The sequence below is a fragment of the Andrena cerasifolii genome, chromosome 1 (assembly GCF_050908995.1).
Source record: "Andrena cerasifolii isolate SP2316 chromosome 1, iyAndCera1_principal, whole genome shotgun sequence".
In the NCBI taxonomy this organism is placed as follows: Eukaryota; Metazoa; Arthropoda; class Insecta; order Hymenoptera; family Andrenidae; genus Andrena; species Andrena cerasifolii.
The window spans coordinates 28,643,420-28,787,598 of NC_135118.1; the positions used below are offsets into that span (position 1 = coordinate 28,643,420).

General features: G+C 43.8%; 1 protein-coding gene and 2 long non-coding RNA genes across 8 annotated transcripts; 2 read left to right on the forward strand and 1 right to left on the reverse strand.

Annotated features, from left to right (window-relative positions):
• Positions 1–8,263: 8,263 nt before the first annotated feature.
• On the reverse strand, positions 8,264–108,937 carry LOC143374420 (farnesol dehydrogenase). Of its 4 annotated transcripts, XM_076822610.1 has the most exons (7): positions 108,771–108,936; positions 108,129–108,642; positions 105,470–105,596; positions 104,614–104,767; positions 104,367–104,510; positions 104,237–104,304; positions 104,109–104,205 (listed from the first exon to the last, which is right to left on the reverse strand). In XM_076822610.1, the coding sequence occupies exons 2-6, from the start codon at positions 108,436–108,438 to the stop codon at positions 104,266–104,268; spliced, it is 774 nt and encodes a 257-aa protein (XP_076678725.1). In that variant the 5' UTR covers positions 108,439–108,642; positions 108,771–108,936; the 3' UTR covers positions 104,109–104,205; positions 104,237–104,265. The 4 variants fall into 4 exon arrangements, with proteins under 4 accessions (XP_076678699.1, XP_076678707.1, XP_076678725.1 ...); XM_076822584.1 differs by lacking the exons at positions 104,109–104,205; positions 104,237–104,304 and adding an exon at positions 8,264–8,496 and having other exon boundaries at positions 108,771–108,937; XM_076822592.1 differs by lacking the exons at positions 104,109–104,205; positions 104,237–104,304 and adding an exon at positions 8,264–8,496 and having other exon boundaries at positions 108,752–108,937.
• LOC143374514 (uncharacterized) lies at positions 29,503–33,970 on the forward strand. The gene is made up of 3 exons (XR_013086676.1): positions 29,503–29,557; positions 32,445–32,785; positions 33,423–33,970. It is a non-coding gene; the product is annotated as an uncharacterized LOC143374514 (long non-coding RNA).
• On the forward strand, positions 35,678–91,417 carry LOC143374505 (uncharacterized). 3 transcript variants are annotated; one of them, XR_013086675.1, is made up of 3 exons: positions 35,678–35,726; positions 35,851–36,013; positions 91,408–91,417. It is a non-coding gene; the product is annotated as an uncharacterized LOC143374505 (long non-coding RNA). The 3 variants fall into 3 exon arrangements; XR_013086673.1 differs by lacking the exon at positions 91,408–91,417 and having other exon boundaries at positions 35,851–36,276; XR_013086674.1 differs by lacking the exon at positions 91,408–91,417 and having other exon boundaries at positions 35,875–36,276.
• Positions 108,938–144,179: the final 35,242 nt, after the last annotated feature.

Consider the following 144,179-nt stretch of genomic DNA (forward strand, 5'->3'; position numbering starts at 1 on the left):
TGAATGGCACTCAATGTCGCTGGACGAGGCTCCGAAGAACCGAGCGTCGCGCAGGTACCGAGTCGAGTGTCGAAAGGGCCAAAAGTTCCTTTCATGTAAGGTAATTAACTGCCGGGAACCGCCGACAAGCCCTTAACCCTCTCACGTGCAACCACTACCCTTCGTTTCAGCCACCCGTCTGTCTCGTTTTCTTAAGACGACCACCCCATTTCGTACTTGCATTTACTTTTCAGGCAGACTCTTGTTTCTCCCGAGTTTACGCAATTTAAACTTTAATCTAAAATGCTTGTACCCGAACGCACTGTAATTGTTAGGAATTTAAAAAAAACGGGGAACGCTGGTTATTACGGTTAAGGGAGTATTTGAAAACGGAAGATCTTATCACAGAAATTTTCTTTTCATTTATTTAAGATAGACTTTATTTTTAGGAATCATTTTTTTGTCTCTTCTGAGGCTACCTATATGGTACTCTCTTATTTGGTGTATAAAATTCTGCGTCTCAAGAAATTGTACGTTTTCTTTTAATCACAAAGATAACCATCTATGCTCCGAAGCAACGAAAGTCCGTTGTTCTCCTATTCTAGCAAACTTTAAAAGAATTCCCTCCACTTACCTTCCCTTATACTCACCTTCCCTCAATAAGACACGAACTTTCGCCATTAGTCACTGGCATTGTCAATTACACGAAGCGTACCTATTCAGTCTCACCTAAAGACAAACACTTTAAAACTACAAACTTTCTAAAAAAAAAACCCTTCGTTTTCCACCTCTTCCCTTGACTTCCATTACGAATCTAACCACTGCTTATTGAACCGAAGTCTTTATAAAAAATAAATATATACATATAATATTCCTTTAATCAAAGTATTTCTTCTTGACTACCTATGATCTGTTCCCACGTTTCTAGAAAAAGTACAAGTAGCTGCAGTAAAAAAAGACACTTGAAGAGTCCGTGTAGAAAACACTTAAGGGCCACAGTTAAAAAGATAACAAATTTTTTATTGGATAATTTTCTACGTGCCAGTGGTAATATTACGGTATACTTAGAATTTGATTTTCTACAAGGACTCTTCATTTTTGTACACCTGACACTGAGCAAACGGACTTGTGCACCGACCTACTTAATATTTACTGCACACTTATCAAATACAATTAAGAGAAGTCAGCAGGTGCATAGTAAGTGCATTCGCTTGTGATCAGCATGTGTAATCAAGTGTAAAGCGTGTCTAAACAAATACTCAGCAACCGTAATCGATGGATCTCGACGTCGGTACTTACGTACCTCTTCCAGCGTTAGCAACTCTTTCCAGATCAATTCACCGTCCGAAAAGATCATTAAAGAAGACGAACAGCTTGGAGGAAGAGACAAGTGGAGGTGCTTGGATGGAAGTTGGGGGCCATTATCGATGCAGTCGCAAAGATAACCTTCTCCCGGCGCGCAACACGGCTTTCGCTATTCGCGGAGCGATAAAGACTCCAGAGGGTACTTAGCGCGAATCAACAATTTCGCGGCGCATTTGTTTACGCGGACGCGCCGCCACCCGCAATATCGGTGGCCGCGTGCACGTCAAATAAAAGCATCGTCCATGAATTATTTTGCCGGCTAATTTCCCCGGTGGCGCATTGCTTGGATGCCTGCCTGAGGGACGCCGACTGTTTGTACACCGGCATCAAACTGACTTTATCAGAGTTAGGCTTGACAACGGCCATATAAAACTGTTAATCATGATTCAAGTTATAACACCGCGGCGATACCGGCCAGACACAGCTGCCGGAACGCTGGTAAATCGTTATAATGTGCTTGCACTGCGCGCTGAACGCTGCGTAATAAAATTCTAGCGAATTTCCTGATTTGCAATCGAGAAAGAATGCCGTTTACATTGAACGCAGCGGAGTAGATAAATTTTTCAAGAAATTTGTAATCAACGGGGGGGTTGAGAATGATTTCAGTGGATTATCACCGAGATTAGGTGTATGATGATTGATTAGTTTAGTAGATTAAGTGTAGGCGAGTTGAGAAATATTAATTATACTAAAGAAGAGTAGCAAAGATTTTTGCAAGTAAGCAAACTTGTTGGTGTAGCTGTTTACGAAGGAAATTGGCTTAATTGTTTGTTTTAATGTTGATTTTGGCACAAGTCTGTTGAGCAGCGCGTCGATTTCGACGTGAAACAGTCGTTTGAGGCAGACGAAACGCTAACCCCGACTGAAAGTCTACACGCAAACGTTTGCTCGACTAACTCTAACCCATCGGCTCTTTCCGCGAACGTGATATTGGGTCAACAAAAATATTTAACCCTCGCGGTGCCGTGACAAAGGTGATTTGTCCTCTGATGTCGACCTGCGCGTGGATAAGACGAAGGATTTTTATCTGTTTTCTTTCTGGCGGCTTGTAAGTAACTAGGCACATTAAAAGTCCAAGGAAATTGGGACGATGAAACGAACTTCTGAAAACGAAGGGTGCGTGGAAATATGGCAATTTATAGAGCTTCCTTATCTTACATTGCAAAATATATAGCGGAACAATGGAGAAAGGTCTATAGAGACGAAGGGTTTAACGACACACGAAGATTTACACATCTCCTCTATTTCCCTGTGCCTCGTGGCAAAAAACATGTATTTGGATTACAAAATAACGAGTACGACGATAAAAAAGAATATATACAAGTGTCCTAAAATTAAGATTTACCTTAAGGCTGCCGTCTCACTGGGCCTTGAATGTTTACGTACGCTCGCATAACCTAGGAAAAGTGTGTACGTATACGCGATGTAGTAAACAAACCGTTTCAACCGACTTTCGTCGTGGAATCGGCAAGAAGGAAGTTTTTGCGGGTATAGTTGCCTCTAGTAGACATCGGTGCAGGGTGGTCTGGTGCGTTCGAACGGTAATAAGCACGGTACGTTGAAATAATAATGAACTTATGAATCGTGTACTGACGACAGCTCGAAAAGCGACAGGATGAGGCTTCAAGGCTTCTCCGTCAGAGGCGTTGATGGTATATTTAAGCTAGTGATTCTCTAGGGAGTGATCGGCATAACCGCAGCCATTTTGGAACAAAACCGGAAATAACATAACCTAAACGTTTACCTATCTCTTTCTATCAGTATTTCTCTCTCTTTTTATCAGTATTTTTCTCTCTTTCTGTCAGTATTTCTGTCTCTTTCTATCAGTATTTCCGTCTCCTTCTTTTTTTACATTTTCTTGCTCTTTCTACTTCCGCTTTAGACCCCAATTCCGTCGGCCAATAGAAAACGCAGAACACATTTTTATATCACTACCTAGAGGATCACTAATTCAAGCTAGAGACACTGTAATAAGAGTCTGGACACGAGTAGGCCACTTTTTGCGAGAGGGAAAGAGATATACACCATTTCACTCTTAACCACTCTTAACAACTCTTACGTTTATGGCGGTATTTTACTATCTATTAATCTGAAAATGTGCATTTGGGTAGTAAAAAAATAATGTATATATATTCATAACATAACCTTTTTTGGCCACTTTTGATTGGCCCGCCATTTTTCATCTATTCTCGCTGATTTTAATCATGATTGTCATATAAAAATAAGTTTACTTCACGGAGGCGGGCATTATCCCATGGTGCCCAATTTTTGTAAGGAATATTTTTTAGCCATAAAGCTCGACGTATGGGACATTTGGGAAAAACTCTCAAAATATAACCCTTTTCTGAGGTGTTATTACAAAAGGGTGTTGTACATCCAACCATTTTGTATGAATCAATCGCAATTAGAATTTCTTGATGTACCTACGTATATACCTATTTACGTGAAGTAAACAGAAGTGAAATACCGCCATAAACGTAAGAGTTGTTAAGAGTGGTTAAGACTGAAATGGTATATATCTCTTTCTCTCTCGTGGGATTTCGATCAAACATGGCGGACAGTGGCTCGTGTCCAGACTCTTATTACAGTGTCTCTAATTGAAGCCACCTAGCACCAGCATTGGTTCAAATCCAAGCTAGCCGGTAAATGTAGAAAAGACATAGTTGCCGCTGCGTATGTAGAGTCGTATCGCGCTGTTGCCGCATTTCGCAGATTTCTGCGTGCACCGCGGGGTCGTTCTTAAAAAAAAAGATTTTTTTAATCGAAGGCCTTCATTCTTGAGGTCCCCCGAGGCCCGACACGTGTGACGTATCGCTGACCCGTCTAACCTGCCGCCTGGAGTTGCTAAGCGATGTACATATCACCGATTATGCAGAAACAGAATTTCACTATTTTTCATCGTGTCAATATGAAAGTGATTCTGCCGATTAAATTGACGGAAAATAATTTGAATCGGACTACTTTGAACGAAACGGGCTTTCAATTCTGCGAATAAATTTAATGTGTAATATCGTTAATAATTGTAGTTCAAATTACGCCAGGTTTGGTATCTTTCCATCTTCCCTTCCTACAATCCCGGATCCTCTAGCTTTCATTATTTCTAATGCTACGTTCAACGATGCTCTGACGCTACACGCAGCTCTCGTGTTGTATTCCTTCAAGACTTCTCGATAAAAAGATAGAACTCTGTGGCAACAGCGCGGTAGAGACAGAGAGAACAGAAGATGTGGCAGCTATGCGTCAAAAGTTAGTCTACACAGAGTGCCTGGAGATGTCACCTATGTACAAGTTCTTTTTATCGACCGCAGTAGTTTCATTAAGCTCCGTCTGTTTACTGGGGACGCTTCGATCGATTCGGCCCATAACAAAAATGAGACGGCAGCCTTAACACTGAATCTCGAATGGATTCGCGTGATCACGTCAGTTCCTAAAATACTACGGATATGTACTTAGTACGTATTGCACTTATCAGCTAAGGGATGCACGAGACTCGCGAGATTCGAATTCCAGTCCATCCGTTTCGAGACGAGAAGTTGGGAATAATTACGTTCGAGTAATTACTCGCACCTGCGATTCCATAAATGCGAGGGGAATCATACCGTGATAACGCTTACTCTGGCTTCAGTCTGGATTGAGAACGAAGGAAAGCGTTTCTTTTGATTTGTCTTCGGCCTTTCCGGAATCAAGGAGATCAGAGAGGCTACCCTCGCCAGATACTCTTCTCCATGACGAGTCGTACCAGCAACGACAACACCATGAGGAAGATGATGACGGCTGCGGCCACGAGAATGGCGCCATATCCTGTAAACAAGAAGTTGAGAATTTCCGATTAGTTAATAATCTATTTTTAGACACTTGTTTTCTTAGTTTCTTTTGGGTTGGATAGAAGGACGACTAATAACTCATACCATTCGCACGGTTTGCAACACTTCATTGCGGATATAACACACGGTTTAAGACCAGGAAATATTAAAAATATTACTAATTGAGGGAAATACAAGGCGCCAAAGTGGGCGCGGTGCGTCAAGACGGTGACCATCGTAAGTCGAGAACGGATCAATATTTTTAGTTGAAATTTTAACTGAACCTACAGAACCCTTTTCTCTACCAGGTTGAACTCGCTCAATAAGATCGCAGAACTGGGAAAGTTTTTATTAAACATTCTTTAAAGAATTATATCAGGAAAAATGTACAACCTTGGTATTTGTTAAATAACTTGACGATTTTTTGATAAAATTTTTCAATGGAATTCCACCTTATAGATTTTGAGTCGGAGAATATTTACAGACAACAGTTTTGATTTCAGATAAATCGTTCAACCAGAACCACCACTTTGACGAGTGCATTGCGCAGCGCCCACTTTGGCGCTTTGTATTTCCTTTGGCTTTTAATAATTTTAAGGTTCTCTGGTAAATGTGACAAATAAATATATGAAATATGAAAACTACAGTGACTTCTCTTGTTTATCGTCCGTGAATAGAATGATAGTAACAAATGTAACTAAATAAATGAATGAATAACGAACATAAATGGAAGCAGTAACGAGGACAATTATTAAATTGCCAGTACAGCGTTGAAATATAATAATACTGGTCAAACTATTTCACACATCTTCCGCCGCGATTATTTCTGAATTTTCCTTTTCAGCGTAGCCACCGTCCACCGTTCCCATTTCTTCCTTTTCCAGCGTTAATTGCAACGGATGCATTGAAATATAATGTAAAATTGTCGTCCGCCAAAAACCACGTCCCCTTTTGAGTAGCGTTTTCTTCCCCTTTTTTTTCGGCGGGAACAGAATGGAGTTTAAAGAGGAGCTCGCGGCTTTGAATTCGCGAGTGTTCGGTAACGAAGCAAAAGGCGTTTGTTTTCCGTTAACATTAAATAACGAATTTAATTTTAAATTGGAGCGAGAAGTCGGATAATGACACGCAGAGAAGGAAGGCGTGTACGTGTGTTTAAAAAACGAGGAGACAGAAGAAACGCGTGGCGATATTGTAAAGCGAACTGGACGCGTTCAGTCGTGTTACATTCACTGATTACAATTAAATATTTACGGTAATTTGAATTTTCCGCGTGGCGAAAGCTGAGCGTTGAAGATCTCGTTACACGCGATAAGCGTGCTCCAAACGATGGAAAATTTGATTAAAACCTGAAAAGAGTAGAAAAAAACACACACAACGCTCGACGGGGATTTTATTTTTCGCGCACTCCGCGTTCACGACGATTTATTCCCCCGTTGTCCTCGTTACCGTGATACAATCCCAAGAATGAAAACAGCGGCCAGGCGACGGCATACTGGGCGATTTAGAAATCGCAAGACAAACGAACTTTTCAACGGGCGACGCACAATTGCGCGTTCCCAAGCAATCCCAATTAATTACGCGGCGATCATCGTGAATCGCACAATTCCCTTGGGGCACGTATTCGTTACAGCGATGTCGGTTTCGTGGATGAATTTCGTGCCGAAAGTGGAACAGAAAAGTGGCAAATGGAAGTCTGAATATGTAATTAATGAGTCGACGAAACACGTCATTAAATGTGCATATATAAATGCCTGCATTTAACACGCTGCGAGTGATTTCTGTGAGGAAACGGTATTATGTTGGATAAAATTGTTAAAATTATAGGAATGATTAAACGAAGCCTAGCAGTTTTCTAAATAACAGTAATCCTCAAAGCATTTATCAAAGTGCAGCCCAACAGAAGTGACATATCAATGGCTTATTGCACAAATATAATGTTCGCTTCTAGTATTTTTTTTTAGAAAAACAGTTTTAACCCTCCGTGGTCACACCTTCTTATAATCACGAATTGGTCATTTTTGAGTTACCATTTTCGTATTTTTAAATCTTTTAACTTTTCAGTGATAATTGTACATTCGAAATGCTCTAACAGTCTTTTTCTAGTAACGTAAACTTTGATATTATCAAATTTGTAATTCAAGAACAGCAATTTTTCTCTATTGTTGAAAAAACGGTATTTTAATGCTTTTGTTTTTTTTTCGCGATAAATTCACTTTGGGAGTCATAAAGGCGCGACATTTAAACTCGAAAATTGTTCTTGGATTACGATACACCCCTGCAACCACGAAGGTTTAAAAATGCAAGGGTACCTTATAATTAAAAAAATACACAATTCCACTAAAAGCGGACAAACAATATTCCTGCAGTAGGTCACCAATATATCACTTCCTAATTTAGCTGCCTTCCCACAAGCACCAACAATCTTGCATTTCTCATCTTCAAAGTCTCTTTGCGTGAACCACGAACCACCTTCCCATAGCTATGTACAATAACTCCCCCACTTCCCCGTAGTTATCCGAATTCCCGGAAACCCGGCTCACCAGAATCCCCAAGAGGGCCCAGTAAACTTCCACTAAAAGTATGTGCGCGAGCTGAAACCTTTTCCTCGTCGTGCGGTCTTTATATATCCACGGAAGCGGCGGTCGAACGTTAATTACATTCAGCGGCGAGGGCAAATACGCCAAAGATGAGTGATTCGTAGGCCGTGCACGGAGCTCGAGCGATTCGAGGCGCGCCGCCCTCCGTACACAGTACTTACTCCGTGTCCTTCCGTGGCCGTCCTTGCTCGCGGAGATGTTATCCGTGAACGAGAGGCCCCTGTGCGGGAGCAGAGATCTGTGGGAGCCGAACTTGAATAGCCGGCAGGGCATTAAAGGCATGGAGATTGACGCGTGCTGCTGACCGTCCGCTCCCTCGGGATGGAAAGCCAAGCCGCCCGGCGTCGCCAGGGCCGGTTGGAAGGGCGCCAGTGGCACCTCCGCCCTGCAGGACGCGGCGTTGCGCGCGGAATACGGGATCCCCGAAAACTCGAACGGCCAACCGACGTGATTCGGTGGCGCGATCGCCGTGTAAGGCGGCGGATCGTCGTCGTTCCCGTCCACGTCGTCCACCACGATCGATGGCACCGTGGCCGGGCCATTCGATGGATCCCTCGCTGCGCCGCCTTCGATCCCCGAGCCCGCTGGCTGCTCGAGCAATTTCGAGGTGGGCAACATGCTTCGTGCGGAAACCACTTGGAGCTTACGGGCCTCACGCGGAGAACGTTTCAGAGTACATTGGGTTCGTCGGGTTCGGTGGCCCTTTGTGGCGGACGATTGATTCTCTTTCTTCCGTTCAGCTCATCGCCGACCTGTAATTGGAGATCGTTGTAGTATGAGAGGAACGATTTCAAGCGGGCAGAAGGACGCGCGATCAAATCCCGAGGGCATATTTTAGCATATTTTAGGTACACAGTTGGTGATTTATTCTAGCGCGGTGGCAATTGGCATTGGCTGAAACGGAAAAGGTTATATCCTTCTTCCTGACGACGTTCAATGTCGGCCACCTGCCTGGTGCTTAACAGCGCAAACACAGATTGACCTCGGGCACGGAATACCTTCTATCGAATATCATTTATAGAATTTCCTGAGAGATACTGGCTTCGCTGATCACGAAGACGAAGTAAACGCTGGGACACTGGTGGGGTTTGTGCAAACGTGTTGCACTTAGTTAACAAAAGCACCTTAACTCGAACAAAGGAGTGAATAATTTAATAAAGTCCACCGAGGAAAAAGCTTCTCCACGGTTCGTTACGAATGTCTAATTAACTGCACAATTTGCTCGAAACACGGCCACTTGAATAAGTCGACGGACTGTTCTGCGTGCACCGTCGATTAAAGGTTAATGAAGCTGTTTTCAGGAAAAGTGCTTTCATTTCAATCTGCAACGTTACAATCCGGTCAATGTTTATTGATACAGCCCCCCACCCTCCCCACACATTGATACCTGCGATTTCCCTTGCAAATGCGTTGCAATTAAAGAAACAATCGTTCTGTTATTGTAAGTGCACCGATGCATTATTGCGACTCGGCACTCGCATCGCAATGCAACGAGCCAGAACTCGTTGTTATTCCCCGTCTGTCCGAGTCACGAAAATAGCAACGTTCGTCAAATACCTGTTTCGTCGAGAATTTTCCATCGTCCTCGTTGGAACAGTTAAAAATACCTCGATCTTATATTTTTCCTCTTAATGCCCCTCATTGGACCGTGCACCGCAATTGTTATAAGTATCGATTGACCCCAGCGTATCTTCGAACGACACAACGAGTCAACTTTCAATGCCGGCTGGATACTGAATTAAACGCGAGTGACCTTTCGTTTCGGGGCATGTGCTGGCGTGGGACGGGGCAGGAGAGAAGAAGAAATGACGCAGTGAATGACCTCTAAACGTGACGAGTGGCTATCCAGAGATTGGGCTTGTTTTGCAAGGATCAGGATGCCGGTTTAATTCATGCAGAAAATGGGTCCGCGGTCGCCAGTGGGCAGGCTGAAGATGTAACGTGACGTGTATATGTAGAGGCTGAGGCTTCGCGCCACATCCGTTTTTGGGAGGCTTGCGTAATTTGTCTACGGGGCGACTTGACATGCTTCAATGTCAAGGACAGTTGGGCAAGCCCGAAATACCGGATGCCAGTACGTTGCTGGAACGTTAAGGCAACGGTGAAGACTTTCATCTGCGAAGGATAGTCACGTACCATTACCGTTCTTAAGGAGGTATTCTACCCAAAAAATTGATTTTTTTTATTTTATAATAGTTTAGGGTTGCGAAAATATGTCCATAAAATATTAAGGTGAAATTCGTAGAACTCCCAGAGTTATAGGGGCTTAAGGCCGCAGCGTGCCACGTAATCGTTCCCTCGATCCTTGTATCTAAAGAGGCTATGACTGCCAGCAGAGAAGACAGAGCTGCCCGAAATGAATTTTTTTAAGCTGAGGAAGGTTTCCTCTACGGTCCTGGTACAGCAGATTAGGGATAAGTAAATTATGAAGAACTTTAAACGCGTTTTTCTCGAAACGATTTTTTTAAATCGGGCGCACATTTTTCTCAAAAACTACTGGACCGATTGAGCTAAAATGTTACACACATTCAAAGTGAATGTGTACCTATAGCCCGAACTAGAATTGTATCAATAGTTTTAATACAACCTCCCCCACACCTTGTTTTAGCTCAAGAAAAGTGGAAAAAAAAATATAAATTTTTAAACAGCTGCGAATTCGGTAACAATGTCCGGACTTAGTTACATCTAGTTCGGGCGATAACTACACTCACATAGTTTAAAAAAATCTTTGGGAATTTCGTTTCAGTTGACTAGGACGGCCGCAATTCGTGCGCCTGATGGGGCCGGTATTTGATGACATGACCTGTACTTCGGCGTGTAACTTGTACAAATTTCTATAGAATGCATTCCAAAAATTTTTGTTGATTGTTCAAACACTACTAAATATGCGGGCAAAACCCCTGCCCTGTAGGCGCGATAGGTTTTCCAGAATTAATTTCCAAATATCACCTTCAAAAACGAGTGTCTAGACTAGAATACCCCCTTAAGGAGTCTTCCTACTTAGTGTAACGGCTAAAAAAAAATTAATTTTTCGGGAATTAAAAAAAGAAACAGCTGTTGCACGTATCATTTTGCACGTTTGTAGTTTTATTCTATCATCTTTTAAGACTTTAAACAAAATTTGTAAGTAAAAATATTCGTTTATAGTGGAATAGGAGGAGCATTGTGAAGAGAATAATATCCTTTTGAATGCCAGGCCTGTTTGAGAAAAAAACGAACGTCCGATCCACTTCAAATATATCAGACATACGCACTTAAATAGTAGACGTTACTTTATCGTTCAAAGAGAATTTTGCAAATACTTGAAAAATTGAATCACTACGGTCAACAAAACCATAATTTTTTTTGCTAAAATCGAAAAAAAAATTTTAACACGTTGCCATTTCTTTGTTTGTTGCTCCTATTCCGCTATAAATGGATATTTTTACTTACAAAACATTTGTTATAGTTTGAAAAGGTGACAGAATAAAGCTACAAACGTGCAAAATGATTCGTGCAATACTACTTAGTTTCTTTTTTTAATTTCCGAAAAATTAAGTTTTTATCAGCTGTCACACTAGCAAGACCCCTTAATCCTAAAGATTTTGTGAAACGTAAGGAGTAACACAGGTGATTACGATAATGAGTTCTTCGTAAATGTTACCACTGCATGTAAACAATTCAATTTCTTCGACTGTTCATTTCATACATTTAAATCTAAAGTCATCAATCATATTTGTAACTAGCTGCTAGTTTCTTTATTTTAGTTTTGTGTTTGTACCTTTATGTGCTTTCTGCTTCTACTTTATTTACGTATTACCCGTATAATTATTTCTCTAATCCGCGCTTCATTGCTCAGTATATATTATTGTTTCTTGTATTTTTCAAAGAGTTTCCGTTCAACTAAACAAAATAAATAAATATTTCCCTAAGATCAATTATTTTTCGATCATTTTAACTTTCATTGAGCACAGGATGCATTCTTTTCAATTTATTTCAAATGCTCGCTGAATACAGAATAATAAGTGTGATTAATATAAAGGATCTATAAGTGTTTACATGTAACACTTTCAAACCACTCATCGGAAAATTAGCATTTGGGAAGAAATCATTACGGGTCTATACAGCTGTTCAGATATTCAGCAGCATGCATCAATTACACAAATCCACATCACCAAGTCAATACGGCATCATGATTGAGTCAGCAATAGCATACGTGAATACAAGATGTTTCAAAATGGTTGGTCAACCTTTTCAGCACGAATTCTGTGCACCATAACAGGAACACAAGTTTATTCCAGCGTGCGACTAGAAATATGTATCCAGTGTTCGAGTTACATTCAGGAGAACTACTCTGCAATAACTACTGCAACTCCGTAAGTAGATTAAGTGCACGCGTGGGCTGTCTGACCGTGGACTACCGAATCCACTTAAATAAACTCTTGCGCCACTGTTCTCACTCTTATCGTTACATGACACTTCGCGCAGTTGTTGTGAATTCTGTGAAATCCTCTTGATTACAACTTGCAAGAAACACATCTCGAGCCACACATGTACAGAAACCTTATCTTCTTCTTCTGACAGATCTGTCACGAGCGAGCTGCGCACAACTTCTACGCTCAAAGGAGAAAATCCCTACCGACCAGGAACGGTTGAATTCAATTAACAGAATCCTCAGATCCTCATTACGACAGTGATAATTAGAGAACTTACGAACAAACTTCTCCCTCGCAAGTGATACAATTATCATCGTAGAATCCAAGTCAACCACCAGAAACCTGAATAACAGAATCCATTCGCAAACTTCCGACGAACCATCGCGAAGCCAGAAGACGCTCCAATTACCATCCCGAGCCACGTAGGAAGACCATGAACGTGTTAACAAACATAGCGAAATGGGGAACAGTTCCCAGGACAGTCTCCCGGCACTCACCGTTCACGTTCCGCGGCTAGAACCACGTATCCACTACACGCCGTGCAGATACACCAAGACGTCGATGGAACACGTGTCCAGCAACCGAGCCACGGTGCACCGTAACGTTCAGAGCCGTCGAACAACTGGTCCCCACGGTGGACACATTTCGCGACGGCCGGGCGCCGATATAACACCGCGCGCGATCAACAGGTAGCGATTCACTGGAAGTTTCCGGAGCCGGTGGCGTGGCCCGCCCGCCTCAAGACTAAAGGACGGATTCGGTGTCGTCCTCGATCCTGAATCCCGCTGGTGGAAGGCAGCTGGGTAACGCTCCTCGGTCCTCTAATCGCGGCACACTGACGGGGCAGCCGCGAGCGAGCGAGCGCGAGTCGCTCGTGTCCGCCACCTTTCCCGGTGTCCCTCGCGGCATTTCTCCATGTCGGGGTGCCGAGCGACAGGCCCGTGTGCACGCTCGTGATCCGAGTCACGACCAAAGGTGGCCCCGCGTCACGTGTAAACGCCCGATCCGGGAGACGATGATGACAGAGCCGCGACCGTGCGTTGACAGCGGGCCCGAGGTCCGCGCGCTACCCGTCTCGGCCAATCGCGCCTCCATCTTGCCTGCCCACCTCCGCTCCCTCGAGAATGTCGAGGACGTCGGACGCTCAAGGTCACAGGCACGTTGCCTTTTGGAGCGGTTCGTCAGTGCCTCTGGCGCACCGTGGTTCTGGAAAGCTGACTCCGCGAGTGCACACGAGGGATTTGGTTCGATGGCGTTTTGGTTTACGAGCTTTGGAGTTGTGGGATTCATTTGGGTGTTGCGCGCTTGGTGGGAGGCATGTAGGTGTGGTATAATGTTTGTTGATTTAGGGGAGTAGCCTGAGGATGAGTAGATACTTGCGTAACTTTGGTAAAATTGATGATATGGGGTAAGGAATTTACAAAAATGAGATGAACGCTTTTCGGTACTGAAGCGTGACTCATTCGTGACGATCTGAAGCTGGGGATCCACCTGGCAGGTAAGCTAAGCTATGCTATACTATGCTATGCTAAGTTTTAAAAAATTAGCATCAATACATCATTAAGGCGGGGATCCACCTGGAAGCTAAGCTAAGCTAAGCTAAGCTAAGCTAAGCTAAGCTATGCTATGCTATGTCTGGCTGTGCTATAAAACATAAATAAGTATAGCACAGTTTATCTTAGCTTTTGGTGGAAATGGTTCCATAAGTATGCATTGAAGTTAATTTTTTTAAACTCAGCATAGCATAGCTTAGCTTAGCTTTCAGGTGTATCCCCGGCTTAAGGATGCATTGAAGCTAATCTTTTAAAACTTAACATAACATAGCATAGCATGGCATGGCATAGTATAGCACAGTTTAGCTTAGCTTTTGGTGGAAATGGTTCCATAAGTATGCATTGAAGTTAATTTTTTTAAACTCAGCATAGCATAGCTTAGCTTAGCTTTCAGGTGTATCCCCGGCTTAAGGATGCATTGAAGCTAATCTTTTAAAACTTAGCATAACATAGCACAGCATGTCATGGCATAGTATAGCATAGGTTAGCTTAGCTTTCAGGTGGATTCCCGGCTTGAGCCTTGGATAAATCTAAATCTGTTTATTTTCTGTTTCACTTAAACTCGTCACGCCAGTGCAGCCGTGCTAAGCCAAAAGTCATTGCTGTCAGGTAGCGCAAAGATACTTTGTCTACATGTATATTAAATTTCTCTCAGAATCACCTTCTGACCAGATACGCTTATTTGAATTAACACGGCAGTGTGCAGGTGAGCCGAGGAATGGCGAGGACTAGTAAGCATAGGTCAGGGGATGCTTGAAGTGTAATCGAGCAGAACTTATCAGTTCCAGTCGCCAAGAGCTAAAAGACGATACAGTTGTTGGAATGAAGCAAGCTTATTTTTGTTGCGACAGATATTTTAAATGGATTGCGTGTGTCGCTTGTTATGTTTATCGTTCTTACTCAGCGCGCTATTTTTATATGCAGTGGCTGGAGAACCGTCAAATTATGTAATTATCGTGTGATACATCAGCGCAATTGATCACGCATCGCCACCGGGCATGCATCAACGCATCAATACCGAGTGAAACTGGGTTGAGGCCAGTGTTTAATTCAACAAACTCTCGCGCGACGTGACAAGAAGGATTTCCACCGACTGTCACGAAATTTCGCGTTTGAAATTCACTTGCCCGGCTGTCGCTTGCCCGCTAAATGCGAGCACCGCTGGCAAATATCATTTTCATAATGTATACCGATAATATTTCAAAGAAGCGCGTGTCGACGGATGATAAACCTGTTCAGCGTCCCTGACAACGTATCCATCTTAACCAACGGTATCTCACCGTGCATGGTGATTAATCAGTACCACTTCAGCTACTCACACTAATAAAACGTCATTTTCAAGGCTGCATTCGTCTCTACACAGATCATTACGAAGACGCCAATCCCAGCTTCACGAGGAGACCTTCTGAACCAACTGATACAGAAACTTGGTCACCTTTTCAGCGAAACAGAGGAATTCAAGGTACCAGGTTCACTCCACCAACACAGCCGTCCCATTTGCCCCTCCCCCCCCTTCACAACCCCCACAGAGAAACTCGCGCTTGATGTTCCACTGTGCGCCGAGCGAACCGTTGCCCAAGTAGCGCCAGCGATAAATCCCAACGAAGACTTCGCTCGAGCAATGTCGACACAGTAAAATTCTTCACCGCGAACGCGATGCAGTGTCTAAATGTCCCCCTCCTCCCCCACAGACCATTGGACGCGATGCAGCAAGAGAAACGCAGCGAATTAATCGCGCTCGCGGTAGGACGCGAGCGGCTCATTACCATTCTCCGTGGCGTCGCTCGAGAAACAGCGGACAGGTCTCCTGCAGTGTGTTTTAATTTTCAGGGCAGCTTGGAGGGGCTGGCGCGAGCGGCGGCCAGCATTTTCGTGCGGACTCGATCGCGCGTATCGTGTTCCGCATACGTTCGCGGCTCGCGTGATTACGTGGCCGGCATGCCTTCCAGCGCGGCGCTTTCGAAATCCGCGCTCGGCGCCCGAAAAGAGCGCGTGCCCTTTGGGAACGCGCGAAGAACGAGACGACACTGCCGGCCACCGACATTTGTAATTTAGACTCGCGTGCAGCATGATTCATGGAAGCCGGAGGATCCATTGATTCGTGTACTTATACTGGGTACGGTATGGGTAATTGGTCTTAAATTTCTGTGACGATTTGAAACGCGCTATCTTCGAGAATAAAATATATATTCTCCACCTGAATGGAGTTATTGGTACCATGGCTCGTGATTGGTATACTACGTTTTTGGATTCATATGTATGCTTATTCCTCATGTAGTTCGTAGAGTAATAGAAAATTTTACTATAAGGTAAGTGCGGGTAATAAGTCTCAACAGGTAATAAGGCCCAGTCGTCATTTTTCCCTGGTAGGTCAATTTACAATACTGATAGTACTATCTATTGCTTTTATTACGTACGAAATGTTATTCGAAGGGTTTATAGTTTAATGTTCATAGATGTAAAATAAAAAGTTGTTAAAAATATGTATAATTTTCTTCTAATAAAATTATGGATCCTTAAGGGGCTAGCCTGCTGTGACAGATAAAAATAAAAGGCCTTCCTTCGGACACAGATTGCGAGGAAAGTAAAAATTCAATCTATTTGCGGTTTGGCACTTTATTGGAGCATATTATGAAGTAATAAAATCCATTGCAAAAACATTAAGAAGTTGAATATATTAACCGTGAGACGACTACACGTGAGTTATTGATTTCCGCGAACAAATTTTACAGTAAATGAAATTATAACATGTTACAACTATAGATTACTCTGTGTAACCAAATTGTTTAAAAATTATTATAAATAAGTAAGCAAATATATATTATGTACACATATGTATACAAGTGATCCTTGCATACCGCCGAGTGTATACATATACATATGTACAAATGTGTACATAATATATATTGCTTACTTATTTATAATAATTTTTAAATCATTTGGTTACACAGAGTAATCTATAGTTGTAATATGTTGTGATTTCATTTACTGCAAAACTCTGTACAATCGTTACAAGAATCGGTTCTACAACCGCTTTGTAACTTATATAGAACCTAAAAAATAAAAGTTATAGAGCTATATAGGAACCGTAACTTATACTTATATAGTCTGATATTTAGGTTCTTTATAACGGTTATTCCGAATAAAGGTTCTTCATAACTCTTTCAAGAACCGAAATCTTTATAATAACGATTTCAAGCCCTGATCAAAACATAAGAACCCAACATACCTAACTTAAATAAAGTAAATATACCACTCAACAGTAAACTTATGTGAACAACTAACGAATAAGCCACTAAAACCTTCATATCTACCAAGTTACCTACCAAGTGAACTCCGCTCTCGTCAATATTGCTGCTAGCAAATAATGGCGCGAATAAGAATGCCTCCGGATTGAAAAACCTTAGTACCAATAGATATAGTTTATTCCCAAAGACGGCGCGCTTCAAATCGTCAGAGCCTTCCTACGCTCAGAAGTGGCATACCGCAGCCAGTGCAGCTATTGTATATAAATCAGTGAGAGGATCACGTTCGCTAAAAAGTCAAAGTTGAACGTTCCCCCATTGGTACACGTACCACTTCGCGACCCCTTCGTAGCCGTGCCTCTGGAGGGGGCAACGCGGAACCGGAGACGGTCTTCCTGGATGCGGTATATTCTATACTGCGAGTTTTCTCGGAGGTGGAAACGAGTACCCGCGAGGCGTCGGGAAGAAAAGTCGTGTTCACGGGTGGAGAATGAGTGGGCAGTTTTATGATAGACTGTTGTGTCTAGCGAAACCCCGCGTAGAAGCCCTCAATGCCCTCTAGGCTACCTGATTCTTATGTACATCTCGGAAAAACGTATCGCATTCATTCCAATTACGTAAACGATAATACATATTATCGGTATCGCGCATACCTGGCATTAGTCTGTCACAGAAAAACTGGCTGCCATAAGAAACAAACAGCACGTGGAGTTTCATTCTATACTCTTTACGTAATTATAGTCAAGTCGAAGAAAGAGTGGCGCTATTGCTCGGCCCCAACGCTGCTTTCTCCAAGCAATGCTCGCGATTGTCAGATCTGGGAATCGAAGGCACGAGGAAAGGGAACGAGGGGTGCGGTGTCCCCAAAGTCGATTTTTTTCCTTCGACAGTAGGACGAAGCTCGAGAGGCTGATTGTCCAGCGGAGAGAGATACGCGCAGTAAGCGCGGGAAGCGATTCTACGCGGAAGCATTGCAACCGTCGTAGATCCAAGCAGTAACCTACCTTTATGACCGACGATCTTGCGAGTGCGTTTCCCTTCTCTCTGCCTCGTCCCTTCCCGCTGCCGCACGCTACGTAACGCCGAGCCGCGCGGGCTATCATCCGGGCTGCAGTAAAAGTGAGAAATCACCTCGGGAACCGTGCTACCGGACGAACGGTTCACTGCGCAATCATTGTTTTAATAATACTACGTACGGGAAGGGAACGGGTTTCATTCCGCGCCACACCTCGTAACGGTGCCGTTGCCCCTCTGGAAAATATCGAAACGCTTCCTTCGGATGGCACCGCTCCTGGCTGCGCCAGGGCACACGTTTCGTCCCTTCTTAAATTATGGGACTGTTTCGTTCCGCCGCTTGTTCCTCGATGTTACAAGCGATATATATATAATTTGTTTATTTAATGTCGCATCAGCTTAGAGCTATTAGCGACCACAGTTACAATAATTACAATATATATGAAGAATAGCGGGTATTGCTTAGTTGAGTTAAGGGGTTATGCCTAGTCAGGCGGTCGAAAAGAGGCGAATATTCGTGAATTTTTTTTGAAAAAGCGGAAGCATATATTCTTACAGAACTTTTGCACTTAAAAGAGCAACATTGAAAGAACATTTGGTAATTTTTTCGTGCAATAATCACGCGAAAAAAATCAAGATTTCAGCTTTAAATAGCCGCTATTTTGTTTTAAATTAATATTTCGAAAATTCCCTCCGGCAATTAGAGGATATATTAATATATTAACGAAAGGATACATTAATATATTAACGAAATCTTTTTTGTATTTTGATTTTAGATAAACTGGTTCCGAATGGCAGTGCTCACCGCAAAAGCAAATTTTTAAAAAGGCCTCTTGGATATGGGTTGTTACTTTAATATGAACGTAAATATTTTTCTACGAAAAAATTACCAAATGTTCTTTAAATGTTGCTCTTTTAAACGCAAAAAGTTTTGTACAATTATACGCTTCCGCTTCTTCAAAAAAAATTCACGAATATTCGCCTCTTTTCGACCGCTTGACTAGGCATAACCCCTTAACATTGTGCGTTTTTATCTATTATATCCCTCTAGGCTAATTGATATTTCCTTGGTTATTTCTTGTTGTTCAAGGAAGGATATTATATTCTCAATATACTTCTTATTGTTCAAACATTCTTTAATTGTGGATGGGAGTTTTTCATTTTGTCTTAGGTCTCTGAGCGCTGGACAGTCTTGTATAATATGCTTAACCGTTAGGCTAGAATTACAGTGGTCACAAAGTGGACGTTCCGTTTTTGTTATTAGGTATTGATATTAGCGAATTCAGCTTTCGTCGCGCCTTTCGGCTTGGTGGTGGTTTATTGTTTCACATAATGCTGACGCTGTAGTTGACCGGTTGACGGTGACCTCCGTATCTCGTATCGAGTGGCATGAGATTCATTTGTAAGGTTCATTCTGTTATTACATTCAGCGTGATAATTATTTTAAATAAACTTTGACGGTTTATTGATGGAATAGTTGAGTAAAGAATTCGTAGTTTCTAAGGGATTAAATGTGACCGGATATTTAATTCGGAAATAATATTTGTAATATTTTTCATAGGGTGCCGCGCAAGTAAAGTGCAGGTAGCTTTCGTGCCTGAAGCCCCCCGAATCGCCCAAAGTCGATTCTTTCTTCGACCCCACGGCAACTGAGGAAATCCGAGGAATTCGATTTCGAGTCCTTCGTAACGTGTTCACCGTAACAAGTTGCGTAAGAATTTATGTAACACGTTACAAAATGCGAGGCTGAGATCGACGGAGACCTTTTATTTGCTCTATCCCGTAATTGGTGAAAATACGTCGTTACGTATCGTTGCATACATTTCTGTTAATGCACGAACGAACTGGCTTTCCTGACGGCGGCGCGGCAGATAGCGACTCAAGTGGCTTGTACAATGTGCAGGGTGATTCTACAGACTGAGACGCGTTACACGCTCCTCGAAAGTGAAAGCGAAGAAAATGATGTAGTAAGAGATAAAGTTGAATGACTCCGCGGCTCTGTAATGGGACTTCTTTTTAGATACAGTGACGCAAGCGCGATGCACTTTCTTTCAGTAATAAACTGTGGCATGGACACTGATAATGCATATCACGCTATCTCTTCTCTGCAAATTTCTTACACTTCAGTTTATAACACAATTCTACTTTCCCCGACTTTTATTTTCCCCGAATTAGACATTCTGACTAATTTTTTTATTCCATGGCAATTTTTATTCCATCAAACCTTTAATTTGTGAATTTAAACTTTTAACTTTTTAACGAGACTTGAAATAGTGTTGGCTATGATCTGTTTGCTAAAATTTATATAAAGGAATTTCATACTTTCTCTCTATTCCTGCCACTTCAGCTTTTACGAAGAGGATTTTTTCTATAATGAATATGAGCTCCTCAAATATGTTAATTTGGATTTTTAGTGCAATCAATACGTTTACATATTTGTTAAAGAAATTAAATTAAATAATATTGCCAAATGCTCAGCAAAATACAAATTTTATAAATAAGATGTTGTTTTAATGTAGTTTAATTTTGTGCCACTTTCCTCTGAAAAGTACTGTATTTTTCCAAATGTACTATATCTTTTATCACATTTGGCCGTAAAGTGCTATATTTCCCCGAAGGAGAGTTGGTAACCACAGTTTATAGTATCACTGTGTATGTTCCACAGACACGCACTGATATCTAAATAAACAGTGATAAAGTCGATTTTCAAGTTCAGTTCGCGGATACGCAATTAAATTCGTTACGCATTACGTATTACACATAGCGTTATCAATTCGGTCGCGCCCTTGAATTAGTGAATACCAGTCATTTAATCTGTCGCCACAGATGGGCAAGCTTTATTCCGAAAACTGAGTGGCACTTTAAGGATACATCAGATCAGTAACAAATTGTTTTTTACTCGAAACCACTTTTATTCGAAATAAGCCGTGTTTCACACATTCACGGCCCGGCACCGTTTATACGGTAAAAAGAACGAAGATCGTACGAGATCTTTCACACTTGCCGTCGCCGCATAGACGGAAGACTTCATATGATCGTCGCCTTTTTTACCGTGAGAACGGTGCCGTTTATGTGTGAAACCGGGGCTGACTCATTTAAATTGACTCACAGTATCATCCCGTAAATTGAAAAACAAAGAATCACTCACGTATAATATCTCTTCCACTCAGAAAAACCATTCATTCGAATAAACCATTATTCATTATTAATAACTACCGTCCACTTTATTCCGAGGATTAAAGAAAATTTATTCGACCGAAGATTTGCTCTCATAAAGATTCATTCGAACAAACAGTTCTTAGCTACCGTCCACTTAATTCGTCAACTGACAGAAACGACACGAATCAATTTTCATCCCAGTAATATTCTCTCCTCCATTAACATTTTCAACCACAGGCTACCTATCAGTCCCAAACCATAAAAAAAAACCATCCTTGATGGAAAACAACGAAGCAGATCTATTCCAGACACGTGCCAGACCCTTAGATTAGATTCCATTTGACAACAGAGTAAAACGCCACAACAGAATGCTCCTGGGCACCGATTTTTATTTGCTGGGGACCGAAGCGATGCCAGCTGGGGAGAGTGGAAGGGCTCCAGACGCTTTTGGTCCGCCGACAGGCTCCTCTTTAACCACGGGGGAACGGAAGCGGAGGAATCGTCTTTGTATTCGTTGAAATCGTAAGATTGGTATCGCGGCCCTCCCATTTCTATCGCGTCTCGGCGACGGGGGCGGCGTCGCGCTCCTCGTCGACGTTATAGTCGTCTTTTATTTCAAGGGAAATTAACGATGACCGAGCGAGTAATTGTTGGGTGTTAAGCCGCCGCGGAACGTAATTACGCGGGGACAAAGCGACGGCTGGGGTAAATACGGAAACGCGGTGCCGGGGAAAACGAATTTGTCACGGTGTGGTTTCGGTGAGGAGGCGACGACGAAACTTCTTCCGCGCTTTCATCGAACACAGACGGGGGAGAGAGTTTCGCCGTCGGCTTTTCGAACTCCGCCGCTCCCTGTCGGTGATAGGTGCGCGATAGCGTGCACAATGGACGTTGCATAATTTTAATTGGATGTTTTGTCCGGCACAGGGTGACGGGATTACGTGTCAGGGCTGATTTTTGGCCGGGAGCTGAGGACCTCCGGGAGACGGCGGTGGAGTTTTTTTTTCAGGATTTCGAGCTACTTAACGAATCCTGCATCGGCTGGGTTCTCCGCAAACTCTTTCATTGGCAGGGTGATGCGATTTTAAATATGTGCAAGAATTTGTGGAGAATTGAATCTAGTTTGAATTCACGAGTTGAGTATTATTAAATGCAATTGGATGATACTGTTTCCAAACGTCTCTTGGATGTGGGTTGTTACTTTATTATAAACGTAAATATTTTTCTACGAAAAAATTACCAAATGTTCTTTAAATGTTGCTCTTTTAAGTGCAAAAAGTTTTGTAAGAATATATGCTTCCGCTTTTTCAAAAAAAATTTACAAACATTCGCCTCTTCTCGGCTGCTTGGTAGGTATAGTTATCATGTCATTGTTTCCGAATATGAGACCCGAGAAAGTTCAACTGATGCGAGTGAAGAAGAAATTACTCTGAATGATGAAAATGATTCAGAAAGAAAATTATGATAGAGAATACTTGTTTCGCACAGGTATTTATTCTTCAGATGTGCTATGTGAACAATGGGTTAAGTATACGTATAAAGTGTTACGCTGGGCGTGGTAGTCCCATGAAGAAATAGATTTCACATGCCGACTTTTTAAAAAACGAAAGAAAAAACAAGTTTCAGGAAAAAACAAACTGGGACTCACATTAGCAACCCATTTTTGTTATCTGCGTATTTGAATGACTTTCGTTTTTATTTTATTACAATGAAACCCAACCTTTGTTATATTACTTTACAACAGGTTGCTAAAGAATACATCTTCTACTTTTAAAACGTGTATCGAATTTTAATAAAAATGTTCTCAGTCAAGAGTTATGATGTTTTAAGGAAATGGGTCTGATATTCGGCTAGTTTACCCCACTGTAGTAGTGAGAACGAAGTTCGAAAGGAAAACAGGAACAGAAATACAATTCGAAGGGAGATGATAATATAATTCCAAGACGTTTTCAAAGAACCTCTGCTTTAAAGATCTCTAATGGCTAATTTTCAGGTTCACAGGGATCTAACAGTGTAAAAGACAATGGTACACAGATTTTCCAGCGACGTGGTATTTTTACGCATTGCCGTGACATTACAGAGAAGAAAATCTATTTTCTTGTCAACCATCTCTGTCTTCCCGTCGCATCTGACGATTCCATTCGGTGCGCCGCATCTTTTCGTGTAACATGATTTGTCGCGTAACAATGGTAACTTCAAACGGCATCATCCGTGCTTTGAAACCGTGATTCAGTTTGTAACGTTGCTCCGCGCAACATCCGGCCTTTCACCCGACGCCATAAAGTACACGAAGAGATAACTCTCCGTAGACGGTATCTTAATACCGCGAAGCGCGGTCGTCAGATAGTCTGTTATTAATTTGCAAAGACAGTAATGCGACTTCCGCGCTGAATAGGGGCGCGCGATTCAAGTAAAGCCATTACTTAATTAAATTAGCAGTTACCGGCGAAATTAACGTAAGAGAATCGTGTCACTATCTCTCCGTTTCCCTTCTCCTCCTCCATCGCAGCCGCAACATCGTCAAAACATTATAATCGCCTTCCCTAGACTGACGAGTTGTTTCCACATCATAATGCCATCTTGTACTCCGCGTAATGAATCATTTTAAAAGCTATTACAAATTGGCAGTGAAGTGTATAGAGTTTCTCAATGTGTGGACACAAAGATGTCTGCAATCGCTGTCCCCGAGGCACAACCTGTAATTTGCTTCCAAGGGAAATGTTCGAGAGGGCTACCTTCGATTTTAGTGGACGCCTCGTCATACACTCTCGACTTCGTTGGCAAGTTTCCTCTGTTCACTGTTCGATCATAATCGAGTTGATTCATAACACATCTAATTGTAAACAGACTCTAGGGTTGTATAATATTATTTTACGTTTTGCTTTTGTAGTTTTCAATATCTATGTAATGTAATTATTATTCACCATATGTAATGCCATTATTAATCACGGTACACGCAATTGTTGAATCCCGTTAAACAATTTTATGGCGAAAGGTGTTGTATACTAACGCCACTTAATTTATTTTTCTCTAGTTTCAGTCATTCGTTTACTTCTACAGACAGCAATAGCAAATATCCTAAATTCCTTTTCCTGTGATTTCATCCGTCCCTTGTTACTCATCCTTGTACCTCGATCTCTATGCCTCATCCCTTTCAACCTCCACTTTCTGAACCACCGAAACCACCATATAATACGCAATATCTCTTTCAAAACAGTCTTGTTCCGAACAGTCTCGACATCATAGTCTAGCTATAAAATCTATTAAGCTGTATTTCGTCTAAGTTTCCGCAAATTGTTTTTTTATATTATTATATAAAATAACTGGAAATATTATAATTACGGAATACAACACTAGTTTATCATGTATGGATAATTAAAAACTATTTAACCGATCAACTTCAAAATTTGCACACTTTTAGGTTATAATATTCCTCAGAACATGCGCCTAAATATGTAACTAAATTATTAATTTTAACCACTCCTTTTAAACCAATAAAGCGCAGATTTTTTGCGAAAATGTTTGAATTTCCGCCATTTTTAAAATATGCAATTTTTTTATGCCATTTGTGGTTCATGTTCTTACAATTGGCACATAAATTGAAAAAAAAAATTGTTCTGTTTCACATAACTACCGGAGACGCTACAACCGACGCAGTTTTGGATTTCGAAAAAAAACCTATTTCAGCTACTGCTCTATTTCTATTGTATTTGTCATAATTTTACTGTCATAAAAATTTGTTTTGCTTGTAATAATGTTAAATAAAGTACCCTTAAAGTTCCAAAAGGATTATCGCATTAGAATTATTGCAAAAAAATCCTAAAAATTTATAAAAAAAATAAGCCGTTTACATGGACTCCTCTCCTTAAACATGTATGCACAAAAAATAGTTGTACTGTCATCTTTGGTTTAAACTTAAAAACTAATTTCTGAGTAAATTCGCCATCTAACCCCCAACTCCCCTACACACCCGAACATTGCTTCCGCATTATCAAAGAAAACAACGTCCACTTGCCTGCACTTCTGGGCAACGTTCTCACAACGCGGTAAAAGAATGGCTGTACCTGCATAAATCAGGGAGCCCAGTAAAAAATTATTCATAATCCCCCAAGCATAACGAAACGATGACACCAAGAGGAATGGGTCACGGTACGTGGTCCAAAAAATCTTCCAGCGATCGCGGGATGCACTTATTTCGGGGAAATAAACGAGCGCGGGGAATGAGGGGGCGGGGGGTGGGGGGCGTGCAATTTAATCGCCGTGAATTAAGCGCCAGGGGACGTAATTACGCGCAGGACAAAGCACTGGCCGTGCAGTCCGCGCCGAAGTAAATACGGAAATATAATGGTACGAATTTGTCGCGAGTGCGGCGCGCTGCATCCGTTATCGGTGGCCATTGCGAGGGGTCCGCGTGCACGGACTACAGGTGGGGCTCGCGAGTGCAATTTAAAAGTCCATTTGTTTCTGGATAACGTCAGGAAACGCCGACGCCACTGGCACACGCGTTTCACTCGAAAATTATTGCGCCTGAAAATGCTGTACAGGGTAATACGTAATGGTTCCGCGATGGTCTGTTGAAGATGAGCTGCAAATGCAAGGGGAAACAAAGTGGACGAACTTTATCCGCCACTTTCGATGGCGGTGAAAGATTTCGAGCTTTGCAAGTGCATTATGTACCTAATGCAGTTTCACTCTGAAGATCGAAAGAGTACAGGAGTAAGAATGCTGGGTATAAAGGTGCGTCAGGTCAGATGTTAATGAGGATCGAGACAAGCACTCACAAGTAATACTAACTGCCAACCTGTAGTAGCTGTACGATAGAAATAAACAGACGTTATGGAGCTTGGAACGCTTGCGAAATTGATTTCGCAAGGAATCTATTTTAGGTTGACCCGAGAAATTCCTAGAACTGACCTGGCCCTGATCCCGAATTGGACTGTTGCAGAATGCCACAGATTCGGTGCGGGATGTTACACTAAGCGTTTAAGGGTACGCTGGAGCAGGGTGAAGGGTGAAAAGCCAGGGCGAGGTCTAGAAGGCTGCTTTTCTCAACGCGAGGCATGTTCGGTGAAAATGAAGCAAAACATGCTTCGGCTCAGACTTTCCTCGCTTGCTTCAGGGAGAAATGTCCCACGCGATATTAATACCCTGGAATCTAGAATCTTATCAAAGTTACGCTGGCAGTAATGAAGTAGAAAAAACTTTGTCCATTCAAGAATTACTCGTGAACTAAAACTAAATGAGTCAATCGTGCGTTTACACGTGTAGGTGCAGTAATTTCTACACACGCGCTGATAGCCGACGCAGCCTTTGAAACCTGTTCAGCAAAAGACTAATGGAAATGTTTAGCATAAATTTATAAACCTCTTGTTTGCGCTCGCGGCAGCGTAAATTCCTTCGAGTCACCTTGCCATCGTCGCGTAGCTTGCTAATTAAAAATACATAGTTCCAGAAATTAGCGGTCATTCCGGTGCCGCGGCACGCGCTGCTCAAATTTATGTACCCATACGTTACGAGCCTCCTCGTCGCCGTCGCGTGCTCGTAGTCCGTCAGGCATCGCCAGCGATTACGTCAGCCTCGCTGCCATTACGCGGCACCGCGCACAGTGGTCCCAAATTGCTAAAAGTGGCAAACCCCTCGAAACGCACTTGAATTTAGTCAGAAATCGCTGCTCGGGGATTTTTGGGGTCGCTGATTACGAATCTGAACTTAATTTTTTTTTAAACAAAATGGCGAATCTAATATGGCGGTTGTGCATTTTTAAAATTGATAGATCTGCACGAAAATTGGTATCCTATGGTTCTTCGGGTCTCTGATTACGAATCTGAACTTAATTTTTTTTTAAACAAAATGGCGAATCTAATATGGCGGTTGTGCATTTTAAAAACTGATAGATCTGCACGAACATTGGTATTCTATTGTTCTTCGCGTCGCTGGTGACAAATACCTTGTCCGAAATGCAAATTTCGATATCGAAGACCTAATAGCATTGGCATGAACCTTGTTTTTAAATTATTTTTTTGCGGAAATTGTGATAATTTTCCGATGTTCGCCTAAAATTCTATAATCAAAATGTCGAATTTAGTATGGCGATCTTAATTTTAAAACATTTTTTAAATTAATTAAATACATATGAATTTTTTAAAAATGAGCTTTGCCTGATACGTTAAACATGCTAGCGTTTTCAAGCCATCTAAGAAGCACGAAATTTCGTCAACTTTGATGGCCTATATCTCATTAACAGACCGCTATATTCCAAAATTTCAAGCGGCATTTGTTGCACTGATATACATATATATATTAAATGTGCCATACTACCAACAAGCTGCTATTCACTTCAGAAATTGACTTTGGCCAGCTTTTCGGGAAAAGGCACCACTGTGCGGCGTAGAGTCGATCCAACGTCGATCCTGCGTCACGCATGCGTGCGACCTTGAGTGATCGTCTTACCAGCTCATTTTCATTGCGCGTGTTGCGCTGGCCCGCCGTTATTGCAGCTGTTTCTCAAGTGCCTTTCGCGATTACATTTCACTCTTCTTCCTCTTCCTCGTTAATCTACCCGAGGAAATTCTATCCACCCGTCGATCAATGACGTCGCCGCGTGGTAAACACGTCCTCTACGCCTGTGCAAGTTACTCGCGCGCGGACGCGACCGCAGCCCACGCGCGTGCATTCTCTGGCGAGACGCTCCAGTTTGAAGTTTCGAAAGTAGAACGGCGTAGCTCCTCGTGCTAACTCGAAGCTCCCGCCAAGACGGCCCGCCTCGAGGCGGTACGAGATGAGGGGGTCCTCGTGAGAACGTAGAAGGTCAGTGCGAGACTTTCATTTAGCCATGGACAAAGGATGTCAGACTGGGCGGGAGGACCAGGAGGCCAGTGACGTGATTTCGTAGGAAAAAGATTCCTGTTTGTTGATGTTAGCTGGCATTGACCAGCGTCGATTGCTCGTCAGCTGGGAACTCGTGGAGTTAAGTGGACTCTAAACTATCGATTTGATCCACGTGGCCACTGACTGTGTGCAGTAGGTATTGCTTAATTTCGATGATCTAATGTGATCCACTTGACCTACACGCGAACGTGTAAATCGTGTGCTATTTTATGATATTCAAAATCTTCAAAGCCCGTCGCACCGCCTCAGTACATTTAGTACCCGACTATTTCGTACGGGATCCACTTGCAAATTCTATTGTAGTTAGACGAGCACTTAGGGCCCGACCTAGGGAGGTGCAAGCAGGGCACCTGTCCAGAGCGGCGAAGATGGTAGAAAAAGAGAATTAGAATCAGTAAGAACAAATAAAAAAGTAACGCTTCTTGAAAACGCGGTAAAAAAGTAGGTAATACATGTTTGAATTTAGTATGAAACTTTAAAATTAAATATAAAGGGCAGTAAAAATTATTTTTGCCCAGAATGACGGGAGAGCTAGAAGAGCGGGCCCTGCGACCACTGCACTTCTGATTGAACTCTTAATCTTTAGGGGAAAGTGGGGCATAACCGGGTGTCTAATGTATTTTTCCTGCTAGCATAAAGTCAGACGGCGAAATTAACTTTGGACATAGCTAGAAATCTTAATTGGACCTTACAGAATCAGAGAATGAGAATTCTTATTTGAAAAAAAACTATTTGGCATACAGGAAAATAAGTTTTCTCGGAAATATGCAAGTACCCGGTTTTACACTATAGGTGTGGGTAATATCGGGTACCTATTAAAAAACGCATAAAATATGATGTAATTATAAAACCATTATTACTATTATTTTAGAAACCATAAAGAAAGATATTTTACGAAATATTAATTTGTACATAAATTTATTTTAATTTATCTAGTGCAAAAAATCACAAATAAAGGTCTCGTCGCCCTCCTCAATATTTGTGCAAATCTCACGAGCCCATCCGCGATCTATACATATAATCCAGATTATTATTGGATGCTTTAAAGATTAGAAATCAGCTTCTACAAGGCATTTACGCCATACATAGAAAGTATGAATACCCGATTTTGCCCCATAGTCAAATACCCGGTTTTGCCCCAATTTAGGTTATTTACTAAACATTAAATATTTACACTTCAACATGCGATAAAGAGCCGGGTAAAACGTAAAAATACTGTGTAAAGACTACCGAATACAATGCAGTACTTACCGTAATAGATTCATTAAATCCAAGTGCTATAAAAAAGGCAATTCACCAACGCAACACTGGAACTTTTCAACTCGAAATTTTTAAACTTCACTGGACGAAAAAATACGTCGGTCTTTGCGCTGCGATTGATCCCATACCGTCGTGAGGTCCACCATACGTTGGGTGTACACCGCAGCACTTGTCTTAGAAAAACAATGCCACCCGGTCTGACCCGCGTGCCCGGTTTTGCCCCTAAGCGTACAAGCTGATAGAAACGAAGAATGCAACTGTGGCGCCGCCAATGTTAGCGTAAATATGCACGAATCAGTGATGTAATTGTAGTAAGAACGTTTCCAGGAATAAGGAGGTGTTCTCGATCTCATTGCGACTTCGATTCGTAAGATCGACGTGTCGGGAATCCCCTAGCAAGTAGCAACTCGCGTGCACATGCAAGTCGAGTGCACGTGTCCTACGCCTTTGCATACATGCGCGTGCACGTTGCGCCGTTGCCTTGCGCGTTGAACCTCGGCCCTGTGTAATTATAAAACGTGACATTAATGCTAAATTATAGGGTCAACGTGTTGACTCGCAGTGACCCCCAAAACCTCGCAAATATCTTCCGCCGACCTTGCGAACCACCATTTATATTAATTTCACGGTACAATAAATCTCGTTGCCAAGAAGCACGGCAGGAAGATCCTATCGCCTTGTTGTACTAATCACATTTAGCTTCCCTGATGCTTATCTCACGCTGCGCTAGACATCGTGCGAACGCGGATCGTTTTATCTGTGTTACCTCTGCGACTGCTCAACCAGTTACGTTTACCTACTGTATAAATTATCGTCAAATACGTCCTGCTGAAAATGAACGGGCACCGTTGCAACGTTGCAACGGAACGGAAGATATTTACGACCTACCACGTTTCACAACTAACAGTCTTTCAATGCGCTCGATTGTCAACTTAGGGCGTGTAAAAGTATTTTATTCGAAACAGTTCTTTTTTCTCTCCTGTGTCTCGGTCACATATTTAACGGGGAAATCTTTGCTGTGTGCGAAAGGGTAGATAGGCGACGGTTGCCGGGTTAAATCACCTGTCCCCCGTTAACACTAGATCTACCAAGGGGTCAAAATGATTTCTTTTGTCATTTCTTATGATCATTACTCATTCTCAGTACTTACATCTTATTTTCTCAATTTTTTGGCGACTTTTATTGAAATATATAAATGATAAAGTCTGTAAAATAGTTTGCATCTTTGCTTGTTTTTTTTTAATAATATTTATATGTTGCATACCTACATATACCGAGATGGGTAATTTTGATTCCTAACGGACGCAGGTAAACTTTTGATTTCAAAAGTTTCTCATAATATTTTCGTATAGTTGACATACTTTTTTTTTAGAAAAATAAATACATTTCAGTACATATATATTGTACATATAAAAAATGCCAAACGATAATTGTGTGTGATGTTTGCTCGGTTGTTGCATTCTTCTTTTACCTTTTCCATGTCCTTCGCTTATTTATGCAAAAAAATCGAAAAAATTGAAATTCGGAATTCTACGTTCGATCGTGATCTGTAAAAAAAATTTATCCACAAAATCACCTAGGAATTATAGAAAGACATTCGCGAAGGGTGGAATTACTGGAAATAATAAATAATTTGGACGAAAACTGTTCTGACACTGGCTGCGATGAAAGTGATTTATTAGACCGTGATAGAGAATATCCACAATCAAGTAAGTAACGGAAGCAAAAATGAGTCATCAGATACTGACTGTTCTTTCCAAATACAAGTCATTTCGACCCCTCCTGTAGAAATACGTATACGTCGATACTTCTAGTGTTAAATTTCATCGACGTGTGATTTTTCTTAGATTGTAGTCACAACAATTTCTTCCAGTTCGGCTTATCATCCCAGGCCCCAGTAAATCAGCATAATTATATCTAATCGAGCGCGCGAAAAAAAGGCAGCGAATCCAAACCAGATAGCGATTAAAGCAGGATTGCGAAGGCGGAAGTTTGCCATATAAATCTCGTAAGATGCGACGATACGATAAAAGCGAAATGAAATTCCACCGGCACGTTTGTTCGGGGTCCCCCTGAACTCGCGGTCCGCCGCCGATCGTCGGGATGCTCGGGAGCGGGTTTCACGAATTCTCGTAAACAAAAACTCGGGGCCCAATCGACCGCGTTTTTTCGCGCCCACGGAAGCGAAGTTTGATTCGACCGCGGTGACATCGTTGACACGACGTCCCACTAATCTTTTTTTTTCTGCCGCGCTGACTCGCCCCTCTGCTCCCGCTTTCACGGTGAATACAAAAAAAAAACGAAGTGGAAAAAAAGTGACACGCAAGGGCAGAGAGGAGGGGGATCGAGAGGAAAAACAGTACACACAATGGTTCACCGAGGTGCACGCATATCCGGTGCGACGCGAGCCACCGACCAAGGCGGTAACGCCGTTCAACCGAACGACAATTCGAATTTCCATCGTCATACAGGCCACTGGCGCATTTTTTTTTTACAGAAACGCGTCCCGACGCCTGGTCGGCGCCGAAACCATTGATTAAAGTCCGGCGCCGACCCATTTTTCCCCGACCCACCCCCGGCTCCTCTGTATCTCCCGCGTCACCCTCTGTCTCCCTCGCACCCGCCACTTTCGCGCGCCCTCCGTCCTTCTCCCTCGGTCTCTGCTTCCCAGCTTGCGCGCCAACTTTTTGGCAACGAGATGCAACCGCGTTAGTAACCCTCTTCCCTCCCAATTCCCGATCGAGAATCACCGACACCGCTTGGCTCCGGCTGATCCATAAAGTTGCGAGGACCACCCCTCGCGAAGTATCGCGTGCTACCTCCCCTCTGCGACTGGCGACTTGGCTGCTTCGATAGAGCAGAAGTATCTTTGTTATCAACGCCTACGTGTACATAGTCCAGAGGCGTTTGTCCAGTACCCTTTGAATCTGAATTGTAAAACATCTTTATAACGAAATCTATAAGTCCAGAGACCACAATATTACACTCCGCGTTTTTGATATGATTAGAAATTATCTACTTCGACTCCCCGTTGAGCAGTTCAAGCATTTATAATCTAATAGCCGCGCTGTCTCCTTCAAGGTGAATTATATCAAGCTTTTTAGATTACAAGAAACGCTGAACAATTTCAGCAGGAATTTCTTATCGTTTGATCGCCTGTTTTCAGATAATTGATTTCCTAAGCTGCACGTAATAATCGTCGCTGCAGCTGTCACAGGTGTGATTGCTTTTGTGATATACCTGGTCATAACGAATCCGAAGGTGGCGAGGATCTTCCGCAAAGTAGCAACGTCAGCAGTGAACGAAACCCTCAACGATTGGAAGCTTCGGGAAACTGCCAACAAAACCAGTGGGCACGACGTCACAGACTATACCGCGAGTGGCAGAATGTTTCCCCACGAACCACCCTGGCTTTTGACATTTGTATCTAATTGTAAAAACTTTGGTGTTTTGTACAAAGCAGCTAGTGGACAAATGAAACTGCCTGTTGTGTATATACTCGATTTCGTCTAATATTCGTCTAATATAAGATAATCACCCCACAAATTGAAAACCTGAATACCTCTCTTACAAAGTGAAAAATACTGGACCACAAATGAATTTTTAAAAATATGATAATATGATAATATGATATGATGATATGATGATATGATGATATGATGATATGATGATATGATGATATGATGATATGATGATATGATGATATGATGATATGATGATATGATGATATGACGATATGACGATGTGACGATGTGATGATATGACGATATGACGATGTGACGATATGATGATGTGACGATGTGACGATGTGATAATGTGATGATGTGATGATATGATGATGTGATGATATGATGATATGATGATGTGATGATGTGATGATGTGATGATGTGATGATGTGATGACGTGATGACGTGATGACGTGATGATGTGATGACATGATGACATGATGACATGATGACATGATGACATGATGACATGATGATATGATGATATGATGATATGATGATATGATGATATGATGATATGATGATATGATGATATGATGATATGATGATATGATGATATGATGATATGATGATATGATGATATGATGATATGATAAGTTCCCTTTTCCCAAAAAATTTGCAAGTTCTTTAGGTTTAGAGAAGTTATTTCTCAGCGTGGAGTACTCGCCGAAGAACAAGGTGCAGTTGCAGAGTACGTAATGGCATCGATTTCGAATTTGTACCGCTACATTTAACAAGCACCCGCGTGATATAGCTGCGCAATGATGTACGACACGCTTGGCAAACAGTCCATTAAAGACGCTGCTCCGAAAAATCTACCCGTTATTCAATCACCTCGTGCAATTCCAACGATATCCAATATATTTGATTCTTTATTTTTGCGTAACTTCACCGTATAGTAAGTCTTCGAGATGAGCCTTGGAATATTGAGAAGCCTCGAGAAAGACATTCATATAGCAAGAGTTCTTTAAATTTACATTACTTCGTTCCATTTCATATATAAATTCTCTAAACAAGGTCAAAATGCTAAATACTTCCCCCGAACAGATGTTCAAAAGATGTATGGATATTACAGTTCCAGAAATAGCGAGTAAGCCTAACTGCTCGCTGTCGATACGGTTCAATCGCAAAGGACCGCGGAGCAGTTAAAACGGAGAGCTAAGATTTTTGAAAATAAATCATGAAACTTGTCTCACGAGTGTCTAGTTTCATGAAACTAATGACAAAATAATTGGAAACTAATAGAATAATGAAATAGTTGTCTCATGAGATTAAAGTCTCGCCTTAAAAATAACCCCCCAAAAAATTAATTTCTTTATATCCACCTAACAACAATAAAATAATAAAATAATTGCCTGATGAGATTAAAGTATCATGTGAGGCCCTTTGCAGCTTAAGAGCTCTGCCTATTGTCTAATCAGAAAATGGCGCGCATCGGGATTTCGGAGATTAAAAACTTCATCGTAGGAAGCGATCCGTTCCACCGAGCAAAACGAATATGCGAAATGTAAATAGGGTAATACGATATTATGGAAAATTCGAGGATGGGGCCGTTTGCGCGTTTCATCCGGGTTCGACAGCGAACCACGGGATCGAAATTTATATCGTGCAGCGGAGGCATCGATTCTAATTGATTAAAGGCAATAGACTACCTATCTCTTATACTATTAGGATTCCAAATAATTGTTAGATATAGCATGCAACAATGGGATTCGTAGTTGGAATTATGAGAGGGGTTGGAGATAAAATGAGCATACGAGAGATCTAGTTTTCTGCCACCCAACAATGCCCCGATGCTAGTTCACCTGCCAACCCTCGAAACTAGTGATCACTACTTATAGTGTTGCGCTGACGCAGAAACCGGAAAAACGGAATCAGTTCTCTCGCTTAACCCTCTGGTGCATAGATTTTTAATTCAGTTGACAAAATTAAACTAGTCTAATTTGGGGATGAAAAAACCGAATCCGATGCCTGTTTTCAATTTGGAGGAAATAATAATTATAATAATAATAATAATAATAATATTCTTCGCAGCATGCGTAGCTCAAAAATGCACTTCAAACTAGATTTCTTTCAAATCGAAACGTCAGATCGACATGTTTCTTAGACCAATATGTGCGCTGTGGCACTGCTATTAAGGCTGGCAAATGATAATTCCCAACCCCTGGATTAAACAGGTGCCAGGCGTATGCACTAGAGGGTTAATTACCGGGGAGAACGCAAATTCAATGCCTGTGGACGTTTTTAGGCAAGAAACTTAACGTCATACGATTATAATTAGCGATACAGCGTGATGGGTTTGAACAGGGGTCGTTTCGATAATTGGTATGTGTTTTATTGTTTATCTTACGATTCGTAAATCAAATGTGAAACGAGGTAATTAATAGCCTCCATGAAACGAGTGATATGGAAGAACTGGATCAACAATGTTCGATGTGATGTAGCGAGAGCATTACACGAAACGCGAAGAAAAGTAAACAGTTGGAAACAACAGAATATTTGATATCCTGCACCGGTAACAACGTAAAACACTTTCTAGCCCAGGGATTGAAAACAGTTATGATATCAATTTCGCGCTTATAAGTTTATAACAGTTATTTAGAATAAGTAATGCTGCTTCGTAACCGTTTCGCGAAGAACCTTTATACATGTAACAACCGCAGCAGTTGTTTTTAAAATCATTTCAATCCCTGGTTTCAACACACAAGAATCGGTAAGGCACTCAGCGACCGAAGATTACTTCTACCGCATCGATAAGCCGCAAAAATGAAGTCACATGGCACCCTCTTCACTCTAATGCTTTATCGCACACAGTTTATATCAGTCGCGACATTTGGCGAGTGCACATTGAACAACATTGCTTCGGTAGTTCTGCTACTACAAACTTCTGCGGTAATTACGAGTTCGATTGTGAATTATGCAGTCCCAGGCGAAAGATGCTGTGAGTAAGCTTGCACCACCTCCTTGTACGCAGATGTCACGGAGGAAATTACAACGATGAATAATAAAGAGTGTAACACGCCGCATGTTGGATGTCAGTAACCGAACTTTTAATTTTTAATCAGCCATCTGCACCTGTTTATCCACAGCAGAGCAATGACATGAGAATTCACGTTCCACCAGCCAACGTCTCGATCAATGAAGCCTCTTCTTCAAGCGTACAAGACATTACGAAGTTCGAGCAGCTAGAACACCACGACGACCCCAAATTGGAGAAGAAGAGAAATCGTAAGTCGTAGCGAAGAGTGTAATTTATGTGAGGCTATTTGTGCACTTGTTTACGTAAGGACTATAAAAAAATTCTTGTAGAGCTTACTGCAATGTCTGGATGATGAGGTTTAATGTTTTGCTGAAAGACTTATCATTGTTTCAAGCCTTTTCTCTAGCTGTACGACTTAGAATACAGAGCGCCGTGTAACATAAGATGCAAAGAAATATGAGAAACATTTCCTCCGTTTGCTTTTATTTCTGTACTGACTTGACTACGCCAGAGAAAAGACGATATATTTATCGCGAGAAAAGAGCGATATATTTATCGCGATTAATAGGAAATAGATATCTTATCTTCGCGTAGAAATCGATTTTGTTGTTGAGACAATAGACAATAGACAATATCTTTGATAATAATCGAGTCTCACGTTTACGATGAATCCGACTAGAGTCACTCTGTCTGATAAACGCGGACTTCAAAGGAAATTTGCCAATTTCTATTTGAGTACCTCTAATTAGTCGATTTAAGGGCCTATTAAAAAAATAATAAAAATTATAAGTATAGCGGTTATAAAACGGCAAATTTTAAAGAAATGTGATTTTTCGCCAGGGAGAAGAGCCATTTTATTTTTTGTTTGCCAAAGTAGGAGTTTTCACAGATTTATGCTTAGGTTCACGTCGTAACTAGACATGTTTCGCATATGTGAATTTTTTTTCAAATCAATTTGTACCTCTGCTTTTTCGCAATCACTGTAAAACGAAGAGGAAATATGATTCCGAGGAAAACGCGTTTAGAGTTTCGAAAGAGGAATTACTTAGTCTATCTGCGTGCGCGCAGAAACGGTTTATGCCGCGCTCGACCTTTTCGGCTGTAAAATCCTTAATTTTGCGAATTTCAACATAAACCAAACGGCATTTTACTCGGGAAGGGTGGTACTTTAAAAAAGTGCAACAAAAAAAATCGAGTTTCTGACTGCCTAGTCCCATTAAGAGAGAAAATTATATATCTATAAATTGCATGAAACACATTTCTGTTTCAGGAGTAAGGTGTGTATGCACAATCGTATGCATAATAATTGAAATAGTCTTAAGAGTCGTCCTACACTGCTCTAGGTAGGGACAATATGTAATCGGGTACTGAAGTGGCAAGAAGTTTTCAGCGTCAGCACGAACTCCTCCCACAACAATAATTATCACTATGAATTTGCAAATGAAGGGAATCATAAAATAGCGATAAATATCTTACTAGTTTTACTTGCTGCAGTTTCTATTTTCCTAATACGAATGAGGCGTCAGCAATTTCGCGTTTTTCATTCGATGAACGTAGGTATGTAACTAAAAAGCTGCTATGTTTATGAACCCTGAACGGTGATAAAAAAAGTAAATAAATCCACTTCCAAAGAATAATGTCTGATCAGCTTTGATGTCTTTTCTGTAAACTCCAGTCAAACATATTTCAACCGACGATGACTAAACGATGACGGGTGTCGTTTATTGTTCCATTGCGTTTCGTTCATTCATCTGTTCACAATACTTAGTCTACAGTAATATTACTTTATTATAAGAGGGAGTCGATCAAAGGAGCAGCGACGGATCACTTTTCTGTCGCGAAAGCGTTACTGAAAGTCCCAAACAATTTTCGATAGATTTGAAATTCTCTAAACACCCCGCACATTGAAATCAACAGGATGAGCAATGAATTTTACCTTATTGGAAAAGTACCCAGTATGTAAAATCGGATAGCCCTTAATTCATCAGATCTAACAGTGTCTAACCCTAAACTGTAACGTTCTTGCAGCGGAGAATCGTTATTAAAATCTTCCCTCTCCACGTTTTGATACATCCTATCAATAATCTTCCCATCACCCTCACTCGGCCAAAGAACCTCCATTCTGCCCCGACGCGAGGACAAAAGTTGTTCCCCGGAAGTTCGCCAGCCCATAAACAGTCGTGAAATGGCCTCGTCGACGATAGACTCCGCGAAAGGATTCAGTTAGGACCAAAGGAGCGCGACTCGTCGTTGTACCAATCGTATATCCGTCACTCCGTCGCATAAAAAGGGCTGGTAACGGCCTTGCGACGCGATGTTACGCGAAACTCCAGGGGACGAGGGCAACGTTAACCACCCTGACCCCTCGCCGGAGGTCGCGGCGCTGCGAAAATCCGCGTGGCTGAAAGCGAGCGCTAAAGACGCCCGATGCCAGGCGACGCGCTTGGACCGTAGTATAAGTAACGGCCATATTTCGCAGCTATAACGAAACGTCACATACACACTGCCCTCTGGCAGCGAAGGGCCAGGGGGGGAGGGCGGTGTCGCGATATCGCCAGCTTTTATTATCGGCGCAATAAAACCCCGGTAACTGAGTAATAATTTAAGAGCTGAATGCCGCTCGAGCATGGCCACTTTCCACGCGGATGTCGACAATACGCTAGCGAGTAGAACCTGTGCCAATAAAGGGATGCATCCTTTGACCTGCGAGGGTGGCGATTTTACGGAAGCCCTTCAGGCTGGACTCTAAGGGTGTTGGTGCGTAGGAGGACGTCACCTTGAAGACTGCGTCTAGTTGAAGCTGTGTCTTGAGGTGACCACTCAGGAAGATGTCCTTTGATACTTTTCTGAGAATTATCTGTGCATCTGTTTTTTATCTTCCTTGACTGTACTATGAACGCTACCAACAGAATTAGATTCAATGGTAGATATTGGGAAATTAGGGCAATTTGGGAAAATAAATTCTTCACCGAAGCCATGACAGTTTCCATGCAATGGGATATTAAGGGGTCATGTTCAGTCAGGAGGCCGAGAAAAGGGTGGTCTTTGGAAATTTTTTACTCAAAAGCTATAACACATTTCTCAAAAAAACTTTTTTCCTTTTAAGCATTGCATCTAGTACCGTGCATCGTAATTTTTTTTATTTACAAATATTTATCAATAAGTTATTATCCATCACTCGACGGTTCTCTAAAAAAGGCTTCTGCGGTGACCACTGCTGCTCGAAAGTCGATTATTTAAAATAAAAAATTTAAAGGAATTTATTTATTATATTATCTAGTATTTGAACGAAGGATTTTTTTTATCCGATGCTTAGTTTTCTTTTAATTGACGAAAATCAGGCACGATTTATGATAAAAATTGAAAATTTTACTTTAAACATCAGCCATTTTTTCCCAAATCAATATTTCGAGAAATTCTTCGTTCAAATACTAAATAATATAATATAATAAGTAAATTTTTTTGAATTTTTTATTTTAGACGATCGACTTTCGAGCAGCAGTGGTCACCGCAGAAGCCTTTTTTAGAGAGCCTAAGAGTGATGGATAATAACTTAGTTATTGATAAATATTTTTAAATAAAAAAATTACGATGCACGGTACTAGATGCAATCCTTAAAAGGAAACAAGATTTTTTGAGAAATGTGGTAAAGCTTTTGAGTAAAAAATTTCCAAAGACCACCCTTTTTTCGGCCAGCTGACTGAGCATCACCCCTTAAATGAAAAGTCAGTCCACAATTACTAAGAAGGAGATTTAATTTCGATATGACTAAATAGATTATCTGAAATTTTACTACATATTTAAACCGTAATAACTCGATACAGCAATTCGCAGCAACTTTATATTCGAAATTTTTCATGAAGCATCTCACGAAAGGAAAAATATTTAGGAAAATCTTCTGCACTTGAGACGGTAAAACTCTGAAGCATCGGAACACATTATTCTCCGGTATCGAATTCTCTGATCAACGAAATAGGATTCAGGACATTATCGTCAATATCCAACGACGCGAGCTCGCTGGTATTCCAAGAAACAAATATCAACTATCGTGGGTTTCGTGTCACCGAGCACGAATCGGGGACGTGCCAGAAGAAAGGAAAGCGAACGGTGCAAGAGCGGGGCGGCTTTTTCGCGCGTGACCACGGAAAAATCGTCTATGCGCCTTTTTACACGGCCAGATCGGAGTTCCCCGGGTGCGTATCGCGCCGCGATATGGTCGAGGGCCTCAGGTTCTTGCGCGACCTTTTTCCGATAATTAATGTCCGCCGCTGGAGCCCCGCGGAAGCGGGATAGAGGACAAATGCAAGGTGAAGGGGGTGGTCAGATTAATGATAGTTTTACTTGCAGCCATTGTAAGAACGACGGATTTGACGCTATCAGGGGCGCCAAGGACGGCGGGGTGGAAAGAAGCGAAATTTATCGGCCGAATGGAACTTGCCTGGGAGTCAGATTTAATATTCAAGTTTTCGAAATCGAATTGAAAGCGAAACTTTATCGCAACGATGCTATCCTCCTCTCGGCATTAAATGCTCTCGAGGGGTCGCGATAAAATCTCTAATAGCTTGCTCTGTGCCGCGAGTTCAGTTCCCGTTTCCAGGGCATGGCTGGAAGGTGGTCAGAGACGAAAGAAGCGAGCAAAGTTGCGGTGAAATGGAGAATTCTTTTTACGACTGGTAAAACAGGACCGGATCTAATCATGTCGAACGAAGTAGCGGTAAAGTAGAGCAAACATTGACTGGATCCAGACCTGATCAAGCATCAGTGTCAGCCTCGGTCGAATAAAGCTGCTCCATGGCCGAAATCTTCACGATACGTGGCTGGTCCTTGTGTAATAAAAGTGACCTCTCCCTTCTTGAAATTCATTGTTACTCTTCGCCTATTTCTACCCGGATTGCTTGATCGAACCCCGCACGCTTGCCAACTAATCCGGCGACCTCGCTCGCCAACTGCCCCGATAGCACTGGGCGACTGACTGGGTTCGTCCGCAAAGTTTTTCGTGGAGCGGTATCATTTTGGATTCGCTGCCGGTGACGTGCGACGATCGTCGAATGGATTATGTTAGTGGGAATGGGTGACTCGTTTAATAGAATTCGTTATCAAATGCAGGCCAAGTTTTATAGGGAGGTGTGGAAGCTGGCAGCAATTTCTAGATCTCGACAAAATAAAATTGACCGGTATACGTCTGCTGCTGCCTATTTCTTGTCAAGCTATAGCGAATCAATCTGTCAGTTTGTGACGATTGAAGTTTTGACTGTTATAAATTTTGCTAGGATTGGGGTTCGTATATTATTTATGACTTATTTAATTACTTATTTATTATGTATTTAATTATTTTTTGTCCATATTAGTTAGTATCTATTTAATTAGTTACTATTATGCATTAGTTCTTTTAAATGCCTATATCTTTGTTAAAAAACATCTTTCTGCAATTAAGTTTGACTTATATTAAAGACAAACGATCATATTACGCAATCAGATAACGTACAGATAAAACTTGCAAGGACCATTGTTTGCAGCCCGTAAACTTAACAGATATCGAGAAATTTTGACAACGCGATATACTCCACTTTAAAGCCATTTTTACTTTTTAGATACCATTACGATGAAACTAATTAAAAGAATCAAAAAGTAGACAGCGCAAACTTTAAAATGTTTTCTGCTTGATTCATTTTGGATGAATCTTGACGAAGTCATGCGAATTTAAAGTTTGAGCAAATTTTAAACTCGTCATGTCCGGCTTTTCGGTGCGAATACCCCACTGTGCGCCGGTAACGTCCGCGAAAATTATATCCACGGCGAGGAAAGTGGCGGGTGAAAGTGGCCGCGTCGATACGTCGCCGGGGTTGAACTTAATCCAACATGAACCGACGTAAACCTCGAAACTTATATACCGCCGTAACGGGCACCGCTTGTACACGGTTCGTTCGACGCGGAAGCTAAAGGGGATTGGGACCACGGGGGAGGAAAGTTGCCCCGGCGCGATCGTGCCTTCGAGGAAAAGGTCTGGTTCACCGGAAAACGTGCTCGTCTTGCCGAGCCTGCCCCTCGTCCTCCCTCCCAGCCGCGTTTCCATTTTCCTCTCGTTGTCTCGCTCCCACATCCTCCCTTCTCCCCTCGCCCCCGCCTCTCCAGCCCTCTCCCTTCTTCCAGCGATACAACCTTGTGACAACATCCAGTCGAAGCACTTCTCGATCGATACCTGGCACTGTTTATTCTCTCCCTGACTCCGACGCGCGGGAAAAAGCGCCGAAGGGACGTAATGTGGCGGAGGAGATGGGGTGGATGAACGTCGGGACCCGTTCCGGTCAGAGGACGATAACGGTAACGCGGTAGGACGGCTTAAAATCCAAGGACCCGGGAAGCCGCGATGGCATTCCGCGTTCTTACGTTGCCCGCGCCGCGGCAGGTCGAAGCGGATCCGACGTGGCTGCCGTCGAAGAAACGCATTCCCGTGAAGCACGTTCTTGCCGAGGGGCTTCTTTCGCCACGGTCAAACCGCGCCATTTCGCGGCGAGGGAAGAAACGGAAGAACGACCCTCGACGCTCGTCGAAACCCCATCCGCCGGGAGTTTTCGGAAGGGGTCGTTGTTATTTATCGCTCCGTTGCATTTCGCGAATTATACGTCGCGGATTTTCCTGCGGACAGGACGTTGGGCGAGTTGCGCCGGGGCACGGAATTTCGGGGAAATTTGCATGTTTGCGGGGGAAACTCGTGTAACTCGGCAATGGCGGTTGAAATTTCCAACGGACGTTGGGAACTGCTCCGCCATGTTACAGAGAATTTTTGGCCGGAATGACGGCTCCTGTATAATTCCGCGGTTAATTCCTTCAACTGCTTCGAGCATAAGCGCGATCGTTTTCGTCGGAGGGTTGAATTTTTATTGGCTGGTAGTTAGGAGTGGTTAAAAGGGGAAGGGAAGGGGATGACGATATTTTCCTGGGGTTTCTTCGTCGAATTCTACGGTATTCCCGTCGATTTGCATTCATTTCTATTAGGCGGTCTTTAACGAACTATTTCAAATCGGCTCGCTTCTAATCCCGCCACCCTGGAAGCCTCATTTGCATAACCCTCTCCATTGTTCTCCGTTTTGCATGTATAGTAAGAAGTTCGTAAAAAGGAGGAGCAGTGGGCGAATGGAAGGTACCTGGGGAAAATGGAAATAATGCGTTTCGATAAAATTTGCAAAGGAATCAAGATTGCTGCAGGTCCTGGTTTCTCTCTGCGTGGACACAGACATCACATAGAAACTAGATAATGTCTAGTAGAATAAATACGAACGTATTGCTGTGCATCGCGTGTGCATTCCTTATCTATAGTCGCTCCAGCTGGAACTGTAGAATTTTAAAATTACACGGATGGTGAGATTGGAAGTTAGATTACATCGCAGACGTCTAAAAGAAACCTGTTAGCGAACAGATTAATTCACCGATTACCTCCTTTCACATGTGCCATTATCTCATCAAGGCTGCGCTCACAGTTCCAAACCACTGCGCATCAAACCAACAGCAAATAGGGGAAGCAATCCTTCTTCTCAACCTATCATAATGAAACAGTTTCCCTTTGCACAATTCCCTCTTCTCGCCGCCCAAAATCTCGCTTCCCAGAAATAAGCAGCTACCTTGTAATTCGTGGTTCGAGGGGACGGGATCGCGTGGCAGTGTCGGCGTAATTTTCTGTTGACGCAACCGCGCGTTTGACGTCGAAAGGATCGAGACGTCTCGCAACGGCGCTGGTGACGCCGCTCGCAGTCGTGACGCGTGCTCGCAGCACGACCTTCCCAGACTGCATTCGGGGCACACATGGAACGGGACGGACCTGACGCGTCTGGGATTCTCCTCGATGCCCAATTTCCAAACGCCTGAATAAATTAGTTGCGCAATAGAGCGCGCGACACTGGAGCCGCCGGCTTTCTCTAATTACGTGGCTCGATTTCAGCGCGCGAAAGTAAGGAGTCACGTAGCCAAACGTTTATTCCGCATGTCTCGTTCGATCGGGACGGTGGCCAGGGGACTAGCAGAGGCCATAACTCAACGGACGACCCTTTAAACGCTGCGTTACTTACACGTTTATTGGCTATTTGTAATACGCGCCGGTTGTGTAATTAATTTGTTCGGTTCGTGGATACTCTAATACCAAAGGGAGATACTGCTTTCACTTATGATGTATTCTGTGATTCGATTTGAATTTGTGTACATGTCGCAACGTGTATGGTGTTGCAAGATTGGAATCATAACGCGTGTTGTGGCGCAACGTAAGCCTGTGAATCTATTAAGATTCTCACATAGGTACACTGGCGGACTAAGTACTTACCAGTTTTTCTATTTGCTTTATTTTTGTTATTTTTTAATATCAACTTGGAACTGTGGTATGCGTTTAATATACATATTCTGATGCGTAATTGAAAGCTGTATAAAACCCAGTTAAAATTGAATTTATGTAGCTAACGAAAAAGAATTTATGACATTGAACTTGGTAACGCATTTTTGGGTCCGACAAAGGAGTTACCACTTTTGGTATTCTTTTAGGCCGTCCGAAAAACAGAAGGTGCCCTCACGAAATGTCAGATTTTTTATTACTTTTCAAAAGTAGTAACTTTTTAATAGCTTTAAAAGGGTGTTGTGTTGTCGCGTGTAATGGTATGTAGGGATTTTGTTTATCAGTTAAATAGATTTAACTTCAACTGGCTTTTATACAGTTTTCAATTCTCTATCGGAATATGTATATTGGGCACATGCTACAGTTTTGAGTTGAAGTTATAAAATAATAGAGGTAGAGTGGATCGAAAAAGTGGTAACGTTTTTTCCGCTACTGTACCTTTCTCCGACACATTAAAAACTCTGGTGTTTGTGGACAGTCGTGTAGCAGGTGTACAGGTACGTGGTTTTTAACCAGTTGATTCATTAGATACGTAACCTGGTGTCTAAGAATCTCAGGAATTTGTGTTAGAAATGGCCACTCTGCAGACCATCGCATAGTAGGGAACAGCGACACCGTTAATCACGCCTCTGTTAATTTAAGCGTAGATAACAAGCAACCACTTTGTAAAACAGCCAATTAAAGATAAGTGAAACATCAAATTAAAGATAAGCAAAAGTTCCATTAAGAGTTTAAACACACTGCGCGATGGGAATGATTCCAACTTCCAACCTGAACATACATAGCCTGCGCAACATCAACAAGATCACACCTTCAAGTAACTGTTTCTTTATTAATTTATTAGTAGAGTACCTACTTCCTCGTGGATATTTACAATTTCCTTTCACGGAGACATGGAAACTGTTTGTTTGCTATTAAAGGATCTTCCTAGTATGAGAGCAGAGAAAAAAAATTATTTATCAGGAATTAAAAAAACAAACATGTATTGCAAGTTTGTAGCTTTATTCTGTCACCTTCTAAGACTATAAAAAAAATTTGTAAGTAAAAATATCCATTTTCGAATCCGGAAAGATAATGTTCTTTTCGCTATGCTTCTATTCCGCTATAAATGCATATTTTTATTTACAATTTTTTTCCAATACTTGTTTCTTTCTTAATTTTCCGAAAAATTCAGTTCTTTCCAACCGTCGCACTAGGAGGGCCCGTTAATTAAAACCACACTCTAATACAGAAGGCAGAAAGACCGAAGAATTTCACAAACCCTGTCTGGCAATCCTGCACGCCACTTTGCGTCTCTCAAAAATCGACGTGGAAGTCAAACAGAAAGTTCGCTCGAAAGCTGAAGTTTCAGCCGGTGCTCGAATCAAACGCGTAAACGGCCGTGTTTCTGGCGAAGCACGGGAGAAGGTGCAAGTGAACGAGCAGCGGGTAGCAATGTTGCTCGTGAGGCGACGTTGTACAGCGCGTACAACGTGCCGTGACAAACGGTGAAGGAAGTTCCCGCGCACGGTCGTAACTCGGAATTCGCGAAGTTGCCAGCAACTAGCTGCCGCGAAATTAATCGTTTGTTCGTGGGGGCGGCGCGTTATGAAGGCAGCGGCGCCGAGCGTCCCCTGGAAATTTACGTTCTTAAGAATCGCCCGGGGTATTGGTGTAACGAGTCGCGTAACACTGTCAACAAACTTCCGTGGCTGATTTAACGCTCCCCCTTACTCGAGGGCCCCGTGACGCGTTCCGCGATAACTCGTCGATTCCGTATCAAGAATAATGAGCTGTCAACTCGCCAGCATTGCTGCGTGATACTTTTTCAATAATTTGCGGCGTTTTGCTGCTGCAGAATTGCTCACGTCGCGGGATATTTATTGTTTAACGAGTTACACGGTCAGCTTCGCGCGTTTGGCCGGCGCCCCCTGCGCAAAGGGGGTGTAAAAAATTTAATGGCAACAGTTTCTATAGGTAAATCTACATATTTCGACGAATGGAGAGTTATTAAGACACGACCTGCTAAATACAACTCTGCGCTGAACTTCAATAATTACTCCTACGAATTCTAGTGAATCTCCAGCTTCGCCCCATTAATTGAGTCGCGGTGCACTATGGTAGGGGCGCCAGGCGAACACGTTGTAGCGTTGTGATATTCGTAACATCGGTGGCCGGAGTCACGGATGACCATCTGTTTAGGGAAGCCGCAGCGATATAATTTCTATGGCACGCAGCGGACCATAAGCGTCGCCGAATTCTCGCGGTGTAAGCGTATTATCCTAAGCCATAAGGCGCTTATCCAATTGCTGGCCGATGTAATTACATGCGTCGTTGCTACGCTCAATAGTGCTCGTTAACTTCGACGCAGAAGGTCGAGGAAGGCGCGCAGAAGGGAAAAAGGGATGAATCAAATCTGGAGGAGCGGGGGAGGAATGAAGGGGAGGCTGGAGGGTAAGACAGAGAAGGAGGCAGACAGCTTGAGAGGGAGAAAATGGATAGTGTGTACACGAACGAGAGAGCCGTTTGGCGATAGGGCAGAGAGCGATAGAGGCCTGATAAGGGGCGAAGATGAAATAAGAAACATTTCGAGCGCGAACTAGACGAAGCGGGGCGGCTTCGTTCGACGGAACGCGAAGGGCGGCGAGGGCAAGGAAAGAGGGACCTTCGTTTACGGGATCTGAATGGTTGACGTTTTAAGAGCAAACGAATAGGAATAGTTAACAATGAGACCGGGACGTCGAGGGAACGGAAGGTTCAAGGCGAAGTTTGCGCGTGGTACCACTCGCAAAGGGACGGTCACAAATTAGAACATCTTGTGCTTCTTTTAATGACTTCTGCAGCACCCTTTGCCCTCCTTGAGGGATTAATCTCTGCGAAGTTTTGTCGCAGAAGCGTTATTACATGAATCTATATTTCAGACAGTTGATGGTAAAGAAACCTTGGGTTGCGAATATCTGAACATATCGAGGGACTATTGGCTGAAGTTGACGATAGTAAAGTATTATAGGGTCTCCTATCAGGTGAAGCTTGTGAGCCTGTTGCCAGCGCGAATCACAAAGGAACAAGACAAGAATTACTTATAAATTAATCGTGTGTATACGATTATAATTAAATAATGCATAAGCTCAAGATAGATTCACTTCGCAAAAGAAGAATAGTGGGTGATCTGACTTTTCTTTTGAAAATTTTAAACGGCTATATCTGTTGTCCTGATATTCTCAGCAAAATTTGCCTAAATGACTCGTATTCCACTTTCGTTAATAGAGGACTCATAATGGACGAATATTTACAATATATTTGTAAATCCTATGCAATCATTATTGGAAATTGTAAAGATACATAATAACTAGTACAGCAGTATCTATATATTTTTTAAATAAATGCCGCAATTTTGCGAATAAATCCTACACTTGTCCGTACTTCATAAATATGTGTTGGCAAGTACTTTAATGTGTTCAGATGAAAATTCTGAAAAAGTTCACTCTCTCATGTCTAAGTAGGTAAACAAATTTTACCGTGGGTCAGAAACGACCCGGTTCCGTATCTCGTCTCACTGTCAGACCTTCCGTCGTCCGACGGTCAAGAAACGCAGGGTCGCTTCCAAAGCTCCGAAGAAGCTCACTCGAAAAAATTCCCAACTCTGCAACCGCCCCCGTCGAAACCGTTTCGCCGTTGAAGTAATAACACGAACGTAGATTACAATAATTCAGCGCGACGCATCCTGCACGGCTGGCCTCGCGCGGTAACAATACTCCCCAGCACTGTGAAGAAAATCCCGACGGCAATCGCGCGAGATTTCCATTCATGGAATAACGTTTATGCCGGGGGTGTCCGCCACCCTCCGATTCTCCGAGCGATACTAACGAAAGAGTCCGACGATTCCAGCTCCGTTCTATTCCTCCTTCGAGACGGACCGACGAGCGCCAGTTGAACCGTGAAATTTCATTCCCGACACATCCTCCGCCCGGCCGAATCGTGAAATTTCACTACTTCCACCCCCCCGCGCCGCCCCGAAAGCCCCTGGCGTCGGACAGCCCGCTCGCTACGGGTTTTGCGGCGGGAACAGCGACGAAATCTCCGTTCGTGGGGACCGTGTCGCGCTTAGCTCCGCCGCGAATCGCTGCGAACGTTTCCATGTAAATTGCCGCGAAAGAGCGTAATCCTGAAGGGGTATGGAGGACCTCCGTTCCCTGGTGGACGATGGGGCCCGATGGCGGCGCGTACGTGAACGTTCGCTGCCAGTCTACAGGGTGCTCCGCGAGATAAGTGACGCAATTTTATGAGCACTTTCGGCTGGCCATTCTGAATCGGGGGATCGTGTATACCGTTGGACTTGAGGTATCTCTTTGGAGATGAGCGTTGAGGTATTTGAGGCTTTCGAGGACCGAGTTGCTGGAATCATAGTTCTCTGGAGTAAAATTGAAGGGGATGGAAAGTTTAATATTTCCCAGCTACTTCAGCTTTCGCTGCTCGAAGTGGAGGCGTTTATACTACGAATTTCTGATATTGCAGCTGATGATTTGTGGTTTGAAGTGATACGTAGAGGGGATATTGTTACAAAAGGAGATGAGGGAGATGCACTCTGTTGGCATCAGGTGTACTGTTGATGGACGCAAAGGGTTCGAGTGTCTCAGGCCAGGTTCGGTGTGAATCAATACTGAGAACCGTGCCCTATCGTTTCCTATGGAGTTTCAGGAAAGACTTGTACAGTAATTAAAGTTGTAGCTACTGTCACTGTCGTTGCGAGTAGGTGGAACTTCACGAAGGGAATGAACGGTAGCACGTCTCGATATCTGTGTTAGTCAGTGTATTATTTCATGTTCGCTGATGGAGGTGGATCAGGTTTGGTTAAAATCCTGCGTACGCTGTGCAACAGAGAATTATGAGAAATTCTGTGTTGTGGATGTAGTCACTAATATTCAATCGCAGTAATTCTACTGGCGCCATTGCAAAAACTGTATGTGAATATCAGCGTATTCCATATTTAGAAACGTTGATGCACTGTGCACAGGTTATGGTTATAGATGACCACGAAATATAGAGCACAAACAGTGACAGACTGGTCAGGGTGTCAGCTTGCCTGTAGGCCCTGATGAAGTGGGTCCCCTAAACACTGTAATTACTGAAAAATATACATTTATTTCACAAAAATGTTAATTGTACTTTTTTGTCACATATATTTTTTGATAATTTTATTTATCTACTTCTTATAAAAATTACCAATATTTGTACACTTCTAAATAGGGAAAGAAGCTAAAGAAAATAAGGGTCGGGTCAACTCTTAACTTGCTCCTAAAGTTTTAAAATTGAACAACCCCTAGCTCGATCATTACAACACACTGAATACAAGAAACATACAACTATTGAGTTTAGTTGAAAATAACTTATCAGACACGTTGGAATTCCTCGATTATTAACGGGACACCCCGTATTCACCAACACGCCTGGCTACTGGCTCGCGCAGGAACTGTCCCGCGCGACAATAGGGGAAAACTTCAGCATTTTTGCCTTATGCATTATGGAGAAGTTGGTTATTAGACGTAAGGCGAAGGTAAAAAGAGACAGAATCCATTTCCAATAGCCCTGTCCGCCTCCGTTCCCCTGATCGGACCGCGCTGGTCTCGCGAGATCAACCGCCGCTCACGAGGACATACTGATACCAGAATATCAACGAAACATCCTCTCTGTCTCTCCCTCCACCCGGCTAGATATGGATTTCCAATTCAGCCAGATATTTTCAATATCGTTGTCGCGTCTATGGTACCTACCATTCTTTGGTTCCGCGTGTGTCTGTGTTTTGTAGGCGGGCAGGGAGGATGTCGAGCGAAGCGTGGTCATGGAACGGTGTCAGAATTTAGTTACTCTGTTTTTGGCGGTATTTTCTTCTTTCGATCGTGTGTGACGCTTTATATTACAGTCTCTTGCTGTATCCACGGTGCACGGTTCTATGGGGCGTGGAATTTAGGGTGGTAAGGCTCTAATCTTCGCGGAGAAGATTATATAATCGAGATAGAGGGTGTTTAATTTTAAGGGCAAGTTTAAAACTGACGCGACCCTTATAATGAGGAGGTTGCAGTTAATTTAAATACATTAGACTATTTCTAGGTTTACTAGCTTTATGTCAAAGCTAAAAGACGTGTGCAGTTGAAGTTTATCTACGTATCTTAAAGTATTAAAAAATGTTGGAAAGGACATTTTAACTAAAGAGGGGTGTATTTCCTTCAACTTCTTCATCCTGCACAGGTTTTCCTATTTCTTTTTGACGAAGACTTTCGTGATCTATATTTCGTATACATCTATGATAAATTATTTGTCTCCCCTTTAGGATTCCACATCTCGTTTCGCTTAGTTTCAGAAATACTATCTTATCATGCTTTCAATTTCACAGTCTCGATATTACTTTCCCCGGTGTACTTGCTCTGTATTCGAGAGGATAAGAGAACTGGTTACATTCGTCACGTCTCATTGGACACAGAATAATAAACGTAGAACTGCCGATCGCAGACGTTCCCACGTACAAAGTTGTCTGATTATCTTTCATCGTCGATATTAAATCCACGCGGAAACGCGAAAGGTCGGCCGCGCGCAGATGGAACGAGAGGAATCGGGGGGGAAAGTTTTCTCGACGAAGCGAACGGCGGTGGCGCCGCGAAACTTTCGAAACCCTCTTTCCTTGTTCGGGCAGAACGGTGGCAGAATTTTTTCGCCCCGTGGTCGGGAACCAGGATGAGACCCTAGCAAGCGCGGACCTATACTCGTCCTAAAGCACCACATCGAGGCCGTCGAACCAGAAAACAACGCCAAAGAGGCCCGCTCTGAACAGCCGCGTATATCAAACCCCAGCAACCTTAGCGCCATGGACAGCAGCCGTATTGGAAGCATCCCCCTGGAGCCCAACTGCGCAATCCCACCCCAGGAAACGTTTACCACGATATCACGAGATCGCCTCCATCATTAAGAATTCAATTAAAGCTAAATGCCACTTTCTCCCTTCGAGGAAGGAGAAAAGGAGAACGGAGGAGCAGCGAGGCCATTAACCGGGCCCCTCGAATTCGGGCTGCGCGGCGGGATCGAAAAGAGGAGCGGGACGGAATTACAAAAAGAGCACGCGAGAGTGGTACAGAGGTTGTCGGTGGAAAAGACGCAATCAGCGACGTCGTCGAATCGAAGCCGTCCTATCGTCGAGACAGAATTAACGTTCTCGTGCAGCTGGATGGGGTTTAACCCTGCCGAGGGAGAGGGAGGATAGGTAAGGGACAGGGAAGCTCGAAAAAAGGAGCAAGGAAGGAGACGCTGCGAGGGTGGAGGGCCGCGAGCAGGGAGGAGAGGAGAGGACCTCATCTCGGTGTACCCTCCGCCGCTTTTCGAGTCCTTTACGACGCTCGTCGGATAAGTACCTACGTACCGACTGCTTCGCGTTCGCTGCCAGTACACTAAAAGTATATATCGTAAAGATGGGGTTCGAGGGGGAGGGAGTGGATGTCCTCGGCCAGTTCAATCAACTGTACGCCAGGCAACAAACCACTGCCGTTAATTGGATCGGAGCTAGGAGTCCTGGCTTTACGAGGGCCAATCGCCCCGAATTATCCGACCTGCATTTCCGGATAGGCGGCAGCCACCGTCTGTCTTCTCGTCTGTTTCGTCTTGTTCCTCTGACGCGGGCCTTGGGACCTCAGGCTCCAGAGAGCACCGTCGTTCGCGGGAGGGATGCAAGGGACGCTCGAGAAACTGAGAGATTCGAGTTGATGAGAGGGGATTTGTATGATTTCTAGTTTAGCAAGTTCTTCGGGAACCGAAGAACTTGCGAATACCCGAGTCACGAAGCTTACATTGCATTCCACATTAGAGCATACCTGTTTCGCGCAGGCACGACCCTCGGGAAGCGTTGCTACGCCCGACTCCCCACTTAAGGGGACTAGGTACTCGAAAAGTCGATTTTTCTTTATTGAATTTTCCGAAAGTACTATCTTTTCTGAATAAAATACCGCTTGGTTTATACCAAAAATCCCAAAATTGTTGATTTGGCAGCTAAAAAGGTCGAGCGGTAACTTATAGCATCGCCTTTCCCCAGAAACTTTAAATGCGTTTTTCTCGAATATTTTTTTCTCTTCATTTTTCCCTGATTGCGAGCGAATTGAGGTTCAAATCGACTTGGAAAAAATTACAGGATGCGTAGAACATGTGTCATTTCGGCGGAAACCTCTGATATGGTCCGTAAAAATTCCAGACTTTCATAAAAAAAATTAAGAAGTCACCGGATTTTGGTAGCACACAAACAATGATGGTGCGCTACCTGATGGGAGCTGCGCAGATCGGTCGCAAATCGGTAGGAGCGTCGGTATGCTCTTATATGGAATGCAGTACAGGACTGTGTTTTAATTGATATGTTCGAGAAACAAGTGAAAGGCCCCAGTTGCAGCCATTCATTACAGTCCGCTTATGCTGTAATGAACACCATTATCGTCGTTGTGACGTCATGATTGGGCCAATTTTGAACTGTCTTAGAAAAGAGGACAGTGAGTTGCAAATGTACCTAATGAAGGCGCGATGACAAGAGAACTGAGAAGCGCTCGTTTTGTTAAGCCGCTTGAAATCGAACGGAACACGTTTACCGTTCGTGTTTCTCTCATTTTTTCTGAAGAAGATGAAAGCACGAAGGCATTTAAGTGGAAACATTTATTACTAAAGTTCCTAATGGACTGGCAACAAGCTGCTGTTTATGAATTACGTTCTCGTAGTCCCACGGCGCGGCCATTAGACGTCAGCTAAATGAGCTTTCGCGAAGTTACCAGCTCGCTTCTGCTTTTAGATCATTTTTTCCCTCCCCGGGCCGAGGGGCCAGCGTAAAACGTCTAATTATGCTAGCGGAGAATTAAAATATTCCCGGTAAACATTTAAGAAAGTAAAATAAAGAAGTTCCCATCGCGCAGCGAGTCTTTAATTACAACTTGCTTGGTGTTACCTCTTACTCGCCTCTAGGCGACTCTGCTCCGTCCAGGGGTAACTTCCTCCTGCGCCTGTTCGCCCTCGACTTCCCCTCCACGCTCCGCATCTCTCATTACCTTCATTTACGTAATAAACTCTTTTCTGCTGCTTTGGACTTCCTGCTATTTCCTCTGTTTACCGTGCTGCGCGGAGCGTTGCACCCGCAGTTCGTTTGTACCGCAGAAATGTCCCCCTGATCTCGGAACCGTGCCCCTTTGAGCGGGCAACTGCTTCGTCGATGCTCGATCTCAGGATGACGAGGAACTCAGCGGAGAATCAGAAAGGCGTTCCGTTTGAAGAATTTTAACAGGAGGGAACAGTTTGTTTCTTCGCCTCTGCCTTGGGTATCCGGCTGGTGACGTTTCTTCGCAGGAATTCGTATCGAGACGAAATTTTTTTACACTACAGCCTCGCAGAATTTATCGTCTCATCAGCAAAGCCGTCCTGCCAAGTTTTACGGGGGAAACATGGGGCGACGCCATAAGTCAGCCCCGGAGGCACGCTGTAAACGCGAAACGCCGCGCGTAAACGCCGGCCGAAGTACGAATCCCGCGCACGCCTCTGTCGCACCTAAACTCCCTTTAGAAAGCATTCCCAGCTGCAATATGGTGAGATAGTGTCTGGGAAATTGTTAAATCCCGCGACTCGTATTTCCCGTGCTCAGGGTTATCCGTTCGTCGATGGCAATCTCTTTGCACCTAAGGTTGCAGCGCTTAATCCATCCAGGACGTTTAAAGTCCCCGGGAAATGGGTTAGGTAGGTGCAGAGCGTTACCTATTTCCATCCTCGGAACGATTTCATTTATGCCCGACGCAACTTGTATGAGAACGTCCTCTCACGTCTCCCTTCCTCAGAACACTTTGCAGAAATATTTTCCCTCGATTCTGTATATTAATCGACCCTAGTTGCCGATAACGCAAATAGGGTCGCGTTTCGCCTCGCCAGCAGAGGCTGCGTCTGCGGCGCCGACGTATTTACACGACGCGACGCCACTCCTCGAAAAACATTTCGGGATTTTTACAATTCTAGCCGCTAAGCCAGTTTCAGCTGGCGGGTCTGAGAAGAGAGAACGCGACCACGGTTATTTTCACTGGTTTCAAGGGGCTGGGAGGGAATGGGGTAGAGCGCGACGAGTTCATAAGCCATTTCCCGGAGGCACGATGTAAGCGTAAAGCGGAATAAACGTCGGCGCTACGTGTCCGTCCATGTGCACCGTTATATCGTGCTAACTTCGTCCTGGTGAGCGTCCTTTATGGCCGTGCCAGGGAAAGAATAAGCCGTTTCTGGCGATGCCACCACCGCGTCTTAACGTTCCCGTCCGCTGTCTTCTTCTCTTAGGCTAAGCTCGTAAAACCGCCGAGCGCGAATCGTGACTGTTGCTCCAGCGAGCCGGGCGAAAGGAGAAACCTACGGGACGCCATAGACGTCGTTATGCACGGGGAAGAATGATGGCGAAAGTTTGGTACTTTTGACGGAGGGGAGTAATTCGAAGCGTGACGAGAGAGTTCATCGGGTACCCAAGGTATTGGGACAGAGGTTTTCAGGTGTTGTTGAAAATTTTTTGTTGTTGGGTAGGCTGAGAGGAGATGGATACTATTTGGTGGTTTTGAAAAGTATTAATTTGTAATTGGATGGCTAAAACGGAGGTTAAAGTGAGCTACAAGTTGCGGAGGTATTATAGTTCAGGAAGGAGATGTATGATGTGGGCAATGTAATGGGGAACAAAACAAATAGATTGAAACATATATTTAAAAAATCAGGAAACTCATTTTCTTTTGCTGACATTCAAAATAAATTTCAGAATTGTAACAACAGCAACAATGATTGTCATGATTTTTCGGGTGATGTAACTCGATTTTTAGAAGTATTTAATAATGAATATTTATCTGAATCTGTTTTAGACGATTCAATTAAAATTTACGTATCCGGTTATGGATCTCATTCTGTTTCCAAAAAATTAAATTGTAACATCTGTAAATTATTGATTGTAGAGGATAAAGGAAACACTGTAGGAAATGTATATTTTGATCATTTAGAAACAGGAGGCCTTTCTATTCCCACTGAGGAAGTAACAACCTTATTGATTCATATGTGTGCAATAATGGAAGCCATAATAAATAATAATAATTTGGAATCTCAATTTTTACTGTCTGAGAATCACAAAAATATTTTATGTAAATTAACATATCTTAGTATCAGATCAGATTCGGATTACTTGCTATTTTCTGAAACGTGTATTTGTGGAAAAGATTACCGCGATATTTTGTTTAAATTATTATCTGTTTTTTTTCAAATATTTTATTGAATGACTATGTCAAAAATATAAACAATAATCAGTTAGATATAAATAGAAATGCTGCGTCTAATAAACGAAAATTGAAGACTTTTAGTTAGATTAGTAACAAGTGTAACTTATAAATGTGTATTTTCCTTAATATGTATGTATATATGTAGTTTGTTTTACTTGATTAGTACCCTATTTCAAGATTTAACATTCTATTTAATTTATTTCAAAGATTATTTCTGTTTTCTTTCAGGCAGATTATATAATTGTTATTTTTTTAAATGTTTTCTTTCAGGTAGATCAAATTATTGTTATTTTTTGTTTTCAGTTTTGACCACATTATTATTTTTGTTACGTTTTTATTTTATTTTATTATGTGGGATGATAGGGCTATTGGCGAACCACCCACTTTATGATTCAAACGGTAACGCGCCATGGTAATACCCCTGAGGTGGTGAGAAAATTTACCGAACCACAAAAAATTGTAGTATTTATATATTATTTGGTATGTAATTATTAAAAAATATCGTATATTTGTATCAATTTTTCTAAAAAAAAAAGCGTTAATCAACGTCTTTCAACAAAGCTCGCCGCAACACGTGCCAGACTCCCAAGATTCAAGAGTCGGACTCGGTCGGACTCCCGATTCTTACATGAGCGGTGTTGTCACGTTGTTCAGCACGGCCAGTATTAAAGACGGCTGTGGCTTAGTACGTGCTGACTAAACCTGAAGTCGAGGCAACACCTCCTTGGATAGAATCATAGAAATCCTTGTACGAATAACATTTATCCCTTCGGAATTAATTCTCCTCCCTCAAACATTCTCGAAACATTTATAGTAACCATGTGCAAAGAAATACTACAGCACATACCTAACAGTAAATTCGTAGAAAAATTCTATGAAGTAGGAACCGTGGCGAACCTCGTCGAGCTGAAAATCACCAACGAACCATCGCAGGTGCCCCGACACCCCCAGATTTACAGCAATAAATCAAACGAAGCTCGAGCGGCGTTAGATAAAAAAAAACGCGGGGATAACGAGGCAGGTTGGCCCGTAAACGCGGCGGAAATCGAATGGGAGTCGAAATTTCCGGTGTATGCCGCACGAGTCGGAGGTCCCTTTTTATTTCTTCCGCGAGCGTCAACCTAACCCCCTATCGTCCATCCCCGACCATTCCTCGCGGAAACTCTCCGACCGTGCGAAGTATCCCTTCTGCGGCGACCCTCCATTTCCGAAAAACCTATAGGAAGGCCCATTCACCTTGACGAGCGAGAGGGCGCCAAGAAAAACGAGACACCACTCGAACCTCGTCGCTACCCTTTATTTGCCACTTAGCCTAACCCCTTTTACCCGTCCGACGAGCAGCCCCGTTGAAACACTAGACGGCGCCACGCTTCTTCGCTTATCAAACCTCTGCTACTACTTATTGCTGGGTGGTAGGAACAGTGGTGAGTAGGCAGGATGCTTTCTGGTAGGAATACTAGCAATGGGACCACTTGATACCACTTAATAATGATACACGATTATTCAACTGTTATTACAATGCTAATGATGACAGAAGTTTAGGGTGAAGAGACTCGAGTTTCATAGGTAGTTCTGAATGGAAACGAATCGATCAGTCGACGAATCAATCTTGACTGCTAATAATACAATCATGGGCAGACGTTGCGTTCACAATCTTCATAATTAGAAAGTAAACGCTCGGCTTGTAATCGATCGTTTACCTAAATACAGTAAATAGTTACTTATATCCTTCTCAAAGGTAAGATTAGTGTTTAATGCATTTACAGGTCATTCACTTGTATCGTTGGTAGAAGAAATATAGTCACGATGTAAATACTATGGGGGCGAAGATAGTAACTGCTTAGAACGTTGAGTATCGAAAATTGAAAGTTGCACTCTGTATACCTACTGCTTGGTCCTGAGACACTGATTGTAGGATGGTCTAACAATTTGGGCTCGTGTGACCTTGTCATGAGTAGCCACCACCTTTCGACACATCTTTATTCGAATGTGCCTTACGTAGTTCACTAGATTTGCTCCACTCAAAATATACACATATCACTCTTCCACTCTTTTACATACAAGACTTAGCGCAGAGATGGGCAAAATTGTTATTTAAATAAAAATTTCAAATAAAAGTTACTTTAACTTTAAAGTAGTATTTCGTGAAGAAAGTTAATTTTTTTATTCCACAAGAATTTATTCGTCGAATAAAGTTAATTATTTTATTCGTCGAGTGTTTCAACTTGAGCGTCGAATAAATTTTTTAACTTTAATTTTAACTGTAACTTTAAGTATATTCGGCTTCGAATAAGGTTAGAATTGAAAAATTTATTCGAAGCTCAAATTGAAACGCTCGACAAATAAAAAAATTAACTTTATTCGACGAATAAATTCTTGTGGAATAAAAAAATTAACTTTCTTCATGAAATACTACTTTAAAGTTAAAGTTACTTTTATTTGATCCATTATTTAAATAATTTTTTATTTAGTTAATGCCCAAATCTGATTTAGGGGTGGTCCACATTCAGCGCCCCCCGTGTTGTTCTACTCGCTCTGACATGACGTCGATTAATATTTATTTATTTATTTATTTATTGTTTGTTAACGAGAAGAAGTTCCCATTAGTGTACAGGAGTAAGAGGGTGCATATTACAACAAAAAAAAGACATTAAGACAGGAATCTATGTTGCATCTTCTCCAGGAGATAAATACATTTGGAATGCTGGGGTGAGCAGATAGTAGAGGCGTATTCAAGTCGCGATCTGACAAGCGCTAAATACAAGAGTTTGACGGAACATAGATTCCTCAAAACGGCTGTACTAGGGTAAATCCGGGAGACGCGGTCGGGCCGGAGAGTTGGTCGAGTGGCTATATTCAGACTCTACATCTGTGTATATGCAAAAGTGTGTTAAGGTTCGTATCAATTAAACCCCAGGAATCACCTGTTTCGACCAACTCTCCGACCCAACCGAGTCTCCCGGATTTATCCTGCGCATAACGAAACCCAACATCCTCGCGGCATCCAATATAACGTATCTCCGAAAGGAGTTGACGGAACAGTGTGTGCGTTTGAGGTGTTTCGGTGCCGCAGATTTCACAGTAGAACGACGGTTGTGATTCGCATAACAAAACGGGAGGCCGGTCGCGCGAAATTACGATTGAACCGTTACAAGGCTGGTTTATGTGTCCGATACTGTCCATTCCGTTTCGCGGCAATTGATTGCGAGCGCCGTCGGTCGATCGGTATCGTTTTTATTTATGGATCGTCCAACCCGTTGCCACGACGTAATTTAATGAAGCAATTGCCGCGTTCGATTTGCAATTCGTTTGCCGGCGCGATTGCAATCGCGATTCCAGCCCCCGCCCTACCCCCTGGACGTTTCTCATGGAGACTAGTGTCAAGAAAATTGCTGGGGCTTCGGGTCCATAACGTGGTCGACAAACAGTTTAGACACTTTAGATAAAGGCGAGTAAAACTTCAGAAGATTCCCTCAACGATCCTCCAGTTAAAAGATAACAGCATACCAGCCAGAGCAAACTGTTCATTGCTCCAGCAACCACGTTTTAATATGGAATATCCCAGATTTGACGACGTCATTGTTTCCAAATCCTGCAGGCTTCCCAAGCCCACGTTCTTGCCGTTTCTACTGTTCGAGGCAGAACGAAGAGAAGCCACTGTGCTGGCAAAACGTCGAAACGCCCTCCCAAAAGAACACAGCTTACGTCCCAAAACCTCGAACAATACCATCTCGCTGCTTACAGCCAGGAACTCTCCTGGTGCGCGTTTTTCACGCCTTTCTTGCTACCATCTGGGACCACTGTCACCCGCCATTAGTGGCTCGTGGCTTGCCAATAATAGTCGACCGTAGTCGGCCAGTGACGTCTTTCCGGGCAGTAATTGTATCTGTTCGGTTGCCTTTGGAACTACTTTGCTGCTTTTCGCAAAATACCAGAGACCAGGGGTGTAATACACGTATACCACGAATCGCGACGTAGCAACGCGTCGAAATCCCCCCTGTAAGTGTGCTCGCTTCTACGTTCCAGAAGATTCTAGGTGCTGTTCAAACGATTTCATTTGGAGAGCACCGAAATACGAGAAGGTTAAAAAATTGGCGGGGATGGCTTCTATTTAAACTAGCTTTCTGGTGACGTGCCGTAAGTGACAGAATACAAACACATGCGAGCGTGTATCTAGATAACGTCACTTTCAGAGGAAACCTGGCCATTTGGAGAGAGGACACGGTCAATGTTAGCACACGTCACGTGTTCTGTCGCATCGCCGCCAGCTCTGCTCCTATCATGCACTGTCACAGTGGGTCCCTCGGTTGTAAACACTTTGCACATAACTGTGCGCTTTAAAGCTGCAATATTCGAGAGAGGTAACAAATGGCTGAGTACACAGTGGACTCAGCCATTTGTACTCAGTTTCACGTCCTGCTCTCCCTTAGATCTTTATCTTCTTTAGTGTCGTGTGGGAATGGTGGCAAGGGCTTTAAGGACTCGAACTACAAAATTTTGTAATCGAGTTCTCTGCGGTTTACGCGTTAGTTTCAATTCGAGGAAATATTTTCTATAATATTGTAGGAATTCTGCGTTATCGTAGCTCCTGCGTTCTTCGCCAAGAGTTTTAAGCTTTGCTCTGCTCTATCGTCCCTCTTTTTCTAATTTCAAAACTCAAAGGATTACTAGTTAGGTCTTATTCTAGTTCAGTTTCAATTGTAATGCTTGTGAGTATCAGTTCTAGTTTCAAATTCCAGCCAGTCGGTCACTGCATTCTTAGGGGATATGAGCCTTGCCAAGAAGTGTATTCTAAAGTCTCTGAATTCTGTGCAAGCCAGTGTATTAAATAAAAAAAGTATCCCTAGTCATTTCAACTATACTCAGATCGGAGATAAAAGCTGTGAAAAGGAATCTATCTTTGAAAATCTACCACCTTCCTCCACTAGCACTCCGATTTCGATGTTTCAGAATCAGAAAACCGTGGTGCGAAGATCCAAATCCAAGGTCACAGAGTCGTCGTAACTTCAGTCATCGACCTGGAAACGTGTAACGCGATTCGCGAGGCTCGGGGACGTAATCCCATAGCAATGTTTGCCATTCGTGACGCGATACCGATCTCCCCGCTGCTGGACGGAGGGAGCAGGGAAAAGCGGATGGCGCGATGTTCCACTGTTTATCGTTGTTATCGTTTTTCGACCCCCATCTCAACCCGGCCGTCCCCCGTCTCTCCACAGCGAAATCCGATTTGTAATGGAAATGCAGTGTTCAATGCCGCTCTAATCCTTCGGTAGATATAGAGGAACCTTTTGTAAGCGTGCAGGTCGGAAAAACAGGGAAATCGAGGCCGTCGAAGCGCGATTAACCGCAGAACTTTTTCCTGTCCTGGTCGACGAACCTGGCAGATGACGTGTCAATAACAATATTTTTAAAAGATTAAAGAATGTGGAAGGCTCGTGGAACGAAGTCAGTGATTTCCATGGAACTGAAAAGAATTGAAATATTATTTTCTAATCTAATTTGGCTAATTCTAATTTATCTAATTGATTTAATTTATCTCATTTATCTAAATTATATAAGTTACCTATGCTGTAGGTGAAACTTTAGTTATCTCAGTTATCTCAATTATCTCAGTTATCTCAGTTATCTCAGTTATCTCAGTTATCTGAGTTATCTCATTTATCTCATTTATATAAGTTATATAAGGTATCTAAGTTATCTAAGTTATTTAGGTTATCTAATTTATCTAAGTCCTCTAATTTATCTATGTCATCTAATCTATCCAATTTACCTAATTTACCTAATTTATCTAATTTACCTAATTTACCTAATTTACCTAATTTACCTAATTTATCTAATTTATCTAATTTATCTAATTTATCTAATTTATCTAATTTATTTAATTTATCTAATTTATCTAATTTATGCAATTTATGTAATTTATACAATTTATGTAATTTATCTAATTTATCTGATTTATCTAATTTATCTAATTTATCTAATTTATCTAATTTATCTGATTTATCTGATTTATCCACGTTTGCAAACTAAATGCTATGCTCCGAGGCAAGTGGTCCTCATCAAAACTTCGTGAAGCTCAGCCGTGTGCAAGAATCGCAGCTCATCTGCGAATGCAGCAGCAAAATCTTAACTAGAAACCCGCTACTTTCAATTAAAGAAAAGAGCGTGGACCCACGGGGGTTATTACGATCCAGCGGGTTCCTTCGCGATGGAAGAGGAGGTTCGTTGGGAACGGGGGATGGGGGCTCCCGAACGGAAGGGTGACAAATCAATGGCGGATGGTAGGGTAGGTAGCGGCATATGAGCACTGGGCTCCTATCTTATCAACGCATTATTCAACGGCGGAGGCTGCTCGGGACTCTAACTGCCTGCATTTGCATAAATCCATAGATCTCCCGGACCTGCTAGGCTGCCCGGTCGTGTCTATCCATCTCTGGATGCATGCATACAGCAAATTACAGTGCCCGCAAGCGGAATTGTGGGTGGCGGACCCGTGTCTCCCTCTCAGGCCCCCGTTCGCCGCCCCCCGTTCTCGAAAGGACCGAAGGGCGCCACTACGCTCTGCCTGGCCAGCTAAAGGGGAAGAGGGCCGGCGGAGGGGTAGGTAACATCCACTTTCCCGGTGGCTTTGTATTGGATCGTTAACGACACCCCTTCCTGTGTACCTTCTGTTATCGCCTACCCTTATCTGTCTTAGCCTCAGCTCTTGGACGAGACCTCGAATAGGAGGAAAAATCTGCACGCCTCGGAATGATCGTCGATGGATTTGCTAGACGAAGGGCGAAGGAAACTGGACTTGGCCTCGGTTGATAATTACTTCCCTGTTCACGAATACTATTCCTCAACAGTACCAAACCCGATTTTCTCGCGAAACTTCGAGCAATGCGCTCTAAGTATTCCATCCGTTATCGCTCGTGGTACGCAGTAACCAGGCTCAAAATTTCAGCGAAATCGGTGACCCGAGGTCCGTGCACACGTCGCGTTATTATTGACGCGCATGGGATCGATACCCCAGCAAGTGATCCGCGAATGAACGCGTGAAACAGATTGCTGGGTGAATTAAGAATTACAGGTCGAAGGGCTGCTAGTAGCCAGCTGCGTGACAGACGAGAGAGGGATGGCTCGGCCGGTTGTTTGCCGAACCCATTTGCTGGATCACGGAAATGACGTATCCGTGGCGAGACGTCTAACGGATCGCTAATCAGCAAGTGAAACAAAAGGATTGCCACGGAGCGGCGGGTTTCCACGAGGATCTAAGATCTCTCGAGAGGATTGCCAGGCCACTCTGCCACCGGGCGGTTCGTTAGCAAAAGGAGAACTGTGAGTCCTGGCGCAAATACCGTCGATTACGTGCCAGCCCTTCTACGACGGTTCGCTGCTCGATGAATTCCTCCGCGTCTAGCTTGTACGATCTCTCTGTTACAGCCGCGAACGTTGCACGATGTTTTGCCAGTGCCCTTGTTATGCAACTGGCACAGAAAGCATACCGAACTCGCCGAACCGAGGGGAGTTCGATGAATATGCGGGGAACGTACGCCGGCGCATACTTTATGAATGGTCTTTCCAGCTTGCACCGTACCTCCAAAATTCCAGCTAGTCCGAGGGTAGCAAGAAACATTAGCTTCCTGCTTTTACAGTCGACCTTCGGGGCTCCCTTATCGCTGGACGTTTCAAGTGTTTACTCTCCACCACGCGAAAGAAGTCCCTCGCGGAAGTTCCTGGCAAATCTAGTGACCCGATTTCGTATACACCACCAAATTGGAACTCATTTTCTTCCCCGCTTATTCGCCCAACGAAGCTGAATTTACAAATATTCGGCGTCTCGGAGAATTCACTTTCGCGGAACGTATAAAGCACGAAACTTTCTGCTTCCATTGTTTCCCGTCTGAATAGGAAATGGCGGTTGAAGACTGACAAGTTGACAATGCATGGGGGTCGTGGCTCCGAGGCGGGGGAGAAAAGATCGTGGAAACAATCCTGGGGGAATCGAGAGGTAATAGTGGAGGAAATTACCGAATCGGTGCAACGAGTCGGTGCATCTCTCGTATTTCATCCCTCTGTTAAATCGATCGTACACCTACTGGCTCGCCGAATAATTCCTGTCGCAAGCAGAATAGGTAAACCTGAAATTTATTACGCGTCCGTTGCACTCTGCTCGCTGAAACTCGGGGATCGGTATCAGGCACTCTCAGACTCGCAGCAATTATCCGTGAGTTGAATAGGAAAAATCGAAGAGTATATTTTATCGGGCCGAAAGAAGCCGCTGTCAAAAATTTCAACGCGTCTGGCTCGATCCTCCCTTCGCCTATTATTTCGTTCTCTCGGTGTATAGGGTGCTCCGTTTAGCTTGACCATTATAAACATCGCTGTCGTTGATGATAAAATTTTCCAAAAATGATCTCGCCGAGTAAGCATAAGAAAATCGACCCCACCACCAATTTTATTAGTTTTGTTTTTAATTTCTTTATTTCCACCCTCAATGATTGATCTGCAATTTAAAAAAAAATACGCGTAGTGGAGCTAAAAAGTACCTACTACGTGAATTTTGAAGCATTCAAATATCTTAAGTAGTCGTTGAGAAAAAAATTGGTAAAGTTTAGGGTTGGTATCTCCATGTCACCCTAACGAGAGGGGGTAGAGATCTGAAATTCTCTCAGTGGTTTCGTGGTCAAAGAGCATTATTTGGTATACATAAATACGAAAGCTGGTGCTAGGGCCATTTTTCCTGTCATGCCTTATTAATAAGAAATCTTTGACGATTTTAAATTTCTAAAAAACGCCGCATCCCATGTCAGATTACTCAGCGCAAGGACCACGAGGGGTCCTCTCGGTAGTCCCACGCGCTTACCCATAAAAGCACCGCTGTCCTCCTCCGCGGTGCATCATGGGCGCGTTATCTGTCGGCTGCTCCAACGACCAGCGGGGAGCGGCTGCCGAGAGGCGAAGTTAAGTCGACCCCCAGCTCGAATGTCTCTGACGGCAGCGAGACGAGTAGTTAATTAACACCTCCCGTTACCCTCGCGCCCCCACCCTGCTGCAGCGCCATCAACGGGAGCTGCTTTTCCCTCGCGGAGCACCAGCAGCCTCTTTCAACCGTGGAAGGGTCGTCTTCCAGAATCTGCAGCTCGGTACCTTTTTCAAAGCTTCGCCCCGCGCCGAGGCAGCTGAAAGGCTCCGCACATCCCTTCCAACCGCGCGATTTTTCTGTCCTCCTCCGATTGGTAATTAAGACACTCGTAGGGAGAAAGGAAGTCAACGGCCAGCAGCGGGGTCTCATCTATTTTTAATTTAGATAGCGCCGGGGCCTGGCTGCGAAGCTCCAGACACGAAGATCCTTGGATTTGAATCGAGAATTGGACTGCCCGAGCCACGTTTCCTTAACTTGTCCTCGACAAATGGCTTTCATTCCGCTCTCCTTTTCTCCTCTTTCGGCTGTTCGATGGGGGAATTTTTGTGGAGTATCGCGAAAGTGGCGCGAATCGATCGGAACGAGCGCGAGGGAACGGGTTTCGGCAGAGGGGAAATTCAGTTCAAACACTTCAAGCTCTACTTCGTTTCTTGGGATACACCTTCCACTATTATTCTTCTCAATATATATGCGCAAAATTTCAGTGTTAGAACTGCCAATAAAATCCTCTTTGGTATGACCGGAGGATCTTGCATAGTAGCTTATTAAATTAGTTTCAGAAGGGGACGTTCTTAAGGGGATATTCTACCCAAAAATTCTATTTTTTTCTTGCACTGTAGGTGTAATAGGTTTTCCGGAATTAATTTCCAAATATCACCTTCAAAAACGAGTGTCTAGACTGGAATACCCCCTTAAACCACTTAATTTCGGTGATTTCTTACCTCCTCCCTCTCTCAGTACAAGAATTCGTAACAATTTATATTCCAATTCCCTTCCAACGTCCTTAGGTAATATTTTTTACATTGTATTTCTGCAGTTATTAAAATCCTTTCAAAAGTTTATATAATTCATTTAATTCGGTTCCGGGAAATTTAAACTAAAATTACTTTTCTGGAACATTAATATTAAAAAATATTACGTAAGACGCTACCTGACACCCCTTCATCCCTTCTAAGAAAACGTAACAAATTCGCGAAACCCCCAAAGAGCCTTACGCAATTTAAGGCCAACCCCGAACCAGTTAGTACCTCACAATATGAAATACAGAAAACACTTTTCTTAAAAGAAGGAAGAACTCCACTCGTACAAGTAACTCGTTAATTTCTTCGATTCAGCCTACTTCTTAACATATTTTTCCGTGGAATTTATTCAACGGAAATATTTTTTCACCCGAAAGTCTGCTCGTGCAATTCGATTTGCAGCGTGGCTGTAATCAGAGTCCCGCTGAAATTGTAAGTTTACTCGCGCACGGATTGCGTGACGACGTCATAAGTAAACCGGCGCGACGCGCCTGCGCCGCTTCTGCACAGTAATTATGTGTTAACTACCCGTTAAGCAGCACTTCGTTCTAATGACGTCATGTACGTCCTGCTAACGACGGGACGAGGTAATGCGCGGCCTGTGTACAATGCTTGAAAAGCCGAACATTACAAATCTCGTGAATTACCCCTTGGATTCTGGCGGGTCAACGTCGACCGCGCCGCGGATCGATTATTAACTCCTAGATTTGTGTTTAACGTGGCCGTCGCGTTCCTTCGGGCATGATGACCGTTCGCCAAGGTAATTCTCATCGATACTCGCCACTCGAGCATAAATTAGCGAGCGGAAATTGTGTTTTATTACACATTGACTCTTGACAGGCTTTTGGCAAGAAGAATGGAAAAGTATTATTGCAATTCTCTTTTATATTTTCAATAGCAAAATACTCGTGCTTCGATACGGTATAAATGTGACTTTCCGTTCTCATTTAATTTAACATTCAATTTTAAAAGAAAGTGTAGCGTTCTCTGCACGCGGATTTTGCAACTATTCTACAGCAGGCATATTAAAACAAAGATTTTTCTGGTACATGGTTCATCGGAATCTGTTTAGTAGATCTTGAGTTGCGCGCTTTCAAACACACATGGCGCGAAGATTTTTATATAATGGTATAGATGCATGAGATTCCTATCGTTAATCTAATGTTTCCGCCTATGTACGCGTAATAATGGACTTTTTGAAAAATTCCTCTTCAAGCTCGATGGAATGCCGGGATAATATTTTCAGCTCTCTCGCGAATGCGTCGGGTTAATTAACAAAGCTAATTGGGCAGTGGCGTGTCCCTTTGACGGGAAATTTTCGCGCATTATATATCTATTATAATTGCATTATACGGAATGTAGCCGTGGCAACCATGTGCCCGGAGATTCCTCGTGCGAAAATAGATGGGAATTGTCGAACGAAGCTTTGTTTTCGGGCGAGGCATCGTGTTTTAGTAAATCAAGCTTGTAGATAAACCGAGAATACACCATGTAACCTTGCATAATTTTAACTTCTGCAACAAATACAGTAGCCAAATATTTTGCGCACTTCATCGTCTCTGCAAAACCGTCGAACCGTGGACGCTGCTGGACTCGACTAAACAGTTTACTCAACGAATAGACCTCGCTGTGTGCTAGGCCCCGCAGAAATTATAAGGCAAGCTAACGACAGGTGAGCGGTTAAAAATCACGTTGCCACTGGCGGTACACTGGTGGATCAGGATCGATGATCGTAATCGCGGGCCGGCAGGGCGGCGTGAATACGGAGAACTCGCATTTCCGGGCGACCCCTCATCGCCAAAGCCAGCTAGCCACCCTCTCCTGGCTACAGTGAGCATCCTGTACGGCAGCCAGGGTCGTACGGCGTTAATTGATCAAATTACAGGGCCGCGGAGCCGAATCGAAATTGCAGGGCTACCAGGCCGGTTTTCGGATCGGTCTGGACCGAAAGGGGGAGGCTGGGCTGGCCGTGCGTTCAGGGCTCGCTCCCTAGCCAACGCGGACTTCCCAGTCTCACCCTCGAGCGCCCCTGTTCGCATAGCCTGAACAGGGGTGGATGGGCCACTTCAAACCGATCGGGATGATGTTCCACGAGCCCAGCCGACCGGTCAAGTGTTCATTGCCGGTTCATTCGCGCGAATTCCGCTTTTAATTAATGACTATCAACCGCTATCCCTCCCCCCCCCCTCTGGATGGGGTGGGGGGTGGGCGATGATTGATCGACAGTATCGTTGATTGTCGGCCAAATTCATCTGCATTTCCGGCTGGCAGCCTTTACTGGTATCTTTGTCCATGCGACTACTCGAAGCTTCTCAATGTAAACTGCAGCCTCGTGCAAGGATATTCAAACGTTCCTCACTGCACGAGGGATAGATTCATCGGGGATCTGAGGGTATTTGTATGAAGCTGGTGTCTGTGATCAAGTTAGCTAAGTAGTTGGTTAAAATAATCGTGGAAGGTAGCTTGAAGGATGGACTATAGACGGAATCTCTGTCGATGTCGTGGGTCCAGATTTCCATCTGTTTGGGAACATTGCTTCTCATCGACAGAATCTTATGGGATAATCCGTGCTCAGACAGGTGGACATGTAGATACTCCAGTAACCAGTTAGTCAGTGGTGATTCCAAGTCCACTTCAAATTATAGGTCACCAGTTAACGATCAATTATGGTAGAAGACAGTGGTTAATATCTATCAAGAGATAACAGTGGCATCTTGTGCTCTGCTGTCACGTGGCGTTCAGCTGTGGGGTGGAAGCTTCCAATACCTCATTTATCGATGTCGTTCAAAAATTCTGCACCACTATTTGCACTTAGAAATGTGTTCCTCTCGTATCAGCTTCGATGACGATCCCGCGCGTGAGTTTCCGCGGGAATAGCGGGACGATAATCGCGAGGAGGCACGAGTGAACGAGCCTGAACGAAGTTAAATTATCGTTTACGATATTATCCGCGGCGTTATCACTCGTTGCGCTGCTCGCGTCTTAGATCGAAAACCGATAACCGGCATGGGTGTAGAGGTAAGGAACCAGCGTCGAGCATCACGACGCCTATTCGTACTCCAGATTAAAGGAGCCACGTCCATTCCTCTAGCTTTTGTTGGCTTCCCCATCTCTTCCCACGATTTTGCACCACCTCCTGCTCAATGCATCCAACGCGCTGATCTTCATTGTCGACGCCTGCAGCGTCTCGATATTATAAACCCATTAACACCGTCGGATAACGAGGCACGCTGCTGTTCATTGGACGTTACCCTTCTCGCCCCTCGCGTATACTCCCATTGTGGGCGTAAGGGGGTGATTTTAAAAAGGCGAAGCTTAATATTTAATATTTAAGAGGTCGTTCTAGGATGATTTGATAGTTAATAGTAAGTACAGTTGCATAAAGCAGAGGCTTAATATCGCGCTAGCTGTAGAGGCTGAATTGTAGAGTCCTTGTAGAAAACAGAGATGGACAAAAAAATTATTTGAAATAAAAATTTGTGTACGAAAAAAATTATTTGAAATAAAAATTTGTGTACGAAACAAATTATTTGAAATAAACATTTGTGCACGAAAAAATTATTTGAAATAAACATTTGTGTACGAAAAAAATTATTTGAAATAAAAATTTGTGTACGAAATAAATTATTTTAAATAAAAATTTGTGTATGAAAAAAATTATTTGAAATAAAAATTTGTGTACGAAAAAAGTTATTTGAAATAAAAATTTGTGTACGAAAAAAATTATTTGAAATAAAAATTTGTGTACGAAAAAAATTATTTTAAATAAAAATTGTTCGCCCATCTCTTGTAGAAAACAGTGGAGGTGCCAAAAAATCAAATTATATACTGTACTATTATCATTGGCACGTAGAACATTTTCCGATAAATTTTTCTATCCAATTTTGGCGCTTATAGTGTTTTCTACAAGGACTGTTCAATTCTGTTTTCATAACAGGAAAGGAATATCTCAATAAAATTAGTTCGAGAAGTACTGAAAGATAACACATACGTGCCACTTTAAATCAATTCCTCTTTCACTTCATACGATCCTGAAACTGTCTCGTAAATGACCGTGTAATTCCACTTCTAAATGGGCAGAGTGTAACAAAGGGGTGACGATCGCAGTAGAAAAAAAGGACGCATCAGAACGTGAGATTTAATATTGCATCTCGCGGGAGAATCGTTGACGGTTTTGGAAGCCGGGGTCGAACGCGTCCATGAAGCGCTCGATATCCGGGGCCACTCGACACAGCGCTGCTTGCAAATTTTCGCGTCCCGCTTTTCCGGATAAATTTGCATTCGAAGCGGAAAGGTAACAATAATGTGGTCTGGGGACTATTTGAGCGTGATAATTGGCTGCATCAAGAATGGATGGCTCGGATCGAGAGGGAGGGGGAGGACGAGCTTTCGGCGGGGGTGAAATTCCCTGTCCTCGAAATGGTTATGTTATTGAGAATAGAAAAAGCTCGTCGCGCGTGTTGTTTCAGCCCCGGTTCGCCACCGATCCTCTGCGTTGATCCGCTGACGGATTTACTCGTTACGCAACGTTTTTGTGTAACGTACGCGGCACGGGAGCTCTCGCACCGATTAATCAACGCTCCAGGGGGGTAGTTGGGACGCGATGGGACAGTGTCGCACTCGCTGCAGTCGATTTAATTACGCGGAATGCTGGCTTCTTGTCGCTGCCACGGGTGTTAGGACCCGTTTAGAACGGGACCATATGTACGTACGTTGTAAATGGTGACGTTCAACTGGTGAGGGGATTCCAGACGCTTCGAGGTACATTGAGAATAATCGTACATCGAATGGAAATGCGACAGAACTCGAAGAAGTTTCAAATGAGTCGTTTTGGTAGTATGTGAAACTTAAGGTTATAGCATAGTACGCCAGAATGGAGGAGACAAGACAGTAGTAATGGCCAAGCAGCACACGAGGATACGCACAGCGACAGAACGTAGTCTACATTTTCGTAAAGGCGACTTTGCACGGTTCATTTTGGATGAACAATGCGGGTGATTAAAAAAAATCTTGAACATCAAGAACACCTATTGAAACCTTGAAGGCCTTAGTACTAATATAGCAGAAAGCCTGGGTACTGGTAAGGGGGGAATTATATATAGAACGCTGAAAAGAAGCTGATTTTTGCGAATTTATTACAAAGGAACTACAAAATAAGACATTACGAAATTTTCAGCACTTCACATTTATCTTTCAAAGTTTCAAAACAATTTCATTTATTAAAATTGCCATTTTTTTTCAATCATGCTCGCCATTTTTTTTTAAGCTGTAGCTACTTTCTTCAACAGCGACATCTGCAACCGACATTTTTAATAAAAGAACAGTTTTGTAGCTTTGATAGATTAATATAATGTATCGAAAGTTTCATTATTATTTTAAGCTGCACCTAATTCACAAGGGTCCTTTAGGTTTGACAATTTCAAAATATGTTGATACTTGGTATGCGTGAAGGTCTTTACCTGAACATTAATTTCCCAAATTACTAGTAAGGCGCGCTTTTCAGCCAAATTCGAGAGAAGAAGATTTTTCAAGCTAGTCATAATTTAAAATAGGATGTGACTTTTTAATTGAAAGATATTTAAATATTCGTTAATTCGCACGAATTAGGTAGGTGTTCAAAGGAATAAAAATAAATAAAAAAGCTTACTAAGCTTACTAAGTAGTCGCGAGCGCTACGGCCTGACCTCGGAGCTTTTCAAAGTCGATCTTCTCAAATTTGGCTGAAAAGCGCACCTTACTGCTTTGGGAAATTAATGGGATGTGAAGACCTTCGCGTACACAAAGTATCAACATTTCCTGAAATTGCCAAACCTGAAGGTCCCCTTGTGAGACTCAGCAGAGCTCAAAGCGACACTAAATGTCCCTATACCTGAGAACCCGAAGTGACTGCGTCCACCTAACGATCCAGCGCCAGAACAACACGAACCTCCAAACACCAGCTACCATTAAAAAACAGTCTATAGAAACCTCAGTCCTCCTTTGTCTCCCAAAGATCGTACAAAACGAAAGGGTAAAGTTGGAATCGTAAATTCCCAGAGCCCATTGATGGCCCGATCTTGCTCCGAGAAGTGGACTGTAGCGTTTCCAGCATTCAAGCTCGGCATAATCGCTCCCCGAAGGGCACAAAGGGCGACGACGAAAGGCAAAAGAGATTCACGGTCTCCGTGGAGGGCAGCCACGGTGGCAGCAATTATTCGGTTCATTTAATTCGCGGTATGTCGGCTGAGTAATGCGCTCGTGCGGTAGGGGCCACGGCTACGCGGAGAAGGTGTGTCCTCGCCCTTTGTAGGTAAATTCCAGGGGCGGCGGGACGGGGAGAGGGGGGGGGGGAGGTGCAAGGGTCACCTGGCAGGCGGGAGGGAACACTCGATACCATTTGAAAGCACGTAGGTAAGCATTTATCCCGGAATATCCTATTTATCTTGGCGCTGGAACACGCGACGTCCCTTATTCTGGCAATTCGGTCACGTCCCACCGGTCCAGCGTTTCGACGAAAACCTGCAATTTCGATTTCTTCCCAAAGATTTCCACCCTCCCTCCTCCGTCGCCTCCCACAGCACCCCACCGCGTCTTCCACTCCCGTCTGCCGCCCACCTCTCGCTCGGGGGTCCCTTTTCCATCCGCTCACGCGAAACCCACACGTTTTTCCGCATAGGCGAGCGCGGCTCGCGCGCAGACATCGCAGCTGGATCGAGAGACTCGCGTGCACGCGCTCACGGCGGTCTAAGTCGGCAAATAAAAGCGCAAACTGCTGTGCAGAAGGATGCAGAGGCAGTTGCACGCGCGAGCAAATCGATTCGGGCCTTGACGAGGCTTGTTACTCTTTGCCGCTCGCGGACCGGCCTTGCACACTCGCGTGTGTACACTCGCGAAAAACAAACGGGATTACGGGAACTTTTGCGTTCCACTGGATGTAGGAGGGATGTGTGCTTACACGTCTGCAGAAGTTGAGGCTCTCTGTAGATGTTCGCGGATGTTTGGTACCGCGAATCGGGAACGCCAGTCGGAAGACGTCGAGACGACGCTCGGATATGGCGGGAATAATTTTCGTTATCGCGTTAGCCTTGCTGCTCTTCGCGCTTCTTGGCTGAGGTTGTTTCACGGTCCTTTGCTGATTGTTGCGAATAACGATATTGGTGTAAAGATTTTGTATTTAGTTTTTTGGTTGGTCACTCTGAGTATTGATCAAAATTTGTTATAGAGAATCCAATTCCATTCGATTCGAGAATTAGAACGAGTAGGTAGATGGTATAGTGGGAAAGAGTTCGCTGTGCAAATAGATGGACAGCAATCTGTAATGCAGTTGGAAAGTTTGTTCGACTCTTGCGCCTTAATATTACCTACTCGAGAGATCGATAACTTGGAAGCATGCACCGACGATTACGTTAAGATGAAGACAGGGCTAACTTCGAGATCGTCCTGTTGAAAGAAGCAAATACAGGAAGTAACAGTCTACTTGCTCCTCGTCTGTCTATACATTTCTTATTTCCCCGAGACTTTTCCTTCTGTAGTAAATATTCCTGTTTGTGTCTCGTACCAAAGCAACCATGAGAAATAAAATCAAGCAGGGACTACCTTTCTCAAAGAGAGCACTTTGTTACTGCTCGATACTTGTCGATAAATCAACCACAGTGCCACGGTGGAAATTCAGATTTTTGAAAGACTATAAAAAAAATTAAAAAGTGATGAGAAACGCAAATTGCGATATTCAATTATAGAAAAATAGTAGCTGCGTAATATTCTCCACAATTTCAGCCAATTTTCATTCTATTTTGATTTCGACGTAATTGAAAAACACCTGTTTCCTTTGAATAAAAATTTCACCTACAAATAAAAATCGTGAGCCACCGGTGGTCCACGTGCCACGGGACGTGTTAAGGGTCGCTTCACCTTTTGGCACGTCGCTAGAAGCCTATCTATAAATTACTACAGAAATTTCGTTGCCCGGATCCGCGAGGAAGAAGGCCCCGAGGCAGAGAAGCTCGTCCTGTCGAAGAGATATTAATCAAAGAGCTGCTTAGAAATTTTCGCTCCGCGGCGGAACGTGATGCAAGGTTTTGAGAGCGGCTCGGCGCTCACCTTAGACGGACATTAATCAGTGGAATCTGACTGTAACACGTCGAATCGGCCGGTATGGGGCGATGAAAAAGAGGTGGGTGGGAACTTCTCTCGTTTATCATCCGATAGTCGTCGGAGATCGGGATCGAGGATTTTTCTCGAGAACCCTTTCGGGACACGGACTCTTGACCGGAATCGAGTGACCTTACCCGTCACAATGCCAACGTCACTAATGTCCTCCCCTTCTACGGAGAAAAAGTACGTCACGCCCATTCTCGATCCTTCAACGTCCTTGTCATCCTCCTGTCAGCCGCATGCTCGTTGCAGGAGCAATATTCAATCGGGGATGGGATCATCGTTTGCGCCGTGCCGCGGACTAAACCGCTATGAAGGTAATGAAAAATTATGGGAAGCCACGGGTCGCATCCGCGGCTGGTAGTGTTTTCTGTGGTCACTTGGTCGAGTGGGATCCTTTAAAGCACGATATATGAGGGGAAAATGAAGTGTATGTGTGAGAGTATATGGAAAGAGCGAGTATGATTTTGATAGATTGGAATATTTATTAGGCAATCTAGAGACGCGGTAGCGTCTCGACGCCAAGTACATGTTTATGCACGCCCTGTATATGTCGCCAAGTATTTGACTTCCAGGCCGCGGACATCTAGGCAAATGTCTGGATGTTACATTTTATCTTCACATTATTAAAATGTCCGTGATTATTACAAAGCACCTTTATGTACTTGCAGCTCATTTTGATTTCACATCTCTTTTTTATATTGTAATTATTATTATCTTCTATTTTTTTGTGATTTATTTTATAATACTCTTTTAAGTCCTCGACTTTTTCATGTACCTACTTGGCGTAATTTTTTTACTTTTTTGAAGTTTTTTTAACAATGACGGAAGAGAGTGACGGAAACAAAACAAATATTTTGTAAGGAATCTTTTTCCAATAATATTTCGCCCGTATCGAAACTCCGCTGCAGAATAATACGAAATATGAGTCAATAAAAAATTGATAGAGTTGTATAAAAATACAGATAGTATAGCGAAGAAAACTAAAATTGAAATAACGATTCTGGTGGAGAGGGTACAAAAAACAGCCAAATAATCAATATCTATATGGAATTTGTGTGAGATGAAATATCTTAAAACAGCTTCTTCGAAGGCCACGAGTGAGGTGTCGCATAGTGTTGACTGAATAAATTATGACGATGACTAATTCTTTACTCACCTTATGCTCATTCAACGTAGGAATTTTAGGATTTGCATACGGTATAGCAAAATACCAGCCAATTCGCAATGCCACAAAACTGAATACTTCAGAAACTAGTACTTAGCGAATCTATGTCCATTAGGATCCTTCGTACTTCTCGCACACTACCATTAAGGGGACTACTTGGGCAGTCAAATCGCTCGATGATCAAGTATTTTTTTGCGAATTAATTACAAGGAGATAAATACAAATTGTGACTAGTACTTTTGGGTAATGTTTATCAATACTACAAATTGTAAAAAAAAGTTTTACTCTACGTCATAGTAGTACACATTGTATAAACAGAAAAGTGTGTGATTGCTCTCATCTCCTTGTAATTAATTCGCAAAAAATACTTGATCTTCGAGCGATTTGATTGCCTAGTCCCCTCAAGGGGCTATAGGATTATTGAACGACTGAAATCGACGGTTTCTTGCCGGTTGGATTGCTTAGATACCAAGTAATCACCATACAGGCATTTTTCACAGTTTTTTATGTACGCTATTACAAGTAACGTAAAATAAAAAAATTGTCAGATTGTTGAAAATTATTCAAGTTATTTGAAGCTAAAGAAGATCCCGCGTAGCGAGCAGCTATAATCGGTGTACATAGTCCCAAGTGAACAAATCATCTAAAAGCAAAATGCTTTGGGGAGAGTAATTTCTACACTAATAGTTACCGTGTAAAATTTTTCTGGGCGAATTTAAACAAAAATTGTAAAAGTTACACACGAATCAATTTTTTCCCACATTTTTATGGGAAAAAATCGTCTTTCATCAGTTATAAAATGTTTTGCAAACATCCAATGTTGGTGTGGAAATTCCACACGATAGAGATTGGAATTCTACAGCTTCAGTTAAAATTTTAAGTGAAAATATTCATTCGTTCAAGAGTTATGATGTACACCGTGTTTGAAAATGTAATTTCGAGATAAACGGCTTCAAAGTGTAGTTCCCTACGCCAATACCGCTCTGCGAGGCCGTTACTCGACGGTGCACTCAATTACGTTCAGCGTTATAATTTCCGTAATTATTCGAATTTCTTCACGAAACATTGTTGTAAATGTTCGCAAAGCGTGGCACTTTCAGAATAAATAATAATAAAAAATCGATTTTTAAAATCGAACACCACTGTGACGGCCGGAAAAGTAAGCCATTTTTAAGAATTTTTTTCAGAAATATTTTACAGTTTTCATAGAGAAATTTTATTACCTACCTTTAGTACGCTGTCTTCAGAGCCTATACAAAAAATAAATAGAAAAGCATCCATAAATTTTAATATATAAATTAATCTTCTAGACCCCTCACGCGAGCTAGTCGAATGTGTAACTATGAAACAGCAATTCCGAAATAAAATTTCATTTTTTTTTTTATAAACTATATGAATGTAGTTTTCGTTCCCACTTCAGCCAGCAGCTTACATTCCCGAAACACAGTATCTCCCACGAAATCTAACATTTAGCCATACCTCTACAGCAAAAGCGTTCACATTCTCAAGCGTTCAACATTTCCCCGGATCGGTCACCGTACCAACAACGAATTTCATCGTCCACCCAGGTCGAGCAGCGACGAAAGTTCCGTCGATCAATCGAAAGGCGTTTTCATCGATGATGGCCCCTCTCGCGAGGAAGAAAAAGACAGGGCCAGAGAGAAGTTGCGGCGCCTAATTGCTTGATCGACAGAAATGTCGTTCGAGCTTGGACGGAGGAAAATTTCTCCTCGATCCTTCACTGTCGTCGTCAACGTCGCGTCAACAGCACTCCATTACGAGGCTCGCGATGACGATAATGTTGGTGTTCCGTCCCCTCCCTTCGATCGATCTAGCCGGCTCCCTTCGGAACGGTGCACTTTTAGCGGCATCTCCGGTTGACGGGTAAATATGGGTACAGCCGAAATCCTGAAAGTTATCCTCGCTCGCGAGACACGTGGCGATGAGGCTGGTGGACCAGCTCCTTCTTCCAGCCACCCTCTGGGATCTCAACCCTTCTTCCTCCCCTCCCCATCCCCCCTCGGTTGCGCGGTCGTTTTCTTACGAGCGCTCGTAGCCCAAGAACTGGAAAAAGTTCTCTTAACGACTTAGCGAGCATGTATCTGAGCGCAGTTGTCGCGTAATTTCCCAGGGAGAACGTCTGGGAACGCGACGCTTAAAGCAATGTGAAACCGGTACGAACGGTTAAAAATTAAAAGGCACCCGCGGAGAAACCCGCGGCTGGCCGAGATTTCAATTATGAACGCGTTATCTGCAGGTACGCGGCCGGGTGGGAGCAAAGTTTTCCCATTAAAGAAGCGCGCGACGATCGAAACGGATTACGCGAGCGTTACCCGTGAAATCTCGCCGGTTATTTTATGTTCTACCGACAAACGGGAGCTTTAAGCGCAAAGACGCAACTGGTCTTTTTCTAGCGATTTCATCGACTCCACGCTTCATACCTAAAGCAAGAGAAACTAGCATTTCTACAGCGTGGAACGGCTCAGACCGAGGTCCAACGACTGTTAAAAAATTATAAAGTGTAGGAGATTAATTAAATCGAAATACTAGACTTGAATTTACCAATGCTGACGTTACGATTGAATATCAAAGGCTGGGTGACACGCGCGTCACTTTAGACACCCCGTCAGCTGCACTTCTTGTTAGTTGGTCCAAGGGGAGAAGCTGCGCCCTAGTACGCGTGCCCCACTCTGTACAATAATAACTCGAACACCTCATTACAGCACACCCTCGTACTAGAGATCTGCTGAAGACTCTGATTACTTCTAAATATATCTCTGCAGTGTTTCATCCCTCGCAGATTCGTTTGCGAAACGACAGTTGTCTTTGATCCCTCGTTCACCTGTGATTGCGCCGCGACGACCCCAATAACATCCGTTGCGCAACTCGACGTAACGCTAGCCTGTAGCCGTCTCCCTTTTTCATCCCCCTCACCCTCGTTAAAGCGAGCCCGCGCCACGTAATCGTTCCGCTCGGTCCAGGCGGCCGTCTCGTCCCCGCGGTTCGATCGAGATCTCGCGGCACGGATATTTGCAATTTAGATACGACGTGCACAGTGCAAACGACACGGCGGATCCCGCGGCGCATCCTGGGCGCACGGGCGTTACGGACGGGGGCGCGAAGGGCCACCGGGAGACAAATGTTTCAGAGGGGGCGGTTGCTTGCTCGCCTGCTCGCCCGCTCCGCCTGCTTGCAGGCGTCGCGATGTTAAATAATCGCGTCGCCGGCACGTTTTCGCGTAACGAGGACGTTTATCAGGATCCAGCAACCGGGAACTGATTTACAAATAGGCCCCGAGAGGCGGCACATCCCCGTCCCACCACCTCGAGTTGAACGCCGTTCGTCCTTGTGCCGTCTCGCCACCTCCTCGTCGGCGTTCACCCTCTTGCTCTGCCAGGCACGGAGAAGGGCCTGGCAGAGACGAATCAGCCTGAATTTTCGCGCCGCCGCGTCGCTGGAGGACCGTTCTCCTATCTCGAGGGCTGCTGCGAAACTCGTCGCGGCCGGGGAAAGTTTGCACCCTCGGACCGCGACCGCTCGCCCACCCCTGCCGACGTATTCTGATAGCGCCAGAGTTGGCAACCCCACTTGTCGCTCACTCTAATTTCCGAATTAAAACTGGCGGCTTCCTTCTTTCGGACAGTTTGGAACGTGGAGTCTCGCGGACGCCGGAGGAATTTTGTAAATTAGAATTGTTATGAGATATTCTGTTTGCATGGGGGAAGAGTGCTGCGTTTCTGATTGCGTTGGGAAATAATTTATAGGATCCAGGTTAACACAGTATGTGTACTTCCTTAGATGGTTTACTTTAAGAACAATGAATTTTCCACTTTCTATTGTATAATAGTTAATCACAGTGAAGACACTTGGGCAGTAAGTACAAATACAAACTCTAAAGCAACAATTAGTAAACTCCTGGGATATTTATTTATTTATTTATATATGCAAAGAAATACGATAGAAGTTCTGTAAAACTAACGTATTCCTTTTTAAACTCATTCCGAATTAGAGACGTATTGCGCATGTCTATGGAACAAGAGGGCGGACGAACAGAGCTGATGAGAGAGAAAAGCCACGTGTAGTTTAAAACCTAATTGATTAGGATTGTTTGTATAAATTGTCACTCTCCTACATAAATCTTTGTGGAATAATAGCTTTTAATGTCGTTTCTTGTGTTTACAGGTAAGCGTGTACAGTAGGTTAAGTTAAACTTTGTAAATAATTATAAATAATAAATTTCTTGTGTTTACAGTGAAACTCAGTTTCGTTATTATTTCCCCAAGATAAATTAAAAAAGAAGGATAACCTCATTATATATATATATAAATATATAAACGGGGAAAGTCCCATTAGTGTACAAAAACAGTATACGCAATCAGGCGAAAGTCCCAATTTCTGCTCATTTAATAGGTTACCCGTCATAAAGACGGTGTAAAAAATTTGTTTGTGATGAAAATTTGCAGAGTAATTGATGAATTCTTTAATAAAAAATCAAGCAATTCAAAAACTATTTAAGAAAGATACGAAATGAGCAGAAATGGGGACATTCACCTTAGTGGCAAAAAGAATGTCGAGAACGTCTGCGACAAACGAAAAACGGACGCGTACCTGTACTTACAAAGGTTACAGAAGTTTGAGTGCAGACTCTCTGAAAGAGGCAATATTACCAGCGAAAAAATCTAAAGCCGGGCAAAACGAGTTCGCTACCGTACATAAACGATTTACGGTATCAGTGCCGGCAAAACGAGACGTATAGCAATATGGTGCAATCGTTTACTTTCAGACCTCCTTATACACAGTGTACACCCTCCACTCCCAACGTCATTTGCATCCACCGTTCGCCGTTTTACCCTCCCCCCACGTTGTACCGACATTCAAATTTCCACCCCCGTTGTTGCTGCGAATCGTTCCTGAATCGCCGGTTAACCAGCCCCCGCGGAAATTTATGCGCAGACGTAAACACGGCCAGTCGTTCGATCGAGGAGAAGGCATCGAAAGGAGCTGGAAGTACGGTAATCCCTTCGCCGCGGAAGGGCCGGCGGAACCGCAAGGAGAATAACATTAATTCGTAGGAATTTATATTCCTCTCGTACTCTCGAGTACGGACGGACGAGCCGGGGAGGAGCGGCCGCTGCTGTCTTTTCAGGGCCGTGGGAGTTAGCCCAAGATGCCTCGCCCCATCTTCGTTCGCGGCCCTTCCACTCGCTTTTTCTTCCCCTGGGAAATCATTTTCATTTAAGATCGACTACGACAACGCCTCGCGACCAAGTCGAACGCAAACTCTCGCTCTCGAATAAATTATTCCCCCGGCTTTCTCTATCCGCTGTCCTCCGCGGCCTCCCCTCCCAGCCCTTCGTTCTACTCGCGGTCTACTCCCCCTTCTTCCCGGCCTCCGCCTCCCCCGGCGAAGCGTGTTTTGCAAACGGCTTCAGCGCCGAGAGAAAAATACCCAGGGGAAAGCCTTCCCTGATGGCGCTTCGCTTTCAGCGACTGGCAAACACCCGATGCTTCGCCGTCAAAGCAACGAACTTCCCTTTCTGTCCTCCAGCGACGCGCCTCGTCTTCGCCTCTGACCGATGCGTCGCCAATGGCCCTGCAATTGGCGCCAGAAACGCGAGGGAAATTGGGCTCGTTCATTGCTGGGTTCGTATTTAGAAATGGACTTAAGAAGGTAGTGGGGATATTGTTCTTTGAAGGATTCTTTGTTGGATGTCCACGTTGGATCATTTCGCTTAGCAGGCTCGAAGGTGTGCTTTTGGGTTACAATTCAACTGTTTTCATGTTTTCGCATGCAGTTTTAACTGGCGACGTAGATTTAGGCGATAGGGGCGATTGTCCCTCCCAAGAGTAATAAAGTAGAAAAATATTATGACATTGTGTATTATTCTTTATAAATAATTAATTCGAATTTAATTATTTAGGCTATAGTATCAGATAGAGATATTAAAATATATTACAAACAAATTTTAAATCTTGTAAAAGAGGGTTCAAAAATGTACTTATGTGCTTTTACATATTTCGCCCCCTCCAAGAAAGGTTCCTGAATCCTCCTCTGTTTTTAGGAAGCAAGCGTTGTCAAGTTCAACCTTCTGAGAAAGCACGGCTTGAAAACTGTTCCTATAATATCGATTTCGGTTCTCCAAACGGTTATGAAGAACCTTTATTCTGAATAACTGTTATGAAGAACCGGAATTTCCATCTATTATCTGTTTTGGTTACGGTTGCTTATTTTAAAATACCAAATACAGTAAAATTTCTCAGAGTTCTTCGATATATTTGCAACGTTTCTCACAATAATTACTATTCCACCCAGAGTAGGTATCCCAATACTCGGGAACGCCTGTATACATGACTTCAAGTCACTATATATATTCTCGTCATCAAACGCACAGGCCATGCAATCACGTATTCCCTGTAAGGATCCTCGCTCAACCCAACCCCTGCATAGCATCGAGCTATTTGCCCTCGGCTTCCCTTGAATCCTATTGTCTCTAACATACTTAATCACGTCATGCATTGGAGATATACTAACGTATTTTTTATTACGAACTAACACGTGCCAATTTTCAAACGACATCATCCATAACCCGTCAATTTCCCAACCCTAATTCATCGCGAGGCATCAATGCAGCGTGCATCGATTCAGCTCCACGATGAGCTCAAAATATTCGTCACCCCGACTCACAGGATGCTACCGAAAAAACACAACAGGCAGTACTTACAAACACCACGGAAAAACGCGCGAGCCGCCTCTCGTTTCAACGGAGCGCTGCAACTCGCAGCGATAGACGCGTGCCGCGGCTCGCCAAGAGTCGGAAAATACATTCACTGTCGCGTGAAAATCGACGGAAAAAAGAATAACAGAGACGCGAAGAGGCCGACGACATGGGTGGCCGAAAACGCTGAGGGGGGCGGGCGATTGGAATTGCTCGGTTTACGGGGAAATATCGCGGGACCGTGACATCGCGAACCTTTGCAGAATCGTCAGCCGGCGTGAAAAAACACAGACTCCGCTGTATTATACGCGCTCCGCGCCCTGCGGAGCCGGCATTTGCGAGAAAATTCGAATTCCAAACATTCCCCTCCTGCCGCATTGTCCGTCAGACTGAAACAGATGGTTTAGAGTCGCCCGCTGCGGCTGCGAATGAATTTTATTCCGGGGAACGGCGATGATTGAGCGTCTGTGTTCGCCGAGAGCTCCCTGTTCATTCTGAATTGTTACTTTCGGACGTGGGCCCTGTTTTGCGGCTGTTTTGCGAAACTATCAGGATGCTTCTGCAGGGACAACTTGGTCACTGTAATTCCAGAAGAGTTTGACGATGGATGAGGCGCCTAAGGTGTCACAGCGAATCTGAACGTTGTCATGTTACCATGTGACAAAGTGTAAGTGTGGGTGTTTTAAAAAGCGGGTCTCGGTGTTTCGAAAACCTGCTTTTAAATTTAAAACACCGGTTTTAGATACTGGGATTAATGTATAAAAGTGAATGAATTGTTTAATTTAAAACGTTGACATATTGACTTGAAATGCACAAGCATATTTTAGTAAAAGTTTATTGTAAAATTAATCTTCCAGAGTTTATATTTCCTGAGAAAAAGACTAAATTAAATAAAGATTTATAATTTATATGTTGTACGGATTTCAGTTATTTCAGTTTCTGTATTTATTTGGTTCTGTATAGATGGAGTGTATTTTATTTTGTTATACTTTTGTAATCCCGTAAATATTAAAAATATTGAAAATTTTTAAAATAAATGTAAAGGTACCAGTAGTTGACCATGTATCAGCACCTAGTTGACAACTTTTCAGAGAAGCGTGAAAAATAAGGTTTTTAGAAGTGCAACCATCTCCTTTCAACAGCGCGCCGCGGCTACTAATACCCACAGTTCGCCACTTCTAAAAACCTTATTTTTCACGTTTTTCTGAAAAGTTGTCAACTACTGATACATGGTCAACTAGTGGCACCGTTACCCTTTTTTACGATTTTTCAAAAGTCGATTTTTGTATAAACCCTAAATGAAATTGATTTAACTTGTTTCTGATGTCAAGTATGGGTTCTGTGCACCATTTATATACTTCTGGATAAGATGCTGGAGCAGTTGACTCCTTTCGTGTTTGGATATAAATTTTGTTCACCCACCGTGCTGTTTGCTACTCCGAGAAATGTGGGAGAGTACATAGTTCACGAAAAGACTCCATCGTTTACGCTAGTCCACGTTGAACAAGTTTCATTGAAACGAAATAGGGGTTGGAGGCGACTTTGGAGCGCCTTCTACGTCTTCATTAGGGAAGGAAAGCGGTTCAACGGTGTAACGCACTCGCCGCGGTCGCGCAACTCTTTGCTGGAATAATTTTTTATGCTCTAAGGTCGAGAACTACGCCCCTACTTACAAGAGAAACGTTTTAACCGTGTAACCACCCCCTCGCAGTCGCACAAGTTTTGCAGAGAATTGTTTTCTTGGGCTCCCAAGAAGGGAGAACTCATTTCAGTGCGACGAAAACAGGGGCCCATTCTGTGTAAAGATGAGGGAGACAGTAAGTACGGTCCCTTCATTTTCTAAATGTTCCTTTTAGCTTTGAATTATAAGTTAGCCATACACCTTCGTGATTTCAAAGAGGGAAAGCGAAGAAAGTGAACTCGAAGAGACAGTACGAGCACTCGACGAGCGAAGACAACGATCAAATCACTTTTAACTTTGAGAAACAGTCGCTTGTCCAGGATCGTTGGGGAGTACTAGTAATAATTCGTTCCTCCCCGAAGAACAGACGATTCCCTCGCACACATTATCGGCAAATCGGCACGGTCGAGCCCCCGAGAATACCAGAACGACCATAAAGCTCCATGGCGTGACGCGAATCGAACAGGAGCAGGCGGGATGTAAATCTATGCATAGCTTTTGTTCCCCCAACGCGGGACTTTAGAACTTTTCTTATTGGCTGCTTCCCGAATATGGGAAAGCTGTGAGGAAGACGAGGTGGTGGTTCCGGTGAAGGAGTCTTGGGTACTAGATTCTTCCTTCGTTTCCTTCCTACCGAGCTTCGCTCCAGTGTTACGTTCAGAACGCAAAATTTTTCTTTTTGGTCAGGGTATCCATCAACAACGCCTAGCGTTATGGGAAATCCCTCGTTGATCATACTCCTGCCTATTAATTAATAATATTTTTGGTAGAACAAAAACCCTTTTCTTTGGAGCGTTACTTTGAGTGCGGCGAGCTTCCTTGCTCTTCTTACAAAATATATCCAGTACGACAAGTTCTGATAATCTAATGATTCTGGGATACCCCTAATCGGAATTTGTATGTATAAATCGTGCCGCTCGAACACCAAAGGCCGCGGCACGTAACACCAGCAACCACGGTCTCGCTGCTTCTACCACTTTGATTTCACTTCGTTAGCTCGGCGATGTGCCGGAGCATCTTAACTAATTTTCTGTACTCATATTTTGCGCTGCACGGAACTGATAAGCAACCTGCTTCCGAAGAAGAGCGCACAAGAAGTAATTAGATCGCTGGTATTCGCGTGGTATGTAGGAGGGTTGAATAAGAAGTAACAGATTAGAATATTAATGCGACGGAAGGTGTATACAGTGGCGGATTTAAAGGGGGTTTCCGCCTTGTTGGGCCGAAAAATAGGTAATTCTTTGTGATTTTTTTCTACAAAAACAGATAAAATCAGAATAGCCTTTTTGGGCAGAGACCCATCGGCCACCCGTTAAATCCGTCACTGTGTGGACAGTTTCGATTATACAGAAATTACAAAAGGCATCTTGTCAGAGAGAGACTGTTTCCCAACTCACCGTACTAAACTATCCGCATTTATGACAAAGTAACACGGATTTATTGAAACATCCTTACACGAGCTACAGCTACAAAAGCACAGGCTTCACTTTTCATTCAACCCTGGCAGTTCACATTGGAATCGTCGAGTGGACACGGCGCAAATACTTTGTCCGCTGAAGAACACTTTGAAAAGAACGCTTTTCTACGCAAGCGCCATCGGAGGGTGGGTGAAGCAATTTCCCCGTTTGTTTTTTTTTTTTTTCAACAGAGGACATAGTGATCGAAACGGTCTCGTTGACGAAACGAAGCCGAGTGTGCTCGAACTCGATCGGAATTCGTGGACGCGTGATCCTCTGCTAAACGGGATCGGGGCAAATGATGTCAATCCGGCCGGCAGCCGGCCATCAAACGTAATTTTTCTCCATGTAACGTAATGATAGATATCGCCACCGACCAGGGTCGAATTGGACGAATTAACGGTTAAAACGACGAGAGCTTTTCAATCGAGCCACTGATTCGCCGCTCCACCTCCACTAACCCCCGCTACCCTTTCCGCGGCCTGATTGCCAAATACGAGCCATTTTTGGCATTGTAATGAGATTGACCGTTGTTGCACACGCACGGACAGCCTGTTGCGTGAAAGAACGTGAAACGCCGCTTAATTATACATGATTAAGCGCGGACGGTGGCCTAGGGGCAGCTAACCGACGCGGTGCAAAAACGATTTGACGTACTAACGAGCGGCCCGTTTAATTTTCCTTCAACGCGAACCAGCCCCCGACAGGCCGACTCGATATGCACGGAAACGTCGAGAGGCAGCTTTGTATAACAGGCCGTACGAAAAGCACTGGCGGCTACGAAATTGGTAAGCGCGAGTGGATTATTGACTGTAAGGCCATCCGTTTGCTCTGAACATTTTCGGTGCTCAGTGCCTGGGCGTGTTTCTACCGTCCTCGTGGAAAAATTCGACGCGTAAAATTATAAATACTATAAATCGATAGCGCTTAAGGGGGATTCCTATATTTGGGGCTAAAAACATAACAAAAGTTGGGAATTTCTTTTAAGAAACTAGCAATTCGATTTATCCGAAATTTGAACCATGCTTTTTTTCGAATATTAAATTATTCGAATAGTCTCAGCCCTAACTTGATGCAGCAGGATACTGACAAGGGAACATCCCGAACTCGGAAATTCAAAAAATTCTGAAACTCTGTGAATACGTAGGAAATTTCCTCCCGATTATAACGCAATTTTTGTTTGCTGCCCAAATTCACTCTAAGGGGGTGCAATTGACCCCCGAAAATCCGGTTATTTTCCGATTTTGTGTTACAACTCATGAACTGTAAATCTTTTTTTCACCAAATGATAGATTTAATTAAAAGAAGTGACTTTTCACTTGAAACTTTTATTCTATCTCTTACAGTTCGCGAGTTATAAGACAAATTCGGAAAGTAGCCGAATTTTTAGGGGTTAATTTCACCCGCTTCGAGTGAATTTGGGCAGCAACCCAAAATTTCGTTGTAATCAAGAGGAAATCCCCTACTTATTCACAAAGTTTCATAATTTTTTTATTTTTCGGGTTCGGGATCATCCCTTGTGAGTGTCTTTCTCGATGTAGTCACTTTGTTGCTGTAAAAAAGAATGACAGACGAATCGAGTTGTGTTGAGTGTGAGAGGAACACCGATCGTCAGACAATGCGGTGAAAAAAGCAAGATTAATGATGGCGGGATGAACAAGTCAGCCCCGAATGTTTAATTACCTCATTATTCTTCGATTATGGCGGCGCAAAGTATGCGCCGCTGGGTTTTCCTGCTCGTCGAATTTACGACTGCCAGTGGAACCCTAAGAATTTCGTTGTTGGGAGGACAGTAACCACCATGGAAGGATAAGCATCGGGGGCTTTTGAAGAGGGGACGCGAATCGACGTCGTTACACCACGCAACGGTTGTTAATGAGCGGGAAACACTCGAAGAAAAACAGCTCGGGGACATTTATCTCGCGCCACGTGTTTCCTGCGACAGTGAGCGCTTTTGAATGATGGAAAAAGGAACGATACGCGAACGTTTCTCTCTCCTCTCCCCTTTTCTCTGTATCTTCACCCTTTCGCAGCGAACCATAGAATGATAAACTAGAACTTACATAGTCTTTCACATCTTTGAATTGTTATTGGAGGCTGGGTGAGAAACTTGCGGGACAAAGATATTTTAACGTTACAGTTTCTTTTTATAATTGAAGAGTGCTTGTAAGAAAATGGAATAAGGAATAGTAAATGAGTTCCGAAACTTCGCCCGAAAGTGGACAATGACGTGGTTGAAACGTTTAAGAAGGTTCGAAGAAGGGAAAGTAAAGAGTAAAAGGTGAAGCACCTACTGACGTAAGAATGGAATGTGTGAGTTACGAACTCTGATATGTTCTACAATAGAACTAGAATATATTCGAATGGGGACATTGGACTGGTAAATGAGAAGAAAAATAAGTGCTGGACAATTCTTATCGTACACTCCACTGACATAAGAATAACAGAATCCTGTTAAGCAATGTGAAAACTGTCTCGAACCCTGCACTTAATTAAAATCCGCAGTTTGCCCGTCGCTGCATTTAAGTTGCAGACTGTTGTATCAAATTCATTGCTATGGCAAATGAGATTTTTATTTCCACGAAGCGAGTTGGGGGTAACAACGTTGCCAGCAAACGAGATATAGCATCGTTCCCTTATTTCACGCGCATCCCGCTGTCAGGCGCACGCCTTTAATCATCGACCGAGGAGAAAAGAAACCGGCGGCAAGATGGTCCCTTTGTCTCTGACGATTTAGCCACGGACCACTCGCCGACTCTTATATAATTACGCCTTTTTCCAACGAGAATAATTCGATTGATCGAACTCCCGCGATTCCCTTCTTTCGCAGGGTCGAAGACCTCCGCAGTTCTCTTTCGATTCATTTACCTTCGTTAATATTTGCTGTCCGGGGAATTACGATCCGACCCCTCCCGACCCCCTTCCCCCCTTCGTCCTTCTGATTAAGCCACTGAACGGTGGAATTTTTATCCGCGCGTTTTAATCGTAACTGGACGTGCTTTTATTGGTTAATTGAATCTCGAAGGAGACCTTGTTTCTTCGCGAAGACCGACGAGCTCGTCCACGGAACTCCACGGGGTTATTCCTTGGTTTAATTAACCCTGGCTACGACTGCCTAGCGTAATGAATCGTTAAATTTTTCTCTATTCTGTATGCAGACTGTAGTCTTAACGCGTCACTGGTCATGCGTTGTGAAGCAGAGGAAGACGAAGCAGGTTGGAAGTGTAACGAATTTAATACAACTCTTAATTTTCTGTAATTCACTGCTGAAATTTAAATCTTCAATTAGCTTCTGCGGAGGACCTTATATGTTAAAATCCATGAACGTGTTAATTCCTTCAAAATCCCTTCTGTTAAACAATTCTTAACTATCATTTACAAAAGTCTGATTAATTACACTTTCTACGATCTAAAAACATAAGCGCGACTCACCTCCGCAAGTCATACCGACGAAACTGTGTAAGTGTTAAAGACCATCAACTCCATTACTCCGAAACGAATCACCCCTGCACAGTGACGAACCTAAAGGCGCGCAAGGGGCCCTGGCACCCCCAAAGAAGAGGCTTTGTAAAAAGAAAAGAAGACTGGATTTTATTCTTTAAATAAATTTGTATAATCGTCTGATGAATTTAATTGAATTTTTACCCCTTCAACTTTGCTCCCCCGACATTAAATCCTGCTTAAGTGCGGCACTGCTACCACGTCTTCGACACTAAATGGAAGCACACCGTTGCTCGAGCTCAGAGGACGAACGAGACGTACCTATCCCGCGAGTCACCTGTGCGCGGGTTGTTTACTTCGCTCATGGCGGCAAAACGAGGGAACGGGGGGAGAGGAAAGTAGGGGAGGAAGGAAGTCGAAGAAAGACAAACCACTCGGCCGTGACGACTCGAAAGTTGGACGAGCGGGAGGCACGGGGCTCCAGGGCGAAACTAATCGAAGAGAAGGACGAGGAAGCCTCTCATCCCGGGCCCCAGGACCGCCTCTATTGACTTAGCAAAGTTTGGATTGCCGTGCGGATAAGACGCGCGGCAGAGTCAGCAGGCGAACCGCGATAGCTTCTGTGAGCTTCTCGTCGTCGCGAGGGCTCCCCGTGTATACCGAAACTTCCGGTACGCGCACGAGAGCCTAAGCGGGGCGGTGGCAAGTCGCGACGACTGACGACCCTCAGACCTAACCCCGACGTTAATACCCCGACTGCGAATGGGCGGAAATTTGTCTGAAGCAACGCGACGCGCAAACCCGCGCCGAGCTTCGTTTGCGTCACGGTCGTCGGGCTCTTCGCTGCAACTTTTCTGTTTAACAGCGGCGCGAGCGTCTTTCCGTTTATTTGATTCCTGCTCCGCGTAACTGGTAATCGACGAGGGGAATCTCGGAGTGTTTGGTGCCAATGCGGCGCTTGAAAGTGGGCATAGACCACGCTAGCTCGAAAATATGTTTAACCCTTAACGTATAATTTTTCCAAAAGTAATAAAATACTTTGAAATTACCAATTTACGTGGCAGTAAACCGTAGAAGTATAATTTAAAAAATCCATCAAATTTTTCTATAATTTTTTCATTTGAAAAAGGGGTTTTTGCCAAATGGGTGCCGTATGCATTTAAGGGTTAAGTTAGTAAGGGCGTCTTTCGTGGAACGGTTGTGGAGAGGGTGAGTAGTGAGTATCAATATGCAATACTCGGCGAAGTGTAAACGGATTTGCGATGTAGTTTGAGGGAGCTGAAGCTTTGAACACGGAAGCCTTAACTGGGTTCTGATTATACCCTTAGAATGACAGCTCGTACTTGTAATTACTGCAACTCCATGTATGAATATGGATGTTCACATGGAAAGTGAAGACACTGATGGTTAGATACTGAATTTGCAAAATCGCCGATGGACGTTATGCGTTGTGCGACGAGTAAGTGAATACAAGCTCGTCAAACATCAGGGCTACAGCAAGCAGAGGGGCGCGATAATACACGTGACATCCTAAACAGATATCCTAGCAAGTGTAGGTATGCAAGGAGAGCTCCAAGGAATCGTTATTAAAACGGACTACGCTAAAGAGGTCTTTCGCTATCGACTTTGCTCATTAAAAATCATCTGTAAAGGCCTGTACGCGACCACGGTCGTTACACTGCAATTTTCTCGGAGTCGACGGGGTCGGTGTCCCCTCCGAACACAATTACGTCGGTCACAAAAGACCACGCGGCGGCTCGATCTGTTCTCTCGTTAGGTCGACGGAGATCGAGAAGGGAGAAGCGTCTCTTTTCAATATGTCTGGCCCATTCGACCCTCGGGGACGCTCGAATCTTTTCTCCCCGGCTTGTTGTTCCTTCAAGGCACGGTCTGCACGCGACGAATCACAAAGTCCCGTAAACAGCGAAGAAGATCGGCGAAAATAACGACGACCACTCTTTCGTGCACGCATATATGGCGCTTCAGGGTGCCGCGTGAAAGGGAAACGTCTCCTAGGGGTGATTAACGCGAAACGCCACTGACACTCGTGAATCGAGGGACTCACAATGGTCCAGCGTGTTTTCAGCAAGGTTTCGCCTGCGGCAGTTGAAGACAAGTCCGTCGATGCCCCCTTTGAGACTCGAACCTTGAAAAGATGTGCATTAAATACAGTACTCTGTTTAGCAGTTCCATTTGATTTTGGTTCTTTGTACTCCTCGAGGGAATATTTAGGGAAATTCGGTTGAAGGGAAAGTTTCGAAAGCGAGGGTTTACGGAGAATTTGAAGGAAGTGGTAATGCCTTCTTTTAAGCATCCGGAATAGCATAGTATTTATTCTAGAGCTATTGTGAACCAACAACAATAATCCTTAACCTCTTAACACCCACCTCCGTAATATTACGGAGCTCCATCGAATGAAAAATAAACGCTCTTTTTGAAAAACAGTGTTTCATCAAAGTTTATAAACATTTCCTGTATTACTAGAAACATAAAACACAGTTGCATTTTTTTAACGTTTTTCTAATATGTAGTATGTCGTCAAGGGGTGAAGACCATCAGCCTTGGCTTGCAATAGCTTAAAAACTACCTATTCCTTGCTAGGACTCAAGCTACACACTGGTCAAATGTGAAATACCTGCAAGTATCAGTATCAAATGGAATCTGTGGAAGATAAGAGCGAGGGGGCATCGATTCACAGATCCCAGCAACGAGGGCTCGTCTGGATGCAGTTTGCACTGCGATCGACTAATAAATAGCGCGATGCGACACGTTCGCTGTCGTCGGAACGAAGTCTGATGGCAAGGGACTACGCGAGAACGGGGGAAGCAGCGAGGGTGGATCCACGATAATGGCCGTAATGACAACAATAACGCGGTACGTGCTCGCACACGCTGCACCCTGGCCTGATGCCACTGCATGATGTCATTTAAGTCACGACTGATGTCGTTACACGGCAGACGTTTCCCGTAACAATGATTCCGAGGGTAGAGAGCGGCTCTGTTAAGTGCACCCGATGGAGCTTGTCGGATGATGTCGTTAACAGCGTTATTTCGTTGTTATTCGCTCACCTGCGAAACGGTTCTGAATTACAAAGGGCAGAGCCACCCTTTGGAACGTTCGCTGTAATCACGAGGTCATATTCACCATAGTATCACACGCTGGATATGTTGATGGGGAAGGCTCATGTTTTTACATGCGATTATGATCCACTATGGTGGAACGTCGAGTAATTGAGTTTAGGTTGGATCAGTGCTTACACCTTTAGTATAATACTTATATAAAAAAATACGTACATAAAAAAAGAGCACTCGGGGATCGTGGTGTCAAAAAAAAAAAAAAAATAATAAAGGAAGCTGTGATAATAATTAAATCTAAAGAAATGACGAAAAAATAAATAAATTAATGGTCTTAAGAAGATGGCACTGTATTTACTGTGGTGAAAAATTAATTCGGCCACTTTCACAAGATTGTCTGGGACGAGTGGTTTCCTGAGAATTGTGCTGACAGAGGCGGTAAAAAAGGACAATATGCTTGTGATCTGTGTGCCAAGTAGTGTCAATTGCTCTCATTGTTATTGAATTATATTTTTCTAAGTTATTTCCAAAGATTTGTTATTAAAATTTGAGTTTTATCAGAGATTTTTGTGCTATCCGATGCGCCCCAGTTTCTCACTATTTTGTTTTTTGTTTATGAAAGAAAGATTTTTATGTTTAGTTTTAATTTTAATATATTCATGTTAAAGCCAATGGTGTAAATTAGTTTTTTAATATCTGATTATTATTTTTTTACCACCAAACACAAAGTGATCCAATTGGACCCGGTCTACCCTACAGAAAAATATGATGTTGCCGTACTTATAATTACTATTGTGTTTTTCATTGCATGTAATTTTTTAATCACTACAAGAACCATTACATTTTTAAAAAACATTCCTTCCATCCTTCTTTTTTACTGGTGAAGAAACATGGTAACCCTATCCAAAACCCACGTGCTATCCCTCGCGAATGTCATCAGCATCGATTTCTTTCGCCTACGCGTCTGAATGCCAGCCAACTATAGACCTACATAGGACACGCTTGTACAGGAACCTAGGACATTGAATTTTTATCAAGATCCCTTCGATCCCAGCCATCGCTGGGCGCACAATCATACGGCAATCGGGACGCTCGTATAATCGCTGGCCGCTTATCGGCGATAAGTCGTAAATCATCGGCGGGGGCGAAGTGTTTCGGCGTCGTTCGTCCGGGAAATCGAGCCGGGATAGAAATCTGGACGCGTAAATAACCGATCTGGACGGTGGGATCGTGGCGCGGCGGCGATCGGCCCACTGGTTGCGGCGGAGGGCGGCGGGTTGCGCGCATCGACGCCCGTGCGGCTCGTATTTACAAGCAACATAAATAAATGGAAATTGCTAACCGTTGTAATGCTCGGGAAAGCCGCGTTGCTCGTTCTACCTCGCCCACCCTCGACTCCGCCGCCCCTCCGCCGCGGCGTCGCTTTAATTATACTTCGCCGAGCCGCGAGCGGAGACGCGGGCGCCATTTCCGCGTGTGCACCGGCAGCGTGTAGCGGGAGTGGATCTGTCGACGTGTATCGGTTGTCGAATCGGCGGGAAATGCCCGATAAATTGCCCCGCGGGAAAGTATTACTTCAAAATAAATGTAACGGGGCTAATATCGCGGGGCGGGACGCAGACGCGGCGCACCGGTGAAATTGAAAAGATATTACGCGCGCGCACGCGTTTTACAGCAACGCGTTCAAATTGAAACGTCATGTTTTACTATCGCCGGTCCACAGCAATAATAAATATTCCGTATGAACGGCGCCCCGCGCGCCCACCGCTCTCTCACACGCCAGCGTTTTTTTTACGGGAAATCCATGAATGTTTAATCGGCTTAGCGATCGCGATCGAATCGCCGTGCGTACCCTCCCCTGCATTACCAGGCCCCGACGATGGAGATACTCCTCTTTCGCTCTTTTTTTGCTGAGTTGCTGTGTGCTCTTATTAACAGTTACGTGTTACTGAAAGTTGATGCTGCCCTCGGGGTGTTGTAATTTTCTTCCTCTTCAGGTAATAATTATTCTACAGCATGCGTTGAATAGGGAAGGACGAAGTTAAGCACCGAAACCTTGGTCCCAATACCCCCGTATTTAACTTTAAGAGCTGATTTCACCCCTTCACGGTGAATTTCCGCAGAAAAAAATTGCTCGCTAAAATCAGATTTTTCAAATTGGGAGCGTTTTCTTATAGGTTCTGAAACGGGAATAAGGGGTAGAGGAGCGTAGATAGAGAAGAGGGAGGAACGAAACGATGGCGCGAACCCTCCCCGAAGCGCCGAAATATTTCCGAGCACGGAACGTCCAAACAGCTCACCGGATTATCCGATAATCTCATTACAGGAAGGTCATAAAACCATGGAGCTGGGAGAGTGGATGGTGGAAAAAGAGCTGTCTCTAAACGCGACGAAAATAAATAATAACCCTCGAACCGCGCCGCCGCTGAATTGGCGAGGCAGCCGGGGCCGGTCCAGGGCATGGACTAATGCCAGGACCGTGCTAGGCGACAAGAATCGCGATCTCGCTGTAAATTGAGGGTAACGCGAGAAGGCGACCGTGGGAGAGGGATGGCGGACCGGAAAAGTCGCGTGAGCGGGCGAGAAGAAAAAGCAGAGCTTCCACGGGGAACGGCGGCGTGGGATAAGAACGACGGACATTTCTCACGTTCGGCTCTCATGAATCATGGAAGAGTAATCCTCGCAAATAGCTGTCGTCTAAGAATTCCACTAAACCTTTAACGCGGTGAACACTTTGACACGCGACGGGGTATTACGAGCTTGCAATTGTCGCGTCGATCGCGCGTACACGACAGGGGAACGTCAACGTCCACCTCGGTATTCGGGACTCTCCTACCCTGAGAGCGATCAGTCTTTCTTTTACGAAATTTCGAACTTCGGAGCCTTGGAATTAGTGTCTCTAAGGTAGATTTTAAAATTCAGAAAATTTCTATGGTCTCCTCTTCTTTCTCTTGATTCCCCAACCCCGTGTTTATTTTGCTTATTGCTGTTAATCATGTTTTCAAAAGAAGTACGGATTAGTTCAAAGATAGTGAATTTAAATATAATGTATCGTTGTATGAAGTGAATATTGCGTAACGAGAGCGCCTATTAAAGGGAAGAATAGCTTGTTCTTACAAGCGTATGCAAAACACAGTACGAGAAGTGAAATAGTATTCCGAGGGTTGCAATAAAACCGACGAAACTGGAGGAATCGATACGTTCTCGTTACACTTGCCGAATTGGAATTGGAATTCGTCTCGGGCTACCAAGAAAACGGGGTCATTAAGATGAATTTCTTGGAGCGGGATCAAGAATTGGTTCCAAGGAAGGCAAATGCTGGAGGGACAGCTGATAAATGGTAGATAAACGTTTCTTTTTAATAACAGTCGAGGCTCGCACCTGAGAGGGATTTCTACGTCTTCTCCTTCCACGTCCGTTCTTCAAAAAGAAGGATAACCGTCCGTGGAAGTTTCTCCTTGCAAATGCAAGATAAATAACGCTTATCTTTCACCGGTGGGGTTAGACTGCCCCCTCGCCGCCCGAGCTCCCTCCGCACCCTCGAACGTGCGAGCCGAGATAACCCGCGAAGAAATCCGAAGGAATTTTCGACACCGCGATATATACCTCCGTCCAGGTCGTACCTCGAATTTATCGATAGAATTTATAGGGTTTGTTCGCGGCTAAACGGGTTTAATCGCGCCGCGGACCCGGCAGATCAGTGGCACGCATAAAACATAAATGAATCCCCGTGGGGTTGGTAAACGCGTGATCACTTGTTTGCAATCATTTTTCATTTCGGCGGGCGATCGGGTACGCCAAAAAACTCGCGTTTCCGCGATTTCGTGAGCGATGCGTAAACAATGGGGGGAGAGACAGCAATAATACAGTTTCGGGGAAAACATGTATGCGCGTATTTAATCGGGCAATGATGCCGCGCCGGGAGAAAAACATTTGATCCCCCGATTTATTCAACCGAGATTCCAGGACAGACTAAGTAGTTTTTGCGAGCAACTTGCTGTTTTTTTTTTTTGCTTCCCTGTTAATTGCAAAATACTTTCTGTATCTCCGTTGACATTAAACCGCTTAAAATGTTGTAACGCAGTATTGTTATACCCTGCTGTTGCTCTATACATCGTATTTTAACACTATACTCGTTCGACATTAAATTACAGAAAGATTAACTTACAATTTAAGAGTTGAAATGGTAAATGATGTACTTTGACAATTTTCAGCATTTTCTTTTCAACCACCTTGACACTTATGATCTCGGCTCTATCTTGCGACAGCTTTAGAAACTAAAATAAATTATCCCAACACTTACTGCGTTCACCACCGTATTCAGAATGGAATTTACATCCCCTTCCACTAAACAAATATTTGTTCATTTCTTCGGCACGTACATCCTTTACCATTCTGCCCGATCAGTTGATCCGCGCGACTCACACGATTTTTCCATCAGGTGACACCGAAAATCGCGTCGAATTCCTCGTCCGCCGCACGGGTCAGGGGCTCTTGACGCGATTAAATTCATACAACCGCCCCCGCTAGGAAACTATTCCGCAAGTCCGCCGCTTCGCAGTTTCGCAACTGCGGATTAAGCTTAAAGGGAAGGGGGTGGAGCGGCGCTGGCACGGAGGATGGCTGGATAACGTTGGCGGAGGGTTCGACGGGGTGATTTCGGGGGTGGTAAGATAACGCGGTCGCTTTAAACTGTATTACCTAAGCTGGTTGGTGAGCGGAATACGCGGCCTGGCCAGCTGCACGCGCGCATTGCATTTAAGCTCCGTGCGCCGCGTGCCGCATAAAGGCGGCCAGCCGAGCGCCTTCCGGGCGTCGTGAAGACGGGATTAAAAAAGAAGAGGGAGGATAGAGATATTCTTAAGTTTAGACCAGGTACCCGGCCGCGGGCAACTTATTTGCGACGTATTCCATTCATTCCGCCAGGGACACGAAATTTTGTGTCGCGAAAGCAGCGTTATCTGGTACACAGCAATTTCCAACTTCCTCCTACGCCACTTTTCTTTACGAGGAAACTGGTAAAACGGTCTTATATCTCGGGCTGTTCCAGTCGAAGGGTTGACGTATTTCTTTGACGAACCTAGTTTCCATTGTTTTTTGATTTTGAGTGGAATCTTGCGAGGGTAACTTATTGAAATTATTATTATTATTATTATTATTATTATTATTATTATTATTATTATTATTATTATTTATTTCAACGGGTAAAGACCCTTTAGTTTACAATTAACAAATAAACAATGTAAAAGAAAAGAAAACAGAAGAAAAGCCAGTACGTACATAAACAAACCATGATACAATACAATAATGGAACTAATGAACTAATACAATTAACGTTAGAATTTAAATTAACGGGCGTGTACAAAGACGTTCCTGCGAGCCAAAGCCCGCAAACGATATTTAAAGGTGGCCAATGTACCGTTAAAAAAATCAACATGTTCGCTATAACGATTCGCTAATTTACATATTCTATTAATGGAGTTATTCATCCCAAACGACGCGCTGTGTCCCGATAAGTAAAAAAGAGAAGTCGATCTTAGAGAAACAATAGGCGCATACAGGTTAAGCAGAGTCAAAATGTCCGCAGAATCGGTGTAGCCATTAATAATACTGAAAAGGCAAGTCAGATCGGATAGACACCGACGATGTTCCAACGCGAGAAGACCGCTGACTTCCAGAATAGAACTATATTCATGACGTAGTCGGGACATCGGAGTATCGAGCTTAAAAGCCAGCAGTCGCAAGAATTTATGCTGAACGCGTTCCAATAATGTAATATACTTTTCCTGATAGGGATTCCGCACAGGAGACGCGAGTGGAAATGGAAATAAAGTTTGAAAAAGTTGTTTCATTTGCAAAATAAAGAAACGATCTTGGATTCTCGAGTGCCTTCAAGCTTTGTCGAACTTTAAAACCTTATAAATTGTGAGCGACTCGGAGACGAGGAATTTCGCTATAGGATTACGGCCCGTAAAGTCACAAGCTTCATTTCGTCGCTGTTTGGTCAAGGGAAGGGATCGACCTATTCTCCTTGACGGCTAGGTGGAGCGCACGTTTCGTTCACCTGCGTCACGTCCACGTTCGAATTAACACCGCGAACCGCTTCAAATCTGCCACCGCATTGGCGCACGTACGTCCGCTGGTTAAAGTGTGCATGTTTGCACTGGCAGTGTTCCGCTAACGAACCTATCGTTGCGGCTTCACCCGACCTCCTCTGTACCCTTTTCGTTACCTCATCCATCCGCCCCGTGCCTTTACCGTCCCCGCAAGCTCTATCATCCGTTCCCTCCCGCTCCAAGTCTTGGCGACCAGTTCCCTAACTGAGTAGTTCCTTCGACTCGCTTTGGCGATCTAACGCGGGGATCAAAGGTGATCGTGGTTGCTTCTGAACTGGGCCTTCCGCATCCGCCAATTAAGCATCGCCACAGGACACGATATCCTTTCGATAAAACTGAAAATTCGATGCGCAAATAGTACAAGAAGCGCTCGTAATTTTTATTGAATAATTAATCTTCTGAAAGAGTTGGTAGTATAAGGCGAAAACAATTATCATTGTAAACAGAACGACCCCCCCGTAGCAGAAAATTCTGAAGGTAGCCGCAAATCGCTCGGGGTGGCCTAGCAAATGTTCCAAATTCTTAGAAGTGGCTGGCTGGCGAGCGAGATGGGTGAGCCGCAGCAAAACCACCGAATGCAACGGCTTGTACTGCCGATGTAGTTCACGGGGACGATGGAATGGCGGTAGAGACGGTACAGAAGGGTTCTCTAGCAGCAACGTAACGCTAATCCAATTTGCTACGGCGCTGCACTTTGCGCGGCCACCATTTTCAAAGGAGTATACGGCAGAAATTGGGGATGAACGCGACCAGCAAGTACCGCCACGTGGCTATAAATAGCGGATAATGGTAGCCGATGTAACGGCGGAAATGGAAATAAACCTTCACTACGAAATAAATCAGACGTCCATTGTTACGTTAGGTTAGGCAACGCAACCCCTTAAAGGGGTTACGCCTAGTCAGGCGTTCGAAAAGAGGCGAATATTTGTGAATTTTTTTTGAAGAAGCGAAAGCGTATATTTTTACAGAACTTTTTGCGCTTAAAAGAGCAACATTTAAAGAACATTTGGTAATTTTTTCGTAGAAAAATGTTTATGTTTATAATAAAATAACATGCGACATCCAAGAAGCATTTTTAAAAATTTGGTTTTGCGGTGAGCATTGCCATTCGGAACCAGATTATTTAAAATCAAAAAACAAAAAAGATTTCGTTAGTATATTTATGTATACTCAGGTTGACAGAGAGAATTTTCCGAAATATGAAGTTAAAACAACATGGCAGCTATTTAAAGTTGAAATCCTGATTTTTTCCTGCAAAAATTACTATAAACGTTATTATTATAAACGTAAATATTTTTCTACGAAAAAATTACCAAATGTTCTATAAATGTTGCTCTTTTAAGCGCAAAAAGTTCTGTGCAAATATACGCTTTCGTTTCTTCAAAAAAAATTCACAAATATTCGCCTCTTTTCGACCGCCTGACTAGGCATAACCCCTTAACGAACCGAATACACACCCCGTCTGTAGCATTAAACTTGAAGCTAATTGGTTGATCAGTCGAACCAAAAAGGAAACCTTAAAAGGAAATGTAAGTGTAACAGTATTTTTTATATTCATTCGCGAATTCAATAACAGAATTTATTTATTTATTCATTTCCTACTAACGGGTATTTCAACGAATTGGTAGTTCAAATTGTTATGTGAGTTCCAAGTTCAATCTTCAATATCAAGGTCCCACCAGACACCGCAAGGAGTTAGATACACTGCTACTCAGAGAGGAAAGTGCAAGTAGACGCGTGCTCGTTTCCCGAAAGCGTTTTAAAGCGATTTATTCGTTGAATTATTCAGCAGCCACGGCGCGTGTACCTAGCCGTAAATACGTGGGCGGGGGTAGCGGCAAGAATTTTAGGAAAAGCTAAACTTGCATTCGGTAATTGCGCGGATGGAGTTGCGGCAGGCTTGCTTGGAACCCACTTCGAGACTTATTCAAATGCGGGAGCCGGTGAAACGCGGTCAAACAACAATTAGCATAGGGAAGAGGCACGTCGGTTGCCTGTCAGAAACAGTTACGAACGCGTTTAAGGAACTTAAATCGGGATGTTTGTCCCTGGACGGCTATCGGCCTTTGCAAATTCAGGAATTTGAGGAAACTGCCGGAGGAAGCCGTGCCTCGTAATAGAGAACTGCGCGTAGCGCGATGAATTCGAACGAACGCGTAATTAATTTCAGTTTACCTATTACTGGGCGGCTGACGTTGAAGGCGCGGCATCTGAAGTGAGATCGAACGCAGCCACCGATGAATGCACTTTAGAAGAATGGATTCGTTAGTGTGCAAATGGCTTCTGGTCAGCATCAATTTATTTTAGAACCATTAAACTCATCTGTATCCTTGCTTCAAATGTAGGTATGCAGAGGTTCCTGTTTCTTGCAAAGGGAGAAATGTTGAATCAGGGAAGGATATCTTCAGAGGCATGGTTATCTACTATGGGAAGACCAGTCTCAAGGACTTTCAATGTCTATTCAAAGCCACTCTCAGCTCATTTGGTCCCAATATCAACTTTAACTTAATTTTTCGGGAATTAAAAAAGAAACATGTATTGCACGTATCATTTTGCACGTTTGTAGCTGTATTCTATCACCTTTCAAGACTACACAAAAATTTCTCAGTAAAAATATCCATTTATAGCGGAACAGGAGCATCGTGAAGGGAACAATATCCTTCCGGATTCAGAAGCTCAGAAGTCAATTCACAGAAATCTCCTAAAGCTAGTTTCTGCCTTTGTCTTGTGTAAAAGCCACACTTTCATAAATACTCGTATTTGGACAACCCACAGCATGGAAAAGTCTGTGTCAAAATGACTGCGGATGAAGCTCGCCTGGCTCTCAGAATGTAACATTAGACTCTCGAGCGAGAAGTGCTGACTGCAAAGGTAAACATTAAGTTGAAGTATACGTGGATGGAATATGGTAGCGGGGATGTAAAAGCACCCAAGACTTGGAAGCTCGGATGGCCAAGTAACCGACTCGTCGGACTCGTCGCGAAGTTTAAAACATTCACGAGGATGTTTGTAAAAACACTGACATAATCCGAGGGTGGAGGGCAGGTTCCGCACAAATAAGGAGCGCCGTTCTTTAAAAGCTTTTAATATTTATAACAAAATGCGATGGCCCACGGTTCATGGAAAGTTCCCGTCCGTCTCTGTAAATCGGATGACACGAATCTCGCGCGCATCACGAAGTTACCTTCGTAGAAGCGTCGCGTTTATTCGGTGTCCGTAAACTAAGAGCACCATGAACTTCCGGTTTATTGCATGAAAAGTAACCCTCTCGTAACTCGGTAAGCAGTTTTTTTCCTTCTGCTGGCTACTGACAGACTGGTTCCTCCGAGCAAATACTTGTAGAAGTATGCGAAATGCTTATTTTGCGATGGTAATTATAAAAATATTGACAATGAAAAGTAGACCCAATGTATTCGCTGCTTTCAGTGGGCACACGAGGAATGCGGGGCTTCCGACGTATTATTCACGTGCCCAACGTCTAGAAAACTCAAAAAGCAGAAATGAACTCCAAAAATGATGTATATTTATTTATTTGTATCTTCTACTTAATAAATCTTCATTTTTAGTAAAAAAAAGTAAAGACTTTTTAGTTTTCTTTACAAATTTCCTAGGTGTTCCATATTAGGACCCATTTTTTCGAACAGCTAATTTTCACTCTTTTCAGTTTTTTTACTATAATTGCAAAACAATGGGATTTTTTACATTTGACGATGTAAATATGATTATGCATTAGTTCCTTCGTTCCCTCATGTCAGGTTTATTAAAAAAAAAAAAAATTCCCCTACTTTTGACAAGCTTTTGAAATCGGATGTTCCATATTACCTGCCTCTATGCTATACAGGACTTATAAAGTAAGGGACGAGCAGATAGTCAAACCCCAACAACATTCTCTCGTGTTTTAGTTGTATATTTAAATACGAACGGTAACTTACTTCTAACAGAACTGTAAAGACAGAGAACACAGGCAAAGCTTGTGTGTGTTTGCCAGTGTGATAATGTGGTGGACTGATTAAACCCCGAATAATAATCATAAAGTCAAATCAAAGTCAGATCATTAATAAAGTGGGAATTAAAGGCTGAAAATAATGGTTTGCCTAAGAATGAAAAATAATTATTCAAAACCCTTAAGGAGACTAAGTTAGAATCTTAACTGAAGCTTCTCTTACAGCACCGGCTTTATTCCTCTGAATAACAGCACTGTGCTCAGGAAGTTATGAAAGCCGAATGCTGGAATCCGAAACTTTCGCATCGTTGCACCATATTTGCCCCTCACCGGACCCTGTCCAAATGCCGCATAATCAGCTGCACAGTGAACCGAGAGAAATAAGCTAATTTGCGAGGTCGAGGCAGCGTGTACATAGGTACAAAGAGTAGGGCAGTGCGCACACAAAGAGACGGGGATAGAGCGGGACGTGGTAAAAAATCGAAACAGGGGTAAAATCAAGGCTGGACGCGTGCGGAACGTACGTAAATAACAAGATAATTTATGATCGTTACACAATGATCGTCATAAATCGTATTTCTGCCGGGCGACAGAACGTGCCGTTATGCGAGGAACTCTGGTTCCGCTGGCACCCTCCCCTGTTCCCCGACGTCGATATATTTTGCCGCGGGAACGCGATACACGACCGGCATAATTTATCTGTTTTCAAATATGCCCGTCCCGATAAATTTACATATTTTAATATAAATTCCTAAATGCCGGGTCCGCGGAGGCCTCGTCGCCCACGGCGCCCCCGGGACACGCAGCAATGCCGCGTCTTTATCAATCATACTCAGGCCTCCCATCGAGCCTCCTCATCCTCATCATCTCCCTTCAGCCAGCAGCGAAATCACAGCCAAGATTCATAAAACTGCAACGTACCCCGGAAATCCTGGACTCTGAAGAACGCTGGAATTCTCGAAGCGTCGATAAAAGTCGGCGGGCAGGAATCTCTCGAGATCGCGATGCCCGTGAAAGAGTGACCCAAAAATGAAGCTTTTTTTAGCCTCTTTTTGGTCCCACGATTTTGGAACGGAATTTTGTGCCAAATGATACCTTATGATGAGCCATCAATCACAACAAATTTTCGAGTTAAGGTGACAATTAGTTTCTGAGATATGGAAGGTCAAAGAAGTGAAAATTCGTTACCGCATCAACCCGTACGCTTCGATGTACGAACTTTTATGTCAGTCCGATAATTTAAACAATTATTTCCAGGGGTTTTGCTGACTGCTAACAACGAATTTGAACTTAGCTTTTCAAAATTCACGAAAAAAAATAAAAATCAAGAATATAAATGTACATTGGGTGTTTTTTTTTTAATATATCGCCCACCATGTTGAATGGGCCATTGTGACAGGCCAAATTTTGAGCGAAAGAAATTGGAAAAGGTTTAAACACAGAAGCTTGCGACAACTTTAAAAACAATTCACTTTTTTTTCATGTGGCGAATTAGCAATAACTCATACGCGAGTTGCCATATCGAATTATTTTGGAAATTGCCCCGACTATTTTAAATTAAAATATTTGATGATATTTCGCGGAAAGGGCGGCAGACGCTTGTTAACCTAGGGACGCGAAATCTTCAAATCTGCCCCTGGTTACAGTGGAATTCTGTGTCAACCATTGCACAGTTGCTTCATAGCAGGATTCATTTCGTAAATGGTTGCACGATTTCGAATATTCAGGATATTAATGTGCAGCCAATCGAATTCACGCTGCAGTGGATCAATGAATACGTCGACGGTTGACGTTCGATCCTCCATGTCACGATCCCTCGACGGTGGAATTTTGCAGATCCCGTGGTATCGCAACGAAACCGCGGGCCAGCGTCTATCAGCGATTGCTTTGCATAAATTATGTCACGCGGTGTATTAATCAGTGCAAGAAACACGCTTTCGCCGCGTGTGTACGGAATATTTAACGATGATCTAGTGAAGCGTCCTCCGGCTGTCCATTAGCGATTGCGGTTAATTAGAGATACCAAGGTGGGAGGGACGCGGGGCAACTTACAGTTAGTAACTGTTGCTCGCGTATCTATAATTAATACCGAGTTTAATCACGCGGCCCAGTAATGGCATCAATCAAATCGAATCCTAAGAAGCTTGACCTCTGTAATTATGCCACGGTGGAATACGGCCAATTTGCAGTCAACAATCGATAACACGTAAGCTGCCTAGGAATTTCCTTCGCGCTAATCATTTCGCACTCTTCCGACCGAGTACGAGGGCAGATGTGCTGTAGGAGATTCGTTATTCGGGCTTCTAAAGATAAGAAAATTATTGAATCACGGAGTGATTTTTTTTTTAAAAATCATCTTTCTAGTTTGTAGGTGAAGCACATTTGCTAAAAGGTACCGTAAGCTAGAGGAACATTGCCATGTTTTTGTAACATTTTGTTACATAATATAAAAATTAACATTCCGACGTGGTCACCTTCTTATAACTACCAATTGGTCACATGGGGTTTACTACACCCCAGCGTCACTTTCGACTTACCATTTTCGTATTTCTGAATTTGTTAACTTTTGCGTGATAACAATATTATTTTTCTAGAAATGTAATTTTGGATATGTTGAAATTTGTGTTTGAAAAAATAGTTGTGGATAAGAGCGATTATTTTTGTTAAAACTCACCAAATTTTTTAATTTTATTATTAACGTCTAGAAATTTACAGAAATATTGGTAAAAAAAACATTTGTCCGCGGTGCGATACACCTCGTGTGATCACGAAGGGTTAAGTATCCTATTATAACATTGCACCTTTCGTGATTGTATGTAGGTACTTACTACAAATGCGAAAATACATATCTACAATTTTTGTCCTTTACCTTCTTCGATACATGTTAATTAACTGGCAATGTTCCCCCAGTTTACCTACAGTAATTTAATGAAACAATTCTAATTCCAGGCGTGGAAGACTTGAATAATGAAATCCCTGCTCATTTATGCCAATAACCCAACCTCGCAAATGAGAAAACAGACGAGACAGCAAATAGAATCTTGTATTTAATATTTCAACAGACAGTACACCCGTGTCTTCTTCCTGCATCTCCCAGTGTATACCAAAACATCGTACGAAAAACCACATTTGGGGAGACGCACAGGCCGAGAGCTACGGTCCGAGAGCTACATGTATATGGAATGAGAATTTCATGCCTCCCCCGTGCGTCGGATAGTGAGCTCGGTGATCTAGAATTTCATCAGAAACACATTCGCGTCGCGATAATATTCGAGGGAGAGATTGATCTTACTTGTACTTCCGGTCGTGTGCCGAGCGCATACATCACCGCATCCGCGACATCCTCTGGTTGAAGACACGGAATGATCGCCATGGCCTCCGCCACAGGCTGCGAATGTTTGCTTATATTCGTGCCAACGAGGCCCGGGCTGACGCTCTGTAAAACAAAAAGGGAGTAACGGAGTTGCTTTTGCCGATCGTTTAAATCATGGCGAGAGGATCCGCGGGGGTAGAAGTAGCGTCGCGTCGCGTGGACTTACGGTGATTCGAATCGGTGCTTTAATGGCCGCTAATTCTCGGCGCACCGTGTGCGTTAATGCGACAGTCCCGTGTTTGCAAGCCGGGTACAGGTTCCAGCCGTTGCAGCCATCGATTTCCGAAAGGAATTCGCTCGGAATTTCGTGTCCCAGTACGCTGCCGCGCGAAACAGAAAATTACTTCGACTGGCTGCCAGCCTGTTTCGCTCGAAACGATTTCGAGAGGGAACTAATCGGAACGTTTGCTTTGATCTTGACTGTTGGCCACTTTTTTTCGTGAGCGACCAAACGGCAGTCAATAAATTTGTTAATTACGTTTTGCATATAGAATCGGGATAGTCACATGTGGCTAAATTATAGCGAAAGATTGAAAAGGGATTTAGAGCCACTAAAGTCGATGCCGATTTCATTAATTGTTATTAACTTCGCGAACGTGTTTCTTTTCGTTTCAATCGTCTTTTCCGTGGCAAATGAAACGCAACAAGTCTCTGTTTCCGGTGGATGTTTAAACACAAGTGTATTGTGTACGCAAGAAAGGGATGAAATGGAGTCGAACGAGAGACGTAATGCAAGAGCGATCCCCCGGCAATAATCGACGCACTCAGCGCGAGTCTAACGAAGCCTAAACGAGTTCGAAGCCAACCGCGAGTTCATTAACGAACTCCGCAAACCGCTACTTCCGCAGGGCATACAACGATTTCCCTCGCAAGCCTGCACCGGAGCGGATCGATATTTCGGTATGGAAGCGACTGGCTGGGGGATTCGGAGTCGCGTGCACGTGAAAAAGAGTGCGCCCGGAACGGCCACCTCGAAACGGCCAACGAGCCGACGAGACGGCGACGCTCGCGAGCAACAATACCTGTTGATATTGAAAATATGCCCTTCGACGTTTCGCTGGCGCATCGAGCGCACCGCCCGGTTGATGCACACGGCGGTCCCGAGGACATTAATATTTAGCAGCCTTTCGAATGCCTTCCTGTCGCTCTCTGCAAGTGTAATTTATGGAATTCTTTAAAATGCGCCAACGACCCGGGCAACGAGGTACCCGGGAGTAATACCGGCCTCGTCCTGTACGCCGACCATCCGCACGGTATATAAAACGCAACAGCCCGCCCCCTTTTTAAGGGACCACTTGTGTGTTTCAGCGAACGCGTCCACCGAGCTGGATGGTTAAACGAGATTTTTACTTTCTCACTGTTTTCTCGGTTCGCCTCTTTCTCCGCGTGCAGGTGACGAGTCACCGTGGCCTAGCGGCTTAAATGGCCCCTTGTATCTGATATTACGAAATCATGGGTCGATAAGGATATGGTTTGCTCATTGGAACAGGTTGGAGGCTCGGAAGGAATAGGTTACGAGTGTCGTGGTTTCTAACGTTTCAATGCTACCTTGTATGTATGTACGTGTTTTTTTGTCGCGGCAGGGAGAGAAACGGGCACGTGACTCGTTTCGGTAATTTTGAGGTTGCAATTTCTGTGCGTGTGTGAGATCTAATTAGGAGTTCAGTGACTTGGAGTGTAGACACTTTTGTCCGCACTTGTGGGTGTATGTAGGGGAGAGGTGCTGTAAAATGGACAGGTCTTAAATGGGACAAATCGAATTGCCAAAATTCTAAACGCATTGCACATGCAAGTTATTTTCCTGTTTATGACAACACTAGTGCCCAGTCGTTTGATGTAAACGTCACTGCGGCTTCACTTGTAAAAGTAAAATTTTCCAAGATTTTCTGTGTCGTTTTCTGTGATCAAGATATATACAAAGTGTTAAAGTGTTATATCATTAAAATAGCCTGTATTCAACTGAAACGAAAATACTTAATAGGTAAGCTTAATTTATTGTTTTCTTTGTTTTGAGGTTGTTTTATATTAAACTCACTTATAGTCTTAAAAGGGACAGCATAACAATTCCTGTAAAGTTATTAGTGTATCATCTGATACATAGATGACATTGTTTTAAATTATCAATTATTAGTTAATGGCGTCTTGTTTCAAATTTAAGAATTAGCGAAGTGAATATTCAAAGCGACAAAATATTGATGATTTATAGTACAAAGAGTTAATTTTTTCACAGATTCCATTGTTTTGTATCATTGAGATTTACAATTATAATTGTAATACCTAATAAATTTATTTTTATTAACGTGTCCCTTTCATGACTTATACTGTCCCATTTAAAACCACCTAGTCGTAAAAGGGACATTTCCCACTTATTTGAAAATCGAAGATTTTGTTATTTTCTATTACAATTGATGAGTTTGTAATATACTTTTATTGAAGGGAAATAAACACGCTTTCTATTGATGTACTTTGTGTTTTAAATACCTATAATGATATTGGCAGAAATGGACGCTAAACAAAACTCTCCCCTACCCATAAATTCTTGTATCTCTTTCTTATATGAAGGGTAAGGAATGTCTATTTTCAGTGATTCTACTATGTATAACGTATTTTGTTGGTGGCAACTCGGGCCACAGAACTGTTGAATCACAAAGGGTTATAAAGTAGAAATGTTCACATAAAACAACGTTAAAGAATTGGTGTAGGGGAGACCGGGGTAATTGTAACATAAGTAAAATCGCTTGAACGACAAATCTGGTAACCCACAACATGCGAGAGCTGCTTGACGATATTATCACCATCGGTTTTAGTGACACAAATGAGAGTTATGTATTCATTTTGTGGTTATACCCCAGAATTGTAGTATTTAAGGCACGTAAGTAAATTTTGTCTTAGCACTTTTAAGTTTATTTGTGTTCATATTTTGTATTTAAATAAGTAAACAGATGTGCTACAATTTACCCCTGACTGGAGCACGTTGTAACAAAGGTGCAGATATGTTTAAGCTGAAGCTAGATGTCTAAGTGTCCAAGATTTTGTCAGATACTGACACTCGATGAATTTACCACATATATAAGTAGTAAGTGACGCAAATTATTTCCTGATTGAGGAAAACACTTTCCAGAAAAAACTGTGAAAACTTTTTTGTTACAATCTGTCCCGGTCTCTCCCACCGACAAATTAAAATCAGGGAATCTCCACCCCCCATTGGAACAAAACAAGGAATGCCCTCAGTCTTCCTACTTGCACTATGTATCTATGTTCTAATTAGTGTAAGCTTGCACTGCGTCAGGAGCCCTCGGGCGTCACTGTGTACACATCCTTGGTTTGATAATAATAAAAGTGGACTTTTATTTGTTTACAGTATTCTGCAGTGTTCCATTCGAAAGATATTGAAACAATGTAAAATAATTTTCTTTTTGCTCAGTTTTTTTCTGATGCCCAATTAGAGTATAAATTATTCATGCCACGAACAATACAGTTAAGTTCGTTGAAGCGTGTTTCTTTACTAATGGACTAAAGTATAATAAAACTTGCTTTTCTGAATCAAACTGTTTTGTGACATTCCTTGTTTCTTCCTCCTTCGCAATACTAAAGTAAGGGAATTTTTTAAGTCCCAGTGACTCACCCTACATACATTTTATCGCCCTCTTTTAACCCCATTCCACGAAGCTCCAGTCTTACCAATCACACGAGTGTAGTCGGTGACCCCAACGTTGTTTACCATGATATCCACACCGGTCCAGTCATTCACCGCGTAGGAGAAGGCGCGACTCACGTCTGTTTCGTTAGTTACATCGCAAGGCATGATGCAAAGGATGCCCTGCCCCTCGACTCGGTTCTTCCATTTAAATGAAGCGTGCGATAATTTCTTGGCTTCTATGTCTAGCGCCAGCACGTTCACTCCTTTTTTCAACAGGGCAGCTGTAATTGCTTCCCCGATGCCGGATGCCGCGCCAGTAACGACCGCGTTTTTACCAGCCCACCGTTCCATAATTCTCTGTTTTTACATTCGCCGGGGGTTCCCTCGGATCCCAGAGAAAGCCGCCACGCCGGGGGATTATTTCGTCGTCGTCTAAAAAGCCGCCGGACCCGCGTTCGGATCGCTTTAAGCTTCGAAATTTATCGACTTTCGTAGTTGAAGCAGGGGACGCTGATACAGGGCTCCAAAAACTTCCCAAAACCGCCGCAGACAACGCTGCAAACGAACATGTTAGCCGTCTGGAAAATTTGCCCTCCCGCTAAATAGCATTATTTATCACCAGGAGCTCGCTGAGCTCCGCGTATACCCATATCGATACATGTACCCATTAATTCAAGACTTACCGGGAGAGGAGTAGCTTATACCACTGATTCGAAACACGAGCGCAATTATGCATCCGCCGGAGATAATTCTCGTATTTTCCTTTCCGTTTTCCAGCAGACGAAGCTTCAGAGTCTAGCGAGTCGCGCTGCACTGGCTGTGTTAAGGCACTGCACTAGCCGCAATAAATAGTACGCATATGTACGTTGCGAGTTAGATTGCGTAATCATTCATCGCGTCAATTGCTCTTGGAATCGACATTGCGCCGAGAGTAGGAGGTCTGCTATCATCGAGTGTGGAAAGAATATCTGCGTTGTTTACGATGGTACTTTGCGAAAAACACGTGTACCTACATATGCAATCTTTCGACTGATTAATTTCTTTTCGAGGTCAGGTCTCTGGAGACTTAATCATTGCCAGTGTTATTTTGATTCGGGTCGTATGTTCCTACTTTTTGCTTTTAGGTGATGTGGAGAAAAATTCGATGGCCTTTGAGTGGCCTTGAGAACGAAGAGAGGAAGAGGATTTCTCGAAAATCTTATAATGTCGAAAGGTGCATACGTAATTTGACAAGCAACTGGTTTGCCGTTTTCATTATAAGGAAGTAGTTTTCAGCCACTTTCCTGCACCTGTGCTGAAACCTCTTCACAATTATGTACTTCTACTGATAATCAGCTTGTACCTTGAGCTTATCATTGTTGTTATCGAACTACCCTTCCTAATTGCATATCTAGGGGAAAGGGGACCTCATGGGGTAGCGAGGTAAAATGGGGTATCGTAACAATAAACCATAAACGAAAAATGCTAGATATTTGATAAAAGTACCTAGAGGATTGTATTGTAACAGTTAGTTCGTTGATAGAAATGATTGGGGTCTCGCGTCTTTGGTTTAGAGCTGTGAAATCGTCCACCTGCTGCGTGGATCTTATTTTGTGTTCTAAAAAAACTTATAATAAATATATATTTAAATACGGTAAGTCTATTTTTGTTACATTATAATCTCCATTCTATTTACTTTAATCCACAATATTAAAAATTGCAATATTTTTTTATTTGTTGTACATATAACATCAGTCTCTGGAAAACTGTGGTTTGAGGCAAGATGGGGTCTTTAGTAGGGGTATGATGGGGTATCCCTATGGTGGTTTATGTGAGATTGAACAACGTCATCGTTCGCTATTATAATTTAAGTCGAATTTTCATTACTTTTAATTCGGATTTGAAAGTGGTAAGCACATATAAGAAAAAGCTAGACGAGGAAAATGGTCAAAAGAAATTATGAAGAAATCTGTAGATGAAGTTTTAGGTAACAAAATGGGATACAAGAAAGGGGCTCGATTATATGTCCTTCCACAAACAACATTGGAACGTTATGTCCAAAAATTGAAACAGGGAAATAATGCGATCATAGGTTTGCCATGAGGTCCAATTAAGAGTGTATTTTCGCAAACAGAAGAGGAAGAACTTTCGAACATTTAAAAGATATGGTCCCAGAACTCCTGTACGAGGGTAGGAAGAAAATAATTTAGAAGAAATTCATATTTGCATCGATTGTGGAAATATTTAGGGGAACCATTTTGCCCCAATTTTGGTACCCCGTCATACCCCGGGCAAGATGGCTTTTACTTACTTTTTTTAAAGTTAATAACTTCAAATTTTTATTTAAATGTTGCTTAAACTATGTGCCAAAGGTTAAAGTATTAACTTCTAATTACATATTGATTCATAAAAACTTAAAATGTATAAATATCAATTTTTTTTTTGCATGTTTGCTTAGCTTCCCCATCATGCTCCCCCTTCCCCTAATCGGTTACTGCAGAATGTGTGTAACATTGTAATTAGCCTACTGCACAATCAGGTTTTCTTGAAGGTATTTATTTATCGTTATCGCACAGAACTTATCCATTTACGAATAAATCAGAAATCATTCTGTACACTTCATTTTCCTGCAGTTATTCAAATATTCAAATAGTTCTAGCCGACGAGTTTTTGCCCTCGAAATAATGTCACCGTGTATTCTAGATACACTTAATATCGACGCGTTTCCCGAGTGACGAAGCGAGCAGACCGCTTTTCTAAGCAGGCGTACCCCCTACGTACACGGACATCCGCGCGATGGAGTGGAAGGAGGATGCTTCGGATTACGTTTATCCGTTTACCCGCTGAATCCGTCCTCCAGTTTTGCCGCGGCCTTTACTTGTTTTAAGTGAAGCCCGACGTGACCTGCCGCAATCCCCGCTCCGTATCCCAGTCACATCGGTTTCTGCGTGCCGGCTACAGGCCAATCTCTCCCCGGATACGCTGGCTGGAATATCAGGACATTTCGAGATCCCGGAGATTCCAGCGGACGACTCTCAGATATGTATTACGTCTTTCAAGGAAGTCCTCGTTCGACGGGCACGTGCGCCCATTCCCTCTTTATCCTGGCCCTGTTGTAATAAACTCGTTCGCGAGCAGACGGGTCTCCATAACCGGAGGCAGTGAACTCTGGCCTTGGAACGCCGAGCAGGGTTGTACTCCCGCGTTTGCATCGCAAGCGGAACACGATTCCTTGGTTGCACCTTCCGATTTGTCAGGGTTGCGGAGTAATTCCGACCAGATCAAACTCTTCCGAGGTCCAAACTCGTTACGCAATCAACACTAGAGTGGAGCGAAGAAATAAAAATTTCGAGAATCGGATTCTAACAGTGTGGGAAAGTTGCGTACGAAGGACAATAAAACCAGTGAAAAATTTCAGCATAATCAGGCAAAATCTTCTGCGAGCAGCAGAGGCCACTTGCTTGTAAATTCTTCTTTTTAAATTTCTATGAAAATACCAAAAATGCATCACTTTTGTATTGCAGGTTTTCACTAGTTTCTGTTATTAAGTGAATAGTGAAAATCTGCAATACAAAAGTGCTCCACTACTTGCGCTCCCCAATGCTTACACAGCATCGCAATATTCTTTATGCCTATATTACTTGACACCAGTCCTATCCACCATGTTAACCATACAAACGAAGGATTTGTTATTAAAAAAAAAAAATGGTGAAACCACTGTAACTCAAAGTAACCGAGGACTTTTGATACACTAAGGAGCTATCGATACAACCTGGTTAGTACAAATCATTATATCCCTTGCATTCGCCGTGCCAAGCCAGCCGGCGAGAATCGTCGCGTCATATTGGTCCGAGTGGATTCATCCCTTTCCGCACGGACGACGCGGCACCGCCGTCGAGGACCCGTTACGCCGGCAATCTCGGGTCCCGAGACTCGAAACAGGAGACGAGCCGCTTCCTTTCACGGATAAACGATACTAGCCTCTCCAGACGCAATAACAACGTCGTGTATCGATCTCTTGGGGCGAGGCGGCAGCTGGTGCCGGGTCCGTTGGTCCTGGGACCCGGCAGCATTATTCTCGTTCACGCGGCACGACGAGGAAATCAACAAGAAAACCAGCGGAAGCTTTATCCGTTTCCTGGTGCCGGGCACCAGATGCTCCTGCAGCACACCCATTTCTCAACGTTGCCGTGATTATACGAGTCCCCCACCGTTACTTACCGCCCATGATTCCTCCTGTATTTTTCATAGACGCGCCGCGCTGCAAGTCGGATGCTTCAGGAACGTCGCCGCTGACGGGTTTCGTGCTCGGCTGTCACGACGTTTAGAACGTCTTCACGAAGAACCAGAACGCAGAATGTGTTTAAGAAACTTTTAAGTGCGGTGGATGTTGAGGAACTTGTCGTCGGTGATAGGGGATACATACTTGTTGTCGAGAAATGAGGATTATGACGGATATAATCGTTCTTCTTGTGGTTCGAAAAATGTGTAGATAATATTTTGTGTATTAAGCAGTCGCTTTTGTAAAAAATGAAGCGTTTCTATTTCAATTAATTACAAAGATATAAAATGAAACTGAGACTTGGTCTTTGTTTATTAACATCATAAGCTTTACAAAAAGATATTGAGCGACCTGCTTGTAAATTCTTCTTTAGAATACCTCTGGTTCTGCACTGAATCTGTAAAAGAATTTTTTCGAAAAAGTGCGCTTTTCGTAAAAAAAAGATGAGGTTTTAGTTTCCTTTCATAAAGAATAAGAGATTCTATTAACTAATAAAGATGAGGTTTTAGTTTCCTTTCGTAAAGAATAAGAGATTCTATTAACTACAATTTAAGTTCAGGCCGAAACTACATATTTTGTGAAGATGCTCGAATTTAATTTCAATCGATCGGAACCTCCGTTTTTGATTTATTACTGCAAAACGGAAGAAACTTTTTTAAAAAGCTGCTTTAATGATCCACCTGTAGCGTCATATATAATGAATACTTTTGACTAAACAAACATGTTTTTTTAAAGCTTATGATATTGATAAACTTTGTGTCAAAGAACAAGCCTTAGCTTCAATTTACGACTTGGTAATTAACTGAAAAAGAAATGCTTCATTTTCGACAAAAACGAAGTATGAAAAGGCGTTTAACTTCCACCGGTCTAAGTAGATGTTCCGATTCATCTGTGACAATCGTTGACATTACTTTCAATGCACTATTCCCAGCTCATTCTGTACACAAACTATTGAGCGAGCGTTCTTACCGTTCGGTGAGAATTCATTCAACACAGAGGCGAGGGCTGTAAGTAAATATCAGCAAAGCGGATGCAGTTTATCGCCCAAGTACCAACATTTATTTCTATGCATTTACTATTGAAATTCCGTTCCCCGGCGGAATAATAGTCGGGTTCGTTTTCCCGAAAATTTCTGCCCCCACAGTTTCTGTGTACCTAAGAAATTCAAATGCCGCGAGTTCGAGTAGCCGTGTCCGGGGGGCATTATTCTCGTGCGCGGCAGACGATGAGGGGAATCAACAAGAAAACCGAAGCAACCGGGCGGTTCGCTTCCACCGCGGGCACCAGATGCTTTCGCCACTCGATCATTTCTCAACGCTGCCGCGATTACCCGCGTCGTTTTGTTACGCAACAAACTAGCGGCGTCCGGCATTTTTCTTCGGGCCGTGTATCAGAGCCGCGGAATTACCGACGCGCCGTGCACCCGGCTTGATATTTTTCAACGCTCGCCCGCAAAACGAGAATGCTTCCATCCGGTGGATTAATTACGAGAGGCGGAATAATTTAAAGCCATCGTGTCCCGCTGAAACAGAAGAGTCCCGGGGGCGGGAGGAGAGAGAAAAAAATGCTCGCACAGAGACACGGAGCTGCGAAATATTTACGCCCGAGCTTTTCCGCGCTGAACCTTGCCGCGAATGGTGAATTAAATCGCCAATAATTGAGAGCACTGTGCGTTATCGCGACGTTGAGCGTTCGTTCTCAGGGGTTGGAGCCGCGCCGAGGGCACGCGTCGCTCGCGTGACGAGCGACACGGGGGTGGAACGGGAGAGAGCTCCAACAGGCGCGGAGGTTGGCCTCGTTGAATCTCATTTATCCCGGCAAACTGCGCGCGGCAAGAAAAATAGGAAGCAATATCTGAAACCCTTTGTTCCCGCAGGAAGCTCGCCATTCTCGCGAGCGCCGCGAGAAGAAACGGCTAACGAGAAAAGCAAAGGAAGCTCCCGCCACCCGCCCTCCCACACCACTTTCCGTTCCCTAAAACACAGCGGACGTTCATCACGGTAATTTCGCCGCGGAACTATTATCACATGCATTCTCTCGTGATAATACAATTTTCCGCCCTTTACCGCGGATACGCCGTAATGAGTTGCGCAGCGCCTCGTCGATTCCCTTTTTTCGTCTCGTCGTAACAGCCGATCCGATGAGTAAATCAGACGGGAATATCCCGCCGGAAGGGAATGAATTACAAGCCGCAACGCTGAGCGAGTTTCACGGGACCACTGGAATTGGTGAATTAGTTGGCACGGTGTTGAGAGAATGTTTTACCACCGAGTGTCACAGAAATGGCGATCAAGAACTACTGTAGCTTGGGAAGGTTAATGTAAATGATGGGGTAGAAGTGGGAGGACAGATTAAACGAACCTTTCTTTTATTATATCTGCATGTTTTATTCACCTCGGTAGGTATATTATTATTTCGTATATTCTATGGGGTTGGAAATATACTTGGAAGTGTGTCTGTGCCCCCTGCTGCAGTGAAATAGATGAAATAAAAAATGAAGTGGTTAATATTTGAACATTGCCTGGAAACTTCAACTGGCATATTGGAAAACCAGTGACTGCAGTACAGAGAATGTCAAGTTTTCCCGATACAGACGGTTGTTGCGAAATTTAGCGAGTTGTTTTTAACACAATTCTGCAGAAGAGTGGAGAGCGAAGTAAGAGGACTCTAATTTAGATTCCGATAAAATTGATTGTAAAAGAAGAATCTGCTTTTAAAGCAGGACGGCTAGAATTCGTCCTCGCAGCGGCAGCTTCGCAAACTTTAATGAATTGAAATTGCTTTAAGATCTTGAATATCGACGGCGTTCCAGCGTATAAATTACATCGTCGATTTCAACAAGAAGTTGCCCACGTTACCCCAGCAGCAGGAAACTTGGATCTCTTCGGAAGTTCTTTCGCGAGGCGCCCTCAAATTGCAACTCATGAGCACGTCCATTTTCATCTCTCTCACCCCTTGTTTTCCGCGCTCGTGCGGCAAGCAGATAGAATAGAGAGCGAAGTGGCGAGTGGGGGGATACACCGCGGCTAGTAAAGAGGGATGATTTTTTCATGAAAAGGGAAAGCCAATCGCTGTCGGTCCTGGAGATTTCCTGAATTCCATTTGACGAAAATGAGGATTCCCGTGACAGGCTCGCCGGGGCCCTCGCATTCTCGTCCTCGAGACATACTCGAGCAACGTCGGGGGAAGTTATTTGAAAGGTTGCTGGAAAGTTTAAAGGAACTATCGGGAAAACCGGGGGGGAAGGCAGTGCAGACAGTGACGTGCAACTTCGCGTCCTGGAACGATAGACGATAAAAGACGTTATCGACATCTTTTTACTCACAGCATGTCGGGTTTGCTTACAGAATAGTATCTCTGCTGGCGGTGCTGCTGGGGACCAGCTAGAAGTTTCTTAAATCCGATTTATTCAAGATCAATCCTTTGAAATTTTCTGGATGTTATATTGAGAATTATACTGGGCTGTTTGATCAGTTCCGAGGGCAAAAGTTTGCGTAATTGCAGCGGCGAACACTGTAATCTCGCAGAAACGTCTCGGGATCCCGTAAAACTTTTTTTCCGCGGGGGACATTTCCCTAGGTGGAGTTAAGATTTTATCGGGGTGGTACTCCATGGAATTTCTTCCAGACGTATAACGATTGCCGCCGGCAGTAGTCTCGATGGCATCTTCAGGAGCGTCATGAATTAGCTACATTCTATGAGATATCGCGCTGAAGCTGCCTTATGCTCGGGCAAAGGGAACAAGGGAAACCAGGGTGGCATTGGGGCTGCGGAAGGGTATCAACGTGCTTCGACGCAACAATCTGGAAACTCATTTTAAATAAAGGAGGACCTCGTTAAAATACAACCTTCTCTGTCTAACATTAACGTTAAATACAAAAATAAAAATCACGTGAAACTGGGTTACTTTGAAATTATTTTATTCTAGAATCATAAAGCTATCAAGTTACTGAACTGCTAGAGTTAGACATTCGACAGAGTGACTATCAGCTTATTATATTAAATCGCTTATTATATTAGAACGCAGTGTAGAATATTTTGCGATAAAAGAACAAAATATTTCATTTTGGCACTTACAGTCTTTTCTATCCAAAATATATATTTAAAACTTATCGACCTGTTCTTTAATCCACGCTACATTAGATCCCCAGTCTATGCAAAATGATCGACCTATCAGGAGCATCAACAAAGTATCCAGTTAGCAATATTTTATTAAACCATCAAATTACCCTACAGTCCCTAGCCCATTCGCAAATGTAGATTATTATCACTCGGCAACGCTGTTCCACCGTTACGAAAATCTACCAGACACCCATACCATCCCCGTCAGAAAGTCACCGTCCGGGAACGTCCTCGATTTGCATTTCGGAAGATGACCATTCTCACGCCTCCACCTGTTCCACAACGCTCTGTTTATCCCCGCGTGTAATTTCCGGTCGCCGGTGACTCGTTAATTTCTCAGTGTCTCGTTCGCGGTCATTCCCATCCGTTCTCGGCCGCTGCTTTCGGCCTCCTTCAACCACCGACACGTCCAACGGCAGAGCATCTCCGCTTCCTACGGTCCTGAGAACGATCTCCCCTATACATATTCATGAGGCAATAAGCCCGTCGCTGATCTTCCACTGGAATGGAACAACAAGGAAAGAATGGAAAGTAGGGACCCGGACAGGCATCGTTGGCCTTCGTCACCGCCGCGCGCCGGGGGAACGCTCGTCAACCCCTTCTTTCGAATGTCTCCGCGTCCTAGCGCGCTTCCTAGGCGCCGCTCTGTATTCCCCTTACGCCGCCACGCAATAATGATGCCCTTCGAGGGACCCTTTAACGAGAACAATGACGGGCGACAAAGTTTAAACGTCCCTTCCAGCCTGATCCCTGCGTTCAACCAGTTACAGGACGAAAGTTGCTGAACTTTTCGTTCTCAATTCTGATTATAGTTGGGAGGGTCGCGGGGGCTCTTTCTCCACATCCTTTTGCAGATTTTCATCCTCCTTTTTACATAATTCCACGGCTAAGAGTTTCTTTTCCTCTTCTTATAAGCCCAAGATAGGTTTAATCAGGATGAAAGAAATCCGCGGGCGTTTCGATAATAAGCTTTGAAAGAGCGTATTTTCTATCCAGCTTGTTAGATTACGCCGGTAATATTATTTTCCCTTCTCTCCCGGGCGTTCTCTTCTTGAAACCTCCATTTTCTCCATCGTCCCCCGGGGACCTGGGAGCCTCTCAATAGACAGAAAATATCATATTACTTTGCAGAACGCTCACGCCCGCAGAAAATAAAGCTTCGCGCCGCGGCTGAAGGAGTCCTTATTATGCATGAGACAGCCGTCAAATCGGTTCGAGAGCAACAACCGAGCGCGCGCGCGCGCCGCTTTCCTGCGCTTTTAACGAGATCTCGATGCGACGTGTCCTGTCACGTAGTTGATAAGCTGGCTGGATATAAACTTTTATTTCTCTTTCGCGGGTAAGGGTCTCGGCGTACACCGCGATAAATTATAATCAGCCGGTCGTGATATTTCCTTCGGTGTCACTTTGGAACATGGAAGGAACAGTCGGGGATTACCGGAAACGAGCGAGTAATGAAAGATATTCCCGTAGCACATTCCCTAAAATTTGCTTCCCACTTGGGAAATGATTTTTTCCTTTGCTCCACTTTCTACAACAGTATAGTAACATGCAAATGAGTAGATAAAGTGTTTCGCTCTAAAGTTTTGACATATTTTGACTATGATTGGAACGATTGAATACTTGCTGAAAAAGTTTTGCAGTTTGACGTTTTCTTACTCTGCAGATTAAGTCGAAAGTGTCAAAATGGTGGTTCATCCACAAATGTCATTCGTTAACAGGTCATTAGCCCCTATTATCTATGGTGTTACAAATTAGATAACGTTAGTAGTTTATTAGATACTTCGGTATTCCAAATTACCAACTGTATTCCAAATATGCTGCACTTCCTCTACTTAAAAGGGCGAAAAGGTTCATTAAGAGCGAAGGGGACTTAATATCATTATGTATGAGGTAACGAAAACAGAAAAGTATGTTGCAGACGCAAGTAATCTTATACGAGGAATTTTTAATTTAATTCCAGTTGTGAAGTGTATGATAACTTGTAGAGCAATATTTTCAAAATGAATCCTAAATACTATCCTCTACTAGGGTAAGTCACTCCAGAAAAGCTTCTAGATTATTTACTAATGAACTAACTGGAGTAGTATTAATTCAAACAAAAATGCTCGCGATGCGTTCGAACCCATCGCCACTTTCAGCTAACAGCATCCAACCGTGATCAACTACCTCCAAGCAACTACCCAACGAAGTGAGTAGTAAGAGACTCTCCTCTACTCAAGAAGACCAATAGCAAGTTTCGAAAGTCGATTCGGCTAAAAATCGTCGACGCTTCTCCGCCAAAAGAGAATTTCACCCCGTTCCACGCAACATAGTCGAATCTCGCGCGACTTTTCCACCTTTCATAGACACGTTCGCTGGCAAAGAATTCGCAGAGCGTCTCACACGGTTCACCGCGTGAACGCAACACCGCCCTTTCGAGCAGCCCCGCGAAAGTTCGAATTTCGCGCGTCAATCGTTCCGTATTAGCGACGAGAGGAAAGTTTACGCGACCGAAGAAGTATTTGCTTCGCAAATGTCGTGTTTGTCGGGGGGTTGGAGGGGGTGGTGGGTCTTTGGCTGGCTCCGTTTTCGTAGCCGTTCCTGTTCCAGCTTTCCTCGTCATTGCCCCCGCCTCCGCGAGCGGGGCACCGCGCCGTGAATACCAAAGGGCGCGGCGCCTCTGAGCTGAATTCGAAATTCCCTCGCCGATAGCGCCCCGCTCGATGCCGCTGCGTACGGTTCGAATCTCGCTACCCCATTAGCCGCGTTTGTTGCGGCCGGGAGTCGGCTCCGCGAAAAATTAACTTGCTACCGAAAGTGCAAGGTGATACGGCGAAAGTTGGCTCGTTGCTTTCATCGCGATATCGATCATTTTGATGGACGTGCACCATCAATTATACCGTTGACGCTCGCGGAATCTGTGGACAAGTTAATCGATTGCTTTATCGTGGCTCGCGAAGCCATTAGGATTTCGAATTTTCCTTTCCAGCTTCTTTCGGCTGTTGTGTGGCTTGTGTGAGATCGATGGAGGCATGCCAGGGGACCTTGAAACTAGGCAAAACTGAGTAGCAGAGTGGACGGACACAGTGATGGTTTCGAAGAAGTGGGGTTCATGACAAAACTAATTATTACTGGTCGCTTGAAATGCACAGAATCGAGAACTGGGTGGTCAAGCATTCAACAAGAGGTCCTTGCAGCAAGAAGGGTGCAGCTCCATCTTTACCATCTTCAAGTAAATTAGAAAAAAACTGTTTATAAAATAATTGCTTTGACTTTACATTAGAAAGAGAATACTAATTGAAAAGTATATATTTTCACAGAATAATTAGTAGCTATTGCCTGATAAGTTTTTATATTTATTTTTGGCGGAAAATATTCTGTAATAAAAACATTAATATTTTTATTTATTTGCAATAGATCGCTCATTTGTTGTCGAATTTGCATCAACCGTAAAAACTGTCAAAAACGGAGCTGCGCCCTTCTTGCTGCAAGGTCCTCAATTGCGATTCACGATACTTCTTGAGCCAGAGAGTGCGAGAATCCGTGTCGACGAGCATTTTCGCGGAGCACAATTTGTCGAGCCCCTCTAATACGTTTCAGCGTGTCCTTATCCACGGCAGATAGCTTCCTCACTTTTATCCAAGAGGAGGGGACCCGGCGTGCATTTTCAATCAGCAACTTCCCCGCTGGCACGACGCACAATGCAACATCACTCATGTGGGGAGACAATATATCCCGGAATCCATTGATAAAACGTACAATACTCACATTCGAAAGCGTCACCCTCCCTTCCTTCTCGCCATACCCCCCCACCTTCTGGCCTGGATGGTCTTGCTCGACGCGCAAATGCTCCCCCATACCCCCGGCTCGTCGTATCGTTTCTGTTTGAATATAAACGAGCTACCTCTGCAGGTCCACAAATTTGTAATCACGGGGATAACGACCCTCCATCGGAAGGGGTTGCTCCGTCCCTCCGCGAGAACGCTGCGGTGCTTGCCACTTTTACCGTGAAATGGTCTGCGATATGACGACCGCGGAATGGAGCTTGCGACGAAAAGAAAGAAAAAAAGGAACAAGCAGAGAGAACAAAAACAGAAGAAAAGGGAAATGTTCCACCTTTTTGCGCCGTCGCCGTGACTCGCGCTTGAACTTAGATGGCAGCAATGTCATTATATTAATTTCCTTGTACTAATTTAAGCCTGGATTAAGTTCTGGTCTTAGGTTAAGTTGAAAAACAGTCACTGACTCAACTTCGCCTTTGCTGTTGTCTTTGTTTACGTTCTTGTCAATGTAATCTGCTATGTTTGTTTTGCAATAAAGACGTTTAATAATAACAATAATAATTACAGACTCCCCGCTAAAACCGAGAGAAAAAAGAACGCTCCTGTATCGACCCCGCTGGCGAAAATGCGAAGTCGCGAGTTGTTCGAGGTTCACGCGCCTTCCAAGAATGCGGTGCTTGGAGAACAAGGCGAGAAGGACGTCCTCGAATGCAACTCTTTAGAAAATCACTGCCAGGGAATACAAAACAAAAAACAACCCCTGTTTCTCACAAAGCCATATTTTCACCCAAAATTCCCCGCCGTCTCGTTCCCTTTGAAGATACCAATTCAATTCCCTCTGTGTCGTAATTTTCAGCCCACCACTTATAGGCCCTGCTGTTCTCCGAGGCGAAATCCCGCTCCCTCCAGTGGCCAATATTTCCCATCAACGTTTATCCAGCCTCAAATAAAGAATCCCCGCGGACAATGTGGGTGTATACACGGGCGGTCGACGGTCTCGTCTGAAGGACCGAAAAACTTGTCCTCCTCGACGCGGGGAACTCTTCGTCTCGGTCCCGTCCCTTTGTCCGGCCGTTTCAGGCCGGATGTTCGGCTATAACGATGCCCTCTCGACCTGTGGCCCATCCGTCGGCGAGTCTCGTTCGATTCTCGCGTCAAGTGACGCAATTACAACGTCGTACAGGATGGAGCCCGAAGGACGACTCTCGTCCCGCGAGCCAAGCCGACGGGTCCGTCGACGTGGTTTTAGGTAAAGCTAAAGTACAGCGCCGACCCTCTTCGACCGTAATTGGCCCTCGGCGAGGGCACCGCTCTCGCTGCTTCATTACGCAAATCGACTGACCGTGTAAGTGGCGCGCAACGGTCTAGAGTCGAAAACCACCACTTACTCCCACCCGCCCGAGCCTGCCTCATAACTTCGAAACCCCTTCACTCCGTTACCTGTACCAATTTCGGGAATTATTCCGCGATTGTCCACGGGTCGCAGTGTTTCCCTGGACCTGTCGCGGCAGGGCGAGGTAGTCGGGGAGTTTTATGCCAGGTAATATTTATAAAGCGATTGTTTCGCTGTAAAAATAATTGAACACGTAGGTACCAAGTGTTAGGGGCCGTACTCAAATTACATCAGTGTAATTTTGGCGATTTCTTACCACCTACTTCCCCCAGTATAAGCGTTTGTAAAAATTCATATTCTAACACCCTCCTCCTTCCTTATATGATATTTTTTACATTGGATTTTTGCAGCTATTAAAATTCTTTTGAGGGTTTATATAATTCATTTAACTCGGTTTCAGCTATGCGGTGTAACATCGTTTTTTTTACGCTACTCATATTGAGAATTAGGTTAAAAAAATGTTACGTAAGACGCTACTTGATAAGAAAACGTAAGAACTTCGCGACCCCCCTCCACCTTAAAAAAGGATTACGTAATTTAAGAACGATCCCTTATAATGTCCGGGTTACAGAGTTCAGTGATTTGTAAGACTGATTCAATTCCACTTTGGAATGGGGGAAGAAACAGTTGTATAATTCAAGCTCGTTCATTTAGCGCAGGAAGTAAGAAAAGAACGTAGGAACACCAGGGAATGCAGGGTTTCTTATCGAACGAGCAATCTTTGGATGCTCCGCTGAACAATTTTCGTAGGCGACTAGATAAACAGGATTTAGCATTAACTAGATAAATAAGTTCAAATGGAACTGTTCTCGGAGGGCACTTTTTATTGCAAAGCGCGATCCCCTATCGCCATCCCAGGGGAGGAAATTCGAGTTCGGTGTACAGAGTACGATACGCGATATGTATATTCGTGCATAAAACGTTTAGCAACGGGGAGGCAACCCTTTACGTTACACCGTTCCTACTTTTTAGCATCATATCATTTCAAATTTTAACTCCAAGTGGTGGTAGATTGGTAATCAGCGAATCTCGACCTGATTCTGCGATCCTTAAACGTTTATAGCTCAGAGTAACGTTAACCGATTTTTATGAAATTTTGGGCACATATATAACTTACTTAAATCTACAAACATGTTTTTTGAATTTTCGTTACAGGCTCATAAAATAAAGTTTAAAAAACGACCTTTTCTATTTTTTTTTCTATTCCGACCAAGTGTATTTTTTTCAAAACGACGAATCACGTCACTTACCAAACTAATCCTTCTAGCTTCTAAAAAAAACTCAAGTCGTTTGGATTAAATTTAAAAAAGCTATGCAATTTTAAAGAGTGTACGATTATAGCTGTGAGCCACTGTAGGTATTAAACCCTACTCAAATTGAAAACTACCCACTCGAAAGCTGACAGAAAGTAACATTCAGCAGAAACCCTACGTCCCAGTATTAAATACGCACTGTTCCTTCCATTCCTGATATTTGGTTCAGCGTCCAAACACAATCTTCTCTGATTACCTTGACCATCGCACTATCAAACGCCTACCGAAGTCGAGCATCGCAAGTGCACCTTATATCCGCGATATTTACCTTGGCGGGGCATTAAAACGTCGCCACTCAGCGATCAGCGATAAGCAAATGCCGGGGAATGCGCGCAAGTCTGCGCCCAACGTTCCAGAAGACGGGACATCAGGAAGGCACTTAGAAAATCGTAAATTCGCGGCGTCGGCCGTGATAAAAAGGGAAAACCTTGTTCCGTAAATGCGATTTTGCATTAACCAGTCAAGGGATGGGGTTGATGCAGGGCGGCGGAGGGGACGGAGGCACGGCACGGGCGGATAGGTATCTCAACTTTTCTCATATCGTTTCACGTTCGTTATTACGCGGCGAGTTGCCGCGAGGCGGATGAGTAAAATTAATGGCTCCCATTTGGAACTATTCCCACGGACTTTCCTCTTTTTTCCTCCCCCCGTCTCGCTCTCTTTCTCGCCGCCTCTCTTTCTCCGTCGCACCCCCGTTACCGTTATTCCGCGGGGATTTATAATTAACGTTAACGTTCCTCGTTTCAGCCGCCAATCGCGAGGCGTCGACGCGAACTTTTATCGAATTATTCGAACACGATGCGCTTTTTAGCTTAACGCCCGCCGCTTTACCAAACGAAATGAGAACTAAATGATTTATTTCCACGAATTTTAATTGGAGCACCTCCTGTGCGCTGGTGCATTTCGGGGTGTCTTTACGAGCGGACGACCCATATTCTCCTTTCCTGATTAGTTTTAGGGGCGTAATAGCGGTATTCTATTTTTCAACGTTGACTATTTCCTAAGTATTTCCTTCCTTTTAAGTAGACTTTTTGGTTTTTCCTCTGCGGATCACTTGTCACCCCCTGCTATTTATCAGGCTGGTTTCCGCGTCGCGACGCGTCCAGGAGTTCGTTAACTTTTTCCTTCGGCGCGTCACGTGCCCGGCGACGAGGGTGTACGAGAAGGCATTAATAAAAACGTGTCGCGCCTCCGTTCAGCCTCCTCGTATTTTTGTCCCTTGTCGCACGGTCCACGGCCACGAGCCTGCGTCTCGTTCCCCTTGTCGGATCCATTAAGGAGCCGCGATTCGTGTAAATTACGCGAAAGCTGGTAATGAAATACAAACAACTTATTCGGCCTGGCAGCAATTTGTCCGTGGTGGTTGTCGCGCGGGTATCGATTAAATCGGCGACAACAACTGAAACGTAGATGGCTCGTTCTTTTACCAAAAAGCTGCTGGGGTTGACAAGAAATCGAGGGAACATTTCGGTTGCGTTGTTGCGATGGCTTATGTATTGACAGGGAAACGAGTGGAAATAAGTATTGTGTAAGTATGTCCACTGCATGATTTAAATTCAATACTCGATCAACCCTCCAAGAAAACCGAAAAGAAGCCGGATTTTCCAGCTTCAATGTTTCGTTGAATCCTTAAATTAAATCACCAATCTATAACTGATAAATTCTCTAAACACGCGAATACAATTCACGCATTCTCGATTAATATTTCGTAGAGGTTTCTTTATCTAACTCTCTTCTTCCTCTCCTTCACCCTGCGGTTGGTTAAAAATGCTCAAAGCTCCAAACGAATGCACGCGCACAATGTTACGTATCCAGAAGGTACCTACTACGACCACACTCACCGCTAGGTAACTTTCTAAAGTTACAGGTCCTTCGCCTGTCGTCTGTAACAATAAGCTGACGCGTTTCGGAAGCCTCAGGCTGACCGACATACCGGATAGTACACGGGGTTAATTAGGGCCGGCTGAAAATACAAAACGCATCCAGAATGTCAATTGCTTCGGAGGTAACGCGGTAAGGTGGTAAACCTGATCGATTGATTCGCCTACCAGGAGTGCCTGTGGTACCTGCGGTACCAGCGGAGAGTGCCTTAATTAATCCTGGAGAAGGGAGATATAGTATCCTGCGGTATACGGCCGGTCTCCGACAGATGAGATTTCTATTTCCGAGATGGCTCGGCCCCAGCCGCAGGATGACATATTAAAACAGTGGCAGTGATCGCTTCCACCGCAATCCGTGTCTGTTTTTCATCAAAAGTAACGTGTAATGTCCCTCTGCGTCGGATATCCAGCCGCCGGGGACTGGTAATCAATAGCAATCGAAGACGAGCAAATAGACTTTGTAGTATAAGTAAAGAGAAATTCATTTGAATGCCCTTGCGAGGGAATGATATTGGGAGGCTCCTTTGACTATAAGAGAACAATGTGTTCTTTGTGGGCGAAGCAATCATTTCTCAAAGAACGTCGAGTTATTAAGTGAGACTCGTAAAATCCCAATGAAGATATTACCGGGAGAACGCTTGCGTAATAATAGAAAGCAGAAGTGTTACTCAAGATTTGTGGAAAAGGGTATAAACACTTGCTCCCCGCGGCGAAAGTTATTTACGACTTAATCCAGCTTACGTAGAAGACGTTGACTTCGAAGTTAAATGAAAAGTGACCAAACGCCACGCGCAGATTGCTCCCCGAAACATTTGCCTTTCGAGCAGCCCACGGAAAGCGAGCTCTCGATGTAACGACAGTGGAATCCCGTGCGCGGTTCAGCTCTGAAAGAACTCGTAACCGACAGAAGCACAGAGTGGTGGACGGTCCATTAGCCTCGGCGAGAAATCAATACGAGGAACAATTAACATTCGATCAAAATTGAGCTCGACGTGAATGCGCCCCGACCGTCGGTAATTTGTCACGTTCGCGCGGGCTTCTTTGCATTTAGCTCCCTCGATTTTAAATCACCTCTTTCGCCGCGTCACGCCGCGCCGTCGAACGGCGAAACAGCAGGGAAAAGGACGACCGTGGAGACGCGAATATATTTTCAATTATACCGGGGCGTATCGGCACGAAGAAATTTCCCACCCCCGTCGAAATCGACCCCCGGCGTCGGACGCCTCGTTCCGAGCGTATTTCCTCTCTCGTTTCCCTCGAGTTTGTAGCCAGGCCAGAGACGGAATCACAGGGTCCCCGGGTACTTTTGGCATTCAAATAACGCCGACTTAATATGCACGATGCCGCGCGGAGCCAATCGAATTGCGGAGTGCTCGTTTCCTCGAGTCAAGGTCTCTCCGTTAAGAATCCCAGCCTCTTGTCTGCTCGCCTAGCAAAACCCCTCTCTCTTTCTCTTCTACACCAAGGTCCCCTTTCTTCGTTCGGCTTTCCCATCTCGAGGGGTTCGCTTCCCAGGTATAGATTTACGTATTCCACCCTTGGAAGCCGACGCAGCGAGCACGGTTTGCTCGAAAGTCCTTTTCCCAACGATGTCCTTCGCCTCGTTACCTTCCCTCCCAATCCGACTGGATGCTTATGAAGTTTGCATCACAATCGTTCCTCCGCTTTGGCCACCGCCGCCGTCGCCGTGCAAATGAATCAGCATCGCGTATTACGTTTCCTCTTTTTTTTTCAGACTCGAAAGCCTTTCGCCGCGCCCTTTACTCGTGGTAAACGTTGGGCGACTATCGCGGGAGAGGTCGATGAACCGAAGTTGAAATGAGTTTGTACAATCAGCGTGTTTGCGGTGGTCAAAGCGTTCCGGCGCCCTTTACGATCTTCTTTCCTTTACGCCGCTAGAACTTCCAGGGGTTTTAGAGTGGAACTTCTTGCTGTGCCTTCGACGGTTTTTACAGTTCCTTTGCTTCGTGATTGTGTTGTGTATAGAGTTCTTTGTTACGAGCGTTTGATTGCCAGTGATTGGGAATAAACTCCGCGACAAAAAAAATAGCACGCTGTACAATTTTCTTCATTTTCGCGTAAGAAATTGAATAATAACGGTTCTCGTATTACGTATCAGATTCAGTCAGCAATGGATTGCACATTTTGTAATAAATGTATTCAACTACATTGACATAATTTGTTATTCTTATTAAACACTGTAAACGTCAAAAGCAATGCCATATATTGTTCCAAATCTAAAGAAACTTATATTTACATAGCGTGCTATCTTTTTGCCGCGGAGTGTATTGTATCGGGGCGTTGATTCGGTTCGGTTACAGTGGTGGAGAATTTTAATTGCGTTCGTTGCAATAGAGGAGATGTAACATCGGCTGACAATTATCGTGCAATCTGAGCTAAAATAATTATGGTACTGCCATGAACTGCGAACCTAAATGCCCCTTGAACTACGTATGACTGTTTATTTCACTGAATGTACTTCTGGAGAACCCTAGCTGCTTCCGCGAACTCTGACTGAACTTTGACTAATTTGGAGCCCGATTGCTCTCTGAGCGAAGCTTGCTGGTTACTTGGAGTTTCTCTGATTTCCTCGCGAATCAGTAACTTGGCTATTCGCTCTGATTTTTGGATATATATTTTTGGATGAATCTAATGGAATTTGGGAGCACAATAAAGTAATTTTTTTTAGCTCTAATTTGTAGCCTGTCGACTATCTCTATTTGGGAAGACTCTACACAAATTAATTCGTGAGAATCGTGACTTCCACAAACTCTTTTCCTCCCACGAACTTCACTATTGCCTAATATACCTAGGCTACCTTACATCCCCCATAAAAATAAGCTGAATCAAGTGACTCTGAATTTAGAAATTTACAACGAGGGAATGGAAACACTTGAACACGAATATGTCGAGCGTCAAGAACCTCTGTACTCTCTGATTTGCTTATCGACAGAGGGAGAGGTCGAAATTTGTTCAGCAGTCAACTGGAAACGGCCTTAGGCGTCGACGTCGGCGTCGTTCTCCTCGATAGAGACCCTGCCGTCAAATCGTGCGGCAAATCTGCCCTTTAATCTCGTCCATCCCTGCATAAAGGGTTAAAAATGACTATCGTTAACCCTCGGTGGTCAACCCTACGTTCTGGAACCCTTTCGCACGGAACCATGCGAACGCACCCACGCACGCACACCACCGCGATGACTGCGTGCATATAAATAAGCAATAAAGTGGGTCAGAGTGATCCACGAAATTTTATTCTTCGCCCGGGGATGGTCGTGAACGCAGTCACCACGAACTGTGAAATTATTATCGCTAGTATTCTTATTTTCAGTGATCAGATGAGTTTCGCTGTCATGTGATTAAATTCGGAGATACGTGCGCATCTCGTGGCTTTAATAAACGTGAGCAACCTGTTTTATAGAAAATTCGAATGAAACTCCGAGTATATTGGAACGGAAACCCGTTCTGGTTTCTGTGGAACAGAATGGGAGGACGTGCGTTATTTGAATATGTATTTTCCGCGTTTTTTTTTTCATTTTTTTAAAATTAACATACACGTCAGAGATAAAATTGAATATATCATATTTCGAATGAATTTGGAAACAACGCGTTTAATTAAAACGGAGGAATTAATCGGCGGCGCGTCGCGCATATCGCGTAGTGCCTTTCACGCGATCGTGTAAAATGAAGGGTTTGATCGATGAAAATTCAAAATGGCAACGGAAATTTCAAAGCCGTCGAATGCGGCACTCGAACGTTACACCGTACGAGTGCACTTTGCCCCGGCATTATCGAAGATCAAAAGGGTCGATTAAAATATGTCGATATTGCTTTCGAACTTTTCGCCCCGGCGAAATTTCGCCCCGCGTACCTTTCATTTCCATCGAGTGCTGGGCAAATTTTTGCACGCCAAAAGAATAACAAAATTTCGCCGCCCGCGACTCGAAAATATAGGAACGTGGATGGTTGAAAAATCTCGTTTAAAATGGAAACAGCAGAGTGACCGATATTTTTTTAACCATCCCGCCCTAAAACATGACCGATCCCATCGCGCGATGACTTCGATAAACATTTATCCGAAATCCCTGAAAGTGGAGGAAACGCTACGGGCGATAAAGTTCGGCGGCTGTCACCGTCCGTAGCACGGCGAACCGTATTTATCCATCGGAACAGCGATCCATCATCGAGCTGGAAACAAACGCGATACTCCGTCGCGATCGTCAAGCTTTTCAGCAGATGCGACGCCTATGAATCGCGGATTTGTCATCGATTTATCGTCGATCCGTCGAAGACTTATCGGGCACTGTCGAGCGTGTTCGATGCCGCGAATATCTCGTCAGGTCCTCCAGAATGATCGAAAGTTTCGAAAAGTAGAATCTAAATGGAGCACAGGGTGCAAGATGAAAGCCGGGAAAGAGGCAGTCAGAATTTCCAAGGGCAAATCAGCTGAATGATTCCTCTGTAAAAGCGAAAGAATCAGTAAAACTTTCATCAGCAAAGTGCTAGGAAGCGATTCTGCCTGACCTGATTGGTCAGAAGTTTAATAACCTTTTGCGAGGAGACTTTTTACACGAGACAGACGGGTCCCCTTCAACTTCTTAACCGTCTCAGCCAGTAGAATACACAGAAATAAAAGGACTGCCCTTGAATTCCAAGGGTACGATGAATTTCTCCACAAACACCCAGGGAATCTCCTCCCTCGCGCCCTGCGCGCAGACAGCGTACATTTCTTAACGGTAGCCGAGACAGGCTTCACAAATAATCCCGGGAACAACCGTTCCGCGAGTGGCTCGCAAATTGGACGCGTGCAGAGGCGTGTGCGGAGGGTGAAAAAAACGTCGACACGGCCGCTAATTCTTTTACGAGACACGATAATCGTTCGCAACGTACGGCGCCGCGAGAAACAACGGCCCCGCGGAACGACACGAAGCGGAGGCGCGTTAATTAAATTAAAAAACATCGTAGCCGCGTTATGCCCGCGCGTCAGCCGGATACGCGGGCGGAAAAAGCGTAGAAAGACGTACAAAGAGACCGGAGGGACAGAGACGGGCTGGCGGAGCGAGGAGGAGGGTGGCGGAGAGCGGGAGGGAGGGTGGAGGAGATGAATGAGAAACGATAACAGCGCAGAGGACCGAGATACCTTTTTCACAATTAATACGATAAGGGTTGGAGGGACAGCGTACCAAAAGGGAGGGCGCCCGAATGGCAGGGAGCATCGAGTCGTTGCAATATCCGTAATGGAAATTAATGAGAATATTGGGGCCGCTCGGACGAGAGAGGGAGAAAAAAAGAAGATGGCCGTGCGCCCCGTCAGAAGGCAACGGGGAGTCCTTCGGATGCTGCGAAACGAAGCACGGGAACGAGGATTATTGCTGCCCGGCGAGTTTCTTAATTTCGAGGGGGCGATTGGACCCGGGCTTGGAGAACGTTCGTCGATTAGGGAAAGATTGATATTAATTGGCTGGCGTCGTAGCTGGCTAAAAACTCGGGGCACGTAAAAGGAACGGAATTGGGGTCGAGGAGTAGATGCGCTCGCCTATCCCGAAGATTCGAGCAGCATCGGGAAAATAAGGTCACGGGACGGCGAAATACGGGAAAATAACAGAAAAGAAGCTCGGGTAACAGAGCTACAGATTTACGAGACAAACGGAGGTGTTTCGGAAGAGAGAGAGTTGCCGAATTTCGTTGGAAAAATCATTCCCCCAAAAATCCACTCGTCGCTTCATCCACTTGTCCCCGATAAATCCCGTCGGATTAAATATTGACGCCGCAAATCACGCGAATTAACGCGAAATCGAGTCGTAAATCGGGCACACGCAGCGATCGCGGGGGCGACGTAACGTGGGCGCTCGATTTATCGCGCGTCGGCCCAATAATGTCGCCGCTATTTACGTATCGAAAGGGGGTCCTGCGGAAAACGCGGAATCGCGAAATCGCGGCCGTTTACGTCCCGAGGTGCCCGGTACTTTATGATGCATTGGCAACGGCGTTTAATAACAGCGGCGCGAGCATAAAAGGCGGGTGTCGATTAAGGGGGAACACCACTGTGACGGCCGGAAAAATGAGCCCATTTTTAAGATTTTTTTTAAGGAAGAACTTACAGTTTTATTATAAAATTGTTATTACCTATCTTTAGTACAATGTCTTAAGAGACTATAAAAAAAAAAGTAATAGAAAAACATGCGTAGATTTCCATATACAGTTAATCTCCTACACCCCTCACAAGAAAACATAGGTCGCTTATCGAAACGACATCTTTGGAACGGCAACCGAAACCCTTGTGCTTTTTTCGGTCCATCACAGTGAGGTGGGAGACGTGAGGTTGATAATAAACACGACGTCAAAGTAAACTCAACAAAAACAGTATTTATTGAAAAGATGTAACACGCAACTTTCTGCGAGAGAATCTTGCGCGGGAAAAATCACACTTCCGTTCGTGACGTTCGCTGTCACTGAAATGCCCGATCAACGGTTGCATTTCTTCGATTCTCGAACGAACAGCGAACCGTGCGTAAAAACGGGAAAAGCCCAAAATTTACAACCTTTAACAAGTGGGTAAGAAAAATGTCGGCGCGCTATTTGCCGCCTACATAGCGCGCTCGAAATGGCATCGTGACGCGTCTCACAAAATGCACTGTATCTTCGTCAATTCTTCGAATATCACCTCGAAATTTTCAGAGAGTATTTTTGAAGAGTTAAACATTAAGAAAGCGAAGAAAAAAAATCGAAATTTTTTCAACTTTCACAGTGGTGTTCCCCCTTAAACGAAGCCGGTGGAAAGGAGCTGGACGAAGGTGCACGCTTATTCGCAAGGTAATCGAGAACGTTGCATGCATAAATTCGCAACTTTTCAACGGGCGGGACGGGGATCGGGGGGCCTGTGCACGGTAACTGGTAGACATAACGCGCGACAATAAAGTTTATATTGCGCAAAACCGGGGAATCCTGGATTACGAGCTAGACAATAGTTTATTGCTGGCCGCGCGCGCGGCCATCGTGCATTAATAATGCTAATCGCGTGTATATGCCGTCGACGCATTAATTAATGCCGCGGGACGATTGTGCCCCGGTAAACAATGAAACTCGTACGTGATTGCGGAGGCAACGTGCTATTGCACGGCCATTAACGATTACCTCTCATATAATTCCCGCGCGATCGCCGATCGATTATTTATTTCGCCCGGCCAGGCCGGAAGTCACCGGCAACGCCGCCCCTCCCGCGATCAGCACAAAGCGCTAATATTTTCGTGCGCTCAAGGGAATTATTTCGCGATGCCAGTTTCAAGAACAGCGCGCCGATAAATTGAATTCCGGGTGGGGTGGTCGCGCGGGCCCGTGCCCCCGCCGTGAAAATATTACCGTCGTCGTTCCGGCGTATCACTTTATTTATTCACGAGCAACCGGGCCACCGCGATTTATCGCGAGCCTGCGATGGGAAACGCGAGTGGATCGGACGCGCTAGATCCTGCTCGATTATCATCGGCAGTAAGAGCGGTTCAAGTGAAATCTGGGATGGAACTTAGACGTATTCGGACAATGGAACGGAGACTGACGCAATCAGATTTGTGGTAGGTATACCTGGTATAGGGGTGGCTTTGGATAGGCGGAACTTTATGGGGATGGTATAGAAACACTGAAATAGAGACGCAGAGAATAGAGGTCTCCTCAAAGGAAGTGAATTCTGAAGATTCAATAGGGACTGCTAGACTGGTGTTGTACTTCTAGTATTCGTTGCAGCCTGCTCCGGAAACTTGGAACCTGATGAAGATGTTTCCAGGTTCATGGAGCAGAGGAAAGTGAACCGGGTATTCGATATTATACATGAGTTCTCTTCAACCCGAAGATCTCTGCTCACCCTGGTGTCTCAAATCGTTTATATAGGGTAACTCGGAGTAATATTATTATTATTATTATTATTTCGTCTTTATTACGCGTAAAACAAAGGTATAGCACATAAGGAGAAAGTAAAGGCGAGGCCGCGGTATAAACTGTTAATAAGCCTAACCATAACATAAGACTAAACATTAATTAGTACTATGTATACTAATACTAATAATATACCTCCGCAGGTAATATGCCACTTCTCAATAATTTTTTAAATAATGCACAGATGCCGTTACCATTTGCACTAATTTCGTCGAATTTAGTGTAACTGCTAAGATGACAATAGATTTTGGCTTTTACCTTCTTTTGTTTTCAGTAAATCCTGGTAAGTTATAAAAGTATCGTCTTGATCTAATTTCACACTGTAACTAGAATGCAGATTATACATTTGTGTGGATAGTTACACAAAAAATCAATAGATTATGACAAAGTAGACTAACAAACGAATTTTACAACCTCTCGCACATCGGTTAACACTATGTACTTTGTGGACTGATTTTAAATCGTCCCTTTTACGATCGTGTGGAGTAATATGCCACATGTTTGTCGGTATAATATGCCACAAACTAATATTTTTATAACTCTTTCTATTTAATGCCATCGAGTTGTTTTTTTTCGTATTAGAACCATGCCTAAGAAGTATGTATGCACTTCAAACCGTGAGGCTCGTACTACAATATAGAACAAACTTTTAGAATATATATATATATTATAAAAAAGGACCTAAATGTGACTGGGTAAAAACTACTTGTTGCAAAAAGTGGGTTCATGAAGACTGCGTAGAGATTGGGGACTGTTTACTTTATTAGAAATAGCTTTCTTCAAAGTGGGCTCCTTAAACTGATTTAAACCTTCCCGCTCAATACAGTGAGTCGGTAAGTTAAAGGTCTGCAGTAACGGCAGAAAAACAAAGGCAAGCATGCGTCAGACGTACACGTGCGATTCTTGCTAATTAGTAATTAAGAAATCTTTATGATACAGTGGATTGATTATACAAGGAACAAGATTGCGAAGAACAAACACTGAATGTTGTTTCTTGTATTTTTACAGGTTTGTAACCATTGTGAATAGTTAATGTAAATAGTTTAATTAATAAAAACACTTTTATTTTGACAGTGAAACTTTTCGGTTTGTTATTATCCGCAACCCTTGAGTGTCCAATTAAATAACTCGATTGCACATTACATATATTTTACGTTTCATGGAGTTAAAGTATTTTTTATTAGCTACTAATAGCTTGAATAATTTAAAATATTGTTAATTCATATTGTGGCATATTTACGCACCACTTGGGTAATATGCCACTTTCGAGGACTTTTCTATTTGTACGTTTCTCATTCAACAATAAAAGTTACATATCTTTACGTATTAGTAAATACACAGAATTAGTTACACTTTCATATGGTTTTATCTATTTCCCTGTATCTACTTATACTTCTGAGATATCGCGTTTCAAAGTTAACTGTGGCATATTACCCCGAGTTACCCTACCAACATTCAAAATTGTAAGACTCTTGCCTCCCAATATTCAAGTCTCCTACCATCCTCACACCCACAACACGCGCCAAACGTTCCATTCGCGTGCTCCGTGAATAACCACTGTAGATTCACAGGAACAACCTGGTCCACATCCATCTAATATCCCTCGCTGCGTCAGATAAAATCTGAAATTTCCAAAACCACGCACACAGTGACAGTCGGCGAGGTGGCCTAGCCCAATCTCGGCCAACATTTTTATTGCAAGCTTCATCTTCGCGTGCTGGTGACGAGATTAACAGTCTCTCGCTGGGCACCGGGCACGGCCGAAAATTAATCCCCGCCGGCTCGCCACGATTTATCCTCCCCCTGGTCGTGAAGTTCGTCGAGGGAAATCCAGCAGGGCCAGACAGCGGGGCGCGCGACCGCCGGCTCCCTGCGCGCTGAGTAGATTTTCCCGGGGGGAGATGAGGGGGCGGCGAAAAACTGCTCGCCGCCTTATGTTTGCACGGGGGATCAGACCGGCTTGCTCGTGTCGCGATGCCCGCATTTACGCAAAGTCTTATTTACAAGCGGAACACGGCCGTGCGCCGCGCTCTCTCGCATAACTCTTGCCGCTTAAGGTGACAAACGGCCGTTGGACGCGGTGCGTGCGACTACGATGATAAGACGGCCCGAAATTTAAAGGCAACTCAAGGGATAACCGAGCCCCCGACGAAACGTTACGCTTATCGCTCGAGAATGCCACGGGAGCTTCGTGCAACGATATTTATTCGCTCCTGTCACACCGATGGGCTTTCCAGTGACCCTGGATATACTTCTGGTTGCTAACTGACGAGCCTTTAAAGATTTGCTGTTTTATAAATTTCACACCAACTGCATCGACTTCGGAGGGTTACAGCTTATTTTCAGAATTTTGTATGAATGTAAATTACCGTGGCAAAGATAGAAGCTATCGCTTTGAATACGCCTCGAAATATGTCCCTATCGGAGCGACTTTTTGCGGAGTAGTCCTCGCGTTACTACGAAGCCGAAGTGGCAAACTTACGTACCCACCCCGTACGTAACTGTACGTGTGCGAGTGGAACGCAAACACGACCGCGCAGTGCACAAATACACTTGACACGAGTCCTGCTTGTTCGCCGAAATCCAGGACGAAATTCGCCGTCGTTAAGAGGGTATAACGTCGTAGCAAACGACTCTTTCCGGCTGGCCACATTCGACGGTAATTGAACGATTCAATTTCCACTGTCACCCGTCTGCCCCGTTCCACGCGGCTCGTTCAATCGAGGCAATGAACGAAACGACCCTTAAAGATTGCGAATTATTGGCCAAGAACATCGACGACTACCTTTCTCGTCCACCGTTTCCTTTCACAGGCCGGTGGTTGGTATTATTCATCCGTGAAAATTACTGCCACGCTTTCCGATCGTTCTAGCCCGACCCGCGCGGAAATTCAGTTTTTGCTCGTAATTTCGCTCCTGTGCTAATTCAGAGTGGCCTATAGCTGGACCCCGTATACCGCGAGGGGAAAACCAATTAATTTCGATGGAAAAGTTTGATTGATGGATGGGACGCGTGTATCGACAGGATTGACTTTCTACTATGTTTTTAAAAGCAACGTAAGGATACTTTGCATCCGGAAATTTCTGGGGCTGATCGCGAGAGGGTGGTTTGTAACAGCAGGTCTATTAAAATTTAACTACAATGGTATCGACGCACTGGATCGGTCAGATTAAAACAATTATTATTTTAATAAATTAAAATAATACATCAAAGCTATTTTGCAATTAATTAATTATATGGCACAATGTGTGACTCGCGAGTCGATTGGAATAAGACTTTACTCACACGTTGTGCCAGAGCACGGTGACTTATTTTCAATAGCATACGCAGTATTTTATATATGTGTTTAACTTTCTTTGAAGATGATCTAAACCAAGATCGAAACGTCGGAAACTAATATATATAATTAATTAATTGCAAAACAGCAGTTGATGTATTATTTTAATTTATTAAAATAATAATTGTTTCAATCTGACCGATCCAGTGCGCCGATACCACTGTAGTTAAGTTTTACGGTCGAAATTTAGTTTATTTATAATTCTATTAAAATTTGTTAGAAATAAGTGAAGGGGCATGGAATGAGCGTAGTCTACAGTTTCCTGCTCTTCCTAGGGGAATGCGAACGGAGAACTTTGAACGCTAAACAGCAGAGATGAAACTTCGTGTTGAAACAACAGAAAATCCATTAATTTGAAGTTCCAATTTAATTTCATCAAACGAAGTATTGTTTCCACAGGATGTAACAGTTCCAGTACCATATTTACTCGTAACATCTCTGCACCAAAGCATAGGGTCATCAAGTATTTCCCATCGCGTGTTTCACGCTCGCAGGATGACAGCTACGAGTGTTCCTCGTTCTCCGGGCCACGAGATTAATACACTCGCGAAACGAGCAGGGGACGTGCCCTTAATATACCGCATACGTGACGCCATTTCCCCGTGATGTGCCTCAAGCGTCTCTCTTTTCGCCGAAAGTTCTTTTGGCCCCGCGTGTACCTTGCTTTCCAGGGGATCGTCTTCTCCCCCTCGTTGTCTGGATGAAGTCATGGCGCGGAAATAAAGGGAACGCGAGGGCGAACGTTTCAGCGACAACGATCCTGGGAGCACGTTTTCGGAATTAAGCCGCGCGCAATTAACGGAGCCCGTCTCTGCTCGCGGGCCAGCTAATTCCGCGACCAACGGAAGCCCGAGCTGCACGCCACGAGGAATTGAAATCGCTAATCGCTGGCTCGAGGCTCGCGTGACTCGCAAACAGCTCGCGTTTAGCGCCTTCTGGTATCTCTAATTGCGAGCGGAAACGAACGGTCGTGTGGCACCGCTGAACGTCATGTGCAATTTTGTCTTGCGGGGGAACCGAGGGTATTCCGTTGATATAAAAGGTACTTGTTGCAGCGCGAATTAGGAAGGCGGAGTTCGAAAATTCTTTGTACGTTGTGTGCCTTTTTGTGACGTGGAAGAGATGTCTTAAAGAGAAACAAAATAAATAAAATTAAAGAATTTTAGTTGTTGCTTAAGTTTAAATTTTAGTTTTAGTCTATGTGTAAACTTCTTTTTGAGTTCTTGTCATTGTAAACAAAAGGGCACGATGTCCGCGAAATAATAATAATAATAATAATAATAATAATAATAAATTGACACGATGAGGGTTAATAGAGATTCGCATTGTGATAAAGCTTGATCTGTTAATTCTATTAGTTAAGCTATTAGCAAGTGTATCATTGTACAAATGCTGCTTAAAGTTTGAGACGTATATTTTGGAATCCCTCTTATTATTGGTAAGAATTAGCCACTGCAAATTAAACTTCAACATTTCCATAGCAGGATACAGAATGAAAATTTAGGAATTTTCATAAAATAGTGAGTTACATAACATCCGGGAAATCAGTACCCAAAGATCCAAGGAATTCGTGAAATTCCATATAATTACCGCAATAACGTCAAAAGCACCAAGCATCAATCTTTCCATTAAGGTATTTGAAACCGATGATCAAAGCAGAGCCGCGCGACACCGTGTATGCTTTCCAATCACCAGCAAAACAGGAGATCGTCTCAAGCTCAATGCGAGTGAATTAATTTCAACTTACGTCGAACCGCGACATCATAAACCTGGACGTCCAATGTCTACGTAATTCGCAACCTTTGTGTCTGACGGGGAGCGCGTAAAATCGAGCAGCACTGGATTATCGTGTAACGTTCTCGAGGAAACTTAATAAAAGCTGCGCGGAAGGGTCACTCTCGTAAACCATGGGAGCCGAGCTCCTCCGTAAAATTCAACTTCGGGGGCTTCTTTGTGCCCGGGCTGCTCCTGCGGGCATGGGGCGAAGGTGAGAGGTTCGGGGAAGGTGTTGGTAGGGAGAGCATGATAACGCGAGGAACAAGAGGGTGAAAGAAGGGAGGAAAGATGCTGGCGGAGGATCCGCAAACACTCTCTACGCAGAGGGTCAGCCTTATGGGCTTTCACCTACGGCCAACAACCCTCGGTACTCGATTGATTATTTAAGTTCTTTCTCACCTTCTATACCCCGTGGCAGGGTCTCTCAAATTCGGATCGAGGACACGGCAATGGGCTATACGGGGTGTGCTACGTACCTATATGATTTTACTGTCTTAGAAATCTGTTGGGGTTTCATAACATAGGTTTTCGGCAAGCTACATTTTGAGTCGTAGTGTGAAGTTTTGGTGTACATCTACGTCGTCTGGATTCTGAAGATTATACAAGAGACTTTTTCTGCCACTCACCATACTCTTTGAAGCACTCACAATCAGTGAGGAAGGCGATTAACAATTTTCGTTAACTTCTATTTACTTTCACTGTGTTTTTTTTTCTTTTTTGCTGATTTTCTATCTAGGTATCTACTATTTCCTTTTTTCCCCTTTATTTTGCTCATTTTTGCGTTTCTGCTTTGATGTATTAGTCCTCTACTGGCTTTCTCTATTCTCTATGTACCAAAGGGTTTCCCGTATATATAAATAAATAAATAAATATAGTCTATTACTGGATGGAGCAAATCAGAATCAATGCACTGCATGCTATCAAGTTGTGTTCAATTTAAATTCCTCTTGGTTTGAATAGTAGCACTACATTTCTGATTTACAAAAAGCTAAAAGGAACGTGTTACTTAGACAATGTGTGGTTTGGATTAATCAAATAAAAAAAAATGAGTGGAGAGGTAACTGTATCTTGACTTTGATAGTTCTCCAATACTTTGACAACTTTTCACAAATTATACTATAAAAGAGCTGTCCTACTAACTAAAGTATCACCAAGAAAAGTTGGTATCCAATAAAAGTACGGTATCCAATAAACTTATACTTAAATATCCTAAATCAGATTCAACAGTCAGCTTCGAAGTCCCGGGTCCCAGCTTGAGAAACTCTGGCCATGGTTTCCCCACCTTCCGCTCCCTCGCGAACCCTTTCTCTCCCTCTTGACCCGTAATCCTTTCTTCTCGCCGGCAACATCTCGTATATTTGTAAATTCACCTCTGTCCCACGCTAAAGGACTCTCGAAAATCGAAGGGGGCCACAGAGTCTCCTTTACTCCTCTGCTCGTCATTGTGGCTGTTGCAATTTCGCTCCCGACGAATTGCAACCGTTTTTACCACTGTACCTCTCCTCCTACCCCCTCACCCTCCAGCCCTCCCGTAATAGTCCTGGAAGCTCAGGTCGGATACGTGCTCCCTTGAATTAAAGACCGCCTTCCCAGCGCCGCGTAAACGCCGAGGAACGTGCACAAACGTCGCCCCGGCATTTCCCCCATCGTCGAGCGTGAAAACTTTAACGGCAAGATCGATGTAAACAGCGCGCCCACGGGTATAGTCCTGATTGTGTGTATGCGCGTGTACACGAGGGATCAATTGTACGGATGTGTTCACGGTGGCTCGTAAACAATAGGAAGCTTTTCGAGGATCGCGGGAGATCGAAGAAGGTGGACGGTGAATCCAATTCGAGGCTGCTCCATTGTATCCGTCGATATTGTTTCGCTGCGCACCGGGGAAGGGAGGCGTAAATGTTTTATCGTCGGCCAAGCGGCGGCTACCTTAATGGTACCAACTAGACGAACGTTGAGCAGCGTGATTTATGAGAATCTCGCTTGGGCCCGCGCGAGAAACGCAGCTTCAATAGCGATCACGATCGATCGAACGAGACAGACGGTTGTTGACTTCATCGGGGGGAGATTCAGTGGGGAACTGCTGCCGTAAAGTGTATGGTATCGATACGAAGCTTTACGACTTCTACTTTTAGCGCCGCGGCCAGTGCAATTTATTGACACGACCATCTGAACGTCGTGGTTGCGAGAATTTTGTTACGGAGGCTGTTTCGTCTGACTTGCGCGTCTGAAACGTCTCGGAACGATGTCTTCAAAGAGAAAAGTATTTCATATATGTTTTCGCGTTTCGAAGGTCACAGGGCCACCCTTTATCTTCCACTTAAATCCCCCCATCATGTGTCCCGCATCCTGCTGACCTAGTTGCACGAAAATCAACGAAAACCACGGCGACTTTTCCATTTTACTTTCCCAATCTCGTGTCCCAGATCTCGCCGCCCTGCGGTCACGGAAACGATTAGCTACTGGAACCGAGCTCGGTCAATCTCGATGCAGGCCGACGACAAACTCGATTGCCCCGATGGTATTTCGAATCTCGTTGACGATTATACAGCATGTTTCAAGATAATAACAAGAGGTTACTTGAAATGACGACGTGAACTGTTTCGACAACCACCACTAAACCAAACTGACTGACCGGGGCAATGCAATCACGGATTCGCAGCCTGTTAAGAACCCAGAGGCTAGGGTATACAGGTTTCCTCGTGTTCCTCGTTATCAATTTTTCCTCTACACGTTCGAGGGAAGAGCCAGAGCCTTCCAAGAACCAGCAGCAACCCCTGAGCTACCGAAACTCGCTCGCAAGCGGAAGCTCGCCCCTGGTTCCGCCTCATTATCCTGTAACTCACGTTTTCTTTCGTCTTCCCTCCGCGAAACATGTGTCTGGATCGAAGCTTGCTCCCCCGTGCTGCCGGATCTCCCACGTCGGCCGTCTATCTTTTTCATAACGATACCCTGCGACGTCCGCGTTAAATCCAGCGCGGCACGGCCGGAATACGTAACGCGGTGGCAGGCTACCCCACCCGAAGAACGGAGCCTGGGATAAGGCGGGACACAGAGATTCCGATGAACGTTCCGAGGCAAGGCACCCGGTTAATTCCTCGACGCGTGTCAGCGCCGCTTAGCGGTTGCGCTTGATACTTTCCGCGGCTACCGAGTAGTAAACCTAATGCGTCCTCGCATCGGGGGATACGATAAGCGGCGGTAAGTGGCGTGCTCGCTGGAAGCTTCGAAATTAATTCCTGGGAAGAACCTCTTCATCGTGGCCTGGTTCTCCGCCCCTCGGCTTCTCCAGGCGCCCCCCTTTCCTTGCCAGCCCCTCTGTCTCTCCGCAAACACGGCGATAGGCGGTCCGTCGTATATAGACTCCCCAGGTTAGACCAACCTAACCCAACGATCCTGGGGGCTTGTCCCTCTCGTCTGGCGCAAGGTGCACTGCCCACGTCTATCTGGGCCTGCCACGAACTAGCAGGAACGAGATATCAGACGGGGAACAATTCCAATCAATTTGAGGCGGATCTATGCGTCCAATATCGCCTTCTCTCTCTCCGACCGCCACTGTCTCCTTGTAATCCTGTTGTCGTTGCCCGCGAGCCGGCCGATATGCGGCGAATATATCCGCGGAGGGGTGCAGGGGGTGTGTGCGGACGATGTACTGCGTGGCTCGTTATTAGGCGCCGGGACTTCCCGATGGCTGGATTCCTGATATGGTTGCGTATATCGTTATTTTTGGGACCATGCGGGGGCACACGCGAGGGGGTGTATTTTAAATATTAGGCGTTGCAGGGGTGTCTCGTGTGAAAATGAGTATCTTAGAGAACTGGCTGTGTTGGTTTTGAAAGTTCATGAGTAGTCAAAGTTCTGAGAGTTAGATAATTATTTAGTGGATTTTAAAGATTGATAAAGAACTTGAGGATGGAGTTTTCCGTAGGTTGCTTGGCTATTGTAAATAATAATCAGAGTAATTCCCAGGCTACGGGTCAATACAGTAGTAGTAGTAGTTGTTTTAAGTTGTTAACTTTTGCACTCTTCTACTTCTACACGTACCTACTGTATAATTTTTCTCTTCCTTGTCTTCTTATATGTTTTCTTTCATAATGTCTACTGTGCAATAAAGAATTGGTATTATTATTATTATTTGAAATCACCGTGACCAGGTCGTGTTTTTTTCAATTTTTCTCTGGCATTTTCGCGACGTCATACTACTTTCTGCACATACATATGTGCATGCGTCACCTTGACAGTATCTAACTGAAAGTGGCACTTCGGTACGACAAAAGCGACCTTTCATTTAGTACCCACTTAGACTTTGAACACGTTAAAAGAGAAGAATCTGTTGAACGTGAGCACGGGCCGAGAAATCAGGCAGCCGTCCGGCAATCTGTCGTTCACAGATGTTTCGAAACAATATTAATATGCATGCAGCGAACGAGTTCTGAAATGGGGAAAACAGTTTGTCTCTTTCGCGTTGCACTACTGCACATTTCTGTCTACCACTGTACAGGCAAGCAACGTAGTTAATCAAGCGATTCCTGAAATAGGAATGCAGGTAGCATCCACCTTAATGCATCATTATTTGCGTTACCTGCAGTCGCTTCAATATAAAGTCCCCATCCACTCAGGGCGTATGGGATCGCGTAAAAGTGGAAATGGTTTTGCATTTCCAGTCGATTCGATGACACGAGGCCCTATCCGTAGTTCGAGCGCAGTATTACACTCAAGAGGACGATGCATATTCATGAAACGGGGCAAACCAATATTTATAACCGTTCGGCTGTCGCGTCGCGAGTTCTATTCGACCGGGGGAAGTAACGCGCGAGCAATCGTAATAGTTAATACGTTCTATTAAGCTTTAACACAGTGGGCCACGCACTAGAACACCAATTACGGCCCCCGTTGGCCTGTAATTCTGCGACGATCAATCGTCATTTAAATTACTACGGGAAAATCTAATTCGTTCGCGAATACTCGCGACGCCATACTAATCTCGATTAATTGCTCCAGGTTGTGGCTCGCGCGGCCAATTAAATCGGCAATGGCTTTTCAATCAAAAGGTACGGCTTATGAATATTTATGACAGGGCCGAGCTAGGGAATTAAGTATATACACACGAAGGAATCGACGCGTGAAAAATGCTTTGAGAACGGAGCAAACTGAAAAACCACTTCTCTTCAGTTTTCCCAGCAAGTTCATTATCTTTGCGATTAATTTTAGTTACTTGTCACAATAAGTCGAATCTTCCGATGTTCCGAAATTCAAACCTGAGTGTTTTAATTCGACAGCTGATCTATTGCTAAGCCCGAAGTTCCAATTTCTCCACCGCATATTTGGAAAAATGCAGAAGGACGAGGAATTCGCGCGCCTATCCGAGGATCAAATTAAAACCGCTGTCATCGACAGTCACAGGGCCCTCGGATCGAACGAGTATACGTTCGCGCAGATTACGTATGACCGCGATGCAATAAAATATTATTTATGGCTGGTCGCTTCGGCCACAACGATAAAAGGCATCCGCATAAAGTTGTAGTTCACAGTCTGCTAAATGCAGCGCCGTGAAACGCCCGACAGGCTGCGCCTAACGTTTTATGGCGTGCAACGGCCGTGGCAGTTCGCGAGACAACCTGGCAGAGATTAGGAGAAAGATTGCCAGCCAGCGAGGCGCCCAATTCGATACGGCCAGCAGTTTTGGCCGACGTTTTACGGTGCACCGTAACGTATCGAAAGACAGGCGCGATTTAGTGACTGCCACTCACGGAGCGCAATCACGCGTCGATGATGGCGAATTCTTGGAATCGATGAATGCGTCCTGAAGGAGTGTTTAGTGGACTGTTCTGGATACTGGAGAGAGGTTGAAGGTTTAGTAGGTGAAGGGTGAGACTCGAATCGGAAAAGGGGGACATACACCTAAAGAGGCCTAAAAATTGACGTTCTTATAGAATTTTTTTAAAGAAAGTATTAACACTATTGCCCCAATCATTTTTTTTATTAATTATGTCACATCTTTGGCTATAATACTTCATTTTTGTATGTAAAAATATTAGTTGTGTAATGCAGTTATAGGGGCTAAATCCAAATACGTAATTAGCTGCAGTGATTTGCGGTACACACTCCCGATTAAACGGATTTTACATGAAAGCGAAAAGCAAATTAGTTTCCTAAAATATATTAACAAATGCTGCTTTTGACAGGATCGATTTAAAGAAAGTTAATTTTTAAAGAAATGGCAACACTATAAATGAAACGTTCAATTTTCGGACGTGAAATCTTACCCTTTTATGCAATAAAAATGAAGCTATGAATCAAATAGAAAAACCCGCCCTGGCAGAAGC

Bases quoted from the DNA above. Each gene is read 5' to 3' on its own strand.
- LOC143374420 (XM_076822584.1), bottom strand. From the start codon at position 108,438: ATGGAACGGTGGGCTGGTAAAAACGCGGTCGTTACTGGCGCGGCATCC. The intron at 104,768-105,469 runs GTATTGTTGCTC...TTCGCGCGGCAG, and splicing joins CATATTTTCAATATCAACAG to CGTACTGGGACACGAAATTC. The intron at 104,511-104,613 runs GTAAGTCCACGC...TTTGTTTTACAG, and splicing joins AAGCACCGATTCGAATCACC to AGCGTCAGCCCGGGCCTCGT.